General features: G+C 42.2%; 1 protein-coding gene and 1 long non-coding RNA gene across 3 annotated transcripts; both read right to left on the reverse strand.

Moving 5' to 3' along the window:
- Nucleotides 1–6,605: 6,605 nt before the first annotated feature.
- LOC120061513 (E3 ubiquitin-protein ligase RAD18-like) lies at nucleotides 6,606–103,052 on the reverse strand. Of its 2 annotated transcripts, XM_039011407.1 has the most exons (13): nucleotides 102,866–103,052; nucleotides 102,477–102,555; nucleotides 102,267–102,328; nucleotides 102,068–102,138; nucleotides 95,817–96,187; nucleotides 91,312–91,411; nucleotides 89,714–89,901; nucleotides 78,410–78,480; nucleotides 78,154–78,214; nucleotides 48,950–49,090; nucleotides 41,867–42,035; nucleotides 39,906–39,982; nucleotides 38,599–39,732 (listed from the first exon to the last, which is right to left on the reverse strand). In XM_039011407.1, the coding sequence occupies exons 1-13, from the start codon at nucleotides 102,914–102,916 to the stop codon at nucleotides 39,644–39,646; spliced, it is 1,530 nt and encodes a 509-aa protein (XP_038867335.1). In that variant the 5' UTR covers nucleotides 102,917–103,052; the 3' UTR covers nucleotides 38,599–39,643. The 2 variants fall into 2 exon arrangements, with proteins under 2 accessions (XP_038867344.1, XP_038867335.1); XM_039011416.1 differs by lacking the exons at nucleotides 38,599–39,732; nucleotides 39,906–39,982 and adding an exon at nucleotides 6,606–7,680.
- Nucleotides 103,053–106,548: 3,496 nt separating this feature from the next.
- On the reverse strand, nucleotides 106,549–106,939 carry LOC120025370. The gene is made up of 3 exons (XR_005472992.1): nucleotides 106,889–106,939; nucleotides 106,774–106,809; nucleotides 106,549–106,678 (listed from the first exon to the last, which is right to left on the reverse strand). It is a non-coding gene; the product is annotated as an uncharacterized LOC120025370 (long non-coding RNA).
- Between the last annotated feature and the right edge of the window lie 37,240 nt (nucleotides 106,940–144,179).

Raw genomic sequence — 144,179 nt, forward strand, 5'->3', positions numbered from 1 at the left:
GGGTGGTGTGCTGTGTGAGAAGAAGAGCAGCCCAGCGCTAAGACAGACTGGGGCACTAAGGCAGGGATTCAATATAACCTGTCATACCAATGTTACTACAATGTCTATGTTTACAAAGTACTGGTTGTGCACAAAGACTTGCCACTTCTTATTCTGAAAAGTGGAAGCATCTACCTGTGCGGGGAGTAGTGCTGTAGACTCTTACTTATAGTTGACATTTATTTTGCTTTGTGCGAGAGGGGAAAATCACACACAAAACATTGGCCACACAGGCACTCATGAATGACTAACCCTTTTAATTAAAACACATCCTTTCTTTCCTCATTCTTTCAGAAAAATTGTGTTTTTTATTGAAAGCCAGGGGAGTGGAAAAGTGTTGTCTCAGGGGATCTCTGCTCTGTCTGGCAGCGACAATAACACTCCCTGCTTCACTGCTTCCCAAAACCAGGAGGGGATCAGGAGCCACTCATCTCTGTCCTGTGGTTTCAGGCACAGAAGACATCCCTGCTCTTCTTCCAGCCAAACCTAGGAATGACCAGCTTTCCAGCGGGGAGGGAAACAGGGAGAAAGTGAAGGATCAGTGTGCAGGGATCAACACGTCACTTTGGTATTAGGCCGGTGTCTGTGTCTCTGTGCCACAGTGAGGTGCTTCTTCCCAGTCCGTGCTCAGTGTCCAGTCAGTCAGTGGGCCCCTACAGTGACTGGGGCACCACCATCCCACGGTCCTGCCTGGCTCAAGCTAAGCTCTGTTTTCAATTATGTTCAGGTCTCCAAAGTGCTTCTGCTTACTCATCTCTACACACAACATTGGCCAGCCTCCCCCTTACAGTTCTCTCTCTTTGCTTTTTTTTCTTTCAGACCTTGAATACATATTGAATTAAACAAAATGGGTTCGAGAGCTGTTCACGCTGCTCGTTCCATGGGTAAGCGAATGCTCCTATCACTGTCTCACTCAAGCATCTTTGACCTGTGTTTTGGCTTACTGCCCGCATACCTCTTGTATCCACAGCACTAACTTGCGAGTTGGTAATATCTCGCTCGTTTAGTAAAGTGCAGCCAGGATCCATACAGAGCGCAAGTTCTCCGCTTTCTCTCTGTTTATCAGAGTTCAAACAGTACCAGGCGATAGGCAGGCTCGAGGTCAGGGGCAGGCAAAGTGGTCAAGCAGGCAGGCTCGAGGTCAGGACAGGCAGGGGTTCAGTAACCAGGTCAGACTCCAAACGGTACCAGACGATAGGCAGGCTCGAGGTCAGGCGCAGGCAGAATGGTCAGGCAGGCAGGCTCAGAGTCAGGACAGGCAAGGGTCAAAACCAGGAGGGCGAGAAAAGAGAGACTGGGAAAAGCAGGAGCTGAGACACAAAAATGCTGGTTGACTTGACAAACAAGAGGAACTGGCACAGAGAGACAGGAAACACAGGGATAAATACACAGGGGATAATAAGCGACACCTGGAGGGGGTGGAGACAAGCACAAGGACAGGTAAACAGATCAGTGTGTGACAAAGAGAGGACCTCACACTTACATATGATAACATTGATGTTTAATCTCTTTTCATAGAAATTCCCTCCTGTAAATGTTTTGGTGGTAAAAAAGTGGTAATTGGATGCATCTACTGTATCTGCCATCCAATTCTATCATTGTTAGTTTCATTGATATCCTTGCATCAACCTTGGATTTGATTAATAATGAAAATGTGAAGAATCTATTGGGTTATTACAACATAAACTTATTTAAAAGTGAGAACCACTCAATGACATCTGACTTTTTGAATATTTTATACTCCAGCTATCTGTATCCCCTCATCTATAAGCCCACAAGACTGATCAGTTCATCTGCCACCCTTATTGATAATATATATATATATATTTTTTAATATTGTGGCTAATACAGGTATACTTTATACTGACATTTCTGACCACTTTCCAAAATTCCACTTCTCTTTGGCAGCTGGAAATGAACGGATGGGAATGATTAGTAGCATTAAATGTATAATATTTAACACAAGTAATTGTGAGCGCTTTAAAATGTTGATTGATGACATTTCATTGGAAAATGTTTAGAATCAAGCCATTGTGGAGCCTGCTTACCAGACTTTTCTCACATCTTTCACCACTGCCTTCCCTTAGTAAACCATGTAAGACAGCAGCAGAAGGTTATGTAAACCTTGGTTTACAACCGGTCTCATAAACTCCTCAGTTTAAAAAAAAGTTGTATAAAAATGGCTCACAAATCCCTCTCCCCTGAATTCTGCAAATTACAAAAAGTATAAGAACAAATTTACTCACCTACTTCGGATATCCCCAAAAATATATTTTACATTTCACAAAATCTAAGAATCCTTCAATAATATAAAGTAATCTTGGAAAATCATCAATCAACTGTTGAATAAGAAAAAGGCATCTACAACTATCCCATCTCAATTTATTGTTAGAAATAAGACCTATAGTGATCCTGATGTTATTTAATGTGAATTTAAAACTTTATTGTGAATATGGGTTCCTCTCTGTCAAAGAAAATAGAGAAAGGGAAATCCCTTGGATTACATTAAGGGACATTTCCCTTCTCTGCTTCAGTTTGATCCTCCTGATATAATGGAGGTGATGGAGGTAATTGGTAACTTAAAGATATCAGCAGCAGGTCATGATGAGATTGGTGTCTCTTTGGTGAAATCAGTGTCTTCCTCGATTACTGAGCCTCTAATGTATATCTTCACGAAAACTATGCAAACTGGTATTGTTCCTAAAGATTTGAAAATTGCCAAAGTTAACCCGCTCTATAAATCTGGGGATCCAAGATATTTTACAAATTATTGCCCAACATCTTTCCTACCATGTTTTTCAAAAATCCTAGAAAAAATAGTGTAATGTTGAAACATTTAAATTCTCTGTATTCTATGTGAGCACCAAAATGTTTTTTGTAAAAACTACTCTACAGATATGGCTCTTTTACAACTTGTGGATAAAATCTTTAAAATCTCTGAACAACAATGAATATGCTCTTGGCATGTTTTCAGATTTAACCATAGCGTTTGACATGGTTGATCATGAAATATTACTTTCTAAATTGCATTATTACGGTTTTCATGATTATACTTATAAATGGCTTTATAGTTCTGTTTATGATAGAGAACAATTTGTTCATGCAAACAGCTGTGCATCTACCAGGGCCAAGATATCCTGTGGCATTCCACTGGGTTCAATAATTGTACCTTTGTTATTCCTAATCTATATCAATGACCTTGTGTCTTCTACCGTACTTCCCATTCTCTTTGCTGATGATACCAATTTGATTTTATAACACAACAATTTTTATTCACTAATTAATGAAGCCAACTCAGGCATGACCACATTTTCTGAATGGTTCCAGATAGACAAATTATCTTTGATTGTGAAAAAATCTAACTTTCACAATAAAAAATATTGAAAGAAAAAGAGCCAGAATCTCAATGGTTGGGAATGAAAAGTCACATCCACTAGATTCCTCAGAATTTTAATTGATTAAAAAGTTATCCTGAAAAGATCATATTCAATTTGTATGCAGCAAAGTGATAAAATCTGTTGGTATAAGAAAGATACTATAGCATAATTTACCAATATCAATTTACTGTCATATTGTCTGGGCCAGTACAGATATACCTCATACCTACACAAATTACTCATCATACAAAATAAGTTTGCAAGACTAGCCACCTCCTGCTCCATTTGCACCTTTGTTTAAGACACTCAATATCTTGTCTATTTACGACATTAATGTATGCCAATTATGCACTTTCATCTACAAATACTCATACCTACCTGACAGTTTACCTAAAACCTTCAATGGATTCTTCCAGGTTAACTCTGAAATCCATCTATATAAAACAAGATACTGCGATAACGTTCCCACTGCCGCACCTCACATAATACATTCTCTATCAGATACAGAGGTACCATACTCTAGAATTTTTATCTTCACATTGCCAAAACATCATCATCCCTCAATAACTTCAAGCGAAGACTGGGGGTCAGCCTGATGAACCAAACTACTCAGTAATCTTCTCCATATAGCCTAACTCTCACAAACTCACATTTAAATATATATTCTTTCATGATTACTGATCAATTCATTTATACATTTATAATTAGTAGGTTTTGTTATCTGTTTTTACAAAACTATCATCATTTACATAATGTTGTGCAAATTCGTACACAGGGACACTCAAAGTCAATCTTAAATGAATCATTGTTTATTGTCACTGTGCTGGAGAGGTTTCAACAAGCTTAATGCACCATAGTGAACATCTGTCAGAAGCTCTAACGGGGCAGTCCCTTATATACTGACAAGTTATATTTGTATTTAGCTTATTCATAATTAATAATTAATGTTTGCTTCATTCATGTGACGACCAATACTGGTTCATGCATGTGACAGACCAATACCGCAAGAGGCTTCTTCTCTCTAAGCTGAGACCTTGAAACTGAGATATCCCTTTCTCTAAACAAGGTTCTGGGTGTAATGCCAAATTGCAGATACTGATAGTGAGGATTTGTTCAATCAGTCACTTGCATGAACACAGAAATTGGTTTAAAAAAAGCACAAGCAGAGAACATAGAAATTGGTAAATAGAAAAGCACCAACATAAACTTTTCCATCACAGTAAGAATTCACATCCCTGAGTCAATACATATTAGAATCACCTTTGGCAGCGATTACAGCTGTGAGTCTTCTGGGTAATTCTCTAAGAGCTTTTCACACCTGGATTGTACAATGTTTGCCCAGTATTCTTTTCAAAATTCTTCAAGCTCTGTCAAGTATGAAGTCGATCATTGCTAGACAACCATTTTCAAGTCCTGCCATAGATTTTCAAGCAGATTTAAGTCAAAACTGTAACTCGGCCACTCAGGAATATTCACTGTCTTCTTGGTAAGGGACTCCAGTGTAGGTTTGGCCTTGTGTTTTAGGTTATTATCTTGCTGAAAGGTGAATTAATCTTCCAGTGTCTGCTGGAAAGCAGACTGAACCAGCTTTTCCTTTAGGATTTTGCCTGTGCTGAGCTCCATTCTGTTTTTTTTTATCCTGAAAAACTCCCCAGTTCTTAACAATTACAACCATACCCATTACATGATTCAGTCACCACTATGCTTGAAAATATGGAGAGTGGTACTCAGTAATGTATTGGATTTGCACCAAACATAACACTTTTTATTCAGGCAAAAAAGTGAATTGCTTCGCAAAATGGTTTGCAGTATCAGTTTAGTGCCTTGCTGCAAACATGTTTTTGAATATTTTTATTCTGTACAGGCTTTCTTTTTTTCACTCTGTCAATTAAGTTATTATTGTGGAGTCACTACAATGTTGTTGATCCATCTTCAGTTTTCTCCTATCACAGCCATTAAACTCTGTAAGTGCTTTAAAATCACCATTGGCCTCATGGTGAAATCCCTGAGAGGTTTCCTTCCTCTCCGGCAACTGAGTTAGGAAGGATGATTGTATCTTTGTAGTGACTTGGTGTATTGTATAACTTCACCATGCTCAAAGGGATGTTCAATGTCTGCTTTTGTATATTTTTACGCATCTACCAATAGGTGCCCTTCTTTGATAGGCATTGGAAAACCTCCCTGGTCTTTGTGGTTGAATCTTTGTGTGAAATTCACTGCTTGACTGAGGGACCTTGCAGATAATTGTATGTGTGTGGTACAGAGATGGGGTAGTCATTCAAAAATCATGTTAACTACTATTATTGAACACATAATGAGTCCATGCAATTTATGTGATTTGTTAAGCTAATCTTTACTCCTGAATTTATTTGGTCTTGCCATAACAAAGGGGTTGAATAGTATTTGACTCTTGACATTTCAGCTTTAAATTTTTTATTAATTTGGAAAATGTTTTACAAACAAAATTCCACTTTGACACGATGTATTGTGTGTAGATCAGTGACACAAAACTACCATTTCATCAATTTTAAATTCAGGCTGTAACACAACATTTGGAAAAAGTCAAGGAGTGTGAATACTTTCTGAAGGCACTGTATATTCTTATGGGAGCCAAATTGTTTATGTGACCATCAGAGGGGAAAAGAAAGCACATCCATGCTCCAGAGTCTCAGCTTTCAGGAATGGGTACATCCATAATCCAGAGTCTCAGCTTTCAGGAATGGGTACATCCATGCTCCAGAGTCTCAGCTTTCAGGAATGGGTACATAATAGCTTACAGCCAAAGCGGTTCAAACACTAGATCCAAATTCATAGGAAGAAAATACATTCAACATTGGCCTCAGAAACCACCAGAAACTAACCGCCAGAAGCTTCCGTTTTACCACAGAGAGCGTTAGCTTCAATCTGTTCACCTCTACCTTTCCTGGCTGGCAAAGTACCAGGATGTTGTCTCTGGTTTTTAATCTGAATTTAGAGAATTGAAAACAGAATCTGAATGCATCTGAGAAGTTCAATATATTGAACTTTGATTAACTTGAAATTATGGTTTGTAAATTTGATACACAGACAATATAATCCAATATCTACCCTATTGAAATTTAATATACAAATATAGAATTTGAATATTCAATTAAATTGAAATGTTATTTAAAAACTGAACACAATATTAGTTCAATTTCAAATCATGAAATACAAGTTCAATGATTCAATTTGTGCATTACACGTTCAAAACTATTAAATTCGAATTCAATATCCTAATACAAATTATAAATTATACAATTTAAATACAATCTGTTGGCAATGAAATCACTCCATATAGAACTTCTAAGCCCCTTAACCCAAAGACTTAACACTGAGTGCATGTATAGTAGTCTCTCATGACAGACTTAATATTAGCTGGCCTGTGCGCACACAAGATTTGGTTCTAGGTGCCAAGATCATATGTACTGTATAGAGACCGTGGAAGAGGCGACGCGAGAGGGTTTACGCCCATCAAAATATGTCCACGATAAGCAGACTGATAAGCAGACCGCCCAGCCTATGGCTTTATATTGAAGCACACAATGAGAGCACAGCATCCCTCACAGGGTCTTAGCATGCAAAGCCTCCTCTATTTGGTTTTTACTATATGTGAATTCTTCTGCATTAGGTGAATCTGTTTCAGCTGTAGATGCCATTATCTACTTAATTCTAAAGCGGTGACTGCTAAGTGTGGGGAGAACTATGGGATGATTGGCAGGTTGGTCTTGGATTGTGGAATAATAGACATGTTGAATCATAAGGAATCATAGAGATCCAATTATATAATTTCTATGTGTTTAATATGCTAAACTGACATATGGGAATTAAACATTTGTCAAGAATTTGATGACCAGTTGGTCAATATACATTTGGGACACAAAAACTAAAAAGTACTGTAAAATGTGAAATATTTATTACAATGTTAATATGTACACTTGACAGTACATGTAAAGAACAATTAGCGACTAGTCCATGAAAAAAAAAAAAATCTTATAAAGATATCAATACTTAAAGTGACACATATGTATAAAATATATTGCATAACTTGCCATATCCTGAAAATGTGCTTAAAGTAAGAAAGGTAAAGGCGTTTAACAGAGTTCAGCTTAGATCTTTCCTGTCCTCTTCCCAGCATTCCTCCTCAGGTTTTCCGTGCTCGTTTCCCATGACAAAGGGCAGAGCAGAGTCTTCCTCCCTGGAGCAGAAAGCCCACTTCCCACTCGGCGAGGCGTTCTCTGAAACTCTGGAGAGAGAAATTCTCATAAGTGAGTCTGGAGCTTTTGGTCATGTATCAAGAACCAGATTAATGGAGCAGAAAGACCAAATCACATTATTAGAAAAAAATAACAAATTCATGACTTCTATGGAACAATTCTCTCACAGACAAATGGGCAGCAAAAGGTGTCTTTATTTGCGCTGATGAGTCCTGTCTCATGTGGCTGTTCCCTATACAGCCCTGACCAAATCACACCCAGGGCTGCTTTACCACAGATAGTTACAGCATAGCCATCTCTGCATGCATGGGGGGGGGGGGGGGGGGGGGGATAATAGTAGAACATTTAGGTTATGTCTCCCATCCCTAAGTGGTATTACCACTATTGATATAGCTAGATTAGAACACTCCTTGACAACAGTGTGTTTCCAGGGAAATGGTACAGATATGTTGAAGTGTGAGGCATGGTGGTCTGGATGCAGTACAGGTCCTAATCTACTGTCCACTGTTACAGCATAAGGCTTATAACATAAAGGATTTCTCCCTGCTCTGTTCTCCGCTCACATTCCTCTGCGGCCACATACCCACTAACACAGACAGAAGGTCAACATGTGGAGGTCAGGTCTCTGCAGGGGGCAGCAGGTCACAGACCGCGCTGCACTGTGGGGTACATGTAAGACATCACAACATGTAGAGCATTGGCCTGGCAGGGTGCTGCAGGTCAAAGGGCATAGTCTCAAGAAGAGCTATGGTGGCCCTTCAGGTCATTCTCCTAGTATCTAGGCCAGTGATCCCCAGTGGGGTGACTGAAGTGTTATTTTGGAAATGTTGACACAAGGAAACAACTTTCTCCATGACATCAAAAAGGTAATAGTAGTCTAAAACAAAAAGCTTTTGGCGAAAGGGGGATACCTAGTCAGTTGTACAACTGAATGCCTTCAACTGAAATCTGTCTTCCACATTTAACCCAACCCCTCTGAATCAGGGGGCTGCCTTAATCTCTATTTTGAAAGACTTATCTGTGCTCTAGCTCTGAATGAAATGCCCCACCTGACCTTCCACAGTCTGCTGATTTCCTCTCTGAAATGATAAAATCCCAGAGATTGCTTTCTCCTGAACTTTCCCACCTCTCTCCCTCTCTGTTCCCTCTGCTGCTTATCGCCAGTGCGACGCACAGAATCCTGAGGAGTAGTTATATGTTCTTCTCCCCGATTTCTTTTTTCCCACAATTAATTAACACCAAGGGGTAAACAGGTTTTCGGGTTGTTAATCTGCCCAAATAATTTTCCACCATCTCTGTCTATGTGGAATAACCTGAATAGACTGAATAAGTCAAATTAAATCAAATTGCATTGGTCACATACACATATTTTGCAGATGTTTCCAGCTCAAACAGTGCAGTAATACCTAATACAAAACAATACACACAAATCCCTGCAAATAAAAAGAAAGAAATGAAGAAACATCAGAATAGCCCTGAGACATGGGGAAATGAGTGGAGCAGAATAGAAGAATGCTCTGTGACCTGCGGTTCACTCTACCTTGGTTAGCGCATGGCCAACAAGTCACACAGACAATTATCACCCAGAGCTGTGTTTGGCTTCCTCGCTGGATAGCAGAATGAATGTGCCCTTCTATTGCAATGGCACTGGCTATAGATAGGACCAACTTTAACAGACTGCAGACTGTCGCCACAGAAGTTATTATGTGCTCCCCTCTCTCTCACAGCAACTTTGTTATGATGATTGGAGAGAGGACACTTGCCAGGGAAAAATCCAATAGGTCATCTTGAACTATGCCTAGTTTATTACATTTTACAAGCCACCTCCTCATCATACACCAATTACACAAAGTTTTACTCTCTCTCACACATTGGCATTCTCTCAACCAGCTTTATCTGGAATGCCTTTCCAACAGTCTTGAAGGAGTTCCCACATGCTGAGCACTTGTTGGCTGCTTATCCTTCACTCTGTGGTCCGACTCATCCCAAACCATCTCAATTTGGTTGAGGTCATGGGATTGTGGAGGCCAGGTCATCTGATGCAGCACTCATAGAGCAAAATCAGTTGCAACCCAATTCTGATATTTTTTCCACTAATTGGTCTTTTGAACAATCACATCCGTAACTTTCACATCGGCTCTATTTCCAATTAGTTTAAAAAATGTCACAATTTGTCTGCCTGTAAATGCAGCCAGAGTGGCTCAGATAAATATAAAGGGGTGGCATAGCTCTACATGTGTTCAGAGTTGGATGCAGCACCGTGGATGCCCTCATATACCACATAGACATTTTAGTTGACGTCTGCCAAGGATACTTAACTCACAATCCATAAAAAGCCCTGCTGAAATTGAATCCGCTATGCCATTTAGGTCACAGCGACCGCACACTTTTGTTTGGTGGAAAAACTGTCTACACAGATGCACACACTCAAATCTACAGTGCATTCGGGAAGTATTTAGACCCCTTCCCTTTTCCACATTTTGTTACGTTACAGACTTATTCTGAAATGTATTAAATACACATTTTCCCTCATCAATCTACACACAATAACCCATTATGACAAAGCGAAAACAGGTTTCTAGAAATGTTCCCAAAAATCTGAAATACCTTATTTACAGAAGTATTCAGACCCTTTGTTATTAGAATAAAAATTGAGCTCAGGTGCACACATTTTCCACTGATCATCCCTGAGATGTTTCTACAACTTGATCGGAGTCCACCTGTGGTAAATTCAATTGATTGAACATGATTTGGAAAGGCACACACCTGTCTATATAAGGTCACACAGTTGACAGTGAAGGGTACCAAAAAATATCTGCAGCATTGAAGGACGCCAAGAACAAAGTAGCCTCCATCATTCTTTTTATTACCCTGGACCCGAAGGTAATAAAAGTGTGGAAAAGTGTGTGTGTGGCTGAAAACAAGTAAAATTTTAACAAAAAGGTTTGCTGTGTGCCTTCACTTCTCCCTGGGCCTGCTGTTTCAACATAGCACCAATAACCTGTCTGTCTGTCTCCCTGTCTCCATGCCTGTCTCCTGCTTTTCTGGCACTCTTTACCCTTTGTAGTGTGTGAAACTAAACAATGTCTTGCGGGAACCTGCACAATGTTATTACAATACTGTCATGACGTTGGCCTGTGGGTAAGGTTTATGACCCCCCCATAAATACCTTTCTCCCTTCCATCTCTCTTGACTCTACAGAGGGACTCTTGAATAGCTTTTGTTAAACAGAGAGTCTGGGAACATCAAACAAGTGGCGGGAAAGGAACCATATTTCAGTAATAGAACCAGTTGAAAACATGCGTTGGTACTTAATGAATATGATGTCAGTTCGGTTGTCATCTGAGACATTAAGACTGATGACAGGACGACCTAAACGACCTAAGTCTACACATTATAATTATCAGATTCACATGGAATTGTTGTGCAATTCAAATGTTTAAATATAAAATTATTTGGTACCAGATGAAATGTAATGTTAGCTTCCAAATGAGAGATTTGGGTTATCATAAGGTTAGGGCTCTGCTCAATCAGTGGCCCACCCCTGTGAAGAGACATGGGTTGTAGACCACTATATAAGCCCTTGACAAAAATGTAACCTTCTGTTCCGGGTACATTAGAATGACGATCCGATGTCAGAAGGGTTCAGATAATAACTACAGAACGAAGCCAACCTCAGCGTGAGCTTTGGTTGCGAATGGTATGAACTTTGAACTCTTATTCACTACAGAAGTGATACCTCCTAGCCGTTGAGTTAGCAACAGCAGCTGCAAACGTGGGCTAGGAAAGAACAGACAGAGTAACCCGTCTACCACACAACAACGTTACTACAACGTATCCAATTTACCACCAGAGACATTCTACCGAGGACAGGAAGATCTCTGTTGGCCAACACGACCAGCATCTACGACCAACCTATCGAAGCGCAGCTCAGAGTAAATATTTATTGCATTTTCCTTTTCCAAATGGGCGGTAATTTAGAATGCATAAGATTCTGTATTTACGATAGAGTAGCTGCCTACGGCCCGATAGAGACATCGCTTCTCCCTTTGTTCTTCAGTTTTCCCGCTCTTTCACTCAAACCCAACCCAGTTTTCTTTGTGTTACCAGCTGTCATATCTGTTCTGTCCGCTAGGGACGTTTTCCTTTATGACATAATTTGTAATCAAGGTATGATTCATTCTGTGTATATGTAATTCTGTGTGATTAGTTAGGTATTTAGTAAATAAATAATTAAACCCAATTTTGTATTGCGGATTCAACTTGTTAGCCAGGGTTCGTGAAGATAACCAAGAATTTACAGCTTTCAGATGAGACTGAAATAAGGTGACGATTAATATTGACTGCTATTGATGTAAACTATTACTAGGTCTTTAAGAGTTTATTCGGAAGATAACAGCTCTATAAATATTATTTCCTGGTGCCCCGACTTTCTAGTTAATTACATTTACATGATTAGCTCAATCAGGTAATATTAATTACAGAGAAAGGATTTTATAGAATAGCATGTCATATCACTTAATCCGGCATAGCCAAAGACACAACAATACATTATTTTGATACATTGTAAAAAAAAAAAAAGCTGTATTTTTCCACACTGTACCCCAGCCAGGTACAAATTGGGGGAGGGACACAACAAATAAATAGCTTTGCATGTGTGGCTCCTTACCACAATCAATCAGTATGGCAAAAATAATCTCTGCTCAGAGGGCCTAGCTAGTGTGGAAGGAGAGAGAAGCTAGTGTGGAAGGAGTCTCTTCCACTTTGGAAGATTAAGAATTTTCTGTGTATGAGGATCATGTCTGTCAATTCGGAGTGTGACAGTGACTTGGAAGAAGAGGATGAGATTGACCTTCAGCCAGCCCCAGGACCAGCCCGTCAGCAGCCAGCCCCATGACCAGCCAGTCAGCAACCAGCTCATCAGCAGCCTGCAGGAGGAGAAATATGTATGTCAAAAAATTGTGAAATTGAATGGTCTTCTTGACGAAGGAATGAACCACCCTGCATGGCCGCCAATGTGGTAAGGATGAAACCAGAGAAAAACACGAATGGCGGTTATTCATGGGCAGGACATAAAGTATTCGTTTTAACTGTTCATCCCAGATACCATCCAGTAATTTATTCTGGACTGCACTAATTTAGAGGGAAGGCATGCTTTTTTTTGCATACTTTGGGTTTTTACCCTTGCTGGTGTTTTCAGATCCAAATAGGGGATCCACAGAATCCCTGTGGGATGCAGAAACTGGCAGAGAACATTTCCGTGCACAATGTCTCTGGAAACCTTCCACATTATTTCCAGGATTATCTGCTTCGATAACCGAGACACCAGACCAGCTCGGCGGCAGAGAGACAAGCTAGCTACAATCAGGTCAGTGTGGGACAAGTGGGTGGACCGCCTTCCCCTGTTTTACAACCCTGGGCCCAAAGTTACTGTTGATGAGCAGCTTATGCCATTTAGGGGCCGCTGCCCCTTCAGGCAGTACATACCGTCTAAACCCACAAAATATGGAATATAGATCTGGGCTGCCTGTGATGCTGCTTCATCATAGGTGTGGAACATGCAAGTGTATACAGGGAAGCCAGAAGGAGGAGTCCCTGAGAAGAACCAAGGGATGCGGTTGTCCTGAATGTGACACAGGGACCCAGTGGCCACAACATCACATGCGATAACTTTTTTACTTTGCACAAGCTGGGACAGGAGCTCCTCAAGAGGAAGTTGACGATGGTAGGAACAGTACAAAAAAAAACAAGCCAGAGCTCCTACCTCAGCTGTTGAATACACGTAACCGGCCTATCAATTCCTCTAGGTTTGTGTTCATGGCCGACACGTCCCTAGTGTCCTACGTGCCAAAGAAAGGCAAAAATGTGAGTACGCTGCATAGGGATGGGAGAATCTGTGTCCAGGAACATCAAAAAACAGAAATCATAATGGATTACAATGCCACAAAAGCAGAGATGGACAATTTAGACAAGATGGTGGCAAAATAAGAAACCTATGCTGGCCACTTGTGATATTCTTCGACATCTCGTTTGTCATCTGGATGGCATTGAACACAAATTGGAACAGAGAGAAGCTCCAGAGGAGACGGCTCTTTCTCGAGGAGCTGGGCAAGGCATTATTAAGACCTCAAATCCAGGGGAGGCAACATATCCCAAGGACCCCAGCTTCTGCAGTCATCGTGAGGAGGATTCAAGAGGAGGATGCTGGTGCCCCATCCGCCCGACCCACAGAACCAACAACTCCCATACCGGAAGTAAGTGTGAGTGATGTTGTTGCATGTGTGTGTCTGAGTCTCCTACCATGGCCTGCTGTAACTATATATGTGAGTGAGATGTTAGTAAAATCTCCAGAACTAAATGTTTTCATCATTCTAGATTGCAGCCAGTAGAAACAAGAAGCTCTGTGATGCAAAAATTCTAGCTTAATGCTTAGCGCATAGAATTAAAAAGGTTTTGTCAGATATTATTCATCCTAATCAGACAGGTTTTTTACATGGACGATACATTGGAGATAATATAAGACAAATACTGGAAACAATAGAACACTATGAAGTATCTGGGAAACCAGGCCTGGTTTTCATAGCGGACTTTGAAAAGGCTTTTGATAAAGTATGACTGGAGTTTATATATAAATGCCTGGAATATTTCAATTTTGGAGAATCTCTTATAAAATGGGTTAAAGTTATGTATAGTAACCCTAGGTGTAAAATAGTAAATAATGGCTACATTTCAGAAAGTTTTAAACTGTCAAGAGGAGTAAAACAAGGTGGTCCACTATAGGCACTATAACTATTTATTATTGGCATCGAAATGTTAGCTGTTACAATTAGATCCAACAATAATATTAAAGGATTAAAAATCCATGCCTTAAAAACAAAAGGTGTCATTGTAAACTGATTCATGTTTTCTTTTAAATCCACAATTAGAATCCCTCCACAGCCTCATAGAGGATCTACATACTTTTTCTAACCTCTCTGGATTAAAACCAAATTATGATAAACACCAGTCTCAACGTCAACAGTGAAGAGGCGACACTGGGATGCTGGCCTTCTAGGCAGAGTTCCTCTGTCCAGTGTCTGTGTTCTTTGGCCCATCTTAATCTTCTCTTTTTATTGGCCAGTCTGAGATCTGGCTTTTTCTTTGCAACTCTGCCTAGAAGGCCAGCATCCAAGTGTCGCCTCTTCCCCGTTGATGTTAAAACTGGTGTTTTGCAGGTACTATTTGATGAAGCTGCCAGTTGAGGACTTGTGAGGCGTCTGTTTCTCAAACTAGACACACTAATTAATGTACTTGTCCTTTTGCTCAGTTGCGCAACGGGGCCTCCCACTCCTCTTTCTATTCTGGTTAGAGCCAGTTTGCGCTGTTCTGTGAAGGGAGTAGTGCACAGTGTTGAACGAGAGTTTCAGTTTCTTGGCAATTTCTCGCATGGAATAGCCTTCATTTCTCAGAACAAGAATAGACTGACGAGTTTCAGAAGAAAGGTCTTTGTTTCTGGCCATTTTAAGCCTGTAATCGAAGCCACAAATGCTGATGCTCCAGATACTCAACTAGTCTAAAGAAGGCCAGTTATATTGCTTTTTTAATCAGGACAACAGTTTTCAGCTGTGCTAACATAATTGCAAAAGGGTTTTCTAATGATCAATTAGCCTTTTAATATTATAAACTTGGATTAGCTAACACAATGTGCCATTGAAAAACAGGAGTGATGGTTGCTGATAATGGGCCTCTGTACGCCTGTGTAGATATTCCATTGAAGATCAGTCATTTCCTGCTACAATAGTAATTTACAACATTAACAATGTCTACACTGTATTTCTGATCAATTTTATATTATTTTAATGGACAAAAATGTGCTTTTCTTTCAAAAACAAGGACATTTCTAAGTGACCCCAAACTTTTGAATGTTAGTGTATATTTACCCCCAAAATATATGGGGGATTGGAAATGATGCAGACAATTACGTTGATGCAATATTAAAGATGATCCACCCCCTAAGAGAGAGAAAAAATAAGCGCTGTGATGTGTGTGGACCCAAGAAGGACAGGAAGACAGAACACATTCATCAAGTGCAAGAAATACATTTGGAACACACACAGTAAAACTCTGTCCCTCATGTGGTGTGTAGACCTGCCTTAATTTGTGTTCAATGGGGCTCATTTATAATTTCCATACAATTCTGTATGTAAAATTTGTCCTTCCAATTTGTTCAGTTCAAAGCAATAAACATCAATAGTGATGAATACCTTGTTTCTTTTATATTTGTTCAAGATAAACATGATTTATTCCATCCATGTCTTGATTATAATATATTTCTGTTCACCCAAAAAATAGCGCTTTTATTGATAAATGTGATTCAGCAGAGGTAAATGGCAACTATTAACCATGTATGCTGTCTATATTGCTAAGAATTAAGTATTTTTACGTAAATTGTTATGGCTGTATTGTTTTAAAAACCCAATAATGTTGTTGGTCCATCAGACCCGTGAACATTGGATGAATAACAAAAACATAAACACCACACAAGGGTTAAATCCTCAAAGGATAAGATGATCCAACTTTCAAAACAAGTCCTTTTTGGCTAGCCACAGTAGTCAACTAGCTAGCTAGTTAGCCATTTAGCTTTCTAGCACATTCCCAAAGGTGGTTTGAAATGTGGCTTGAAATCCCAGATTCCATGTGCTTTTTGGCTGTTTATATTGCAGGAAAAAGAACCGATTAGAATCGAATATGCAAAAAAATTGGATTCGAGTCGCATTAAACTTCCAATGTGAACAATACTTTAGAGCGCATTTGTTTTTTCCTCCCAAAATTTGAAAAATGACTTGTTGTTTAACTTACTTTCACTGCACTTTGAAATGTTGGTGGGGGCTCATTAGCATATTTGGGAGCATGGTCTAAAATATGTTGTACTTGTGCCAACTGAGTGGAAGTGTTGTACCAGTTTAAGTGGTTTTATCGCTATGTTGATTATTAAGGTTGGGCACCCAGTTCTACAATATTTGTATTTGACTTAAATGTAAATTTGTAATAGCGTGTGACAATCAAGAGCTACACTTTAAAAAGAGGTTACTGTGCATTTTCCAGTAAGTTAATGGCAGTTGGTCACTGGGAAGTTTGCTGCAAGTTAATCGCAGTTGGTCACTGGTCAGCTTGCTGCAAGTAGTTATTGTAAAATTCACAGTAACTTACTATGGCTCATCTCTGTCACGCTCACTGACCTGATGGTGTGTCAGGAAGGTCAGTTTGATGCCAACCAAGAGGTTGAGGCACGGTGAAGCCCAAGTGTGCTCACCACAAAGGAAGGTTAGGAGTTGTCAACTAATGTTATAAGCTTTCTTGTAATTAGAAAACCTTCTGGCAGCTAGTTGCAAGTAAGTTACCGTGCATTTTACAATAACATTTGTGCAAGTTAAGCTGCCAGTAAGTTAATGGCAGTTAGTTGCCAGTTACTGGCTATTAAGTTACTGTGAATTTTACAATAACTTAGTGACAGCTGGTTGCCAATTAGGTAACCCAAAATTCACAGCAACTTCTAGACAACTAACTTCCATGAAGTTCCTGTGAAATGCACAGTAACTTTTTAAGTGACTCTGTGAGGGTAATTTTCTCCAGGTGTCAGAAAAACCTTTCAATAAGTCGTGTTGTTTGGGTAAAGATTTCATTAAGACCTATTTGACAGACTCGGTTATTTCCATCTCTATCTGGATATTCAGCAGTGAACACATTTACCTTAGGTACATACTGTAGGTATCTATTCAAGACCAGGTCTAGGCCTGCCTACCTTATGCCAGTCAGAGGAGAAGAGGAGAAGAAGGGAAGGCTGTTGTCTGCCCCTCTGCAACCATTACTTTGGCCACCAACCAAACTTGTTCTTGGAATTCCTTAGGACTCACCGGGGGCCTATTCTAGGGCCTATTCATGTACATAAATCAGGTCTTTCAGGAACGTAATCAGTGGACATGGAAAAGTAAATAAATAAAGGCCATGTTCACAATATTATAGTCCACAAGAAGGTCCATTAGGCGGTGGGGGTACTAACCTGGGCGTGAGGTGGGGGTGGAGGGATATAAACCTGGGTGCAAGGTGGGGGTGGAAGGATATGACTACTGGACGGACAGAGAAGAGAGGGAAAACCACATTTGGTTCATGGATCCGTATTTGTGGGGGTAGAGAGGGATGGGTATGGGGAGGTAACTTAGAGCAGTATACTATTGGTTTGTTAAGAGCCATCCCCCACACATATACAGTACTTGTCAAAACGCCTTGACTTACTGTATAACCGATACCATCTGGGCCAGACATTTCTGACAAAACCAAAGGTTACAGATAAGACTTTTACATGCTTTCAGAGGGAAACTCTCCCTGTCTTGCAATCATTACTTTACAATTAAGAACTAAGTCATGGCTTCCTGCTCATGAGTTCACCAGTCGTTCCCAGCTCCAGCTCTCAGGGGGAGTTGTGAATGGCTGTATAAAGCAGAGATGTGAGGCTGTGTATTCAGCCCAGCAGAGGAAGAATGACATCAGGAGCGTACGGTGGCAGCTATAGACATCACTGAAAGGTCATCAAGACAGAGATGAAGAGTGTGACCTTGATTATCCCCAAACACAATGACAGAGACACAACAAGAGGAGTCCAATTTATTGTCCTACCATGTTTGATATTCCAATTGGCTCTCATCAAGGTGACTGTATGCGAACGACCCTTTGTTCTCCTACATTAAAGAGGCAAGGGGAAGCACACAAACAAAAAAGCTTCAAATGATGACATCCTAACTAGCATGCACAATGCACACACCAAGTAAGGCACAGGCTTTACATGCCAGCAGCATACCACCCTACATCCCACTGCTGGCTTGCCTCTGAAGCTAAGCAGGTTTGGTCCTGGTCAGTCCCTGGTGGGTGCTACACATCGGATGAGGTAAGTTTCCCAAGGGGTGCATGTTTTGGTTTTTGCCCTAACACTACACAGCTGATTCAGCTGGGGACAAGGACAGAGTTTAGAAAATCCTGCCCTTCTATGTAAAGCGCTTTGAGTACCTCAGCTAGCAGAAAAGCGCTATGTAAATCCAATCAATTATTAACATGCTATAATTGGTTCTCCATATGAGAGTTGTTCCCTTCAGAGTCAACTCTCAGACTTGTACTTGCCATCCTCGACTTGAGCGTTGACAAACAGCAGCACCATGAACACCTGGCAATGAGAGGTCTGTCCAAAAATGACTACAGCGCTTCTGCACACTGATTGGAAAACAAGCATTCACGTGACATGGACCAGGTTCCATAGCTGTTTTGAAGACAAGGGAATGCCCAGCGCTATATATCTGGGACTCAACATAAATTTCTAATTTTCCCAAGTCCATTCATGGGAAATCACCACATGGGCACCAACTCGGAAAAGTCATTCAATAGATGCTCCATTGTCAGTTAGGTGCTGTTTTCTTAAATAACTTTCCTCCCACTCTTGAGGGTATTAATTTAAAAGCAGTGTCACATTTGGGAGACAAACAGGTCTGGGCAGAAAGTAAAATGTCAGGAAGACACACTTCAGTACTCCTGATCATGGAAAGAATGGGCATCATGGGGTTTAGAGGGAAATGTGACCGCAGCTCACGGAAACTCCACTATGTAACATCTGCAAAATAAATAGCCAATTGGTTTTGTGGCAACAAACGTGCATTATGAATGGGAGGATCCTTGGCAGGCATCGTCACGACAGAGCTCCTGTCAAATCTCATGTGATGTGACAAAGTGTTAGGGTTTCCGTTATGAAAATATGGCGCCGGACATCTGACCAGCAGCACTTAAATTTATCGGATCCAAACACATTGGGTGCGTAACCTGATTAGGGCGTCCACACACGGTGCTCCGAATGACAGAAATCCCATTTAGATTATGGTCATTCAATTTAAGAGAACATGCAAGTCGATGGTAGAATAACTGTCCACATTTACTTTCCCTCAGCCAACAAGATGATTAACGAACAGCATAATCACTAGCCTATACATAGACGCTGCGTGAGTTTCACTTTACAGTATATGACTGGAGACAGCAAAATCTTTTTGAATCCGAAAAATTACAGGGTAGCCTACTCTGCTGACGCTGACAAACAAATCAATAAAAACGGCATTGTCCATATACACTGTAATAGGCCTACGAGAAGGGGAGACAAATAGAATATGACGTCCATTTAAACTGGAGGTGGCAATGACCAAACAATAATAAAGAATGAATATGCAATGCACACTGATGCTCTCGGTTGGTGCCAATAAGATAGGTTATAGGACTACTGTTGTTCGCTGAATTAAGTTGAGCATTTTTAAAAATGTATTTCTGCATAGAAAGGAGTAGGCTAATTAGGCTATATAATTTTGCCAATTTAATTCAATCTACTATCCCCCATAGTAGAAAAGTTGACTTATTCTATTGGTCAGTTTGTTGAGAAAGAAATAGCCCAAACAGACTCTGGGACAGTGTGTGGAGATATATCCCAAATTCATACAACCAGTAGGCATAAATAAAACATATTTTTACAGCAATGAATCTGATGCAACAGATCAGAAAGTTTAGCTTAAAATGTTGATAAGATATTATTTATTAACGTTATTATCGCAGCAATGCGCACAAGGCAGTAGGCTACGTGCCAATGTACATTATGTACATTTGGCTAACGGACAACGAAAGGAAGTTGAAAACCAATAGAACATGAGAAAATAGGGTACTGGTTTCAATGGCATTTGGAAGTCTTTGAAAAAACAATTGCCTCCACGGATATGGTCCAATTTTGCTTAGGCTACTTTGAAGCAAGGAAAACATGCCTCAGTAAAATGTTCAATTAAGTAGTTAAATGCATACTGCCTCCAGCTCATTGCAAAGTGGTGTGTGACACACTGATGAAGCCTGCCTTCCGATGCATTTCAATGGGGAATGGGAAGCACGCCTCAATTACCAGTTGAGAAATAAAGATAGTTTTTTAATCGTGGCCCAAAAACTATTTTTAATAAACTAATTATCATTTAGAATTGTATGCAATGATTGGGTATATTAAAGCGCTGTCTGACAGATTTTCTGCTCAAAGGCTCTGTATCTGTACGATGTGCGCATGTGATGAATAAGATACATAACGAATATAAACACCAGCCATGACATGGGAACCAGCTGTGCAACAGGACTGATCATTACTCTGAGGTGGAGAGTGAACCGGAGCTGCACCTTGCCTGACTACACTTCAAACAGTCATAGGCTGTAGGGGGCCTCACGACTTGAGACTGGAGGGACCAAAGCCTTGGGAGTAGGTTTATGATACAGTGCTGTGAAAAAGTATTTGCTCCCTTTCTGATTTTCTAAATTTTTGCATTTTTTGATACTGAATGTTATCAGATCTTCAACCAAAACCCATTATTAGATAAGGAATCTGAGTTTACAAATAACAATTATTTTTGAAAAAGCAATTGCCCCATTACACTCAATAACTGGTTGTGCCATCTTTAGCCGCAATGACTGCAACCAAATGCTTCCTGTTGTTATTGATCAGTCTCTCACATCGCTGTGGAGGACCTTTGGCCCACTCTTGCATGCGGAACTACTTTAACTAAGCAACATTTGTGGGTTTTCAAGCATGAACTGTGTGTTTCAAGTCCTGCCACAACATCTCAAATGGGATTAGGTCTTGAATTTGACTAGGCAATTCCAAAACTTCTAATTAGTTGCTTTTTAATCTTTTTCATGTAGACACACGCAAACATTGTGTGTTTTGGATCAGTGTCTTGCTGCATGACCCAGCTGCGCTTCAGTTTCAGCTCACAGACAGATATCCTGACATTCTCCTGTAGAATTATCTGATACAGAGCATAATTCACAGTTCCTTCTATTAAGGCAAGTCGTCCAGGTCCTGAGGCAGCAAAGCATCCCCAAACCATCACCCTACCACCCTTGATATAAGGTTCTTACTGTGGAATGCATTGTTTGCTGTTCTCCAGGCATAATGGAACCCATGTTGTCCAAAAAGTTGACTCAATTTCCCCAAAAAGCACCTGGAAGCACCTGGATGATCATCAAGACTCTTGTAATAATGTTCTATGGACAGATGAGTCAAAAGTATAACTTTTTGGACGACATGGGTCCCATTATGCCTGGTGAAAACCAAACCTAACATTAGCAGATTGTTAGTTGAAAAAACATTAATCCGTGTCAAGTCAAGCAAGGCAGCTGTCCTAGCAGTTGCGTCAGCAATTTCAGATCCAATCTGCCCATCAGTGAGGCCTACAATTACTACTATTGGCAATTTCCTCGCATCAGCTAACTCCAAATGACAAAAAACCCAGCTAGCAGAATTGAGCTGAAGACTGCCCGTCTCCAACAGATGCCCTGATATGGCAACATGGCAGGAGCTGACATGATGATCAGGCTGCATGTTTCCAAACATCAGTGTTGTGTGTGAAGGTTTTGTTATTACATTTGTTTGAAGAGCAGAATAACTTACTCATAGCATCTGTCAGCGAAGACATCGGAGACGGAACTGAGAAAACAGAGAGAGGAGAAACTTGCCATTAATAATGTTCAGAGCGTCAACCAGTCATCACAACGGAGCAGCACTTAAGTGGAACAAAGAAGAGAGAGAAAGAGATAGAGAGTTAAGCCTGGCTGCAGAATTGGCACCAGTCATTGACACCAACACCATCAGGCTATAAATAAGGCCATAACACTCCTGAGTCTGTCAATGATGTCCATCCTGTATTCAGGCTATCAACTCTTAGCTCAGCATGTATCACACATCTCATCAGCAGCCCTCCCTCGCCTCATAACTTCTGTTGACAGAGCATATATCTCACATCCAAATCTCCTACTTCGAAAGCACATTTGCATGCTGCTGCTGTCACCCAGCTAAATGGTGGGAAGAACATGTGCAACAAACAGGATGCAGGTTTCTGACAAATTATATATAGCAATGCAATACATCACACTGAGAGAAGAGTTTTCGAAAAGCAACACCTGAAATAACTTATTTGGACTGAGCCTTTTTTCTCTCCACCTTTATTTAACAGGTAGGCCAGTTGAGAACAAGTTCTCATTTACAACTGCGACCTGGCCAAGATAAAGTAAAGCAGTGCGTCACAAACAACAACACAGTTACACATGGAATAAACAAACATACAGTCAATAACACAATAGAAAAGTCTATATACAGTGTGTGCAAATGAGGTAAGATAAGGCAATAAATAGGCCATAGTGGCAAAATAATTACAATTTAGCAATTAAACACTGGTGTGATAGATGTGCAGAAGATGAATGTGCAAGTAGAGATAATGGGGTGCAAAGGATAAAAATAACAGTATGGGGATGAGGTAGTTGGATGGGCTATTTAAAGATGGGCTATGTACAGGCGCAGTGATCTGTGAGCTGCTCTGACAGCTGGTGCTTAAAGTTAGAGAGGGAGATATGAGTCGCCAGCTTCATTGATTTTTGCAATTCGTTCCAGTCATTGGCAGCAGAGAACTGGAAGGAAAGGTGGCCAAAGGAGGAATTGGCTTTGGGGGTGACCAGTGAAATATACTTATCGATACATACAGATATCCATGTCGATATCAATGTGTATATGCCTGAATTTAAATCAATTAATATACTGTAGGTTCAGCCAAAAGAGGGCCCCGGACAGCACGTTCCTGTTCCTGGTCTGCAGGGTCCTAGAGTATGAGGACAAACCAGCATTCAGCACTGGGTCTGCATCTCTCCATTGTAGCCGGCTGGTCTGTGCAATAAGGACTTAGGACTGGATTGGGCTGAAGAGGTGCTGGGGCAGAGGCTGAGCTCTGTGAACCAGTGGGCTGGGCTGGGGGATCAAGGCTCAAGGTTGGGTCAACCTGTAAGATGATTGCTGAGCTTTGTCTCTCTAATGAAAAGCCTACGGGAGCAATGAGCAGCAGCTCTGTGGAGAAAGCGGAGGAAATTCGCAACCTGGAAGCTGCATCCTAACGAGGCACAGCCAGCCACTCAGGAGTCATGCCACAGGGAAGACCTCTGTAACAAGTCGCAAAATTAGTTGTGCTTCTGAAGGCCATGGTGACTCTGGGGGATGATATGAGATTCAGAAAAAAGCATGGGGCACACAACACACAAACAAAAGAAAAGGTCAACCCAAAAAATGCATTTCAGGAGAGTTAGCACTTTGCAGTCTTTCTAAGAACCACTCTCGGGCTCTGCTGCGGGGCGGGGGGGGGGGGGGGGGGGGGGGGGGGGGGGGGTCAATGACAAAAAAACACAATTGTGATTATCAAAGTGGTATCAAAGATCAGGAAAAGGAAAGCACTTCACAGAGTAATTTTCTCCCTGGGTGGTTTCTTTGCCTTTTGGACAGAGGGGAAGAGAGAGAAAGAGGGGAGACAGACACAGAGACAAAGACAGAGAGAGCGAGAGAGAGAATACTGTCCCCCTGTGATACTATCCAGCTGAGTCGTTTGGACTATGGCCTAGCCCAGGGATGGAAAACACTAATACGGGACCAATTTGACAAAAATGAATCTATATAAATATATATATACAGTACCAGTCCAAATTCACACACCTACTCAATCAAGGGTTTTTCTTTATTTTTACTATTTTCTACATTGTAGAATAATAGTAAAGACATCAACACTATGAAACTACACATATAGAATCATGTAGTAACCAAAAAAGTGTTAAACAAATATATTTTAGATTTTTCAAAGGAGCCACCCTTTGCCTTGATGACAGCTTTGCACACTCTTGGCATTCTCTCATTCTCTCAACCAGCTTAATCTGGAATACTTTTCCAACAGTCTTGAATAAGTTCCCACATATGCAGAACACTTGTGGGATGCTATTCCATCGCTCTGCGGTCCAACTCATTCCAAACCATCTCAATTGGGTTGAGGTCGTGATTGTGGAGGCCAGGTCATCTGATGCAGCACCCTATCACTCTCCTTCTTTGTCAAATAGCCCTTACACAGTCTGGAGGTGTGCTGGGTCATTGTCCTGTTGGAAAACAAAAGCACAAACCAGATGGGATGGTGTATAGCTGCAGAATGCTGATGTAGCCATGCTGCTGCCTTAAATTCTAAATAAATCACAGACGGTGTCACCGGCGAAGCAACCCCACACCATTATACCTCCTCCTCCATGCTTCACGGTGGGAACCAAACATACGGAGATCACCTGCTCACCTACTCTGCGTCTCACAAAGACACAGCGGTTGGAACCAAAAATCTCAAATTTGGACTCATAAGACCAAAGTACAGATTTCCACTGGTCTCATTTCCATTGCTTGTGTTTCTTGGCCCAAGCTAGTCTCTTCTTATTATTGGTATCCTTTAGATGTGTTTTTTTTCTTCTTCAGCAATTCGACCATGAAGGCCTCATTCACGCAGTCTCCTCTGAACAGTTGATGTTGAGATGTGTCTGTTACTCTGTAAAGCATTTATTTGGGCTGCAATGTGAGGTGCAGGTAATTGCTGATTTCTGAGGCTGGTAACTCTAATGAACTGATCCTCTGCAGCAGATGTAACTATGGGTCCTGCTTTCCTTTGGCGGTCCTCATGAGAGCCAGTTTCATCATAGCGCTTGATGGTTTTTGCAACTGCACTTGAAGAAACGTTCAAAGTACTTGAAATGTTCAGGATTGACTGACCTTCATGTCTTAAAGTAATGGACTGTTGTTTCTCTGCAAATTTGAGCTGTTAATATGGACTTGGTCTTTTACCAAATAGGGTTATCTTCTGTGTAACAACCCTTCCTTGTCACAACACAACTGATTGGCTCAAACACATTCAGAAGGAAAGAAATTCCACAAATGTTCTTTTAACAAGCCACACCTGTTCATTGAAATGCATTGCAAGTGACTACCTCATGAAGCTGGTTGAGAGGATGCCAAGTGTGTGCAAAGATGTCATGAAGGCAAAGGGTGGCTTCTTTGAAGAATCTCAAATACAAAAAATATTTTAATTAGCTTAAACACTTTTTAAGTTACTACATGATTTCATATGTGTTATTACATAGTTTTGATGTCTTCATTATTATTCTACAATGTAGAAAATAGTAAAAATTCATAAAAACCCTGGAATGAGTAGGTGTGTCCAAACTTTTGACTGGTACATACATACTAGTGGTCGACCGATTAATCGGAATGGCCGATTAATTAGGGCCGATTTCAAGTTTTCATAACAATCGGAAATCTGTGTTTTTGGACACCGATTTGGCTGTTTTTTTTACACCTTTATTTAACTAGGCAAGTCAGTTAAGAACACATTCTTATTTTCAATGACGGCCTAGGAACGGTGGATTAACTGCCTTGTTCAGGGGCAGAACGACAGATTTTCACCTTGTCAGCTCAGGGATTCAATCTTGCAACATTACAGTTAACTAGTCCAACCACCTGATTACATTGCACTCCACGAGGAGCCTGCCTGTTACGCGAATGCAGTAAGAAGCCATGGTAAGTTGCTAGCTAGCATTAAACTTATAAAAAACAATCAATCAATCATAATCACTAGTTAACTACACATGGTTGATGATATTACTAGTTTATCTAGCGTGTCCTGCGTTGCATATAATCGATGCGGTGGCATTCGCGAAAAAGGACTGTCGTTGCTCCGTGTACCTAACCATAAACATCAATGCCTTTCTTAAAATCAATACACAAGTATATATTTAAACCTGCTATTTAGTTAATATTGCCTGCTAACATGAATTTCTTTGAACTAGGAAAATGGTGTCACTTCTCTTGCAACAGAGTCAGGGTATATGCAGCAGTTTGGGCTGCCTAGCTCATTGCAAACTGTGAAGACCATTTCTTCCTAACAACGACAGCCAACTTCGCCAAACGGGGGATGATTTAGTGTACCTGTGGATGTATTTCAAGGCCTACCTTCAAAATCAGTGCCTCTTTGCTGGACATCATGGGAAAATCAAAAGAAATCAGCCAAGACCTCAGAAAGAAAAATGTAGACCTCCACAAGTTTGGTTCATCCTTGGGAGATATTTCTAAACACCTGAAGGTACCAGGATCATCTGTACAAACAATAGTATGCAAGTATAAACACCATGGGACCACGCAGCCATCATACCGCTCAGGAAGGAGACGGGTTCTATCTCCTAGAGATGAACGTACTTTGGTGTGAAAAGTGCAAATTAATCCCAGAACAACAGCAAAGGACCTTGTGAAGAAGCTGGAGGTAACAGATACAAAAGTATCTATATCCACAGTAAAACGAGTCCTATATCGACATAACCTGAAAGGCCACTCAGCAAGGAAGAAGCCACTGCTCCAAACCGCCATAAAAAAGTCAGACTACGGTTTGCAACTGCACATGGGGACAAAGATAGTACTTTTTGGAGAAATGTCCTCTGGACTGATGAAACAAAAACAGAACTGTTCGGCCATAATGACCATCGTTATGTTTAGAGGAAAAAGGTGAATGCAAATTAATTACTTAAAAATCATACAATGTGATTTTCTGGATTTTTGTTTTAGATTCCGTCTCTCACAGTTGAAGTGTACCTATGATAAAAATTACAGACCTCTACATGCTTTGTAAGTAGGAAAACCTGCAAAATCGGCAGTGTATCAAATACTTGTTCTCCCCACTGTACATACATACATACATACATACATACATACATACATACATACATACATACAGATCTAGCAGTAATACATACGTACGTACGTGCTGATCAGACATAACAGGATGCAGGAGACTTAACCTCAGCACCGCAGACTGGCCTCAGCTCAGACAAGAGGATGATTATTTTGTCTGCACAAGCAAGATTAAAGGGAGAATAATCACGCTAGCAAGTTTCTGCCAAATCCAAAAAGCTGTCTGTTTCGGTGGTCTGCTTTACTCATTACTCTCCACAGACATATCAACGATTGCCACTTATAGTTACCTTCTCCACTTTGAGACAGACCGGAAGGTACAGTATGTGGGAGCATGTCTGTCTCTCCTGCAATTGTGTGTGGGACAATCAAATGAAAAGTTAAACTAGTCATCAAGGATAGAACAAACCAACAAAGTAATGCAATTTGTTCCAGAGTACATCTAAATGTATGTAGATTTAAGATGTTTTATATTCTAAAACATGGCACTGTGTCTCTGTCGAAAGGGTCGAAAACTTTCCGGTAGATTTCCGGAATTTTCCAGGAAATTTTCCATGGAAGTTAAGCCCTTGAATTTGGGGAATTTTGCTTAAATTCATCAAAAAAGCTAGCTTATAACAGTGAACCTTTTTTGTTGGATACACGGGGCAATTCTAGGTCTTGTGGCATATTTTGGTTAAACTATCCCCAATTCAATGGAATTGCAACCCTCTGCATGCACAGTTAATTCTTCCACCACATGTGCAGTGCACTCTTCCATCACATGTACAGCTGATTCTCAAGATCTTGCACATTAATGAGATGCTATTGAGCCCACACTACAACACTGTCTGAGCCAAGGACTACATGCTTTCTGGTAAGTTTTGATTACAATATTGGGTGGGGTGAATATATTTTATATGACATACATGATTTTTTGTTAACTAGTAAATAGTAGCCTACAGAAAAGTGTGTTTAAATCATTTTTAACTTAACTTGTTAACAATTTCTGCTAGTTAGTTTTTGCTACCATGTGGGTTTTAGCTTGCTTGAGCCTACTAACTGAGGAGTGTTAATTCACCTGTTGATCTTACAAAGGAGTTGTTTAATCTAACTGCTTAACTATTTATCTGCACATGGAATTGTATTTGGGTTTTTTTAAACAAATTTTTTAATAATCTTTACAGGAAAATGCCACGGGCACTATATGATGTGTGGAGACATTTCACTGCAGCTAATGTAGAAGGAAAAGCTGTTTACATTTGCAAATACTGTGCCAAATCATATGTGAAGAATGCAACAAAGATGCATCTGGCCAAGTGCATAAAGTTCCCTCAGCGCTCATAACAAGCAACCTCTGACAAAAAACCCTCTACTTCTATTCGAGGTGAAAATGATGAATCAGACACCTTATTGATAGCAACCGCTCATGGTCCTCCTGGAATCAGAGTTTTTTAACTCAACGGAGGAACGTAGTCAGAGAAACGCTGATGAATGTCTTGCTCGAGCTGTGTATGCAACTGGTTCACCTCTGATGCTCACAGGAAATGTGTATTGGAAGAGATTTATGAATGTTCTTCGCCTAGCACACATCCCTCCAACCAGACATGATTTATCTACTCATATCCTGGATGCAGAGTTCAACAGAGTTCAGGTGAAAATCAAGGAAATTATAGAGAAAGCAGACTGTATTGCAATCATCTCTGATGGGTGGTAGAATGTTCTGGGCAAGGAATAATGAACTACATCATCTCCACCCCTCAATCAGTATTCTACAAGAGCACAACGGACAACAGACACACCGATCTCTACATTGCAGATGAGCTGAAGGCAGTTATCAATGACCTTGGACCACAGAAGGTATTTGGACTGCTGACAGACAATGCTGCGAACATGAAGACTGCTTGGTCTAAAGTGGAGGAGTCCTACCCTCACATCACACCAATTGGCTGTGCTGCTCATGCATTGAATCTGCTCCTCAAGGACTTCATGGCACTGAAAACAATGGATACACTCTACAAGAGAGCCAAGGAAATGGTTAGGTATGTGAAGGGTCATCAACTTATATCAGCAATCTACCTCACCAAGCAAAGTGAGAAGAATAAGAGCACCACCTGTTGGGATGGTGTTGTCATCATGTTTGACAGTCTCCTGGAGGGGAAGGAGTCTCTCCAAGAAATGGCCATATCACAGTCTGCCGATATGGACAGCCTCATCAAGAGGATCCTCCTGGATTATGTATTTTGGGAGAGAGTAGTAAGCAGCATGAAACTCCTGAAACCTATAGCAGTAGCCATTGCACGGATTGAGGGAGACAATGAGTCTGATGTTCAGACTCTGCTTGCAGATGTAATAGAAGAAATCCGTACTGCCCTGCCCACTTCACTGTTGCTCCAAGCAGAGGAAACTGCAGTTCTGAAATACATCAAAAAGCGTGACGACTTCTGCCTGAAGCCCATACACGCCGCAGCGCACATGTTGGACCCAAAGTATGCTGGCAAGAGCATCCTGTCTGGTGCAGAGATCAACAAGGCCTATGGTGTCATCACTATCATGTCTCGCCACCTTGGCCTGGATGAGGGCAAGGTTCTTGGCAGTGTGGCGAAGTACACTTCCAAGCAAGGGCTTTGGCATGGAGATGTAATATGGCAGTCGTGCAAACAGATCTCATCAGCCACCTGGTGGAAGGGACTTTGTGGATCTGAGGCTCTTTCCTCTGTTGCCTCCATCATCCTCCAAATCCCACCAACATCAGCTGCCTCAGAGTGCAACTGGTCCTTCTTTGGGAACACACACACCAAAGCACGCAACAGGCTGACCAATACAAGGGTTGAAAAATTGGTGGCCATCCGGGCAAATTTGAGGCTTTTTGAGCCTGACAACGAGCCATCCTCAACAAGGTTGGAAAGTGACAGTGAAGATGAGGCCTCAGAGTCTGATGTTCAAGAGGTGGACATTGAGAAGGTCCAGGGAGAAGACATGGAAGCCTGAGAGGAAGACAACCAAAACTTTAGTTTCTAGACTATCATTTTATGTTGAAGACGTTTCTGGGAGATGCGATGGATCATTCAACATCAAATTCCCTTTCTTTTGTTGTTCAGTGAAATCATCCCATGTGAAGAGTCAACTCATTTAATTTAAGTACAATTCGCAACTAAATTGTTTTTTTATTTTTATTGGAAGGATTTAAACATTTGCAAATTATGTCTACTTATGATAAGGTAAAAGGTTTATGTTTCTGTCTCCATATGATATGGTAAATATATCCAATGCAAAAAACATCTACATTTAAATGGTATTAATATTAATTAGCATATATTTCCATTAATTCCCATATATTCCTGTTAATTCCCATGGAAAGTTTCCACCTCTGAATATTCCCCAAAATGTGTAACCCTAGTGGTGACTGCTACATACTGAACACTCTCCACTTGAAACAAACAGAGACCAACTACAGATTAGATTTCTAACTGCAGGTCTGAGCCTACTGTTTAGGCTCTCTCAGTGCCGTGGAATCTTACTGAAACCCCCGTGAAATAATATCTCTGGGCCATTAATCACCACTGACACCCAAATAACCAGATTGAAAATGCCTGTGGCCTCGGAAACAAACAGCAAATTAGTTCTATGCGACGGCGTGTGGGGACCGTGCCGGGAGAAAAGTGATATCCAGCACAGGGTTTCCGTTAGCCAGTAATAGCCGGCAAAAAAATGAAAAGCCGATAAATAAAACTGCCGCCGCTCAATTGTCCGGAAGAAAAAAAAGAAAACAAATGAAAAATAAGGCTTTTTAGCCTATTCATTGATGGAAATATTGTATTTTTCCTTTATTTAACTAGGCAAGTCAGTTAAGAACAAATTCTTATTTACAATGACTGCCTACCAAAAGGAAAAAGGCCGCATGCGGGGGCGGGGGCTGGGATTAAAAATATATATAAATATTAAGGATGCAACGGTACAGTGGGCCCACGATTCGGTATGTATCACGGTTTGTGGGCGACGGTAACGGTACGGTTTCGATATCTTTATATTTAAGAAAAAAAACACACCTCAGTGCCTCTTCAAATTTGCATCTCTCTGTCTCGCTAGTGCTCGCCACTGTCATGTTGGAGCTGAGAGAATATTTGTTTTTAGTTTCCCCTCTCTTCATGGGGCCTCTTTAGGGAGGTTTTCTACTGAGATGTCATTGCAAATCATCCATTAGTTGTTTAAGGGGGAGGGGTTTGCAGTCACTACATTTTGAGATATTGCTGTGGAGTAAAGTTTGTCAGCCCTCAGGAGCCCCCTAACGGCCACAAGCTGCACGTTTGGTTCTGTGGATCTGAATGTATAATGTGCGTGTAGTCTGCAGCGCAATAAGCACGTTTTGGAAATTATAAGAAAATAACAGGCATGCCGTAATTCCGCGGTTCAAGTGTGCATATTGAACCGTAGGGGGCGTACCGAACGGTTCGATAACATACTGTGTACCGTTGCATCCCTAATAAATATAGGACAAAACACACATCACAACAAGAGAGACAACACAATACTACATAAAGAGAGACCTAAGACGACAACATAGCAAGGCAGCAACACAACATGACAACAACATGGTAGCAACACAGCATGGTAGCAGCACAAAACATGGTACAAACATTATTGGGCACAGACAACAGCACAAAGGGCAAGAAGAGACAACAACACATCATGCAAAGCAGCCACAACTGTCAGTAAGAGTGTCCATGATTGAGTCTTTGAATTAAGAGATTAAGATAAAACTGTCCAGTTTGAGTGTTTGCTGCAGCTCGTTCCAGTCGCTAACTGCAGTGAACTGAAAAGAGGAGTGACACTGGGATGTGTGCGCTTTGGGGACTTTTAACAGATAGTGACTGGCATAACGGGTATTGTATGTGGAGGATGAAGGCTGCAGTAGATATCTCAGATAGGGGGGAGTGAGGCCTAAGAGGATTTTATAAATAAGCATCAATGGGTATACAGAGATGACCAGTTTATAGAGGATTATAGAGTGCAGTGATGTGTCCTATAAGGAGCATTGGTGGCAAATCTGATGGCCGAATGCTAAAGAACATCTAGCCACTCGAGAGCACCCTTACCTGCCGATCTATAAATTATGTCTCCGTAATCTAGCATGGGTAGGATGGTCATCTGTATCAGGGTTAGTTTGGCAGCTGGGGAGAAAGAGGAGCGATTACGATAGAGGAAACAAAGTCTGGATGTAACTTTAGCCTGCAGCTTTGATATGTGCTGACAGAAGGACAGTGTACCATCTAGCCATACTTTCAGGTACTTGTATGAGGTGACTTTCTCAAGCTCTAAACCCTCAGAGGTAGTAATCACACTTGTGGGGAGAGGTGCATTCTTCTTACCAAACCACAATACCTTTGTTTTGGAGGTGTTCCGAACAAGGTTAAGGGTAGAGAAAGCTTGTTGGACACTAATAAAGCTTTGTTGTAGAGCATTTAACACAAAATCCGGGGAGGGGTCAGCTGAGTATAAGACTATCATCTGCATATAAATTGATGACAGTGCTTCCTACTGCCTGAGCTATGTTGTTGATGTAAATTGAGAAGAGCATGGGGCCTAGGGTTGAGCCTTGGGGTACTCCCTTGGTGACAGGCATTGGCTGAGACAGCAGATTTTCTGACTTTATACACGGCACTCTTTGAGAGACGTAGTTCGCAAACCAGGCCAAAGACACTCAGAGACAGCAATACTCCCACAAGAATGGAATGGTCTACCGTATCAAGAGCTATGGCCAAGTCAATAAAAATAGCAGCACAACATTGCTTAGAATCAAAGGCAATGGTCACATCATTGAGGACCTTTAAGGTTGTGGTGACACATCCATAACCTGAGCGGAAAACAGATTGCATACTCGAGAGAATAATATAGACATCAAAAAAGCTTTTTTCAACACTTTTGATAAACAGGGCAAAATAGAAATAGGCCTATAACAGTTAGGATCTGCTTGATCTCCCCCTTTAAATTAAGGAGGAACAGTGGCTGCCTTCCAAGCAATGGAAACCTCCCCAGAAAGGAGAGACAGGTTAAATAGGTTGGAGATAGGCCCGGCAATGATAGGGGCAGCAACCTTAAAGAAAAAAGGGTCTAAACCATCTGACCCAAATGTTTTTTGGGGGTCAAGTTTCAGGTGCTCCTTTAGCACCTCAGACTCAGTGACTGCCTGTAGGGAGAAACTTTGTAGCGAGGCAGAGGAAAAAGAGGGAGAAGCATCGGGGATAGTCGCTTTAGAAGGGGTGGGAGATGAGGAAATGGACGGACAAGAGGCATGGCTGAGTCAAATAGGAATCCTGACTCAATGAAGTTGTGATTAAAGAGCTCAGCCATGTGCTTCTTGTCAGGAACAACCACATCATTAACATTAAGGAACATGGGCAGCTGTGAGGAGGAGGGTTTGTTTATTCTCCAGGTCTTTAACCGTTTTCCAGAACTTCTTGGGGTTAGACCCACAGAGAGAACTGCTCCTTAAAGTAACTAACTTTGGCCTTCCGGATAGCCTGAGTGCACTTATTTCTCATTACACCGACTGAAATACCAGTCGGTGTAAATACATTTGACCGGTCATGCTTATCGGTCTATAGGTTAATTTGCATAATTTAGTACAGCAATCAGATACAGAGCCTATGAGCGGAAAATCTGTCAGAAAGTGCGCCAGCTGCTGCTACAGCTCTTCAAACAGCTCATTCGTTGCTGCTGGAGTGAAACGTGCTATAATAAGCCCAGTCATTGTGTAACAATTCTAAATGCAACTGCGTGTTAAAAACTGTTTATGGCCACAATAAAAAATTGCTATTCAGGAAACGGTAGGCAGGCTTGAGCACATTACACACCACTTTGCAATGAGCTGGAAGCTGTATGCATTTTGAAAACATATACTTAATTGTTTGAATTCATAGAGGTATGTCTTCAAAGTAAAATATGACCATAAAAACGTGGAGGCAATTATTTTATAAAGACGATTAGCCCATTTCTCTCATGTTCTATTGGTTTTCAAATCAAGTTTCTTTCATCCTCCAGTAGTCAAAGGCACACTCCTAATCATATTAGCAACCCATGCTAGCTGTTGCAACTTTAGATCTCCCCTCTTTCTAAATTTCTAACTGATATTTACATTTGTCACATGAAACCGCTCTCATGTGCGGTGCGCTTTTGACCATGGTGTTACCCTGCTATTTGCATTACGGAATGAACACTCGAGTGTAGCCTCCTGCCTTGTACGCATTGCTAATCTGAAAAAATAATAGTTTATCAACTTTTTAAGCTAAACGTTCTGATCCGCTGCATCAGCCTCATTGCTTTTTTAAAGATTTTTGGGGGATGTAGCCTAGGCATGTTTGGAATAGGCTATTTCTTTCTCGCACAGAATGACAGGTTGGCCAATAGAATAGGACAACTTTTCTACTATGGGGCATATTAGATTGACATAGGCTAGTGATTTTGCTGTTTGTTACTCGTCTTGTTGGCTGAGGAAAAGTAAATGTGGCAGTTATTCTAACATATTCAAAGTGCGCATCGGAATTCGGTAAGGAGGCACACTGTTGCATCCTCTAGCTGCATGTTCTGTTACGATGAATAACCATAATCTAAATTATATTTCTGTCATTCTGAGCACCGTAGTTGGATGCCATAATCAGGTTATGCACCCAATGCATATGCATCCGATAAAATTCTCAAATGTCGTTTAAATTAAAATGCTGCCGGTCAATAGTCCGGCGCCACATTTTCCTAATAAACACTGATCCAACAGCAAACATATCAAAATTATATCAAGCATGAAATGGAATGAAATGACAGTCTGTGTGTGGAAGGGGTGAGTGATAGAGGTGTGATATTATTTTTTTATGGTACACATGCAAAAGACTTTGAGATCTTTCAAGGACACACGCCAAATGACGGACTACTATGATCAGAATATATATATGAGCGAATCAAATTTGGCACAATAGGTAGCTGAATAGAAAACATGCAAAGCACAGTGTAGAGCTCCTGACTGCATGTGCTGTCAATGAAATAGAATAAATAGAATGGTGTTCCCCATTCAAGTCAATGCTGGCAAAGATGGCAAAATAGGTGGATGGCAAAGATTACACAGCAAATTAGCAATACAACATTTTGCTGACCAAATTCGACAATCTCATTAAGTACGTTTACATGCACACAAATAATTCAATATTAAACTGATTATGGAAGAAGGCCAAGTATGGCATCAGTCATGTAAACACCTTACTCTGCTTATCTTAAGGTCATAATCAGGTAAGTATATGCCGATTAAATCTGAGCAATAATTCAAATTATTAGGACATGTAAACAAACACCTTAATCAGAGTTACAGTGGTGTATTTGATCTGCACATGTGCTAGCATTGTTCTTTTGCACGAGTGAAGAGAGTTCAAATTTTATTTTGAAATAGTTTAAATGTCCCAACTCCAAATCAAATAGGGTTCACAAAAAATAACATGGTCGCTGTGGTAGAACGTTTATTTCGATTGGTGATATACTGCATTTATCGAATGTGTCTATGTAAAAATTATTATTAGGGAAATCGTTCTTCTCGCAATGTATGTAAACGTTGAAAATCAAACTATTATACAGTGCCTTGCAAACGTATTCATCCCAATTGGTGTTTTTTTCTATTTTGTTGCATTACAGAATGTAATTTAAATATATTTTTATTTGGATTTCATGTAATGGACATACACAAAATAGTCCAAATTGATGAAGCTCGCGGAAGGCTACCCGAAACGTTTGACCCAAGTTAAACAATTTAAATGCAATGCTACCAAATACTGATTGAGTGTATGTAAACTTCTGACCGCTGGGAATGTGATGAAAGAAATAAAAGCTGAATAAATCCCTATTATTCTGACATTTCACATTCTTAAAAAAAGTGGTGATCCTAACTGACCTAAGACAGGGCATTTTACTAGGATTAAATGTCAGGAATTGTGAAAAACTGAGTTTAAATGTATTTGGCTAAGGTGTATGTAAACTTCCAACTTCAACTGTATATACACTTTTTTTTCTTTTACCTTTATTTAACTAGGCAAGTCAGTTAAGAACAAATTCTTATTTTCAATGACGGCCTAGGAACAGTGGGTTAACTGCCATGTTCAGAGGCAGAACGACAGTTTTATCTCGTCAGCTCGGGGATTCGATATTGCGGTTACTAGTCCAACGCTCTAACCACTAGGCTACCTGCCACCCCACCTGTTCTGAAAGGCCCCAGAGTCTGCAACACCACAAAGCAAGGGGCACCACCAAGCAAGCGGCACCATGAAGACCAAAGAGCTCTTAAAACAGGTCAGGGTCAAAGTTGTGGAGGAGTACAGATCAGGGTTGGGTTATAGAAAAATATCAGAAACTTTGAACATCCCACGGAGTATCACTAAAACCACTATTAAAAAATGGAAAGAATATGGCACCACAACAAACCTGCCTAGAGAGGGCCGCCCACCAAAACTCACGGACCAGGCAAGAAGGGCATTAATCAGAGAGGCAACAAAGAGAACAAAGATATCCCTGAAGGAGCTGCAAATCTCCACAGCGGAGATTGGAATATCTGTCCATAGGACCACTTTCAGCAGTACACTCCACGGAGCTGGGCTTTACAGAAGAGTGGGCAGAAAAAAGCCATTGCTTATTTTTTTCTTTAAGCAAACACGTTTGGTGTTCGCCAAAAGGCATGTGGGAGACTCCCCAAATATATGGAAGAAGGTAGTCTGGTCAGATGAGACAAAAATTTTGTTTTTTGGCCATCAAGGAAAACGTTATGTCTGGTGCAAACCCAATACTTCCCATCACCCTGAGAACACCATCCCCAAAGTGAAGCATGGTGTTGGCAGCATCATGCTGGGGGAATGTTTTTCATCGGCAGGGACTGAGAAACTGGTCAGAACTGAAAGAATGATGGATGGCGCTAAATACAGGGCAATTCTTGAGGGAGACTTGTATCAGTTTTCCACAGAGTTGAGACTGGGACAGAGGTTCACCTTCCAGCAGGACAATGACCCTAAGCATACTGCTAAAGCGACACTCGAGTGGTTTAAGGGGAAACATTTAAATGGCTTGGAATGGCCTAGTCAAAGCTCAGACCTCAATCCAATTGAGAATCTGTGGTATGACTTAAAGATTGCTGTACACCAGCGAAACCCATCCAACTTGAAGGAGCTAGAGCAGTTTTGCCTTGAAGAATGGGCAAAAATCCCAGTGGCTAGATGTGCCAAGCTTACAGAGACATACCCCAAGAGACTTGCAGCTGTAATTGCTGCAAAAGGTGGCTCTACAAAGTATTGACTTTGGGGGGTTGAATAGTTACGCTCAAGTTCAGTTTTTTGTATAAAAAATGCGCATCTTCAAAGTGGTAGGCATGTTGTGTAAATCAAATGATACAAACCCCCCAAAAATCAATTTTAATTCCAGGTTGTAAGGCAACAAATTAGGAAAAATGCCAAGGGCGGGTGAATACTTTCACAAGCCACTATATTTATCTGACTATTCCCAACAATTGTATTATTGTGTGCATGTAACCATACTCGTTGACCTACAAACCAAAATTCGGAGTAAACCACCCTCCCGCTTAGCCTTTTCTCTCTGCTGGTGATAAATTGCGAGAAGCATTGCAGGAAGTAAATGCAGGAAGTGTAACCCATTAATTTAAATTATTGCGTCACACTACCAGGCAGCCATTGCAATTTTTTTTATGAGGGTTATTTTATTTATCATGACGGTAATTCATTCATAACTGTTGGTTAACTGTTGGTTAACTGTTGGTTACACGGTTATACGGTAATTGTGCCAGCCCTAACTGTGCCATCGCATTGCATGGGTTTTTTAAATAAATCCCTTACTTGGCATATCCCATGGTCATCATATCAAGCAGCTAATTTTGGCCTGGATGAAATACAAAAGCCGGGATGATGTGAGGTTACCTGAGTCCTTTATCCAAAAATAGTAGCTGAAAGGATGGGTCAAACTTGGCTGTGGAACAGAGGAATGGTAAGTGTGTGTGGTGCCAGGCATAATCAAATATGACCCGATTTGGCTTGAATCCCCTGAGATCAGTGTCTTGGGGCCACGGAGGGCCTGGGAGCCAGGTAAGGACAACCCAGGACAAGGAGCCCATCTACATGGATTAAACCAGGCCTCTTTGAAGCTGGTTCTTTTCATTGGAAGGCTATTAATATTAATAATGAAAAGCCCAGCGTGAATACTTCCTGGCCAGGGGAAAATGAACAAAATAAACAGAGAGGAACCTCTAGCAAACTTCTGACTGCTAATAAAACACTATCAGGGGATTAACTCTCGCTTTGTAAAAACTACACAGCCCCTGAGTCCATTAAATTAATGAGTCGATATACAGGGATGGGAGGTGTTAACACCTTTTAATAGCCTAATTCAAAGACGACTAGCTAATTTGACGTTGCATAACTTTTACTCACTTGTTCAGTTTCATCTTTATACTGAAGAGAAATTGATCAGAAAAGTACATCCTTGTCGTACATTGTGTTGCCCATGCTGCACTCCTTTGCTTCATCTACAGTGCTTCCGGAAAGCATTCAAACCCCTTGACTTTTTTGTACATGTTGTTACGTTACAGCCTTATTCTAAAATGGATAAAATAATATATCTACACACAATACCCCATAATGACAAAGCGAAAACTGGTTTTTAGAAATGTTAGCAAATGTATTCAACAGGGAAAAAAACGTATTTACTAGTACTTTGTAGTACTTTGTCTAAGCTTAAGATGGCTATTTAAGTTAAAATGATTTCAGCCCTAAGTAGGCCTTTTTGAAAGTGAAGTTTGTAAGTTCTTCATGTAGCCTTATCACAATACAAATATAATGTATGTAGCCTACTCACTATTTCAGTATTATTTTTTCAACATTTTCCTTTATATTATTCTCTTCTCTTGAAAGTAAATCAATACATGTCAGGGGAGGGGAACTTAAAAATAAAATCAATAAAGCAAATGGAGGCTGAAGAAACTGCCATAGTGTGCAGAAGGAAAGAGATTCACCAGAAAGAACAACCGGAGAACCACAAAAAAGCAAACACATTGGGTCAATCTATCCTGAACACCTGCGTTGAGCAGCCCTGATTTATCCCATAATGAGCAGAACGCTGGAAGTAATGTTTCTCTCCTAAACATGAAATCAAAACCAAACAAGGACCTGCTTATAGTATGTACCTCCATACGGCTGGCCTTTCACTTACGTAAGATTAGAAGACAGCATTAAATGTTCTCTTCAGAGATGCTCTAAATACCCGTGGAGAGTGCAGCAAAACTTCTCAGGATTCTTCAACAACACCCCTCTATGCAAGTTGAATTAAAGAGCTTTTCATCACTTTGCCTGGACAAAGATTTTAAAAAATGATCACTGTGTGGGGAATAAAAAAATACTTTGAAGAGCTCCTCTCCCAAAGATGGTTTTTGAGGGCTGTATAGTCCCTTTGAAGTTCTCGACTGTGGAACAGAGAGCAAACAGAATAGCCTAATTATTACACCATTGGGTAAAAAAGCTGATGCATTTTTGTGTTATCTCCTAACAGTAACATGACAGCCTACCACATAAAGAGAGCTCTAATAGGCACTGACAGGTGAGTAATGAGTGTACAGACAGAAGAGATGGCACAAACCTGGAGGCCTCATCTCCCTCTGCTCAGTCTGGGGCTCACACTCACACAGGATCACAAGGTGACCTCCGGAAGCAGGACTGAAAAACGGTAGCATTATAATCATATGAATGGAAACAGGAATAAATTCGAAACAAAGTGACACCTGGTGAGAAGATTTCTATTTGATGACCAAAAAATGAATCTGCTCCAGCAGCTGTGAGGATTACTCAGTAATGGCTGACTCTCACCAGAAAGACCATGTAAACCCTGGATGGGATGGATAAAGGATGAGAAGGATATATGCAATTGATTTTTAGTGAGCCTTTTCTGAAAGAGGAAGCCAATATTTGTTAATATCTCCATGGAAGTCCTAATAAAACACTTTTACAAGACATTTACATGCCTTAATGCGGACAAACAGAGAGTAAATTGCCTCTGGAAGGTGAGAGCACTCCTCTTGGTGCCCCTCCAGGGGAAGACTAATGAAATATCTATCTGCATAAAGAATTAGGTAGGTAGGTGGGCCGTAGCAACTGGTGGGGCTAATGCCTGGCTGTTAGCTATTAGAGCAGGCTGCTGGAGCGTGGAGCAGCTCTCCGTCTGACTGACTAACTGGCTCATTACTGGGGGGAGTGGGAGAGAGGTCTGACCAAGTGCTGCTCTGATGATAGCGCTGGCTAAGAGGCAATTTAAGTGGTGTGGTTCAGAGCATTGTCAGGTGTCCGAGTCCCCAGCTGGAAGCCGAGCCAGGCAGGCAGGCGGTGGCTTTATCAGAGGCAGGTGATGTGCACACACACACACACACACACACACACACACACACACACACACACACACACACACACACACACACACACACACACACACAGGGTTATAATTAATCATCACACCTGCCAGATTTCACACAGACACACTTCCAGCTCCATACAGGCAGAATGTGGGGCGACAGAAAAGCATATTTGCGTGAAGCTCTAGGGCCTCATATGAATAGGAGCAGATCAATGGAACATCAGCCTCTGCCAAAAAAAAAAAAACTTGCTGTATAGAGCTCTAAATTGTGGTGGGAGTCTGGACATCTCATAGTGCTTATTTGATAAGGCCCTCTGGCACACAGCATACACAGGTCTGACACTCTGAACAAGGGAGCACACTATTAATTACATTCTGTAGCTGATGGCTCTACGAATCTGCATCCTTTGGGGTCCAGGTCGATATTCCAGACAAAAGCAGCACATGTTCTATTAACAGCTTCCTGGCTCACGACCAGCTTCCTTGAAAAAATATATTTTCAAAACAATAATGTATATTGTTCCAATACTGTATATCAAAATATTTAATATATCAATCTCTGTAAAAATAGAAATCTACCATAGAGTTTTTTTTTTCTTTGATCAGTTGACGTTAGTAACTTGTCCCAACCCTGTTTTGATAAGAGCTAGGTACTGTTAGGTATCTGTGACTGATTTAGAGTGTTATGTTCAACATGTAACTTTGGTCTTCAACTAGCCAACCTTGCGGTGTCTTTCTAAAGAAAAGGCAATTTAAACTATTCTGAAGTGCAGGCAGGCTGTAGGGGTATGAATGCTGATAGAACTCTTTCCAGAGGCCCGCAACGAGCTGTGAGTCAGAACCAACTCAATACTCCCGCTGAGAGTCCCACTTTAGTTTCACACAGAGTTCCTCAGTAATACTACACACACACACACACACACACACACTACAGCTCTCCTGTTTTGAGAGCTGTGAAGCATTGAAACCCCGAGAAGACAAGTCAAATGTCTGCTTGTTGAGGAGTGGAGAATCAGCTATTCAGCTGGCTTGGGGTGAAGCTCCCCCAAGGTACAGATCTCGAATCAGATCAAGAATACCCTTCCCCAATCCTAACCTTAACCATTAGTGGGTAAAATGCACAACGGACCCAAGATCAGTGTCTAGGGGCAACTTCACCCTAATCAATTCTGCCGTCTCCTGGGCTCGCTCACCTGCTGATGGACACGTCACTGAGACAGCTGGGTGACCTGGAAATGACCTCTACAACAGAAGGCTGCTGCTGCTCCTCAGAGGGCTCCTGCACTGGTGATGTCATCAATATGCAGAAGGCCTCTGAGTCACTGGGACTGGGATCCCTCTGTTCCTGTTCTGCTGCTTTATCTACAGAAAGGAGGGAAAAGAACATGGACAGTACTCATGATCATGTCATAAAGAACTGGTAGAAATCATTGGTGAAAATGAGCTGTCAAGAATCTATGTTGAGAAACTGTCCTTGACAACCATGTCTTTTAATCTGGATCTGTCCTGTTTTAATGTTGTACACATGATGTGTGAGCAGGCTGCATGATAGATGCTAAAGTCATCCATGTCAATTTCTATCTTATATCTTATATATTTCCCCAATGTAATGTTCAAAATGCCTTTAACCACAAACAAACCACTGTGTCTTCTAGGCGGTGGGCAAAATATATGACCAGCAGTTAATGTTATTCTATGCATTATAAATATGATTACCTCTGCACATACTGACGTTTCGTTCTGTGACGGAGAAATTCCATGTAAAGCAATGAAACGCTTGATTTGTCGACAGTTAAAACACCATGTGGTTGTTTTTTTTCAAGATGAAAGCAAACAGAATGCTAGGTAGTGCTAGGTACTAACAGCCAATACAGCACGGGCTGGAAGCTATAGCATACCTCGATTGGTCAATTGCGCTGCAATATCCCCAATAATTAGCATACTGTTAAGCTTCCCCAACTTAATGTTCACACACTGATCACCGAACTCCTCTAGCTTCACTCACTTTGATACTAGATCTTTCCTTTTATCGAAAATAAATAGGCTCCGTCATTTTGTTGGCAGCCATTGCTTTCAGTAGACTACAAGTGTGACCTTTTCCAAGACATTCAACAAACTGAATCCCAAAAGAGCTCGTGGGTGTGTTGAATGTTAGCCAAAAAATATATACATAATAACTTATGCGACAAGTTATGGCAGTATGCTTCCACGTTTTATGCAATACATGTGTATCTTTTTTGGCTGACGTGCCAAAGACAAACCACACATGCAGAGGTAATAATGTGTGTATTGACTTTCACTATAGAGTTCATGCATCTAACTTTTGGCTGGGAAGCATGCAGACACCTTAATGCCCACATTGAAACAACACTATAACAGAACACATATCAGAGCCAATATGAAAGGGTTCAAATAAGCTGTCTCCACATTTTTTTAATTTCGCCTTTATTTAACCAGGTAGGCCAGTTGAGAACAAGTTCTCATTTACAACTGCGACCTGGCCAAGATAAAGCAAAGCAGTTCGACAAAAACAACAACAGAGTTACACATGGGATAAACAAACGTACAGTCAATAACACAATAGAAAAATCTATATACAGTGTGTGCAAATGTAGTAAGATTAGGGAGGTAAGGCAATAAATAGACAGTGGTAATTTCAATTTAGCATTAAAACTGGAATGATAGATGTGAAGATGATGATGAGAAAGTAGGGATACTGGGGTGCTAAACAGCAAAAATAAAAACAATATGGGGATGAGGTAGTTGGGTGGGCTATTTACAGATGGGCTGTGTACATGTGCAGTGATCGGTAAGCTGCTCTGACAGCTGATGCTTAAAGTTAGTGAGGGCGATACAAGTCTCCAGCTTCAGGGATTTTTGCAATTCGTTCCAGTCTTTGGCAGCAGAGAACTGGAAGGAAAGGCGGCCAAAGAGGTGTTGGCTTTGGGGATGACCAGTGAAATATACCTGCTGGAACGCGTGCTACGGGTGGGTGTTGCTATGGTGACCAGTGAGCTGAGATTAGGCGGGGCTTTACCTAGCCTGTTGAGGATAGAGGGCGCTATTTTCACTTTGGGAGAAAATCGTGCCCAATTTAAAAGGCCTCGTACTCTATTCTTGCTCGTACAATATGCATATTATTATTACTATTGGATAGAAAACACTCTCAAGTTTCTAAAACCGTGTGAATTATATCTGTGAGTAAAACAGAACTCATTTTGCAGCAAACTTCCTGTCAGAAAGTGAAAAATCTGAAATCCAGGCTCTGTTCCAGGGCCCCCCTAATCGTTTGCTTGAATTCTATTAGTATACATGCACTTCATACGCCTTCCACTAGATGTCAATAGGCTGTGAGAGGTGAAATGGGGTCTCTAGCTCTTTCTATGGTGAAAAGAGACAGCATGGAATGACATGACCCCAGAATTCCTTTGTTCAGGAAGCGCATAAAGGTCACCAGTATTGGCTTCTGAAAAGCATTCGTTATAGACGTGTTATATCTCCGGCTTTGATTTTATTTGATAAATGTAATAATATCATCGTGAAGTATGTTTTTTCAATATAGTTTTATTAGATTATTGAATTTTTTTCGGGAGTTTAGGCGTGTTGCGTTCTTTGCGTTTGGTGACGAAGGAGAGCTTAGCGCCACTTAGCTAGTTTTGCTTGCTCATTCGAGAGGGGAAAATGCCATTCTAAAACCAAACAACGATTGTTCTGGACAAAGGACCCCTTGTACAACATTCTGATGGAAGATCATCAAAAAGTAGGACCCATTTATGATGGTATTTCATATATCTGTCGAACATGTTTACTTTTAGTTAGCGCCCAGATTTTGGGGGCTCTCTCGCAATAACGTAAGCTGCATTATCGTAACGAAGTTCTTTTTAGAATTCTAACACGGCGATTGCATTAAGAACTAGTGTATCTATCATTTCCTATACAACATTTATTTTTTAGTAAAGATTATGAATAGTTATTTGGTCAGAATAGGTGAGTGTCAGAAAATTATCCGAACATTCTGGGAAAAAGATGCTAAGTTTTCAGAATGTGTAACCACGGATTTCAGCTCTAAATATGCACATTTTCGAACAAACCATATATGTATTGTGTAATATGATGTTATAGGACTGTCATCTGATGAAGGTTTATGAAGGTTAGTGAAAATTAATATCTTTTGCTGGTTTATTCGCTATCGCTAACGTGCCTATTGCTATCGCTAACGTGCCTTGATGAATGAATGCGGTTGTGTGGTAGGCTATTGTAGTAAGCTAATATAATGCTATATTGTGTTTTCGCTGTAAAACACTTTAAAAAATCGGAAATATTGGCTGGATTCACAAGATGTTTGTTTTTAATTTGCTGTACACCATGTATTTTTCAGAAATGTTTTATGATGAGTATTTAGGTATTTCACGTTGGTCTCTATAATTACTCTGGCTGCTTCGGTGCTATTTTTGATGGTAGCTGTGATGGTAGCTGCAATGTAAAACTGATTTATACCTCAAATATGCACATTTTTCGAACAAAACATAGATTTATTGTGTAACATGTTATAGGACTGTCATCTGATGAAGTTGTTTCTTGGTTAGTTTGGTTGGTTTCGTGCATGCTACCTGTGCTGTGAAAAATGTCTGTGCTTTTTTGTATTTGGTGGTGAGCTAACATAAATATATGTGGTGTTTTCGCTGTAAAACATTAAAAAAATCGGACATGTTGACTGGATTCACAAGATGTGTATCTTTAATTTGCTGTATTGGACTTGTTAATGTGTGAAAGTTAAATATTTCTCAAAAATATTTTTTGAATTTTGCGCTCTGCCTTTTCAGTGGAATGTGGGTGGAGTTCCGCTAGCGGAACGCTGGGGCTAGACAGGCTAGCAAAGATTTATAGATGACCTGGAGACAGTGGGTTTGGCAACGAATATGAAGCGAGGGCCAGCCAACGAGAGCATACATGTCGCAATGGTGGGTAGTAAATGGGGCTTTGGTGATAAAACTAATGGCACTGTGATAGACTACATCCAATTTGCTGAGTAGAGTGTTGGAGGCTATTTTGTAAATGACATCGCCGAAGTCAAGGATCGGTAGGATAGTCAGTTTTACAAGGGTATGTTTAGTAGCATGAGTGAAGGAGGCTTTGTTACGAAATAGGAAGCCAATTCTAGATTTAATTTTGGATTGGAGATGCTTAATGTGAGTCTGGAAGGAGAGTTTACAGTCTAACCAGACACCTAGGTATTTGCAGGGCGGGTGCGGGCAGCGATCGGTTGAAGAGCATGCATTTAGTTTTACTAGCATTTAAGAGCAGTTGGAGGCCACGGAAGGAGTGTTGTATGGCATTGAAGCTCGTTGGGAGGTTTGTTAACACAGTGTCCAAAGAAGGGCCAGAAGTATACAGAATGGTGTCGTCTGCGTAGAGGTGGATCAAAGAATCACCAGCAGCAAGAGAAACATCATTGATATATACAGATAAAAGAATCAGCCCAAGAATTGGACCCTGTGGCACCCCATAGAGACTGCCAGAGGTCCGGACAACAAGCCCTCCGATTTGACACACTGAACTCTATCAGAGAAGTAGTCGGTGAACCAGGCGAGGCAGTCATTTGAGAAACCAAGGCTATTGAGTCTGCCGATAAGAATGTGGTGATTGACAGAGTCGAAAGCCTTGGCCAGGTCGATGAAGACGGCTGCACAGTACTGTCTTTTATCGATGGCGGTTATGATATCGTTTAGGACCTTGAGCGTGGCTGAGGTGCACCCATGACAAGCTCGGAAACCAGATTGCGGAGAAGGTACAGTGGGATTTGAAATGGTCAGTGATCTGTTTGTTAACTTGGCTTTCGAAGATTTTAGAAAGGCAGGGCAGTATAGATATGGGTCTGTAACAGTTTGGGTCTAGTGTCTACCCCTTTGAAGATGGGGATGACCGCGGCAGCTTTCCAATCTTTAGGGATCTCAGACAAAACAAAAGAGAGTTTGAACAGGCTAGTAATAGGGGTTGCAACAATTGCAGCGGATAATTTTAGAAAGAGAGGGTCCAGATTGTCTAGCCCAGCTGATTTGTAGGCTTGGGCAAGTTGCTGCGGGGGGTGCAGAGCTGTTGGCTGGGGTAGGGGTAGCCAGGTGGAAAGCATGGACAGCCGTAGAAAAATGCTTAATGAAATTCTAGATTTCCGTAGATTTATCGGTGGTGAAAGTGTTTCCTAGCCTCAGTGTAGTGTGCAGCTGGGAGGAGGTGTTCTTATTCTCCATGGACTTTACAGTGTCCCAAAACCTTTTGGAATTTGTGCTACAGGATGCAAATTTCTGTTTGAAAAAGCTAGCCTTTGCTTTCCTAACTGACTGTGTATATTGGTTCCTAACTTCCCTGAAAAGTTGCATATCGCGGGGGCTATTCGATGCTAATGCAGTACACCACAAGATGTTTTTGTGCTGGTCAAGGGCAGTCAAGTCTGGAGTGAACCAAGGACTATATCTGTTCTCAGTTCTACATTTTTTGAATGGGGCGCTTATTTAAGATGGAGAGGAAAGCACGTTTGAAGAGCAAACAGGCATCCTCTAATGACGGGATGAGGTCAACATCCTTCCAGGATACCCGGGCCAGGTCGATTAGAAAGGCCTGCTCGCTGAAGTGTTTTAGGGAGCGTTTGACAGTGATGAGGGGTGGTCGTTTGACCATGGACCCATTACGGATGCAGGCAATGAGGCAGTGATCGCTCAGATCCTGGTCGAAGACAGCAGAGGTATATTTAGAGGGCAAGTTGGTCAGGATGATATCTATGAGGGTGCCCGTGTTTACGGATTTAGAGTTGTACCTGGTAGGTTCCTTGATAATTTGTGTGAGATTGAGGGCATCTAGCTTAGATTGTAGGACGGCCGGGGTGTTAAGCATATCCCAGTTTAGGTTACCTAACAGAATGAACTCAGAAGACAAATGGGGGGGCAATCAAATCACATACAGTGGGGCAAAAAAGTATTTAGTCAGCCACCAATTGTGCAAGTTCTCCCACTTAAAAAGATGAGAGAGGCCTGTAATTTTCATCATAGGTACACTTCAACTATGACAGACAACTATGGGCCAAAATACCAGCAACAGTGTGTGAAAACCTTGTGAAGACTTACAGAAAACGTTTGACCTCTGTCATTGCCAACAAAGGGTATATAACAAAGTATTGAGATAAACTTTTGTTATTGACCAAATACTTATTTTCCACCATCATTTGCAAATAAATTCATAAAAATCCTACAATGTGATTTTCGGGATTTTTTTTCTCATTTTGTCTGTCATAGTTGAAGTGTACCTATGATGAAAATTACAGGCCTCTCTCATCTTTTTAAGTGGGAAAACTTGCACAATTGGTGGCTGACAATAAAGGGTCCAGGCCAATTGGCAAAAGAGGTATTGTAGCCCAATAAGTTAGCTGTTATATGGGCCTAGCTGAAGGCTAGCCCAAGGTTAACTGGTGCTTGCTTCAGGACAGAGGCGTTAGCTAACAGTAGCCATTTGATTGCAGCTAGCTAGCTGCGATGATTCGAGGTAATGGTCCAGAGCTTGCGGCAGGAATCCGGTGATGTGGTAGAGAAAAGCAGTCCGATATGCTCTGGGTTGATATTGCGCTGTGCAGACTGGCAGGTATTGTCCGAGCTAAAGCTGGCTGGTGTCCGAGCTAAAAGGTGAAGACCGCTAGCCGTGGCTAACAAAGAATGATAGCTAGTAGCTAGTTAGCTGGCTAGCTCCTGATGGAGGTTCCAGTTATAAGGAATAAAAATAGCAGATCTGTGCCACATTGGGTGAGGCGGGTTGCAGGAAAGTATATTTCGTTTGTAGATAGAAAGTGAGATTAAAGTATATATGGGAAAAAAACGACTATTTACATGGGATAAGACAAAGACAAACACACATCCAACTGCTACGCCATCTTGGAAATTCACATAAGATGCAATGGAGAAAAAAAACATTTTGGGGAGAAAACATCCTTGTGGCCATGCTGCTGGGTGTATAGCTGAACCCTGGCCCTGATCAACTGTGACCACCTGAAGAGGAGCCATCAGAGGTCTGGGGCTGAGTGACGATGTGAACGTTGCGATAGCAAATCCCCCTGGACAGGAATAGAGAGAGGGTTCTTCATACAGAAACCGTCCCTGCGTCTCTCTCCTTTTGCAAATTGCTTATGGACTGTGAGCTCTGCTGGGGAGGCTGGGGGCTGTAAGACATTCCGTGGCGACGGTGCTAACCCTCGTTTAATCACCTCAACATGTTAATGAGGGTTACGGTGGTACCTGCAGAGCTGGAGCCCGCTCTCCGGTCCTCCTCTACTCTCTCATCCCTCACTTTCTGTTTCATCTCCCTCTTCCTGGTCTTTTCCAGGCGACCCCGGACCTGGGCGATAAGGCGGGAGAACTCACTGTTATGCTGCTTCCCTGCAATACAGATGAGGAGAGGTAAGAAGCCAGGCAAGGCATGCAGAGATCAGACATGCACATGCACAGTAACACACGTAAGCAGACAGATCCTGTTTCTGAATGTTGCACAGAGGGAGAACTGCAGTTCGATTCCCTTTTATACAAAAACCCACATCCAAACACGGAGAAACAAGCGTGGTTTAAGACCCAGATACATCAAGGCACCTATCATACAAACTCCCTCCTGCTTATTATATCATAACTAGAGGCACGCGCTCTGGAAGATAACCAATGTTAATGTAAGGTCTGGTGTGTTAGAATACAGGACCCCTCTCTGAGTACATTGTTGAGAACAGCCCTATATTCAGTTGCAGTGATGGTAAAGGACAGTGTGTCATGGGAGGTTTGTGGGGATGTTTTTGTTTTAAATAGCAGAAGGAAAAAGACAAGGGTTTTACTAATATGATAGACAGACGAGGGTGAGCTCCATAAAAAGGCCTCTGAGAGCCTATCAGCCTACACAGAAAGAGTTAAATGATAACAAATCAAATTAAACCACAAGTGTCTCCTGGAAAAACAAACTCATTAAAACATGAGTGAAACCACAAATGAAAACCACACGATTAAGGCAGACAAAAGCTATTGGATCAAGTCAGCAGAAGGTATTCAAGTTGAGTGCAAAAACAGATGGGTTCAATTCAGACAAAAAAAACATGAAATATTACAATAATAGAACTGAGCACAAACTCCAGAGAATGTAAAACAAAACGTATGAAATCGCAATTTCAGGGATTTTATTGCAAAACAATGGATCTGAGAGAAACAAAAAGCACATGCTATCCTGAAAATATTTATACTCAGACCTTATAGCTGGTTACAGATTTGACTGAAAATATGTTTCATTCTAGGGTTGGGTGATATGGCAAAAATATAATTGAATTTGTTTTTTGGCAGTATTTTTTGTTTCTAAATAATAAAAGTTCTAAATATGCTTTATGAGTAGTTCATGACCCTAAGGACCCTAAGGTCAATCACAACACAAATAAGTGATTTCAATGGGGCTTTCTCCATTCTGATTGTTTATACTGTTCAATCCAACATCAAACGAAAATAGCTAGCTAGCTAACATATTCATGTTTCGTCTATTCCCAGTGTTGCCAATTTAGCGACTTGGTTACGCATTTTTCAGAGTTTTCAGACGCCTCCAGCTACTTTTATTGGGGAGTTTTGCTACAGAGTGTTTCTATGGTTTTGATAACATTGATCGACGTTGCCCACTGTCATGACTGTCCTGATCAGGTCAGGTTACAGGAGACCACAACCCTACAGATTATCTCTCAACCCCAACAGATGAGGAGAGATCTAAGGGTCTGAAGATGTGGGGGTTTTATGACCCCTCACACCCATGGTCATTCTGAGGCCACAGAAAATATTCCCTCTCACTATGGAGAACAAGCCTCAGAACTTTAAACATGCAATAAAGGGACTTTGGAACAATGGTTTCCGTCAACTACAATGGTGGTCATGACGATAGATGGAATATCAAAATGTATGTCATTTTTGTTTTGTTATTAAAGGTTAATAGATTACGTTATTATGAAAACATTGTAACGTTAAGAGTTTTCCTCGTATATGCTTGATGTTTATACATTGTACGTTGTGTGGAAAATGTCCAAATCAAAGAGAATGTTTCGGTAGAGATGAAATGTGAAGTTAGTTGTCTAAAATTGGATTTGAGTAAAATCTATACCTTGCCCCTCAAACTTGGTACGCCCAGAGAATTGCCCTGAAGGCGGTTACGCCCACTTCTGACCCGAGGGTATAAAACCTGTGAGTGCAGAATTAACATAGTAGACTAAGTGACCCGAGCTGCAGCCAAAGGTCTAAAAGGTCAACGAATCCAAAACGCAACAAGTTGAAGACAAAGAAATCTTTTTCTACCCAAGCTACGGATGAGTAGCGTGTCTAAGCGGGTGTATTCAAGCCGAACCACCTAGCCTCCACTCCCCATCGAATCGTGGTATCTACACTCTTTCATCTTTACGCTGTGAGCTCCGAGCTACAGAGCTATCTGTCCTCCGAAGACCCCTTCCAGAGCGAGGACAAAGGAACAGGCCAGTAAAGCCAAAGGACACGGACATCGTGTCGTGAGGACACCTAGAGAGGTGCGCAGGAGAAGTGCGTCATTGAGCAGCTTGAACGGTCCACGCGGGAAAATCCACGGAGAACCTCCACAAGTAATTACATCATTATATTCTGACTCATAACAGCGGCAGTGTGGGGCAAGGCTAGGGTTAGAATGAGCATAGCTGACAATTTCACCCAAATGTATATTCCTTGTGTACTTTCTCTCTTTCTCTCTCTTTTAAATCCCCATTTTGGGTAACACGCGACCTAGTGTGTTGGCCCGTTATACTAAGTTCTAATCAATAGCCTAGAATGTGTTTTTGTGTATGTGTATCTTTTATCATCATTTTAGCTATTTAGTAAATAAATATTCAACTAAGACTGGTGTGGTGCGAATTCATTAGTGAGACCCGGGTCCGTGCAGAATCCCGGGCTATACGACGTTCAGAACGAAACTGTTAGAGGCAACTGGTTAATTAGCGGCTGTGGTAAAATCGATATTCTGATATTCTTTGAGTTAATTTGGGAAATAGAAACTCAATAAAAAATAGTTTTCCCATGGTGCCCCAGGTTAATGAGTTAATAATTGCTTGATTCAGTTAATCACGTAATTAGAAACTTGTAATCATTCGATGAGCAACAGTCGCCACATTAACTAATACAACGTCACAACATGTTGGCGCCCCCTGGGAGGATTCTAAGATAGGACTAGGCCGCACTGTTGGGTTAATTCCATACCAATTGTGAAGCCAGATACATATATACCATTAATAGCTATAGGCAGGACTAGTGTGGGAGAGAAGCGTGTGTGTGTGTGACGTTCAATTTCACCCAGATACTGGTCGGGAGTAGACACCCGGTGGCATTTCTGACGAAAGCCAGTGTGTAGGGGGGGTCTACTGAATGCTATGGGCTAGGGCCTATGTACCAGCCGATTGCAAGCATTCTGAGAATAATACTAGTTGGGCCCAAGTTAGTGTTAGTTCTGTCGATCGCTTCAAGGAGCGACCTGACTCGGTCATAAGCAATTCCTAGAGCGAGGACATATGAGCCAGCCATTACGGAAATTGGAGTAGATATATTCGTTTGACCGAAGCGAAGTCATTATCTCTCTACCTCTCGCGTTTGGTAACGTGAAGAGTTTAAGGGTTGAACGTGAGACGTCACCTAGTAAATCCGTTCCCTCATTGGAGGGAATTTCCCATGTGCGGCGAGGTGGAAACCCCGCGCAAGGAAAGCTAAGCATTGCTCTAGATGCTAAGCTAACAAAGGGGAGCAGCCATTTTTGTTTCCCCCTTTGTTCATAGTGAACTCCCGCGCCAGGCGGGAATCCTGTGAGATCTCAGCTTGCGCTATCAGTAACCTCTGGTGAAGAATCGCCAGTCATTTTTCATTAAATAATTCAGGTTACGCTGGAGGATATCAAACCAGTCTCAACTGATTGGATATCATTGTCTCAGTCAATTTTATACATACATTAAATTGATACGCTACCTTTCCAGGTTGGTTATTGGAATAATACACAAACGAATGTGTTCTAACCAATCAGACATGGTTAAACTGTTCCACATTAACTTAGATATAGCAACTATTTCAGGTTAATTAAAGCTAATTCCTGTAGCCTATACGGGGTTGACTAATCATTCAAATTGATTAATTAATTAAATATGTTTTATCAGCTCCATGGTGTTTAGGGAGACCTTTTTACAGCATTGTGAAATTCTACCTTTACTGGTACCTGGTCGATTTTAGCTTGTGTTAACAGTGACCTCCGGTGGTGAAGAATCACCAGTAATTATTTTAAAATAATTCAGGTTATGCTGTACGATATCCAACCAGTCTCAACTGATTGGATATCATTGTCTCATTCAATTTTATATATACATTAAATTGATACACTACCTTTCCAGGTTGGTTAATTGAATAATACACAAACTACTGTGTTCTAACCAATGAGACATAGTTAAACTTTTCAACGTTAACTTAGAGATAGCAACTCTTTCAGGTGAATTAAAATTCCCAAATAGCCTATACAGGTTAGATTTATCATTAAAATCGATTTAATCAATTAAACCTGTTTTGGCAAGTTCAGTAATAACCAACTCACATTACTGACCCAGTCTTGATGATTCATTGACATTTACAAACTGAGTTAAATCGTGTTTGCAGCCTCCAACTCAAAAACCAAAACATTACGTAAATTGAAATAACTGATAATCGTAACAATGAGCAATCCATCAGATGGGTTTCCACCCATTTCCCCTCTCATCAGTGGACCTTCACCCACGGAAAGATTGATCGCTGACCTCAGCAACGATGCAAATCCTAACTATGCCGAGGGGCTGAAAATGTTAGATTTCGAAGCCATAAGCGAGAAAAATGCAGACATTGCGACAGATGCTCTTCAAAATAGACCATCAGGCGGAGGCCTTGTGAAGGTTCCCTCCAGTTTAGCCCTCAACTATGCCCACCAGCAGAGATGGACAGTGCACCAGTACCTCAGTGCCCAGCAGAGGCACGAGCAGGAAGCTGGCATGTTCAAGGCACAGGTGGAGAGAACCAGGGAGCTGGCATCGAAAGCCGAAAAGTATAAGCTACTGCTAGCCGAGGAACTGGGTGTGAGGACAGATAAATTGGAAGATCTGTCTAACACTTATAACAAAGAACGCGAACAAACTCTTGACCAAGTACGTATTCTAAAGGAACAACTCGTTTTAGCCAAAACTAAATACGATGAAGTCCACGCAAAACTTGATGAATATAACGAGCTAGCTAGAAACCGGGGCAAGCAACTTGAGGCCCTGCAAACGGTCGTGAATGAAACCACTCAATGCAATAATGCTCTATTCCAAAAGCTGCAGACCAAAGACGATCAGTTAATGAACACAATGACCAAGTTGGAGGACAAAACAGCAGAACTCATTGAAGTCGCTGATTTAATGAAGGATGAGAAAGACCAAGTGAGAAAGTTGGAAAATGTGACCTTTAAACAAAAAGGAGGACATTGCATCACTGGATCTCTCACTCCACACTCGAGACCTCTCACTGCAAACCATGACAGATAAGTACGAGGCCGAGCGGAGCAAGGGCGACACCTACGTGTCTAAAATAAACACCCTCAACTCCCAGGTGGACTCTGCGATGCAGCAGAACACCACCCTTAGGTATCATCTGGAGGAACTCCAGAACAGTCACGCGCTATCGCGGGACAACCAAACCAAGCAAAATAGCTCACATCCGGAGCTCAGAGACCGAGGGAATGTAGATGACAGGAGAGGACAGCCTCTTTCTCGTGGCCATTCGGCCCACAGTGAATTGGGGCCTCCTCGCCAACACAACCACAGCTTGACTTTTCCTCTTGGCCTTTCGGCCCACAATTGCCCACGGGAGAGTGCAGATGCTCCCCGTGCACTTGGCGGAGACCGCCTTGACAAAATCATTAAAAACTTCCGCCTCTTTGACCCCGTTCCAGGAAAGCCAAACGACACTGAGACATTCTTAGCAGACATAGAGGACGCCTTGGATGGTTACCCAAACGCTACGAATGCAGACAGGCTCTACCTTTTGAAGCGAACGTCCAACAGACACGTGACAAGGTTCATCCGTTTACAAGAGCAACACGTACAAAACGACTATGCTCAACTTGCCACGGTTTTGAAAATAGAATTCAGTGGTTCTGCGACTCGCAAACACGATAGCTCGTTGGCTAACAATATCAGACAAGCTCGAAATGAACATCCACAAGCCTACTATCACCGGCTTCGTTCAGCTTACTTTGGCATGCTCACTGAAACTGGAATGGAAGATCTATTACCATTTAACCTGTTTGGGCTGCAAGGGGCAGTATTGAGTAGCCAGATAAAAGGTGCCCATTTCAAACGGCCTCGTACTCAATTCTTGCTCGTACAATATGCATATTATTATTACTATTGGATAGAAAACACTATCTAGTTTCTAAAACCGTTTGAATTATTTCTCTGAGTGAAACAGAACTCATTCTGCAGCACATTTCCTGACCAGGAAGTGGAAAGTCTGAAATCGATGCTCTGTTCTTCTTCCTGCCTATAAATGGGCACGAGACCTATTAGTATACATGCACGTCATACACCTTCCCCTGGGTGTCAAGAGGCTGTGAGAGAAGAAATTAGGTGATTATCTTGGTCTGAGATGGAACACATCATCTTGGAATGACGTGTCCCCCATTTTCGGTACTCTGAAGAGCGCGAGGTGGACAGTGGGATTGCCTTTTGTTTAGCTGCCGTTATAGGCGACTACTATCTCCGGCTTTGATTTTATTTGATACATGTCACCATATCATCGTAAAGTATGTTTTTTCAATATAGTTTCATCAGATTATTGAAATTTTTTCAGGAGTTTTGCCGTGTTCCGTTCTCTTCCGTTTGTTGACATGGAGAGCTTTGTGCCACTAGGCTAGCGCGCTTGCTAAATGAAGAGGGAAAGTTGCCGTTCTAAATCCAAACAACGACTGTTCTGGACAAAGGACACCTTGTCCAACATTCTGATGGAAGATCAGCAAAAGTAAGAAACATTTTATGATGCTATTTCATATATCTGTCGTAGTCGTCGGCGCCCAAGTGTTTCTGGCTATTGTGCTAAGCTAATATAACGCTACATTTTTTTCCCGCTGTAAAACACTTAATAAATCGGAAATATTGGCTGGAATCACAAGATGCCTGTCTTTCATTTGCTGTACACTATGTATTTTTCAGAAATGTTTTATGATGAGTAATTAGGTATTTGACGTTGGTGCCTGTAATTATTATGGCTGCTTTCGGTGCAATTTCTGTTTGTAGCTGCAATGTAAACTATGATTTATACCTGAAATATGCACATTTTTCTAACAAAACATATGCTATACAATAAATATGTTATCAGACTGTCATCTGATGAAGTTGTTTCTTGGTTAGTGGCTATTTATATCTTTATTTGGTCGAATTTGTGATAGCTACTGATGGAGTAAAAAACTGGTGGAGTAAAAAAAGTGGTGTCTTTTGCTAACGTGGTTAGCTAATAGATTTACATATTGTGTCTTCCCTGTAAAACATTTTAAAAATCGGACATGTTGGCTGGATTCACAAGATGTGTACCTTTCATATGCTGTATTGGACTTGTTAATGTGTGAAAGTTAAATATTTAAAAAAATATATATTTTGAATTTCGCGCCCTGCACTTGAAGTGGCTGTTGTCATAAGTGTACCGACGCCGGGCTGCAGCCATAAGAAGTTAAACAACTGTTCCTGTCAAACATGTCTCCCAACTTCATAAACTACTTGGGCCCTACTGCCCACGTTGGGTTGCAAATCTCGACGCTCCGAGAACTTGCAAGCACCGCTTTTGAAGCATCAAAAGCAAGCCGGGCTAAAAGCCCGGACACCTCGACTTTCGAGCTTAGGCGGGAACCATCACTCGAATTGGAAGGTGCTGCATCGGGGACATGTGCGGTAAAAGATGACGATCAAAGGGGGTGGCTACCAAGTAACCACCACTCCGACAACCACCGCCGTAACAATAGCAGCGATGAACGTTCCCAATCTAACAGGTCCCGTAGAGATCAACCTAGCCGATATGCCCCTGCGCCTAACGCTCACAAATGGTCAGGACCTAAGGGTAACAAGCGTAACAAGGGCAACAAAGTGTTCAACAATGATCTAAACGCTAACCGAGATGATATAGAAGCTATGGTAAGAGAGATACTGCAGGGTAAGAAACCTGAGAAAGAGGACAAGGATAAGTCATCATGACTAGGCGTAAAATCGTCGGAAACCAAGTCCCCCGAAACTCTTGCAATTCAAGAGGACGCAAACATTTCCATTACCCCCGCCCCCACTCAAAACCCTGTCCAAGAACCGCTCGTTCTAGACACAAGCCCGCAGGTTTTGTCTACAGACTTGGATGCGGATGTGGAGATGCACAAGATAAGTAGCTTTGCAACAGACGATTCCTCGCCCATTCCGATAGAGGACCCACTGGGTCACGTTGGTGACTTATCTGTCTTGGAAATCGACACAGATTACAAACCGCTCCGTTCTCCCAACCCACTCCATTTTGTTGGAGATATGACGAGAAAAACCAACTCGAACAGGCCATACCTTAGAACAGTCCTGGAGGACTGTTTGACCTGTCATGCTCTGATAGATTTCGGGTTCGACAATTTCCCTCATATCCGAAACCTTGCTGGATGACCTAAAAAGGGCAGTCGACCCTGCAAAACGTTGGTTGAAAACGGAACATTGCGATACGAATCTTCGAGGCTTCACACAAGCCACCTCGCCCCTAACCAAGCGTCTCCTACTTAAACTCAACTTCGAAAGCGTGTCACTGATCCACCCCGTGTATGTGACTAGCATCGAAATTGAACGGATGCTGATTGGGATTGATTTAATTGACCGCCTGGTACCACTAATGGATTGGAAAACCAATCAAATCTGGTCACAAATACCGATGCCAACTCCGTTGACTGCACCGCATTCTTCCAAGGCTACCTGCCATACATTGTGCAACGACGTGGGTTCGACGTCAGCATCTGACGCAAACCCGGTGAACTTGGCCATGAGCCCGCCATTGGTGGCAAATGACAAGGTTAGTTCAACTCGGAACTTAACCGAACATGAGGTCTTCCTGTGTGGCTTGGGTGACTCACCAGCTGACACTTACCGCCCTCCTCTGATAGGGGGGGTGTGCCTAAACGGTACTAAGGTTGAGGATGCCATACTGGCAACCTGGTCAGAAAAATCCGCAATCAGTCTGGAATTGTTCAACGAAATTTCGAAAACGGTTAACTGCCATCTCCTTGTGCCGAAAACGTTTAGATTTCCACTGGGAACGACTCCCCAGACAACACTCACCGCAGTAGGGGTGTGTGCGCTATCGATCCGCATTGGAACCAAGGAAGTATCTCACTACCTACTGGTTGTCGCGGACCTCCCACATACAGTCTATGTGGGAGCGGACATTTTGGTAAGATTGGGTGTTAAACTCGACACCATACACCAAGTTCTTTGGTCTTTGGCTCAGCCAAACCAACATGCCTTGTCTTTTGACCCGGTGCGAATGGCATCCGGGCAGACTATTCCCGAAGCTTGCAAGGTGATTACTGAGTCCGCCATGTTGATCCCGGCAAGAACTACAGAGGTTTCTGTAAGACTGAACCTGGCGCCCGGATACCGGATGGAAGGCACCACCGCGTTCTTCCAACCCTCTCCACAACTATTCGACTTGGGGCTAACTATCAATGGCAACCCGCTGTTGGAACTAACCGCTAGATCCACTTACCTCCTGGTGCAAAATCTGACTCAAGCGGATATTTCCATTTCTCGGCACACTCAGCTAGGAACATTGATCGATTACTCCTTCCATGATTTTGAACTGGTTGTTCCCGTGATTGGGCCTCTTCCGTCCTCCCTAGACCTAGATGGCGAGGGAGGTACGCTGTTTACTTGTCAGTCAAAAGCAATCGCACTAACTCCCGTATTGCCACTTGACGACACATCAACGTTCAGGCTGGATGTCGATTCTGACAGTAACCTGTTAATATACTCCATCGTCACGGAGGATGATATTGCATCTCCTCCTGCGCGCGAAGTACACTCTTGTGAGGTAACAACCGATGACTCTCCCAAAGGTGACATGCCATCACCACCCAATGAAGACCTGTACAACGTCGCCGAACCATATCCTGGTTTTCATGCGCAGGTAATACAACTACTGTCGGAGGCTGATGCACTTGTCAATGACAATGAACGCCATCAGTTGAGAAAATTGTTTAACAAACACAGTGAGATCTGGTCAACAGACTAACTGGATTGTGGGGTTACGGATATCCATGTGGTGCGTATTCCTACGCCACCCGGAGCAACTCCTACGTTTGTTAGACAATACAAAATCCCGCTCGCAGCATACGCAGCGGTACAAGAGATTATCGATTCCTTATTAGCTAAACGGATAATCAGGGAATGTAACAGTACGTACAGCGCTCCCGTGTGGCCTGTTCTAAAACCAACGGGTAAATGGCGTCTTACCGTCGACTATAGACAACTCAACAAACTGGTTCTGCTGTCTCGTTGGCCAATGACACAGCTAGACCAAGAGTTGCCAAAGGTGGCAAACGCCAAGTACTTCTCCACCGTCGACGTGGCTAATGGTTTCTGGACCATGACAGTCGACCCTCGTGACCAACACAAGTTGGCTTTCTCTTTCTCGAACAAGCTCTTTACGTTCAATCGCTGCCCATTCGGGTATGCGAACTCCCCTTCAGAGTTCAACATCTTCCTGCACAAGGCAATGCCAGACGCAGCCTCCAGGGGGACGATAATCTACGTGGACGACGTTCTCATGAGAAGTGAGACTTGGTCACATCACCTCAATGAAATGGACCACGTTCTCACCCAACTCGGGACTGCAGGGGCTAAGTTGGCCATCATGAAGGGACAATGGTGCAGGACCAAGGTAAACTACATTGGGCTTCTGGTGGGTGCAGAGGGCATCCTGCCACAGTCGAACAGAATCCAGGCTGTCCGCAACATCAAAACACCTACGAACCTTCACGAGGTGCGCAGCTTCTTGGGAGTATGTAATTACTCCCGCCAATTCATCGAAAACTACGCCGACTTGTCAAAACCGTTGACTCATCTTCTTCAGAAAGACACCCCATTCATTTGGGAGGTCACTCACAACGAAGCTGTGGCTTCCTTGAAAAACCAGCTTTGCAAGGCACCCTGCCTGGTATACCCCAACAAAGACAAGACATTCTTCTTGGAAGTTGGTTTCTCAGAGCACTGCCTTAGCGCAGGGTTGTACCAAAAATACGACCAAGACAAACGTGTGGTTGCTTACGCGAGCAAAACACTCAACCCTGCAGAACACAAATACTCAGACTGCGAAAAAGCACTGCTGTCGACAGTCTGGGCAATCAAACACTTCACCAGTTATGTCGGAGGACAAAAGGTGATCATAGAAACATGTCACCAGTCTGTGATTTTTCTGAAAAGCCAACGAATCCGTGAAGGTGCTGTACACAACAGCAGGATAGCGGCTTGGCTCATGACGCTACAGAGCTATGATGTAGTAATCAACTACGCAAAAGCGAAAAACCTGCCTTTGGGCAGTGCTTTGGCGGTGTGTCAACGCTGTGGTGACGATGAAACCGACTCCGCACCACCCCCGCGTGACATCGCTCCGCCATTGCCTTCGAACCATCACTACTTCGAAGAGAACGTGTGTCTTGAAATGCCGATGGCATTTGTAGATGGCTGTTCTTACCGCCATCTAGATCACTTGCAAGCTGGTGTGGGATTGGTATGGCACAACGACATTCCGTGCAAGCCACTTCAATTTCAGCTTGGCAACAAGACCAGCCAGTTTGCAGAAGTGGCTGGCGTGCTGATCACCCTGCAAACTGCGGTGAAACACGAATTGTCAGAACTGGCGATCTGCACCGATTCAAACTACGCGAGACTCACCTTCTTATGCCACTTGCCGTTTTGGAAACAAAAGCACATGACTACTTCAAGTGGTAAGGAGGTGAAAAACAAAGAGCTCATCCTAGCTTGTGAGGACCTCATCACCAAACACGACATACAGGTGTATTGGAAAAAAGTCAAAGGACACTCCAAATCACCTGGTCGTGACAAACTTGGCAACGACCATGCCGACAGCATGGCAAAATCCGGTGCAATTCACGGCACCCCTTGGGTGTTTGATGCTCGAGACAAAAAAACCACTGAGGATGCTATGGTGTCTGCGGTAACGCGTAGCCATGTAGCACCAGGGAAAACGTCTTCGCACGAACATAATGTGTTGCTAACGCATTCATTCCTGAATGACGACCTGGTAGCAATGCAACACCAAGATGAGTCCCTCGCCACTTTGATGGCGTTCCTGTCGGATCCTGTCAACCACCCAGTGTCCGAACTGGCTTTGGCAGGTTCACACGATTTGCGTTCGCTGTACGCAACTAAGCAGCACCTCACACTTGTAGATGACCTACTGGTGTATGTTTCAGAAACCGACACCGCTCGAAGGTGGGTGGTTCCTAAAACACAGAGGGGGATAATGATAGCCCATGCCCACGACGAGCCATGTGGAGGCCATAGGGGTGTCAAGGCTACATGTGAAACATTGCGACAGGTGGCCTACTGGCCTCACATGGAACAAGACGTGGCACAATACGTGAGGGGGTGTCTAGTTTGCTGCCAGTTTCAACCCTCCAAGCCACTTCACAGAGCACCCCTGCAACGCAAGGGTGTGTCTTTCCCCTGGAGCTCGATCCAGATCGACTGGGTCGGCCCAGTTGCCAGGTCGGCCAGAGGCAACAAGTATCTCCTCACAGTGACTTGCGCATTCACAAAGTGGGTGGAGTGCCTTCCGGCGACCAATGACACAGCGGAAACCACGGCCGTTCTTTTGCTAAACCACGTTTTCAGTCGTTTCGGCCTGCCAGGAGAAACCGTGGACAGCGACAGAGGAACCCACTTTACGGCAGCCGTAATGACCGAACTGTGGAGGCTTCTGGGAGTCAAAGCTAAACTCCACATCGCATACCACCCTAGGAGTTCGGGCAGGGTGGAAAGGAGTCACCAGACCATCGTCAGAATCTTGAGGAAATATGTGGAAGCCAACCACAAAGACTGGGACCTCAAACTCCCATTGGTACTGATGGCGATCAGAGCCACACGCAACAGGTCTACAGGAATAACACCCTTCGAGATGATGACGGGGCGGCAAATGACACTTCCACTGCATCTCCTGTACCAACCGGGAGATGTCGCCGCAGCCACCGCCTACACGGCTCATCAATACGTGACCGACTTGCGGAACCATCTCCAGACTACCTTTGCGTATGCTCAAGGACAGTTGGAAAGAAGTGCAGAAGGTGACAAGACCTATTACGACAAAAAGGCCTCACACCAGGTGTTCGAGGTCGGGGATAAGGTGTGGTACTACATATACGCCAAACCCGTGGGCGTTGCAAGAAAGTTCCTGCCCCAGTGGACGGGGCCACACGAGATTCTGGTGAAGCTATCCCCTGTAGCTTACCAGATCAGAATCAACAAAGGTCGACAAAACGCCACATTAAAGTGGGTCCACCGGAGCCAAATCAAGTTGTACACTCCCCCCATGGGAATAGAAGGGGTGCTAGCCAGCACCGAATAGATAAAACCTAGCAAAGTCAGAGGTACTAAGAAAATTCTTAAGTACCCTCAGCTGATCCCTTCCAGGGGATCAGTACGTTGCACCTAAAATCTCTTATTTTCTTCCCAGCTACCAGATACACATCTGTTGACACTATTGATATCGTCCTGCGCTGTACTGTTTTCAAAACAAAACCAGAAAAATAGTTGTCAAAACTATTTTTGCTTACAAAAACAAAAAGCTTAAATAATCCAACAATCTCTGATTAGGCGTTTCTGTAGGATGGAGTTCCTTTGGCTGATCCTGACACTCTGCGCCCTGGTCAAAACCAACCCAGCAGACGTAATCACGAACGGACCTCCTACGGGAATCGTTCTCCGCGACGATCCAGGACTCCTCATAACTAACTGCAGAGTACACACGCAGAGAGTGTATGTCCGCCTAGATGCAGAGAATGTGTACCGCCAACACATTCCACCTGCGGCGCATTTGAGTTGGGCCGGGGCTGACTGGACCAGCCAGGCAATTAAGCACGCCCAGCTAGACACTGCCCATATGTTGGCCCAACTCCAAAAGTTCACAGTAACCCAGTCAAAACTAGCCGAGCCCAGGCGAGAGAAACGATTCGTCGGGGCCCTACTATCGATAGGGGCAGCCGTAGGGTCACTATTTGCCCTAGGCACCACTGCCATCAACGCAGTCGGTCTAGCCACAGTCAAGAGGAATGTTAGGGAGATTACTGAAGAGATGCCACTTATCCAGCAGCAGATGAAGGCACAGGCCCTCAAGTTGCAACATGTGGGAAAGTCTCTCCAGGACACTATGCTGGTGGTCAACACACACGCTACTCTCCTGAACAAAACTATCCTGACTGTTACCATGATCCTTGGTCTTATTTCCCTTGGCGTGTGCACCTACTACGTACACAGGCGCACACGTGCAATGGAAGACCTAATGAGGTCTTATACTAGGATCACCTGTGGGACGGAAGCGATCCCAATTTTTGGAAAGTTGGCAATAGATCCTGAAAGCCCCTTTGGGGACCCAGTCCCAGCCTCCTCTCCCGAACTCGCTAGGTCAGCCCAGTAATGTGCCCAATGTAAGCTTTGGCCTTCAGGGGCCAAATTTTTCCAAGTGCCTTAACTACCCACCTGCAAGTAGGATCACCCTAGACAGGACATTCGAGACAATGCCATGATAGAGTCATTTAGCCAAGACCATGGACATATATAGGACATAGTCCAAATTAGATGATTAGGGTGTGGTAGACACATTTTGTATACTTTTATGTTTTATTCCAATTTTTCATTTAATTTCCTTTGACACTTAGGAAACAGTAGAGCCCAATGCCGCTCGTTTGAGGAGGAAATGTAATGATGTATTGCCTGAGTGTTGTGCGCTATCAACGTCTGCCAAGTTACTGCCTAGATCCACTAGCCGGGATAACTGGATGACGGACCGGAACACGGAGCCACTGCCGGACCTACCAGGTCCATTCTGGTGGTTGTCCGCAGCTTGCGTAAATCCTACCAGGGTGAACCACCAAGGGGGGGACTGCTATGATGATCCACAAACCAGGACATCCGATGGTCATTCTTATGGTGGGTTGCAACATGCAGAATCATTCCAAGTTGAACCTACCAGAGGGGGACTGTCATGACTGTCCTGATCAGGTCAGGTTACAGGAGACCACAACCCTACAGATTATCTCTCAACCCCAACAGATGAGGAGAGATCTAAGGGTCTGAAGATGTGGGGGTTTTATGACCCCTCACACCCATGGTCATTCTGAGGCCACAGAAAATATTCCCTCTCACTATGGAGAACAAGCCTCAGAACTTTAAACATGCAATAAAGGGACTTTGGAACAATGGTTTCCGTCAACTACAATGGTGGTCATGACGATAGATGGAATATCAAAATGTATGTCATTTTTGTTTTGTTATTAAAGGTTAATAGATTACGTTATTATGAAAACATTGTAACGTTAAGAGTTTTCCTCGTATATGCTTGATGTTTATACATTGTACGTTGTGTGGAAAATGTCCAATCAAAGAGAATGTTTCGGTAGAGATGAAATGTGAAGTTAGTTGTCTAAAATTGGATTTGAGTCAAATCTATACCTTGCCCCTCAAACTTGGTACGCCCAGAGAATTGCCCTGAAGGCGGTTACGCCCACTTCTGACCCGAGGGTATAAAACCTGTGAGTGCAGAATTAACATAGTAGACTAAGTGACCCGAGCTGCAGCCAAAGGTCTAAAAGGTCAACGAATCCAAAACGCAACAAGTTGAAGACAAAGAAATCTTTTTCTACCCAAGCTACGGATGAGTAGCGTGTCTAAGCGGGTGTATTCAAGCCGAACCACCTAGCCTCCACTCCCCATCGAATCGTGGTATCTACACTCTTTCATCTTTATGCTGTGAGCTCTGAGCTACAGAGCTATCTGTCCTCCGAAGACCCCTTCCAGAGCGAGGACAAAGGAACAGGCCAGTAAAGCCAAAGGACACGGACATCGTGTCGTGAGGACACCTAGAGAGGTGCGCAGGAGAAGTGCGTCATTGAGCAGCTTGAACGGTCCACGCGGGAAAATCCACGGAGAACCTCCACAAGTAATTACATCATTATATTCTGACTCATAACAGCGGCAGTGTGGGGCAAGGCTAGGGTTAGAATGAGCATAGCTGACAATTTCACCCAAATGTATATTCCTCTTGTGTACTTTCTCTCTTTCTCTCTCTTTTAAATCCCCATTTTGGGTAACACGCGACCTAGTGTGTTGGCCCGTTATACTAAGTTCTAATCAATAGCCTAGACTGTGTTTTTGTGTATGTGTATCTTTTATCATCATTTTAACTTTTTAGTAAATAAACATTCAACTAAGACTGGTGTGGTGCGAATTCATTAGTGAGACCCGGGTCCGTGCAGAATCCCGGGCTATACGACGTTCAGAACGAAACTGTTAGAGGCAACTGGTTAATTAGCGGCTGTGGTAAAATCGATATTCTGATATTCTTTGAGTTAATTTGGGAAATAGAAACTCAATAAAAAATAGTTTTCCCATGGTGCCCCAGGTTAATGAGTTAATAATTGCTTGATTCAGTTAATCACGTAATTAGAAACTTGTAATCATTCGATGAGCAACAGTCGCCACATTAACTAATACAACGTCACGACACCACTCAATTCTAGCGATTAGCATTAGACAAACTAGCAAATCAAATTTTATTTGTCAAATGCGCCGAATACAACAGGTGTAGACCTTACAGTGAAATGCTTACTTGCAAGCCCTTAACCAACACTTAACCAACAAATACAGTTAAGAAAAATAAGTGTAAAGTGAAAAATAGATTAGTAAAAATGTTTCATAAAAAGTAACAAATATTTAAACAGCAGGAGTAAAATAACAATAGCAAGGCTATATACAGGGGGTACCGGTACAGAGTCAATGTGCGGGGGCACCGGTTAGTCGAGTTAATTGAGGTAATATGTACATGTAGGTAGAGTTAAAGTGACTATGCATAGATAATAAACAGAGAGTAGCAGCAGCATAAAGAGGGGGGGAGGGGCAATGCAAATAGTCTGGGTAGCCCTTTGATTAGCTGTTGAGGAGTCTTATGGCTTGGGGGTAGAAGCTGTTAAGAAGCCTTTTGGACCTAAGACAGTAGTTTGCAGACAGTAAGATACACAAACTAATAATGTAGTTATAGAATGCTTGTAGAAAGCAGCATCGCTGTCACCAACATCTTTCTGCATCTATCTGACCATGCAGACCAGACCGCAGAGTGAACTGCATGAAAGTTGAGCAACTGGTCTTTCCTTGAGTGACAGGGGTCGGGCATGGTGTGGGAAGTGGCATGCAGCAGGAGGAGAGGGAGAAAGAATACATGTAGCAAACGGAGTAAAAGTATAAAACGGACATTACACGCACTGGAGATGCGAATCACATTTAACACGGTACGTAGTAAAATAAGGTACACTGTACAGCCCTATTTTATTATTGTGCAAATTAAACTCCTCATATCATGTGTCCTGTCAATACAACTTAGGCCCAAAGTAGTCCAGATTACACACAGAACACATGCACCCGGGCCAGAATTCAATTACAACCGCCTGTAGGTAAGTGATTTCATTATGAGATTCCTTTCCTCTGACATGCCTGTTATAGCCGTGTTCTGCAGGACATTGTGTTCTCTCAGCCTGAGCACAACTAACCTCCACTCACCTCTGATGATCTGACTATGTGACAACAGCAGATCATCTGGATAGATCCTCTGGAATCTGCTCAGAAGAATCTCATTCTGATCACTATCATATCATGTACAGAAAACCAGTATCTACAATCAAATAATTCCCTAAGACCAGAAATTAGTTCTCATTCTACATAGTAGATACTGTAAATCCTCATTTTCTGAAAGCACTGGACCCTGGCTGCAGCCGCTTAGGCCAGCCTTGCGGCACCTAACACTCCAGCAGGTCCAGTGTATACAGTAAATTGAGTTGAGGTGTGTGTGTTTGTGGGGATGCTGGTGCTCTACAGCTGCATGGTCCTACTGCATGGTCCACATTAGCCCTCTATTTCACGCCACCTTTCCCCGAACCGCAACTCAGCAGTACTGTTCTGTTTGCACATGTACTGTAAAGTAAACCCAAGGTGCCAGATTCACCAACTTGAGATATTCAGCTGCAGAACACTGATACATTTCACCGGTTTGCTTGCTTATCCGCAGACTTTACAAAGCAAGAACAAAATAGGGCTATCATTGCATTTTGGATTCCGAGGCATAAATATTTCAAACAAAAGACATACTAATTTTTCTTTTTACTCAGATTAGGCATACAAGATCAGTGACTGAATCATACTTTGTGACTTGGCTTTGACAGGTTTCCACCTTGAAGAGTCTTGAGTGAGTACACTATATGAAGGTCAAAGAACATACATTTTATTGGACATGTTCTGATGACATTGAATATTTGAATATTTTGGGAGGAATAAAAATAGAACTTCCGTGAACTACACCATTCAGTTAGAGCAGTATTCAGAGAGCCAAGGTGAATGCTCACAATCCATGGGTTGATTACTCATTTGCTCATGACTAATCTGGTCGTGGCCAGACCACATGGCTCATTTACATGTGAATACAAGACCCTGCTCATGGCTATTTGTTGGGTTTGATATAACGACAAGCTATTTAACATTCATTCTGCATACTACATTAAGCAAATTATAGTTTAATTTAATTCATTTCCACCACTTGTTTGTTTCGTAGACAGGGGCGTTCTATGTAAAGAATGAATGCTAATTCGTGCAATACCTGCTATCAAAGTATTGTAGCTAAAGAAATTAGTTTCATATGCAGCCCCAGAGCGACAAAACACTTTCTTGGCTGTAGTTTGAGTCTGAGCTGTAATGAAGAAAAAACAGTTGCATGGAGAAATATAGATCATTATCAAACCAGTAATTTACATCTAAATGAGCTCAAGACCTGGTATCCATTCCAAATATTATCTGTGTGACATCCTGTCAGCAATTCTTGAAGACCCATACTGCTGCCTTGCTTGTTCCAATAACTGACTTAAAGCGGAGTACATCTTCCTCAGTAGCACAAGGATAGTCTCCAGGAAATGCCATGTTTGATGTGGCTCAAATCATGGCGTCACCTCCATATAGGCAAACCGTTCGTCAACCACACAACGACAGCTCTATGGGCAACTTGCGCAAATATCACCACCCGCGACTGATAAAATTTCACAACAACCTGCCTCCAAACATGGGTTCAGCTGCACAAAGAGAAAGAGAGAAAAAGGGAGCAGAGAAGAAAGAAGAGATCATCATCATCACCTTTATCTGACCTTATTGTCTCAGGCTTTGATCCAGCTTAGGAGAGCAGCTTTCATGGACAACATCAAACAAATGTCTTTAGTGGTGAAACTTCCAAAATATTACTTGAGGGCAAATAGTCTTTAACTTCTCTAGGATAGGGGGCATTTTCACGTTTGGATGAAAAGCATACCCAAATTCAACTGCCAGCTACTCATCCCCAGAAGATAAGATATGCATATTATTAGTAGATTTGGATAGAAAACACTCTGAAGTTTCTAAAACTGTTTGAATCATGTCTGTGAGTATAACAGAACTTATTTAGCAGGCGAAACCCTGAGGACAAACCATTCAGATTTTTTCTTTTTTGAGGTCACTCTCTTTTCAATGAGTTTTCATTGGGAATCCAGATTTCTAATTGACCTTCTTGCAGTTCCTACCGCTTCCACTGGATGTCAACAGTCTTTAGAAATTGGTTGAGGTTTTTTCCTTTGTGTAATGAAGAAGTACGGCCATCTTGAACGTGGGTCACTTCGAAGTGTACTGTTTGTTAGGGGCGCGTGACCAGAAAGCTAGCTACAGTTTGTTTTAATCCTGTATTGAACACAGATCATCCCTGTCTTCAATTTTATCGATTATTTACATAAAAAAGTACCTAAAGTTCTATTACAAAAGTAGTTTGAAATATTTTGGCAAAGTTTACAGGTAACTTTTGAGATATTTTGTAGTCACGTTGCAGAAGTTGGAACCAGTGTTTTTCTGGATCAAACGCGCCAAATAAATGGACATTTTGGATATATATCGACGGAATTAATCGAACAAAAATACCATTTGTGATGTTTATGGGACATATTGGAGTGCCAACAACAGAAGCTCGTCAAAGGTAAGGCATGAATTATATTTTTATTTCTGCGTTTTGTGTCGTGCCTGCAGGGTTGAAATATGCTTCTCTCTCTTTGTTTACTCTGTTGCTATCCTCAGATAATAGCATCATTTGCTTTCGCCGAAAAGCCTATTTGAATTCTGACATGTTGGCTGGATTCACAGCAAGTGTAGCTTTAATTTGGTATCTTTCATGTGTGATTTCATGAAAGTTTGATTTTATAGTAATTTATTTGAATTTGGCGCTCTGCATTTTCTCTGGCTTTTGGCCAAGTGAGACAGTAGCGTCCCGCCTAAACTCAGATTTTTGGATATAAATATGAACTTCACCGAACAAAACATACATGTATTGTGTAACATGAAGTCCTATGAGTGTCATCTGATGAAGATCATCAAATGTTAGTGATTAATCTTATCTCTATTTCTGCTTTTTGTTATTCCTCTCTTTGGCTGGAAAAATGGCTGTGTTTTTCTGTGACTTGGCTCTGACCTAACATAATCGTTTGGTGTGCTTTCGTTGTAAAGCCTATTTGAATTCTGACATGTTGGCTGGATTCACAACAAGTGTAGCTTTAATTTGGTATCTTTCATGTGTGATTTCATGAAAGTTTGATTTTTATAGTAATTTATTTGAATTTGGCGCTCTGCATTTTTACTGGCTTTTGGCCAAGTGGGACGTTAGCGTCCCACATATCCCAGAGAAGTTAAGAGAAAAGAAAAATAATGGGTGTGCAAAACTGTAAATTCATGGAGGCATACGAGAGGGCTAAGTGTTACTTGATGGTAACAAGACCAAAATAAATCAGTTTGAGGTGAAATTGCGGCTTCTGGAAATCAGAATGACAGAAAGACAAGATGGTTGTCAGAGGTGACAGAAAAAGGCAAGTGTTTTTTTTTCTAATACCGTATTAAACATTTTGGTCTCTAAACGAAAACGTTCTAGCAACAGTTCAATAAAGGATGGAACATGCTAGTAGATACCATCTGGCTTTTTGCAGGTTTTTTGGCGCTCCCTTGTGTACTAAGCTGGTAATACTGTAAATCCTGGAATGAGAGAAGGACGGTATGACGATATGAAAATCTGGATACCGCCCAACTCTATTAGTTGCTGCATTCAAAGTCAGCCATTCTATACCACTAGATGGCACCATATCACACCAGGGCTATAAGAACTGAACCGATGCACATGGGGCCATGAAATGTGGTATGTGAAACTTATGTATATGTCCTTAGAAGCTGTGTGAATATCGTCACTGCAACCTTAGATAGCTGCACCAGACCAGTTGGTTGCACTATAGATGTCATTAGCATCAGTGGCACCATAAGATACTAGAGCAATAACTATTGATCAAGTGGACTGTGTCTCTTGCAAATTAATGTTAAATAGCACATTTTCATGGAGGTTGCTAGCTAAATTTGCTAACGAGGGCAAATTATTTTTTTTACAAAGACAGGCATTCCATCTCAAAGTCGTACATATATAGGAAGGAGCTACCGAATGTAATTTTTGGTGAGCTAGGACATTTACAAGTGAATATTAACGAGACATCTTGCAAATGAACAGTACTGGCTCTGGAGCAGAGTGTGTACACACGGTGTCTGTGTGGAATCTGGAGTCGCCAGGGCAACGGGCCTGCTTGTTCTGCTTGTAGTAGATGGGGGAGGAGCAGACAGGCCAAGACTGGAGAGGAGAAAAAAAACGCAAGGAAATCAAAAGATGGCAGTTGTACAGATAACTCATCCAAAGGGCATTGACTTCTCAAACATGGCAGAAAGCCAACACAATATGATTCCCCGTTGCCTTATTAATTCAGCCACTTACTGAGCTAAATAACTAGCAAGTTTAACTTAGGGGTCTCGTTAACGCAGAATTCACATAAGAAATATACATTTTAAAATAATGTGACAGGTGAAATGAAGAACGTAATCTGCTTTATCTTCTAACATATTGTACAAGTCGACTGCAGGTATTTATTTAAGAGGCTACAAATATTAAAATGTATAGAAAAATTCAAAAGAAAAAGTTTAAACGGTATTGATGGTATTGAAAAACCATCCCGTGGCTATTTCCAAATACCCGGTATATGGTACAATGCATTCGGAAAGTATTCAGACCGCTTGAATTTATCAAAAGAAAATTGCATTACAGCTTTTTCACACTCAATCTATACACAAAACCCCATATTGACAAAGTAAAAACGGGATTATTGAAACTTTTGCAAATTTATTACAAATAAAAAACTGAAATTAAGCCTTACATAAGTATTCAGACCCTTTACTCAGTACTTTGTTGAAGCACCTTTGGAAGCGATTACAGCCTCAAGTCTTCTTGGGTATAATGCTATAAGCTTGGCACATCTGTATTTGGGGAGTTTCTCCCATTCTTCTCTGCAGATCCTCTCAAGCTCTGTCAGGCTGGATGGGGAGCGTCGCTAAACAGCTATTTTCAAGTCTCTCCAGAAAAGTTTGATCGGGCTCTGGCTGGGCCACTCAAAGACATTCAGAGACTTGTCCTGAAGCCACTCCAGCGTTGTCTTGGCTGTGTGCTTAGGGTCGTTGTCCTGTTATTAGGTGAACCTTCACCCCAGTCTGAGGCCGAGAGCTCTGGAGTGGCTCTGGAGTTTTTTTTATCAAGGATCTCTCTGTACTTTGCTCCGTTCATCTTTACCTCGATCCTGACTAGTCTCCCAGTCCCTGAAAAATATTCCCACAGCATGATGCTGCCACCACCACCACCATTCAACGTAGGGATGGTAATAGGTTTCCTCCAGACATGACGTTTGGCCTTCAGGCCAAAGAGTTCAATCTTGGCCATCGAACCATCAGGTTCTTGGTCACCTCTCTGACCAAGCCCCCCCCCCCCCCCCCCAGGTGGCCAGGTGGCCAGCTCTAGAAAGAGTCTTGTTGGTTCCAAACTTCTTCCATTTAAGAATGGAGGCCACTGTGTTCCTAGTGACCTTTAATGCCACAGACATTCTTTCGTACCCTTCCCCAGATCTGTGCCTCGACACCATCCTGTCTCGGAGCTCTACGGACAATTCCTTAAACCTCATGGCTTAGTTTTTGATCTGACATGGACTGTCAACTGTGGGACCTTATGAAAACAAGTGTGTGAATTTCCAAATCATGTCCAATCAATTGAATTTACCACAGGTGGACTCCAATCAAGTTGTAGAAACATCAAGGATAATCAATGGAAACAGGATGCCATTAAACTCAATTTTGAGTCTCATAGCAAAGGGTCTGAATCGTTATGTATTCTGTTTTTTAATTTTTTATACAATTTGCAAATATTTCAAAAACTTGTTTTCGCTTTGTCATTATGGGGCATTGTGTGTAGATTCATGAGGAACTCATTTTGTTTAATGAATTTTAGAATAATGCTGTAACATAACGAAATGTGGAAAAAGTAAAGGGGTCTGAATACTTTCCAAATGCACTGTATATACGGTATATTGGCCAAGCCTAGAAACGAATCACTCAAATTCATTAGAGACTAATTCATTGAGTCTATATACCAAATCCGGAGTCAACCTGACTTATGGTTAATGAATTTAAAAAAAGTATATTTAGCATTAGCATACGTGCATCTATAGGCACGGTGCAGCCATATTTGAATGCAGCAGCCATTCTTTCTAAAAACCAACTGATTTCCTAATTAATCAATAACTCAGCCATCTCTTAACCAATCCCTTAGCTTTTCTAAAACCATGGGCCTACATACCGAATTTGGTATTTCAAAGGTTTTCCAAAATTTCCAAGATGGAGGAAAATCTAGTCTGGAGGACCTTGTGTCCTTGAGGCAAATTTGTTTAGCATGAGAAAAGACACCGATATACAACATTTCAAGTGTCTATGTCAAACAGGGCAATGGATATGTGGGTTTAAGTGAGACTGCTTATAACAGTGCCACATATACAGTAGGCCAATAACTGCCATTCCTCTTGAACAAGTTAATGATGGCCTCTAGTTTGTGTGCCAAATTAGAAAAAGTTACCATTCTATGCTTGAGTTTTGACAATTCAAGAAAATATATATACATATATACACACACACAGTGCCTTCAGAAAGTATTCACACACCTTGACTTTTCACAGTATTAACACCCCTTTTTCTTGTTTTGATTTATGCATTGTTGGGTTTTGAGTTTTCAAGAAAGACATTTCACTGACATGAGCTGATTGAGGACTACAGGAAACGGAGGACCGAGCACGGCCCCATTTATATTGATGAGACTGTAGTGGAGTGGGTCGAGAGCTTCAAGTTCTTCGGTGTCCACTTCACTAAGGATCTATCATGGTCCACACACACCAACATAGTCATGAAGGGGCTGAAAAAGTTCTACAGCTTCACCATTGAGAGCATCTTGACTGGCTGCAACACCGCTTGGTATGGCAACTGCTTGGCCTACGACCGCAAGGCACTAGAGGGTAGTGCGTATTGCTCAGTACATCACTGGAGTCGAGTTCCCTGCCATCCAGGACCTCTATACCAGGCGGTGTCAGAGCAAGGCCCTAAAAATGGTCAAATACTCCAGCCACCCAATTCATAGGCTTATCTCTGCTACCGCATGGCAAGCGGTACCGATGCACCAAGGCTGGAACCAACAAGACCCTGAACAGCCTCTACCCCCAAGCCATAAGACTGCTAAATAGTTATTTAAATAGTTAACCAATTAGCTACTCGGACTATCTGCATTGACACTTTTTGCACCAACTTTTTGGACTGATAAAATGTACTGCTGCTACTGTTTATTATCTGTCCATTTATTCCTAGTTATATGTACATATCTACCTCAATTACTTCTTACCCCTGGGACATTGCTATACACACAGTGTACCGAGTCAAAGTTATCGTTGTGTATTTCTTATAGCGTGTTTTACTTTTCTATTATTTCTCTATTTTCTTTCTCTCTGCATTATTGGAAAGAGCTAACAAGTAAGCATTTCACTGTTAGTCTACACCGGTTGTTTACAATGCATGTGACAAATACAATTTTATTTAGATTTGATTGCCTCAGTACAAATAAGTGGCTTATTATGTATCTCAGATGTTTGATGAATGAGAAACATAGTGTATGAGTTACATATGGTGTTATACACTGTATAGTGTATATGTTAAGCAGTGTGGAGCCAGAATAATTTCAGTGTGCCACTGGGAAGGCCCAGGGCTGACAGATTACTACCATACCCTGCCAGGGGCACAGGAGCAAGCTGCAGCTTACTTTTGAGGGGAAATAATAACACTGGTCTCCATTGACAGAGATCTGTTTGGTTGGGCATTGTTCGATGGTCCTGCTATTCAATAATACAACAATAACACACTGAGGGTGGAAGGTACATTTATTAAGTAGCAATTTTTCTCACGTTTGGAAGCGATAGCGAGACTGCTACAACCTACTGCATGTGGCCAGCACTCTGTGTTCCTGTGTATGCGTGTGTCTATATCTGTCTGTCTGTCACTGTGTTAGAGTTGCACGGTATACCGGTACCAAGGTAATATCACGGTACTAAAACGTCATGATACTTATGATACCAACATTTTAGAATACCGTAGTACCGTTTCATATGATACTACAAAATATATTTAGGCTCAACCAAACTAAAGATCCCGCTGGTGCCTCTTGTAAAATGTTAATACAGTTTTGCTTATAAATTCTGTTGAATATTTTTAAGCAAACTAGTCTCTTGTAAGTGTCGGTCCAATAATGTCCACTTCACTTTTATGTGCATATATCACGTGTAAGAGCTGTAATCAGCCAGCAGGCAGCTGCCTCCCTTTCCAGCCATAACTCACCTGCTTCTCTCCATCTGCTCTTCCTGCACAGCTATTCCTCAATCAGTTTTTAGAAATAAAATTGGTCCATGACAGCACACGGTGATGTATTCCCTGATGAGTCTTCTGTTGTTACATCTGTACATTTGATACACTGGAGCAGCATGCAGAGCTGATATAACCAATAGCACAGGCCAGTCGGAGTAGGCTTTGCAAGTTCGCTGTCACGCAGCCTCCAAGTGCCAGGGAGGACAAATAGAGTACCGCTGCGCAGCAGGTATGCTTGCAGCTTCACAGCAAAGAAAACGTCTTGTCTCTAGCTCAAACAGTAAAAAAAATATGACCCATATTACTGGAGCTACATTTTTTGCGCGCATTTTATACAATATCGCAAACCATGTCACAGGCCATTTTAAACGAATTATGGGTCACTAAGTATTGGTTTGATAAACAACATTGTTCTGTCATGTTACCTAGCTAATAACCTGCTAACTTGACAGTAGGTCTAGGCAAATTGAATTGGCACAAGAAGAAAGGAAATGTGTCTGCTTCACTACTCATTGCATGGGCTTCAAAAGGTACTGTAGGATTCATATAGGCTGAATGGATGCCTAAACTATATCAAAAATCTCTCTTTCTGGTGCTCCTTAAATTCTGTTTGGTGCCTAACGTTTTTAATGTTGGGAGCAGCGTGTGTATGTTTTTGTGGGAGAGAGAATGGTGTGTGTGTTTATGAGAGAGGGAAACAGAGATTGTGTGAGGGAGGGACAGTCTGGGTGGTTCTGTTTACTGAAGAGTAAAGGTTTCATGCAGTGTTTTTCCCTTCCTGCCACAATGACATTCAGATCATTATGAATATGCAGTGCATTCAGAAAGTATTCAGACCCCTTGAAATTTTCCAACATTTTTTGTGTTACAGCCTAATTCTAAAATGCATTAAATATTTTTTCCCTCATCAATCTACACACAATACCCCACAATGACAAAGCAAAGTATTCAGACCCTTTACTCAGTACTTTGTTGAAGCACATTTGGCAGCGATTACACCCTTGAGTCTTCTTGGGTATGACGCCACAAGCTTGGCACACCTGCATTTGGGGAGTTTATCCCATTCTTCTCTGCAGATCCTCTCAGGCTCTGTCAGGTTGGATGAGGAGCATCACTGCACAGCTATTTTCAGGTCTCTCCAGAGACGTTTGATCGGGTTTAAGTCTGGGCTCTGGCTGGGACACTCAAGGAGACTTGTCCCGAAGCCACTCCTGCGTTGTCTTGGCTGTGTGCTTAGGGTCGTTGTCCTGTTGGAAGGTGAACCTTCGCCCCAGTCTGAGGTCCTGAGCGCCCTGCAGCAGGTTTTCGTCAAGGATCTCTCTGTACTTTGCTCCGTTCATCTTTCCATTGATCCTGACTAGTCTCCCAGTCCCTGCAGCTGAAAAATATACCCACATTATGATGCTGCCACCACCATGCTTCACCGTAGGGATGGTGCCAGGTTTCCTTCAGACATGACGCTTGGTATTCAGGCCAAAGAGTTCAATCTTGGTTTCATCAGACCAGAGAATATTGTTGTTTTCTCGTGGTCTGAGTACTTTAAGTGCCTTTTGGCAAACACCAAGCGGGCTGCCATGTACCTTTTACTGAGAAGTGGCTTCCGTCTGGCCACTCAACCATAAAGGCATGATTGGTGGAGTGCTGCAGAGATGGTTGTCCTTCTGGAAGGTTCTCCCATCTCCACAGATGAACTCTGGAGCTCTCTCAGAGTGACCATTGGGTTCTTGGTCACCTCCCTGACCAAGGCCCTTCTCCCTCAATTGCTCAGTTTGGTCGGGTGGCCAGCTCTAGGAAGAGTCTTGGTGGTTCCAAACTTCTTCCATTTAAGAATGATGGAGGTTACTGTGTTCTTGGGGACCTTCAATGCTGCAAACATTTTTGGTACCCTTCCCCAGATCTGTGCCTCGACACAATCCTGTCTCGGTGCTCTACGGACAATTCCTTCAACCTCACGGCTTGGTTTTTGCTCTGACATGCACTGTCAACCGTGGGACCATATATAGACAGGTGTGTGCCTTTCCAAATCATGTCCAATCAATTGAATTTACCACAGGTGGACTCCAATCAAGTTGTAGAAACATCTCAAGGTGTTGTATTGAGTAGAAAATGTTTTGTGTAGCACGTACATTAAGAAAACGTGAACAAGAGTTGGGGGACGGGACGAACAGGACTCTAGGACACTCCAAATGTTTTCCCTGTGGTATGGTGATACTACTTGGGCGGGCCGGCCCTGGCCTGACTGATCACAGTTATCACAGCACACCAGCTATTTATAGAAAACCCCTCTGTGAGTCACATCAATATTTCAATATCCCTCTTTCTCAAAGTTAGCTCCACCAAGCTATTTCTAGTTCCTCCCACCTTTCATCCTCCTCTTGCTATCACAGCACTTTAACTAACAAACTCTTTCTCTCCCTCTGTCCGGTAAAGCAAACACAATCTGGCTCAGTTTCCTCCTGCTGGGTAAAGTCTATTACACCTTAGAGTTATTCCCCAAAGAGAAACTGAAACACCCCAGCAAACCTAAACAAACCTCTTTCCCTCCTCTTCACGGTGTAATGTCTGCTGCAGTGACAGTCCCTGATGCTTAATCACTTCAGCACATCTCCAGCACATCTCCACTCCCTCAGGTGCACTTTCAAACAGCCCCTCCAGATAGAGGCCTTCTCAGATATACAGTAACACAGTTATCAGGGGACCTTATGGTCTTCCTGGCAATTCTCTCCGCCAGAGTTAGTCATTAGCCATACGAGGGCCTCTCCACATAATGAAGCAGGATCAACGATGCACCCCTGTTGCACTCCCACTGTTTTGATCCACTCTGTGAATGTGAGAGCCACTCCTCTTCTCTTGGGTTGTGGCCTGATTCACTTCACAGCTCTCAGCTTTTTCTGCTAAACTGCTACAAGGACTAAAGTGAGTGCACCACTTTGGTGGAATGGACTGGAATGACTAAGCACTCTGAACTATTAACGCACACTGCAGTGTTTCAGAATCTAAGACTTTGCACCAGTGCAAATGCAAACACAAGAGTGAGAATACACTCAGAGTCCAGTGATGCTGCTAAACTAAACTATTTCCATGCCAATCCTTCACCAGGAGTAATCATTCAGATTCACTGAAGAACAAAAAAGGGATCCACTGTCAACTGAGTCAATATCGCACACATCCATTGTAGACAATAATACACAACGCAGTGCTGAAGTCAATAGAGAAAACAATTCTGAACTCCCACTGACAACAGATGAATGGTGGAAGTGCACCACAGAGATGACTTACTGTAAGTTGAATGCATCTCGTCGATCTTCCCCACACTTTGATTCTTTGAGAAGTCCATGGCCTGCAACATAGTTGGACAAACAAAAAAAACATGTACTGTAGAGTGATCTTTTGCGTTTCAAGAACACACTAGACAATGTTATTTACAAGGGACAACGCATTTTATTGAACATGTTGTCATGTTGGGAACAACAAAAAGTATCCGGGGGTGCTGTGGCACAAGTCAGAGATGCTTTGATCAGGTATTGGTACGTACACGTTTGGTTTTCCCCTGAAGTTGGTTCCTGGCCTTCTCGTTGGCCTCCACTTCATTGGCAATGTCTTTGGCTGTGGACAGAAAATGAAAAGAGACCTTTAGGACCCTCCGGATCACAAGCATGGCTTGTTATGTGAACTGTTGTTTTCAACACATTAAGGTCTCTGCCCCTGAGACCACTGCTGAGGAAATAAAGCACAGCCAGAGAAACAAAACAAAAAACAGGAAACGATCAAGTGGTTCAAATTTTTGTTTGTGATTTGCACACAAACAAGGAAAGAAGTAGGCATAGCTCAGAGCTAAACTCTGTCCGCCGAGTTTAAAAAGATAAAGTAGTGTGTCGTTTACAGCCTTTATCCTCCGACATCTTATGCCCAACTACTAACTGAAAAGAGCTAAGAGGTAGGAGGACACACCATTATACATCTAGCATGATCATGTATCAAGGTCACTTACTGACATTCTTATAGCATGTACAAGTAATATACACCCTAAAGATATCATAGAAGCATGACAAATGCAAAGGCAAGAAAAAAATACTCGCTAGAGCTGAAATGATTTAAGTGTTCATAACAGTAGATTCTCAAATCATGTGCTAGGCTCAGAACAGGCCTTGGTGTTTGATTGAAACACTGCATCTCATCAGAGATGGGGTGTGTTCTAGGGATGGCCATGGTTATAATATTCTTGAATTATTTCTAAATGAAATTCAAATATCCATGTGACATTGTTACATACAAGGATATACCATGACATTTCAAATTCATAAATGAATAAAACCAAATGTTTGAATGTATTTCTTCATGACGTGCAACAATCACGGATGTCTATGTCTTACAAGTTGACATCACAGTATAGCACAGTAGAGCGCAGTGCAGTCCAGCACAGTGCAGTACAGTACAGTACAGTACAGTACAGTACAGTACAGTACAGTACAGAAGAGTACAGAAGAGTACAGTTCAGTACAATACAGTAAATTACACTGTACTCTAGTCTAGTGTAATCTACTGCAGGGTTTCCCAAACTCGGTCTTGGCAGAAGCTAATGGGTATCCATAACAAATATAAATACTACACAGCTGATTCAAATAACCAACTCATCATCAAGCTTGGATTATTTTAATCAGCTGTGTAGTGCTACGGCAAAAACCAAAACGTGCATCCAGGGGGGTCCCAGGACCGAGAACAGTACTGACCTAAACTCTACTTTTCTTTACTGTACTGTAGTGCTATACGGTATTGTATTCTACTGTAATGTACAGTACAATAAAGAAAGGTAGAGTATAGGTCAGTACTAGGGATTCATATTTTGCCGAAATCTAAGAAGTTTCAATATAAGGAACAATTCCTGGGAAATACCTCAAAAATCTGAAGTGCCCATTTAAAACCAAGAAGTCTAGATTTTGCTTGCCTGAAGAAGAGAATACTGTGATAAATTGCAGGCCACACTACTTGCCTAGAAATTTTTCAGCTATACTTTTCGTGGCTGTTTATTTACCACCACAGACAGATGCTGGCACTAAGACCGCACTTAGTCAGCTGTATAAGGAAATAAGCAAACAGGAAACCACTCACCCAGAGGCGGCGCTCCTAGTGGCCGGAGACTTTAATGCAGAGAAACTTAAATCAGTTCTACCAAATTTCCATCAACATGTTAAATGTGCAACCAGAAGGAAAAACATTCTAGATCACCTTTACTCCACACACAGAGACGCGTACAAAGCTCTCCCTCGCCCTCCATTTGGCAAATCCGACCACAACTCTATCCTCCTGATTCCTGCTTACAAGCAAAAATTAAAGCAGGAAGCACCAATGACTCGGTCTATAAAAAAGTGGTCAGATGAAGCAGATGCTAAACTACAGGACTGTTTTGCTATCACAGACTGGAACATGTTCCGGGATCCGATGGCATTGAGGAGTACACCATATCAGTCACTGGCTTTATCAGTAAGTGCATCGAGGACGTCGTCCCCACAGTGACTGTACATACATACCCCAACCAGAAGCCATGGATTACAGGCAACATTCGCACTGAGCTAAAGAGTAGAGCTGCCGCTTTCAAGGTGCGGGACTCTAACCCGGAAGCTTACAAGAAATCCTGCTATTCCCTGCGACGAACCATCAAACAGGAAAAGCGTCAATACAGGGCTAAGATTGAATCATACTACACCGGCTCCGACGCTCGTCTTATGTGGCAGGGCTTGCAAACTATTACAGACTACAAAGGGAAGCACAGCCGCGAGCTGCCCAGTGACACGAGCCTACCAGACGAGCTAAATCACTTCTATGCTCGCTTTGAGGCAAGCAACACTGAGGCATGCATGAGAGCATCAGCTGTTCCGGACGACTGTGTGATCACGCTCTCCGTAGCCAACTTGAGTAAGACCTTTAAACAGGTCAACATACACAAGGCTGCGGGACCAGACGGATTACCAGGACATGTGCCCCGGGCATATGCTGACCAACTGGCAGGTGTCTTCATTGACATTTTCAACATGTCCCTGATTAAGTCTGTAATACCAACATGTTTCGAGCAGACCACCATAGTCCCTGTGCTCAAGAACACAAAGGCAACCTGCCTAAATGACTACAGACCTGTAAGCACTCACGTCCGTAGCCATGAAGTGCTTTGAAAGGTTGGTAATGGCTCACATCAACACCATTATCCCAGAAACCCTAGACCCACTCCAATTTACATACCGCCCGAACAGATCCACAGATGATGCAATCTCTATTGCACTCCACACTGCCCTTTCCCACCTGGACAAAAGGAACACCTAAGTGAGAATGCTATTCATTGACTACAGTTCAGCGTTCAACGTCATAGTACCCTCAAAGCTCATTACTAAGCTAAGGATCCTGGGACTAAACACCTCCCTCTGCAACTGGATCCTGGACTTCCTGACGGGCCACAACCAGGTGGTGAGGGTAGTTAGCAACACATCTGCCAAGCTGATCCTCAACACTGGAGCTCGCCAGGGGTGCGTGCTCAGTCTCCTCCTGTACTCCCTGTTCACCCACGACTGCATGGCCAGGCATGACTCCAACACCATCATTAAGTTTGCAGACGACACAAGAGTGGTAGGCCTGATCACCGACAACGACGAGACAGCCTATAGGGAGGAAGTCAGAGACCTTGCCGGGTGATGCCAGAATAACAAACTATCCCTCAACGTAACCAAGACTAAGGAAATTATTGTGGACTACAGGAAAAGGAGGAACGAGCACGCCCCCATTCTCATCGACGGGGCTGTAGTGGAGCAGCTTGAGATCTTCAAGTTCCTTGGTATCCACATCAACAACAAACTAGAATGGTCCAAACACACCAAGACAGTCGTGAAGAGGGCACGACAAAACCTTTCCCCCTCAGGAGACTGAAAAGATATGGCATGGGTCCTGAGATCCTCAAAAGGTTCTACAGCTGCAACATTGAGAGCATCATGACTGGTTGCATCACTGCCTGGTATGGCAATTGCTCGGCCTCTAACCGCAAGGCACTACAGAGGGTAGTGCGTACGGCCCAGTACATCACTGGGGCTAAGCTGCCTGCCATCCAGGACCTTTACAACAGGCAGTGTCAGAGGAAGGCCCTAAAAATTGTCAAAGACCCCAGCCACCCCAGTCATAGACTGTTCTCTCTACTACTGCATGGCAAGCGGTACCGGAGTGTCAAGTCTAGGACAAAAAGGCTTCTCAACAGTTTTTACCCACAAACCATAAGACTCCTGAACAGGTAATGAAATGGCTACCTGGACTATTTGCATTGTGTGCCCCCCCCAACCCCTCTTTTTACGCTGCTGCTGCTCTCCGTTTATCATATATGCATAGTCACTTTAACTATGCATTCATGTACATACTACCTCAAATTGGGCCGACCAACCAGTGCTCCCGCACATTGGCTAACCGGGCTATCTGCATTGTGTCCCACCCACCACCTGCCAACCCCTCTTTTACGCTACTGCTACTCTCTGTTCATCATATATGCATAGTCACTTTAACCATATCTACATACGACCTCAATCAGCCTGACTAACCGGTGTCTGTATGTAGCCTCGCTACTGTATATAGCCTGTCTTTTTACTGTTGTTTTATTTCTTTACCAACCTATTGTTCACCTAATACCTTTTTTGCACTATTGGTTAGAGCCTGTAAGTAAGCATTTCACTGTAAGGTCTACTACACCTGTTGTATTCAGCGCATGTCACAAATAAACTTTGATTTGATTTAATTTGGTCACTGTGCCAGGGTTCTCCCAAAATAAGACTGTCACATTTTTTTTCTTTATTTAACTAGGCAAGTCAGTTAAGAACAAATTCTTATTTTCAATGACGGCCGAGGAACAGTGGGTTAACTGCCTTGTTCAGGGGCAGAAAGACAAGTTTTTACCTTGTCAGCTCGGGGATTCGATCTTGCAACCTTTCGGTTACTAGTCCAACGCTCTAACAACTAGGCTACTTGCCGGCTTGGCTGCACCACTATGTAAAGATTTCACAGCAAGTGAAACTGATGTTAAGTAATGATAGAGTAACTTTGCTCGCCAATGACTGTTGTTAATTGCGAAACAGTTCGTTCATAAATTCTGAGAGTTATCCTCAATTAATTCAGCACATTTCAGCAGTAGGCATAGGCTCTCTCGAAAGAGCGCACGTTCAGGACACACAGACGACACCCTCAATAGGCTATAGCATTGTCGATTGATAAACTTTGTAACGGCAGTCAAACAAAAGTCAAATTACCAAAGTTGTAAGCTTGCTAGATAACCTCCAACTAATGACAGAATATCTCCTATTTGTCAAAATCGAGTTGATGATTATACAGATAGCAGATCAGTTCATGAATAACGGTCAGATGAAGATAGGAAATGTTTTAAATATGAAGGTATCTTAACGGAGACCAACTCTTGTTTTTAAAAATTACCATAGTGGCAGACGGCAGGTAGAGGTGAGGGGCGTGGTGATTGAAGGGAGATACCTGGCAGCCCACTGGCTCCACCCCTGAACCTTATATGGACTTCCTGTCCCAACGAGGCGAGCCTGTGGGTCATTAAGCCAGGGAGTGCTTGGGGATAAAAGAGGAAGCGGCCTGCACAAAGGGGTAGAGAACAGAGAGGGAGTGTGAGAAGAGAGAGAAATAGCTGTCTGATTACCGGGAGACCCATGGGGCGGCACACAATTGGCCCAGCGTCATCCAGGATAGGGGAGGGTTTGGCCGGCAGGGATATTCTTGACCCATCGCACTCTAGTGACTCTTGTGGCTGGCCGGGCGCAGTGCACCCTGACACAGTCGCCAGGTGTAAGGTGTTTCCTCCGACACATTGGTGCAGCTGCCTTAAGTGGGCATTGTGTCAAGAAGCAGTGCGGCTCGGCTGGGTTGTGTTCCGGAGGACGCACGGCTCTCGACCTTATACAAGCAGACTTGTATAACATGCTAGCAAAATCAATCACTGTAATCAGCTAATATATGAGCAAACTAGAATAAAAATCATTAGCACTGAGCTAACAATTCCCAAGCCTAATTGTTACCACATATCCAAATTTCAGTGAAAACAAAAATCTGATATTGATTGATTTACCTAGATGATTCCCCCACTCTTGTCTCGCTGTCCCAGTCAAAACAGTGCTGAAATTATATTCTAGGTAAGCACACACACAACTATTGCTTTAAATTAGCATAACAGTTGGATATGACTTTGGGAGTTTCATTATAAGCAAAAATTTGATACATTCCTTAAATTGCATTAGTCTACATTATTTAAATAATTTCATAATTCAGTGGATCATAACTAAGGTGAGTTGTCTAGGCCCAATGGCTGTTTCCTAGTCTCCTCACTCCGCCCACCTCCGCCGCGTTGTTCTCAACACCACTTTAAATCAATATAGCGCACTGTTTTCTAGACATCTGGCTTGTTTTCAGGTTCGCCTCATTTCATTTCTGTGACGTCAAACCAGGCAAGGCCTCGGGCTTCAGCTCACCGGAGTTGGGTCTGAACGGGATCGCACTTCCAGTTCTGATGAGAAGTCTAAACTGCATTTGGGTCTTGTGTGCAGTCCGGCAGTATCAATTACGTGCTTTGAATTTATACCGACTTTGTGTGACGTAAATACACTAGGCTAAAGATTTCCATGTGACAATCTGTTTGAATAATGGGCTATTTTTTTACAATCAGCTGCTGTGCATGTGTATTCTGTGGAATTGCACTAGTGCAACATTGGGGAATATTTTTGTAATTTTCTGGATCTTGTCATTTTATGTCCCGGGATCCCGGTTACCGGTGTAAATCCCTAGTCAGTACAATACAGTACAGTACTGTAGAGTAGAGTTTTAATCAAACAAAATGTTATTGGTCACATACAGTTGAAGTCGGAAGTATACATACACTTATGTTGGAGTCATTAAAACTTGTTTTTCAACCACTCCACAAATTTCTTGTTAACAAACTATAGTTTTGGCAAGTTGGTTAGGACATCTACTTTGTGCATGACACAAGTAATATTTCCAACAATTGTTTACAGACATATTATATCACTTAATCACAATTCCAGTGGGTCAGAAGGTTACATACACTAAGTAGACGGTGCCTTTAAACAGCTTGGAAAATTCCAGAATGATATGTCATGGCTTTAGAAGCTTCTGGCTAATTGACATCATTTGAGTCAATTGGAGGTGTACCTGTGGATGTATTTCAAGGCCTACCTTCAAACTCAGTGCCTCTTTGCTTGACATCATGGGAAAATCAAAAGAAAATCAGCCAAATACCTCAGAAAACAATTGCAGACCTACACAAGTCTGGTTCGTCCTTGGGAGCAATTTCCAAACGCCTGAAGGTACTATGTTCATCTGTACAAACAACAGTATGCAAGAATAAACAGCATGGGACCACGCAGCCGTCATACCACTCAGGAAGGAGACACGTTTTGTCTCCTAGAATGGATTGTACTTTGGTGCGAAAAGTGCAAATCAATCCCAGAACAACAGCAAAGGACCTTGGAGCTGGAGGAAACAGGTACAAAAGTATCTATATCCACAGTAAAACGAGTCCTATATCGACATAACCTGAAAGGTCGCTCAGCAAGGAAGAAGTCACTGCTCCAAAACAGCCATAAAAAGCCAGACTATGGTTTGCAACTCCACATGAGGACAATATCATACTTTTTGGAGAAATGTCATCTGGTCTGATGAAACAAAAACAGAACTGTTTGGCCATAATGACAATTGTTATGTTTGGAAGAAAAAGGGGGAGGCTTGTAAGCCGAAGAACACCATCCCAACCGTGAAGCACGGGGGTGGCAGCATCATGTTGTGGGGGTGCTTTGCTGCAGGAGGGACTGGTGCACTTCACAAAATAGATGGCTACATGACGAAGGAAAATTATATGGATATATTGAAGCAACATCTCAAGACATCAGTCAGGAAGTTAAAGCTTGTTCACAAATGGGTCAGGAATTGTGAAAAACGGAGTTTAAATGTATTTGGCTAAGGTGTATGTAAACTTCCGACTTCAACTGTACGTGTTTATCAGATGCTATTGTGGGTGTAGATAAATGCTTGTGCTTCTAGTTCCGACAGTGCAGCAATATCTAACAAGTAATATCTGACAATTTCACAACATATACCCAATACACAAATCTAAGTAAAGGAATGGAATTAAGAATATACAGTATAAATATATTGATGAGCAATGTCAGAGCGACAGACTAAGATACAGTAGAATAGTATAAAATACAGTATAGAAATATGAGATGAGTAATGCAAAATATGAAAAACATTATAAAAGTGACTTTATTAAAGTTACATTAAGAAGTGACTAGAGTGCCATTTATTAAAGTGGCCAACGATTTCAAGTCTGTGTATATAGGCAGCAGCCTCTCTGCGCTAGTGATCGTTTTTAACAGTCTGATGGTCTTGAGATTGAAAAACAGCTTCTGTCTCTTGGTCCCAGCTTTGATGCACCTATACTGACCTCACCTTCAGGATGATAGCGGGGTGAACAGGCAGTGGCCCGGGTGATTGTTGTTCTTGATGATCTTTTTGGCCTTCCTGTGACATAGGGTGCTGTAGGTGTCCTGGAGGGCAGGTAGTTTGCCCCCGGTGATGCGTTGTGCAGACCGCACCACCCTCTGGAGAGTCCTGCGGTTGTGGTGCATTGCAGTTGCCGTACCAGGCGGTGATACAGCCCGACAGAATGCTCTCAGATGTGCATATGTAAAGGTTTGTGAGGGTTTTAGGTGACAAGCCAAATTTCTTCAGCCTCCTGAGGTTGAAGAGGCATTGCTGCGCCTTCTTCACCGCACTGTCTGTGTGGGTGGACCATTTCAGTTTGTCAGTGACGTGTACGCCAAGGAACTTAAAACTTTCCACCTTCACTGCTGTCCCGTCGATGTGGATAGGGGGGTGCTCCCTCTGCTGCTTCCTGAAGTCCACGATCATCTCCTTTGTTTTGTTGACGTTAGTACAGTAGGCTTGGGCGGTATCCAGATTGTCATACTGTTCATGTACCATACAGGCATTTTTGGTAATACTGGCACCTAACACATTCAAACCCCCCTTAGCCTCTGTAATCCGAAGGTTAGCAATGCTAACAAGTACATGTAAAATCCTATGGAGAATGCTAATGAGTGCATTGCGAACATTTTCAACTGTCTTTGACCTAAACTATTTGCAGGACATACATCCCAGCTCATAAAGTTTTACAAGTAAAAAAATAAATAAAAAAATAAAATAAAAAACTCTACTCAGAGTTTGCTGCACGCACAAAACAAATATTAGACAGCATGGCTCTTGCTCCAGGAGGGGATCCTCTGGTGTTAGGCTACCAAACTAAGCTTGATTTTGGAAGAAGCTACCCACTTAGCTAGATAGCTAACTAGCTACTAAATTAACAAACCAAATGCACTACTGCAGAGCATTTAGCACATTTTAGACAGTTAACGTAATAGTTATAAGATATCTAGCTGGCAAACACTTAGTTATGAATTCCATACTTCAACTAGCACGCTCCCGTGGCACATGCTGCACAACAGTGAGTGACTCACAAGGCTCTGGTCTCTCGTCATTGTGTGCTTGTTAACAAACACCACGTGACTCGGAACTACAGGTAAGCTTCATAATGAAAAATGATGTGGTTATCTCCTAACGTATTACACAAGTTGACTGCAGGTATTTACTTAAAATGTAGCTACAAATATATGAATTTATTTAAAAACATAAAATAAATAGATTTAAATGGTATTGACGGAATTGATTAATCATCCCGTGGCTATTTCCAAATATCCTGGTATACGGTATACCGCCCAAACCTACAGTAGAGCACACTAGAATAGAGTACAATATAATTCACTATACTGTACTGAACTCTACCGTACTGGACTGTAGGGATGGGCATTTGAAATTATTTCACTATTCGAATAATATCATGATTATCCAGATATACACACACATGTATTTACATATACAGTGCATTCGAAAAGTATTCAGACCCCTTGACGTGGTGGCAGCATCCTGCTGTGGGGATGTTTTCAGTGGCAGGTACTGGGAGACTAGTCAGGATTGAGGGAAAGATGAACGGAGAAAAGTACAGAGAGATCCTTGATGAAAACCTGCTCCAAAGTGCTCAGGACCTCAGACTGAGGCGAAGGTTCACCTTCCATCAGGACAACGACCCTAAGCACACAGCCAAGACAATGCAGGAGTGGCTTCGGGACAAGTCTCTGAATGTTCTTGAGTGACCCAGCAAGAGCCCGGACTTGAACCTGATCGAACATCTCTGGAGAGACCTGAAAGTAGCTGTGCAGCGACGTTCCCCATCTAACTTGACAGAGCTTGAGAGGATCTGCAGAGAAGAAGGACAAACTCCCCAAACACAGGTATGCTAAGCTTGTAGCGTCATACCCAAGAATACTTACGTAAATGTGAATACTTACGTAAATGTGATATTTCAGTTTATTTTTAATACATTTGCAAAAATTGCTAAAAACGTATTTTTTCTATGTCATTATGGGGTATTGTGTGTAGATTGATGAGGGAGAAAACGATTTAACCAATTTTATAATAAGGCTGTAGCGTGACAAAATGTGAAAAAAGTCACTTGTATCTTCTCTTTGTTACAGACGAGGTTTAAACACCTTCCAATTAATTTGTCTGTATTTATTTATCTGAATGTATTTTTCAAATCAAAATCAATCGTTATTTATATAGCGCAATCTGTTTCACAGGAAAAAAACTAATAAAAAACTGAAATATTTACTACAAACATAAGAGGATAAAAAAACAAGACTAAAAAGGCAACCTAAGGAAAAGAAAAGATAAAAAGGCGTGTTTTAAGATCTCTTTAAATATGTTCACAGTTTTGACCCCCCCCCCCTTAGGTTTTCTGGCAGGCTATTCCAGAGACTGGGGGCAGAGTAGGTAAAGGCTACCTCTCCATGCCTCTTGGTCCTAGGCTTTGGGATAGTTAAAAGGCCAGTGGCAGAGTATGTGAGGGACCTATTGGGTACATAACTCAAAAGCATGTCTGATTTGTATTGGGGTGCACAATTGTGGAATGATTTAAAAAACAATATAACAATCTTAAAATGTATTCTAAAACTCACTGGCACCCAGTGCAGAGACTTTTAAAATATGGTGAATTGTGTGCTCTCTGTCTGGTCTTGGTCAGTTCCTGTGCTGCAGTATTCTGAATGTTTTGCAGTTGACCACTGGCTTTCTTGGGTAGGCCAGACAAAAGAGCATTACAGTAGTCAAGCCTGCTTGTAATAAAAGCAGAATCTCTCTGTGTCAACCTGAGATAGAAACGTCCGCACACTTATTTATGTATTTAATGCATTAGGGTTATTATTACTGCTTGGATAACCTTATCTACTATTATGTATTGATTTACTTTTCCTTCTTTATGCGGTGCGCACTGCACAGAAAGCCAAAATAATTTTCGCTGTGAATCATTGTAATGTTTATATGTGTCAATTACTCCCGTAAGGGATGGGTTATCAACTGGCGATTTGACACGAAAATAACATTCATTAATTCAGTCAGTCTAAGGCTCTATGATTTTTTTAAACCGTCAAACAACAGCTGTTGTGTATATTTTTTGTAATGAATGTCAATCATGAATGACAGCTTCATGAATCGACAATGGCCAGAAACGTCTAAAGCTTTCTAGCAGTTATACAATGATGGCTTTGAATGATGGAAAGTCAATTTATGGTGGTCAGAAAACTGCTCTGGCATTTACTGTCACAATTTTACCATCATCCATGGTTGACTCCCTGCCATCTTCATTATTCTACCACAGTGAAAATGGCACTCTCACCTGATTTCGGTTCCAGGGCGTCACACTGGGCGTTGTAGAAATGTACAAAGTCCTGGTGCCTCCTGACCAGCTGATCTTTGTTACCCTGGACAGAGAGGTGGCACTCCTTCAGCCTCCTCTTCAGCTCCTGCATGGACAGCAGCGTGTACACCAGCTTCCCCATCGGCCTCCTCTTAGCACCTAGGGAGCTGTAGAACATGAAGCCATAAGGAAGATCAGTTTATAACCTACTATAACATGGTCATTATATATTAAGCCTACACAGTTATGAGCTCTGTAGTGAGACAGATATTCAGTGTTACTATTATTCCATGATGAACTACAGTGTGAAGTGTTGTTATTGCAGCTCTCAAGACCTCTGGCTGGCCCAATAAGAGTCCATCATAGGGAGGGCACCACAGAGGAAGACAACATGAATGTTATAGTTAACTTAAGGCCTGATATACAGGGAGGGAGGGGGGCTCTGTAAAAAAATTATATTAGAAGCCGGGAGTCACTCAGCTACCACTTGTCAGATCAGATGCATATAATTAGAGCCAGGCAACTTGGCAGCAGTGTACAGTATAAAGCTCTTTCCTAGCGCTGACCTCCCTGTAAGGCCAATAAATCAATTGGGGTTTTAGCTGGGCTTTCCAAGTAATTATTTTTCGGTTCACTCTGTTCGGTCCCCTCTCCTACCACATACGTAATCATAATGTAGACTAGACTTTCAAATAAGCTGCTTTTCAGATTGAAAGTCAATGACTATTTCAGAGCCGGATAAGGTTCTGCCCACATGGCATCTTTTCATCACCAAGCCGTGATGCCTGTATTTATTGTACAGTAGCATTGAAAACTCTCCAGCTCCTATGCAGAGCTGTGTGGCAGGTCAAATGTGTTGAAGAGTATAGGAACTTCTGTAATCCATCACTCTGACATCAAGGTCCGCCACACATCAAGGGTTCCATGCTGTCACGCACACTTCGCCTGTTTCTGACGGAGCCTCAGATGTCACAAGCCTACATTAATCATACCGTGGAACCTTGCATTAGATTTAAGCAGAAAGGAATATTTTCAGGTTGTAGACATCAATTTCCTTAGAGGAAGGGATATTGTCTCCCCAAACATAAATCTAAACATGATATACAACACAGACAGAGACACATCCAAATAGAAGTAATATACCCCACCTAGAGCTAGCTTTACATCAGGGTTAATCTTGAGTGGCGCAGCAGTCTAAGGCACTGCATCACAGTGCTAGAGGCGTCACTACACACCCGGGTTCGATCCCGGGCTGTATCACAACCGGCTGTGATCCCATAAGGCGGCACACAATTGGCCCAGCACAGTCCGGGTTAGGGGAGAGTTTGGCCGGGGTGTTGTATCATTGTAAATAAGAATTTGTTCTTAACTGACTTGCCTAGTTAAATAAAGGTTAAATAAATAATACAAAATGTTATGAGAATTCTTTAAAGGGATAGTTCACTTTTTTTTTTAAACGTTTCAGCCTTTTCTCTGACTTCATTAGTGTTTTTGTTTCAGGGAAGTCGAAAATAAGTTTAAACTTCCAAAAAGTTATCCACCTCTTGAACCCCTGTGAGATGTGTGTCCACTAGTACCTCCTAAGGCTCTCCTTCTTCTCCCCTCGGGTCAGACAGGTGTCCAGGTGCTTGTTGATGAGCTGTTCAGAGATGCCCACGGAACACACAGGACACTCCACTGCAAAACACACACAGACATAGGATTTAGAGACAAATACACACATAGAAAAGAAGAGACATTAACCATGTTCACATGCACTACAAAATATCCAGTTATTATTTGGGATGCTCAAGTATTCTATTTTTAAGTTGACTCATATAAACATCATATCCCGTTTACAATAACCCAAATAAGCTCGATTCCCTGTTTTGAGAAACCTGAATAAGATGCCTGGTATATGCTAATCTTAGACGGGACACTGTGGCATGTAAACATCTTATCCAGTTAACTGTTTGTTTTTCTCGGTCTGCATAAGCTCAGTTTCACATAGTATCACCTTTGAAGTTCAGATGGGAACATTAATAGTTAGAATAGTATCTGAAGTCTGGACACTGACTGTAGGCCGCACATGTAACCTTATAATATTAACTCCTGCAGAATTAAATGTTTCTTGCAGTAAAATGACAGACCAAATGTTTGTCATCTAAGACGAACTGAAATACTGTCAGAAACATGTTGGATTGTTTCGCAGCTTTCATTTGCCTGAAACCGGTCAACAGTGATGTCATTTGAAAATGTTGCACGGAAATTGAAAAAAGTCTTCACTCCACGAGTGAAGGAGAAAGAAAAGAGATAACTCTATCAATGTCTAGATTGTTGATGCATTGATTAAATCGATCTATAACATTCTGGTGAGCAAGTCATGTATCTATACTGAACAAAAATATAAATGCAACATGCAACAATTTCAAAGATTTTAATGAGTTACAGTTCTTATAAGGAAATCAGTCAATTTATATAGATTCAATAGGCCCTAATCTATTGACTTCACATGAATGGGAATACAGATATGCATCGGTTGGTTACAGATACCTTAAAAAAAAGGTAGGGGCGTGGATCAGAAAACCAGTCAGTGTCTGGTGTGAACACCATTTACGTCATGCAGCACAACATCTTCTTCGCATAGAGTTGATCAGGCTGTTGATTGTGGAATATTGTCCCACTCTTCTTTAATGGCTGTGCAAAGTCCCTGGATATTGGCAGGAACTGGAACATGCTGTCGTACACGTCAATCCAGAGCATCCTAAACATGCTCATTTCTGGTGAGTATGCAGGCCATGGAAGAACTGGAAATGTTTAGCTTCCAAGAATGGTTTACAGATCCTTGCGACATGGGGCCGTGAATTATCATGCTGAAACATGAGGTGATGGCGGCAAATGAATGGCACGACAATGGGCCCCAGGATCTCGTCAAATTGCCATCGATAAATGTAATTGTGTTTGTTGTCCATAGATTATGCCTGCCCATACCATAACTCCACCACCACGGGGCACTCTGTTCACAATGTTGACATCAGAAAACCGCTCGCCCACACGTCTGCCATCTGCCGGGTACAGTTGAAACCGGGATTAATCCGTGAAGAGCACACTTAAACCAGCGTGCCAGTGGCCATCGAAGGTTAAAGTTTGGCCACAACGCCAAACTGCAGTCATGTCAAGACCCTGGTGAGGACAACGAGCACGCAGATGAGCTTCCCTGAGACAGTTTCTGACAGCTTGTGCAAAACTTATTTGGTCGTGCAAACCCAGTTTCATCAGCTGTCCGGATGGCTGGTCTCAGACAATCCCGCAGGTGAAGAAGCCGGATGTGGATGTCCTGGGCTGGCGTGGTTACACGGGGTCTGCGGTTGTGAGGCCGGTTGGACGTACTGCCAAATTCTCTAAAACAACGTTGGAGGCGGCTTATGGTAGAGAAATTAACATTCAATTATCTGGCAACAGCTCTGGTGGACATTCCTGCAGTCAGCATGCCAATTGCACTCTCCTTCAAAACTTGAGACCTCTGTGGCATTGTGTTGTGTGACAAAACTGCACATTTTAGAGTGGCCTTTTATTGTCCCCAGCACAAGGTGTACCTGTGTAATGATCATGCTGTTTAATTGGTTTCTTGATATCCCACACCTGTCAGGTAGACAGATTATCTTGGCAAAGGAGAATTGCTCACTAACAGGGATGTTAACACATTTTCGCACAACATTTTAGAGAAATAAGCTTTTTGTGCATATGGAAAATGTCAGGGATCTTTTATTTCAGCTCATGAAACATGGGACCAACACATTACATGTTGCGTTTATATTTTTGTTCAGTATAGTTATAGACAAATTGATTAACAAATAGCCTACCTAATATCGGAAACGATATGCAGAAAAATAAGAATATTCTGTTTTTTCATGGTTCAGCAGTGGCGTTTGGTGCCGTTTAAGATGAAGGATGGCATTTAAAAAAAAAAAAATGTTTATAAGCATGGCCTATTACAGCATATTGGATGACTGTCATTCATATTCCATTTACCCAGCTTAATGTAACATCGATAGGTTTAGGCTACATGATACTCTAATTTTCCCTATACCCATCATGAGGTTGCTACAACCAAGCCTATGAATGAAAGTTAACAGCGTAGATCAAGAGAAATTTGCGTAATCAAGGTGACAGACAGTGACACATTCAATACCGCCTTGCACACTTGCCTGCATCTAGCTGATCTAGGGTGTAATCATTAGTACAACAGTTGCAAACAATAATTTATAATGAACAAATGCAGGTATGTTCATCTCCGTTCCGTTGCATAATTCCTTTTCGCACCTACCTGCTCTCCTACTCTCACCTCTTCCATTTGCTTGTGGACTTCAGTGCACAACGAATACATCAGCTATCTGTGACCAGGTGAAAAAACCTTTCCAAGCCAAACCTTCACATCATAATCGCTAAACAACACAGCCTACATTGTTGTCACCATATTAGCAGATGTCATACCCAACATAGCTACTAGAACTAAAGCATTAGTAAACCCGCTACAATCATGCAGTACAGTGTACAAGCAGATTAGCAGTTACACCGGCAGGCCCCGGTGGCAATAAATTAATAAAACCAAAACCTACCAGAGTTGTATTTTTCCACTTTCACTTAGCAAGTTAGCTAACATAGCATCCCTCTTGGTTTGAGCCAGGTGTTTGAGCAAGCTAAACTAGCTAGCTGCATTTGCAAACTAAGTGAACGTGTTAAAAAAATGAAATATAGCTAGCTCTCTCTCGCTTCTTCAAACTAGCTTTCCACTGTGTTAACCTACAGAGTACTGTTGAGGCTACTGTTTTAATTATTTGGTGAAGTGAATATATTTAGTATAGTTTTATCTAAAAGGGATAACTTGAATGTTTTATTATTAGACATTTTATGAAATTCACTAAAAAGGATGGTCCTCCCCTTCCTCCTCTGAGGAGCTTCCCCTGAGATACAGGAATACTCAGGAGTGGGATATCACACTATACATGCGTAGGGCCCTATAAAATATGTTGTTTTCTTTTTTTACTTGATTACATTTTCTTTTTTCCTAAATTTAGTTCTCTCTGTTTAGTTTTCCAGGTATCTGTTTTCCTGTTTTTCACTCTCAAAAATCACACTTTTTAAAAATAGAAAAACCACTAAATTGGATGTTTCAAGTTCACAACAATGGTTAAACTGGCGACCACTTGAAGTCTGGTAAAAAATATATATATTTTGGGTGTAGTTGCACTTATCTAGCAAGAGGCTATTGTTTAACTGTGTTTTTGTAGCGCACATGTGATGGTAGAGTTAAATGTGATGGTAGAGTTAAATACCCACTGGTTTGATGCAAATAATCATGATATCATTCTGCCAGGTAAGCATAGGCTACTTTGTACAGTAGTTAATTAATCTAGAATATTTTTGGGAAAACCTTTCCATCTACCAGAAGACTTTTCATTAGCATCATCACTAACGACTACACAAAGTGTAAGCGCACCGCACATACAGACGGGGATTTCTCATTGCCTCTTCAAAAAGATGCAGGAAATACAAATCACTGATGAATTCTGTTCAGGTCTCATGATAAACTTGTACAAATTAATAAATGTTCAATACTTTTAGTTGATTCCCTACTAAATTCAATAAAAAAAATTATATCATTGAATTCGTTTTAATGTCTGGATTCCGTGATTCTGTCCGTGTTCTCCGCATCGCATATTTTATAGGGCCCTAATGCATGTAAACAGTTTATCCTGAATAAGACCTTAACCGGGATATGAGCTATTATTCTGAATACTTTTCATTAGCATCATCATGTAAACGTGGTCATTGTGAAATGGCCACTGTTCCATGTAGCATTGAAATCATCCATCATTTTAAAATGGACATGAATATTCTATGCAACTAGTACAATGAAAAAAAAGTACAACTAACATTGCTTTCCCATTTTAAGCATAGGCCCATATGCATTAGAAATACTGTGTTTTGGCAGCCAAGTCTTCCTCAAATTCTAAATGTTCTAGTGGAAAATATCATTAGTGTCTCCACACCACACACACACAAGACTTCCTGGAGACTCCTTCCTGCAGACAGGCCTCACCTTTAACTACAGGCTTCATGTCCTGTGATGTGGACGGTGAGTCAGCCAGAGACGCCAGCCCTGTCATGGAGATGTCCATCTTCTCAATCTTCACAGACACCAGCACCGGTATCTCCTCCTCCATGGGTTCCTTGTTCACAGAGACCTGATGACCAGGGTCTACTTTCACAGTTTGTGTATGACGTGCTAGCAGGGCCTCTGTAGTGAGAGATGTTGTGGAAGTGATTGGCCCCTTCTGGAAAAAGTGACTGAGGATGGAGCCATCCTTCTTGGGGCCCATGGTCTGTCTGTGTGTTTTACACTTGACAGCAGAGGCTGGGGTCTTCGGGGATAATGGAGGTGAGTCGAAATTAGCTTTTGACAACTGCTGCCTGGGATAAGCAGGCGGGAGAAAAGAACATCAGAACTTTAGTGTGAGACTGAAGAAATACAATGAGTTGGTCACAACAGAGGAACAAGAGGACAGAGCTGACAAATCCTCCAGGTCTAAGTAGTCTGATAAAATGCATTGACTATTCCACACAGATATGCACACCAACCAAAAATGACACACACACACAGTGACAGTGAAACAAAGGCTCACTAAATTACTAAACAAAAACAGTTGTACCTATTGAGGCGCATGCAGACTCTCTAGAGAAGGAAAGGTTTGGGACCCACTGGAAAGAGGAGAGGGTTATCTGCCAATAAATGCTGCTGACAGTAATGTGAGCCCCTTGACGAAAACTGCACATGTCCAATTATCTCGCACTTTCTTGCGGAGCGAGAACGAGTCGGCCAGTTGGCCACAATCTTGGAAATGTGGAAAGCAAACAAATAGAGCTGGTAGCTGCAGAGCCATTACTGGGCAATAAAGTGGAATCAATGAGGTGTGCAATGCTCTGCTTTCCATATTGAAACCCTTTTATTTGTCTTCGCTCTGAGCATTAGAGCAGGTTACAGCACACGCAAGGCAGCCAGCACCTTCACAGCACACACCATACGGTGTAGGAAAGGCCATAAAACTCCCACTAGGACAGGTGCTCAGCTGCTCCCAGTACCTTACCCCCTGCCTCTATTAGTAAATATAAAGCCACAGGTAATATTATGCACAACCAGTCTAAATTAAATGCACTTAATGAAGAGGTGGCAGTGTGGTGGGCAGTAATATTTGACATGTATATACAGTATAGTGTATATGCTCACTCCTTCAAATGCTCTCATGCCATCTGAAAAACACATCTAGTGGCAGTAACACTATCACGTAAAGCAGCCAGGGTATCAGGAGGGCATCTTGTGCTTTGGGAAACCGAAGGCTCCACTCTCAGTGTTTACCCTCTATGCAATTCTAATTAATAAAAACATTTTAAGCTAATTTCCTGCAATTCTACACATTTTGCAATGACTTATGCCATGTTAATAATGATACCGGAGTGAGAGTGACTAACAAAATCAATGGAGGCTCCGTGAAGATCAGGGCCCCTGGGCACGTACCCTGCATGAAATTAGCTTAAAATGTATTCAGCCATGATTACTACAAGTTTAGATAACTGGCTAGACTAACTTAGCAATCTAAAAAGTATTAGTTGACATGGCTAAGTAAGTGACTGGCAATGACTGACACAAGAGAAAAACTGCTGATGCACAACCAAATTTCGAAATTGCACATTGTGTATACTACTATTCTAACAGTCAATTAAGATCCCGACTGGACATGTCACGCGATCCACCAATAACACTGACGTTTCTTCGGTTTCATGGGAAAAATTCCAACATTTAGCCTAGGCTAATGCAATAGGTTTAATAGAGGCTGACAATAAGGCTAAGTATAAATACACACACACAAACATTGTTTTTTCTAACGATATTAGATTGTTAATTTACCCCTTTAAACCAAAGCAGTAGTGTTTTTGTTTAAAAGTATTGATTACCATGTAAGTTTCACTAATACTAAGCCCACCATGACTTGGTAGGTAGCAGATCAAAGTCAGAATTGGAAGAAGTCCCACCCTTATTCAATAGTAGAAATGCCTCTACACAAATCTCACTGCAAGCAATCTTTATGGAGATCATCAAAAAGCCAATACTTGGGTTATGGGAGTTGATAAAACAGCAAGCCGCAACACAAGTAATAAGCATAGAGACTAAATGGGTGCCTTTGTCATTCTTTCATGGCTTCTCTCATTCCAGCATTGGCACGGAGTCAGGAGTCAAACTTTGTAAATACTGCATATGACCAAACTGAATCTCCCCTGGGCTCCCTCACTTAGATCCACTGAGTTACACTCATCCTGCATCTGCTGAACAAAACCCTGGAAGAGTCTGGGCTTTGTCATAATAAACAGCGCACCTCAGAGGGACAGGCCATTGTCTGACTGCCTATTGCCTTCTAATCGGAGTTACATCATAAACCTTTCCTCCACTATTCCATACATCACCCAGTAGGAACATTGTAATACTTTAGAAAATCATTAGCTACAATTTTCAGAGGTTGAAAGATGCTGAGGTTAATCTGCCAAAGTAGAGAATAGTGTAGTTAATAAAACATTAGATAATCTATTCTCTTTGTGCTTGATGACTATTCATAGATTCTAAATTAAGACAGGAAATGGAACAGATTGGAGTTAACTATATCTGTAATTAGATGAGAGAACCAATGACTTATCTGTGTTATTGGCACAGTGGGCAGCAGTGATGCGCACCACGAGCACACACAGTTGCACAGACATCTATGTACCTCCATGGCCTTTAGGGAAGAGTGTCGATGTACTGCTTCCCCACACAAGGTGTGATTTGGCATGTGTTGAGCCCAGGTCACGGAGGAAGGGATGACTTGGAGATAATCTAAGCCTACATGACAGTTTGATCTGATTGCCTGCCTGATTTACTATTCAGAGGCACAGAGCGCAGTTCCATTGTGAATAACAATGAAGAGAGGAGACCCATGGTTTGAGCCAGGAATAACCAGTTTCCCAGAGGAAAGGGCATCCTGATAGTTACTAAGAATCCAGGAGATCTGCTCCCTAAACAGGCTGTCACCAGCCACACACAGCGTCCATTTACATTAAAAACAACATCCATATAGGGAGGGAAATACATTACTCTAAAGGCCAAAGGAAAGTATTCGATGCTGCTTGGTTTCTTGTTGTCATTTTGTTGACACAACGCTATGCAACTGTCCAAACACAAAGTGGTAGAGAAATGGTCATAACAGCGGGCGTTAAAGAGCTGATAATAAATAGCAGGCCAGGCCAGAAGCACACCAAAGGTGAGCGGGGGTCAGCGGCAGGCCGGGGAGAGAGGCCAGGGTTTTGGGAGCTCATTGATCATGAATGAGCAGACCTGAAGTCACCAGAGGATCGGATAGAGTCAATACAGCCTCCTTAAAGCTGAGAGTCTAATTGCATTTCAACTGTCCCAGGATATTGATTCTAAAGTTGCCAGGCAGCTTCCTGCACAGAAAATGTTACCTACGACAAATAGCATCTTAAGCCCAAAGTATCAGAATATCTCATAGTTTGCTTTTAGGGTCAGATACTTATGGCCTCCTATCAAGTATCTAGCCTAGTAACAACTTATTAAATAACTACATGATCAGTTAGGTAGGCTACTCAGCAAAATGAACACATTTCAGAAAGGACAAAAAGTAGATGAGAGTCAAGACATACAGTACAAAGCAAGGACTATGCTATTTGATTGCATCTCAGACAGCAGGGAAATGAACAAATGTGTACTCTGTAAACATCCTGCTTTCTGACGGTCCAGTCCCACATGCTCCCTGCTAGACAAACAGGAAATTAAAGGACAGAGGAGAGGGCAGCCACATAAGTCACTCTCTCCAAACCCCGATGGCCATCTGAAATTCCTCAGTTGTAAATTAGAGCTTTCTGAGGGATGACGCCATTCAGATGATTGACGTGAGTGAGCAGCATGGTTTAAACATTGATAACAGCAGCACCGCGAGATCAAGTCTGCTGCCTGCAGCCTTAAATCCTGCATGGGCAAATATATAATTTTTTATGCTCACTCATAAAATACTCATAAAACAGTGGACTTACTTACTGGGAACATCCATTTGTGGAATTACTACAGAAGTGCAAATATATTTTATGTTATTCACTCAATATCATGCCATGGTCATAGTCTTGTTGACAACAGCATTGCATTGTAGTAAATAAGAAATAATGCAATGCAAAAAAGAATATAGCTCAGGTACATTAAATAGAAATCCCCATTTGATTATAAAGGGAAATCCACAATTTAGAGGTGTATTAGTAGCAGGTAAGTAGTAAGATGTTAAATAGAAATGGTTTAAATGTTGTTCACCAGAGGGCAAATTATAATCTAGTCAATAACAGTAGCATCCCCTGGCATGCATTCCTAATCTTTCACATTCATTTTTGTTTCCTGGTATTTTTACGATGTAAGCTCAAAACAACCTTGGCTTTTTTATGTGTTTGTGGTTGAGGATATGTTTTTGGTGTCCTGTAGTAAATATCTCTTCTGTCGTTTTCATTACTCCATTACTGCCATTCCCAAGGCCAAAGTATACACAACATTGAATTGACTTGCTCTACCAGTGTGTCCTGCTACTATGAAGGGAAAAGGACATTGTTATCATTCCTTTCATTTTATCCTCAGGATTATCATTCTGAAATGACAACATTTAAAATGGCATCCCCAAACATCGGCACAAAAAGTGTATTAAAAGGCAGTCCTCAAAACCAGTGTTTCCCCAAAGTCGGTCCTGGGGCCCCACTGGGTGCACTTTTTGGTTTAAGCCCTAGTACTACATAGCTGAATAAAATAACAAACTCATCATTAAGCTTTATATGAATCAGCTGTGTAGTGCTAGGGCAAAAACCAAAACGTGCACCCACGGGGGCCCCAGGACCGAGTTTGGGAAACCCTGCTCAAAACAGCACTTTTGAATGGTTTTGTATACTGACTGTATAAATCATTAGGAACACCTTCGTAATATTGAGTTGCGCCCGCTTTTGCCCTCAGAACAGCCTCAATTTGTCAGGGCATGGACTCTACAAGGTGTCGAAAGCATTCTACAGGGATGCTGGCCCATGTTGTCTCCAATGCTTCCCATAGTTGTGTCAAGTTGGCTGGATGTCCTTTGGTTGGTGGAACATCGCTGACACACACAGGAAACTGTTGAGCGCAAAAAAAAACAGCAGCGTTGCAGTTCTTGACAGACAAACCGATGCACCTGGCACCTCCTACCATACCTCCTCTTCAAAGGCACTTAAATCTTTTGTCTTGCCCATTCACCATCTGAATGGCACACATACACATTACATGTCTCAATACACGTCCTGTTCACCGGGCGTGTTACCTGTCCCAGACCTGCTGTTTTCAACTCTCTAGAGACAGCAGGAGCGGTAGAGATACTCTTAATGATCGGCTATGAAAAGCCAACTGACATTTACTCCTGAGGTGCTGACTTGCTGCACCCTCGACAACTACTGTGATTATTATTATTTGACCATGCTGGTCATTTATGAACATTTGAACATCTTGGCCATGTTCTGTTATAATCTCCACCCGGCACAGCCAGAAGAGGACTGGCCACCCCTCATAGCTTGGTTCCTCTCTAGGTTTCTTCCTAGATTTTGGCCTTTCTAGGGAGTTTTTCCTAGCCACCGTGCTTCTACACCTGCATTGCTTGCTGTTTGGGGTTTTAGGCTGGGTTTCTGTACAGCACTTTGAGATATCAGCTGATGTAAGAAGGGCTATATAAATACATTTGATGTCTCAATTATCTCAAAGCTTAAAAATCCTTTAACCTGTCTCCTCCCCTTCATCTACATTGATTAAGTGGATTTAACAGGTTACATCAATAAGGATCATAGCTTCCACCTGGCTTCACCTGGTATGTTTGTCATGGAAAGTTTCTAATGTTTTGTGCACTCAGTCTATATAAGTAATACACATGTATTTGCAAATAATATGCACTTTCAAACCTTTGCTTATCATTTTTCTACAAAGAAAGGAACCTGCCAGCTGGGCTTATGGTATCAGGCATACCCTCAGCCATCAAACACTGAGCTTGGTGGCTTTTTCAAAATATACATTTTTGCAGTTTCTCTATCATGAATTGGTAGTTCATCTATCATATAGGTAGGCACAGTTGTGCTGTAGGGGGTCTAGTTGTCTGAGGAGATGCCTCTATATATTCTAAGAACGAGAAATAGGCTAGATACAGTATGTTTACATTCATCTACCAGCATATCATGTAATTATTTCATACACAATATAGGTACCTTGCAGTTTGAAAGTTTGTGACCAGGTCATCCAGTATCCGGTTGTTTCTTAGGTCCTGTTCTGTTGTAGGCTAAAATAGAGAAAAATACATGCCTGCCTGATTTTGACATATGGAAAGCGTAAACAGATTCAATTAAAAAGACAGCTTCATTGTCACAACGATGCAATGCATTCAGTACCACCAGGGATCATACTTACTGAATTACACACTGGACATTGCAACTTGTAGGACATACATTTTCTTATGCACAAAGAGCAGACTGTAAATAGAAATGTACATAATCAGGTGTGATTATACACTATTGTTAAGAGACAAGTGGTGCCATCTTCTACACACCAGGCTATAGCTATAACATGGTCTTGAAAACTAATGCTGGATAGTTTGGCGACAATATCCGGTTAACTTACAGTTGTGAGAGCATTTTGTCATCACTGCGATACTCAGGAACTCAAAACAAATGGGACATCGGAGAAGGGTATCAACATTCTGCATACAGAAAGAATAGTGGCAGGTACTGTAGACTAGTATGATACATGGTGTGCATCACATTTACATTGTTGTTCACACTACTGGGTTAGCTAGCTGGCTATTATGCATCATGTTTAAAAAGGCAAAACAATAAAAGCAAGTTAGTTAGCTAACTTGCTGTCTGACAAATATTCTGTACTAACTAACGTTAGCTTGTTATCATGGAGTTTGGGCTATTTTGCGAAAATAGTTATTGTAAGTAGCTAGACTGTAGTTCGCTGACGTCGACGTTAGCTTGTCAATGTGGGAGTTTTGAACTAGCACTTACTTTGCGGCAAGTCAGATTTGGTGGTAAATCCGCTTCAGTAAAATTGGCCATGATGATAGTTCTCTATAAACAGTGGTTAAAAGAACGAATTTAGAAAGAAACTGGGGCTACTAGCTATGTTTCATTGTATAATTCCGCGCAGATGTATTTTCATACCAAATGCACTCTTCCGGTAGGATCATGTCAGTTCCTGTCTCGGTTTGCTCTTCGTGACCAATGCGCACACATAAATGTACCGGTTGGGCGGAGTAGCTCACAAACCTTTGGCCCGTTATTTTATACCACAGTCATTAGACAGAGAAAATGTGCTATTGGTTTGACCACTGCTCCTGTCTGTACTTGTCTTGACTTCATGCATGGTTACTTATCTGTAAAGTGCTTGTCATCCAAATACTTGATATACAGAAGGTTTATGTTCGTATGGTTTGCTTCAGAAATTCTACATTACTAGAATGGAAGGTAAGCCTCCTCTGTCCCATAGAGATCCTATTAAATTACTAAAGGGGCTAATTCATACAAGCCTTAAAAGTTTCAGAATAGAAATGGCAGCCATATTGGTTTGCCAAGAGGCACATAAAGGACTCTCAGACCATGAGAAACAAGATTCTCTGGTCTGATGAAACCAAGATTAAACTCTTTGGCCTGAATGCCAAGCGTCACGTCTGGAGGAAACCTGGCACCATCCCTACGGTGAAGCATGGTGGTGGCAGCATCATTCTGTGGGGATATTTTTCAGCAGCAGGGACTGGGAGACTAGTCAGGATCGAGGGAAAGATGAACAGAGCAAAGTACAGAGAGATCCTTGATGTAAACCTGCTCCAGAGCGCTCAGGACCTCAGATTGGGGTGAAGGTTCACCTTCCAACAGGACAACGACCCTAAGCACACAGCCAAGACAACGCATGAGTGGCTTTGGGACAGGTCTCTGAATGTCCTTGAGTGGCCCAGATAGAGCCCGGACTTGAACCCGATCAAACATCTCTGGAGAGACCTGAAAATAACCTGACAGAGCTTGAGAGGATCTGCAGAGAAGAATGGGAGAAACTCCGCAAATACATGTGTGACAAGCTTGTAGCATCATACCCAAGAAGACTCAAGACTGTAATCGCTGCCAAAGGAGCTTAAACAAAGTACTGAGTAAAGGGTCTGAATACTTATGTGTGGTATTTAATTATTATTTTTTTTATATACATTTGCAAAAAAAAACTGTTTTTGCTTTGTTATTATTGGGTATTGACTGTGTTTGTCTATTGTTGTGACTTAGATGAAGATCAGGGGCCTGTTGCACAAAACTAGGATAAGGGATTAAGCCAGGATATCTTGGTGATCCTGGCTCAATTGATCCGTAATCCGGTTGCACTAAAGATGGATAGGGGGCAGGAGGATATGTTATGGTATAAATTACCATGGAGATTTATTCTGTGGAGCTAGCCTGCTCCAGACCAGGCTAAATTCCAGGATCTATTTAATCTCATCCCTAATGTCAGTCAGCAGTCACCACAAATGGAAACCAATAGTTATTTCACTGCTCACTATACATTGTTATCACATATAACTAGACCCACTCATTATTTAAACGTTTGTGATCATTAATTTCAATGATTTTGGATAAAAAATGATTTTTAGATGATGTTGCTATCATTAGATAATTTACAGTTTCCCATAGACTATAAGGCTATATATAAAATGATAGAATATTAGGGCCACAGAGGGGAAAAAAACACAAGTCATAATATTGTAACCAGTTGTTTTAAAGGAGGACAGTTGTTAAAATGACAGATGTGGGGCATTTCGTGAAATTGTACTTCAGTATGGTTTCATAAACAAAGACATGCTGATGTGCCAGAATATTAAGTATCACATTGTCATAAGTATCAAAACTGTAAAAACAATATGTAGCTTTTCTGCAGAAAGAACCAGCCTCATAAATGTATGACTTTATCCTTTTTCTTCAGTGTGGCCCTAGTACTCTGTCATATAAACAAATACACATTCCATATGAATATAAAAACACAATGTGTAACATTATGTTCCTTTATTGAATAAGGACAAAACAAAGCAGGTAAACCATCAGCTCCTTTCGAAACTGAAGTCACAGTGACTCTACAAGATGGAAAGCACAGAATCCAAGCATATTATACAAAATGATACATACACATTCAAAGGTCTGTATATAACACACCCTGCATGTCTGCACACTAAAATAAATGCAGGACAAATCCATACACATCAACTGAACAGACAAATGAATGGATGCAGTAGCCTCCCTGCAGCCTTGTATTACACACAGTATACCGCACAAACATCATAAGAGGCCAAATTCGTAAAAAAACGAACCCAAAAAAACCCAAATTCCTCTGCCACCGCAGGACATATTTAACCAAAATTGAAAGCACACATACTAACTAAAATAATTCAACACATATTGGTCCCTCAGCAGCCGACCACTGTCGTCATCAGGGAAGATTGCCGGATTGTCCCAGTCCATGGCTGGTGGCACTCTGGGGGCCCTCTCCTTCCTCAGGCAGGCCACATTGTGGAGGACAGCACAAGCCACAGTAATATCACATGCCCTAACAGGGCTGACCCTTAATTTGTGAAGGCAGTGAAAGCGTGCCTTCAGGAGGCCAAAGGTCATTTCAACTCTGGCCCTGGTCCTGGCATGGGCATGGTTGTAGGCCTGCTGTGCTTCCTGGGGGTCTGTGAAAGGTGTCAGGAGAAAAGGCTGGCAGCCATACCCCCTGTCTCCCAGCAACACACCAGAGAATTCACCTGTCAACACAAAATCTCATCATTACTACCTCATAAACACAGTGATATTCTTGACACAGCCATGATGGTTATAAATAGGGGTTGTGTGGCTTACCTTGTGATAGGCACTGATAGATTTCAGAGGCCCGAAAGATTCTGGAGTCATGGACTGAGCCAGGCCATTTTGCCACAACATTGCTGATCACACAGTCAGCATTGCAGACCATCTGAAATCATAAGATGAGGAATATTACACCAATCAATGCACATCACTGGCAATGCAGAGTGTTCGTCAATGGACAATATCAAAAAGTTATGTTCACCTGAACATTAATGCTGTGAAAGGATTTCCTATTCACAAAATCGGCCTCATGGGCACCTGAGGGGGCTTTTATCCTTATGTGTGTGCAGTCCACTGCACCAATGACATTGGGGAAACCTGTCACACAAAGTAATGAGTATCCTACTATGTGTTAACAGTTGTCCTGTAATTTGTAGATCCTCTTACCTGCAATCCTATAGAACTCCTCTTTGATGTCACAGAGTCTTCTGTGGCCAGGGAAGGAGATGAAGACATCTGCTAATGCTTTGATAGCCAGACACACACTCCTTATTGTGCGGCAAATTGTGGCCTTGTTCAGCTGTTCTGCATCCCCCACTGAGTACAGGAAGGCTCCACTAGCAAAAAAGCGCAAGGCCACACAAACCATTTGCTCCACACTCAGTGCATGGCTCCGTGCAGTGCGGTGCTTAATCCTGGGACCCAGTAGTCTGCATAGATACCTGATGCCATCTGCAGAAAACCTGTATCTTTCATATAGATGGTCATCAGGGAAGGCCAGTGGGTCCAACCGGTCCCTGAAGACCCTTTCTCGCCTGAAGGCTCTCCTCAGCACAAGTGCTTCTTCATCCACCACATCTCGCACAAATGGGCATGCCATTGTCAGAGCAGAAAGGAACACACAATTTTGGGCCTTCATATAGGCTAGTGGCCACACCTGGTGCTGGGGGGGTGGGCAAAAGAGGGCGATGCCTTATAACGATGACTTGGTTGTACTGATCGCTGGGAAAATAAAAACCTTAGAAAGATGCCACCGTCCTGTGTGCTCACAATAAGAGCTCATATGTCATGGCTCACTTGACTTTACGAGAATATACCTAATTTTTATTTTGAGCTGTGTCATCTTCTTGGAGCTGGGGGAGGAAAGAAAAATAATGATTAATACATTTGTGTTACAGTTAGCATACAGTGTACATTGAAGGCATATCTCACCTCCCTCTCAAGTTTTTTTATTTCAAGGTCCAGTTTCCTAATTGTCCTCTTTTTTATTTCGGACTCCAGTGCAAGATTTTCCATCTTTTTCTTCTTGTACTGAATGTCTATGTCTGCCAGTTCTATTTGGCGCCGGAGGTGGTTGCCATACAACTTTCTGATAGCTTGTGAGCTCTGTGAACACAATACAATTAGCGCAGCTGGAATTTGGCAGGATGTGGTGTCCTTTTATTAATACGCACTATGTTGCCAGGCTGGTTTTCCCACTGTATAGCATCTGGGTCCTGTAAAAGAAATTAGATTTTTTGATTTTGATGAGGACTCCTCACCATTGTAGAGTAAATAGTACTTTCACAGTCTTAACATGATACCTCATGCCTTCTGGAATCCAGAGAGATGGTCTCCTCCTCATCATCGTCTCCATCATGTGCTGTTGCTGCTGCACTGGGGCCTTCACCCTATCACATTTAATCGGATTCATATTGAAGCTAGTAGACAAGACATGCCAGGCCTACAGTATGCCTTTGATGGAGTACTCACTGGATCAGCATCGTCTGGTGCTTGTGCTGGTGGCTCTAACAGGAACACAGTGCTGCCAGACACTGCAAGGCAATAGGTAAACCAAAGTCAGACAGTCCAAATTGATTCAATATGAATGTGGTTGTATCCCATGTAGAGATGGAAGGACATACCTTGAATGAAGCGGGTGGCATCTTGGGAGGAACCTATGCTCGTCTCTTTCCCCCCAGGGATCCCCTCTAAGACGGGCCTGCCTTTATTTAGCTCCAAGGCCATGTCCTCTGCTGGGGTAAGGTCAGCCTTTGGTGACCCACCACCCGTGCCTTGTCTGTGGGTATTCTTTTTCACTGCTAAAACAGTACAGACAATGTGTGAGCAGGCACCTTCTGGGTACAATATATGCTTGTGCTTTGTTAAATATTAGTCAGGGACCATACCATTCTGCAGAATGTTCTTGTATTTGATTTTGACCTGCTGCCATGTCCGTTTTGGCCCGTTCATGTTTAATCTACACACACACACACACACACACACACACACACACACACACACACACACACACACACACACACACACACACACACACACACACTTAATGGAGTCACACTGCAAAAAATTACTTGGTATTTTTGTCTTGTTTTCAGTAAAAATATCAAAAAATTTATCATAGCTTTATACAGTGTGATGGAGTTACTTAACACAATTTCACTCATATCTGCAGTGCATTTCAATTAAAAATTTAACCGTTTCATAATTACAGTACAACTGCATTTTTGGAGATGTGAATTAAATATTTGAATTGTAATTGTGATGTTTCAGCGGAGCGGTGAGTGTGTAATTGTGCACTACTTACGCATTCAGGCGGTCTGCAATACTTTGCCACGCTTTTTCTCTTTGCTTTATCACTGTGGCGGTGTTGCCTTTCTTCTTAATTATATCTTTTACCTCCTCGTATGCCTCCATGAGGATTTGTGCTTCCGACGGGGAAAAGTACGCGGCTCTAGTTGCCATGGTAAATCAGTTAATCTGTGATCTGTGGCGGGGTCTATTTGAGTGAGCCGTGAGCGCGCACCTATCCAGGATTGGTTTCACCTGGCTTAATGAATCCGTGTCTGCTCATCCTGGCTTGGTCTTTGTGCAACCAATTAAGCCTGGACGCACATGTTTTGGCTTCATTGAGCTCAGCTGAGTCATTTATCCCGGATGTCTTAATTCTACTTTTGTGCAACAGGCCCCAGATTACATTTTATGACCAATTTATGCAGATCTCCAGGTAATTCCAAAGGGTTCACATACGTTTTCTTGCCACTGTAATTACTCACGTCTCTGAAATTGCACAAACTCATATAGTAGTGCATGTCTGAATATCACTTCGCTCTGAAGCCTGCAGCCTTGCTGGCTCGGTCGAAGTGGCTGTCTGAAGGTCTAATTAGCCCCTACACCCTCAATCATTTTCACTCCCACAGCTTGCGAGGGGAAGGGAAAGTGGGTGATTTGGGATTCAGCCCCTGATTTTACTTATGCAGGAAAATAAAAGTAAAGCGATATATCAGAAATTGTGTAATATAATTATTGTCAGCCTAAAATATTGTCATAATTTTAAATACAATTTATACAGGTTTTATACACATTATTTGTATAAATAGCCTCTAAAATATGCTATTATGTTATACAATATCAGTACTTGTTGCATTTACAACTTGTCTAAATCCTATCATCAAATGATTTCAGCCAGTGTATGGCTGTGGATTCACTGCATTGTTTGAATGGAATGTTGGCATATTGGCAGTTATACAATGGGTGGGTCTAATCCTGAATGCTGATTGGTTAAAACCACATTCCAGCCAGTGTATATTCCACAAATGACCACCAGCTAAATCTATGATGTTAAAATGCCTATTTACTCTGTTCCATTTGACTGCATAATCCACTGTCTCATCAGCCCAGCCAGTCACTTTGTAAATTTGATCTCCACTATAAAAAGCATCTAGACATTATCTCACATTTCTTTTAGACTAATTTGAATATTGAAACAGCGGTGATTGTATAAACCTTGCATTTTTTTCAATATTCAAATTCGATCTCTAGATGTCCCATAGTAATGATCGTGTCGGGATGAGACAGACAGGCATGCAGATTTTTTCAGCCAGTCGAAATAATGAATTTTTATGGATATATACAAAGAACTATCAATAGAAAACAGGCCAAGTGAAACAAAGTGCAACTAGTTTGCTGTCTTTCCAGCTTCGGTTTGAATGGATGTGGCTGTGTTGTTGGCTAGCTCCTCTGAACAAGTGTCCTGACGAGAGAGCACATTTTCTACGCCAGGCGAAATAGCGTGTCATTAGCTCATTGTTATGGATGTATCCAAATAAATGTCACAAGCAAACAGCTTAAACAAATGCAAATACAGCTACTTTGCTGTTATTCTGGCTGCACTGTTTGATGTGACTGTAAATTACCCGTAGTTGTCTAGCTAGCAAGCAAGGGATAAGAACGTTGCCAGAATGTATGGCAATGGAACATATAGAACGAACGACTGGGTCGCGTCCATAGATGCAGAACAAAAAGACTGAATGACTGGGTCAACCGAACCAATAGAACGAATGACCAGCCAGCTTGGGTAGGAACCTTAGATTTTTATCGGGACTATATCTTGTGGAAGGATGAAATAGTATGAGTAAATTCCTCAAAATAACTTTTTGAATGAAAATATGTCAATCATTATTTGAAGATGTTGGTAACCCGTTGTATAAAAGTGATAATGCTTTCGAAACCGTGGTTTGAAGGATATATTGGCACGGTAACAACATGCATGTCAATATATCCTCCAAACACTGGCTTCTCGGGCATTATCACTTAATAATTTTTTTTAATGGGAATCATTCCTCTAAAACTGTCTGGCTAGCTAGCTAACAAACATACAGTGCAGATCAATTCTCCAAATGCATTTATTTACACAATATCTTATCACAGCACTGGCAAACCCTGGTTGACCAACTCCATGACCTAAATGGTTTATCCCATCATAAAAAGGTTAATGTACATTCTAGTATTCTAATTTGTAATTATATTCTCTGTCCTTTCTAATGCTCCTGACATGTAGCCTCCCCATGGTTTATTGTGTGTTAGTCTACTAGCTTTAATTTTGGCACATGAATAGCTTTGTGCTGGAGAGAATGGTCTGATTTATTAGGAGCTAGCATGTTGCAGGATCCCATTTGTAATTACAGGCCATGGAATGATGATAATAACACATTTGCATGTATGGTCTTCAGACATCAGATGTGTGTTTACCCAGAACAAACACAAGCTGTCACATAGAGAAACGAGAGCCAATGCCATTCATACTCAATCCAAAAATTCTGTGCGTAATTAGATTCACAGTTTAATACACTTAAACAGAATAGTGGAGTAGATAACCTGCCTCAGTCCTAGTTCGTCATTAATTCATTCAGTCATTCATCAGCACGTCATCCGTTCATTCTTTAGATTCCAAAGCAGCTGCACTAGAATAATAACTGGCAATGGCTTTGGATTCATTTTGGGTGACAGTGTGCATCGTACGGCTGGGTATATCCCTGGGATGTTTTTGTTGTTGACTGTTTGCTGGTGAGAAACGTAACATTTAGGTAACTCTTTATCTTTGAGAAGGGCGGTACCTCCATGCTCTCTCTGCAAGTGATTGCCAGTTCATTGAGTTCAATCCATGTCTTATGCCCAAAGCATAATTGCATTAATTCTGTAAAGTCCCTCACAGTATCTCCACTATACAGCATGTGGAAGCTGCCAAGGCATTTAAGAATGCCCATAAACCACGATGAAGTTCACAATTCAAATCAAATGTTATTTGTCACATGCGCCGAATACAACCTTACAGTGAAATGCTTACTTACAAGACCTTAACCAACAATGCAGTTTTAAGAAAATACCCCCAAAAAATGCAAATAGTCTGGGGAGCCATTTGATTAGATGTTCAGGAGTCTTATGGCTTGGGGGTAGAAGCTATTTAGGAGCCTCTTGGACCTAGACTTGGCACTCTGGTACCGCTTGCCGTGCGGTAGCAGAGTGAACAGTCTATGACTAGGGTGGCTGGAGTCTTTGACAATTTTTAGGGCCTTCCTCTGACACCGCCTGGTATAGAGATCCTGGATGGCAGGAAGCTTGGTCCCGGGGATGTACTGGGCCGTACGCACTACCCTCTGTAGTGCCTTGCGGTCGGAGACCGAGCAGATGGCCAAACCAGGCAGTGTTGCAACCCGTCAGAATGCTCTCGATGGTGCAGCTGTAAAACCTTTTGAGGATCTGAGGACCCATGCCAAATCTTTTCAGTCTTTTAAGGGGGAATAGGTTTTGTCGTGCTGTCTTCATGACTGTCTTTGTGTGCTTGGACCATGTTAGTTTGTTTGTGGTGTGGGCGCCAAGGAACTTGAAGCTCTCAACCTGCTCCACTACAGCCCCGTCGATGAGAATGGGGGCGTGCTCGGTCCTCCTTTTCCTGTAATCCACAATCATCTCCTTTGTCTTGATCACGTTGAGGGAGAGGTTGTTGTCCTTGCACCACACGGTCAGGTCTCTGACCTCTCTATAGGCTGTCTCGTCGTTGTCGGTGATCAAGCCTACCACTGTTGTGTCATCAGAAAACGTAATGATGATGTTGGAGTCGTGCCTGGCCATGCAGTCATGAGTGAACAGGGAGTACAGGAGGGGGCTGAGCACGCACCCTGAGGGGCCCCCATGTTGAGGATCAGCGTGGAGGATATGTTGTTACCTACCCATACCACCTGGGGGCGGCCCGTCAGGAAGTCCAGGATCCAGTTGCAGAGGGAGGTGTTTAGTCCCAGGGTCCTTAGCTTAGTGATGAGCTTTGAGGGCACTGTGGTGTTGAACGCTGAGCTGTAGTCAATGAATAGCATTTTCACATAGGTGTTCCTTTTGTCCAGGTGTGAGAGTGCAGTGTGGAGTGCAATAGAGATTGCATCATCTGTGGATCTGTTGGTGCGGTATGAAAATTGGAGTGGGTCTAGGGTTTTTGGGATAATGGTGTTGATATGAGCCATTACCAGCCTTTCAAAGCATTTCATGGCTACAGATGTGAGTGCTAGAAGTCGGTAATCATTTAGGCAGGCTAGCTTAGTGGTCTTGGGCACAGGGACTATGGTGGTCTGCTTGAAACATGTTGGTATTACATACTCAGACAGGGAGAGGTTGGAAATTCTTGTGAATGTTAACCTGTTTGTAAGTCTTACTCACATCGGCTGCGGATAGCGTGATCACACAGTCATCTGGAACAGCTGGTGCTCTCATACATGTTTCAGTGTTACTTGCCTCGAAGCGAGCATAGAAGTTATTAGCTCGTCTGGTAGGCTCGTGTCACTGGGCAGCTCTTGGCTGTGCTTCCCTTTGTAGTCTGTAATATTTAGCAAGCCCTGCCACATCCGACAAGCATCGGAGCCAGTGTAAATACGATTAGATCTTAGTCCTGTATTGATGCTTTGCCTGTTTGATGGTTTGTCGGATGGCATAGTGGGATTTCTTATAAGCTCCCGGGTTAGTGTCCCGCTCCTTGAAAGCGGCAGCTCTATCTTTTAGCTCAGTGCGAATGTTGCCTGTAATCCATGGCTTCTGGTTGGGGTATGTACGTACAGCCACTGTGGGGACGACGTCCTCAATGTACTTATTGATAAAGCCAGTGACTGATGTGGTGTACTCCTCAATGCCATCGGAAGAATCTCTGAACATATTCCAGTCTGTGCTAGCAAAGGAGTCCTGTAGTTTAGCATCTGCTTATAGACCGAGACTGGTGCTTCCTGCTTTAATTTTTCTTGTAAGCAGGAATCAGGAGGATTTAATTATGGTCAGATTTGCCAAATGGAGAGCTTTGTACGCGTCTCTGTGTGTGGAGTAAAGGTGGTCTAGATTTATGTTTCCTCTGGTTGCACATTTGACATAGAAATTAGGTTTAATCGATTTAAGTTTCCCTACATTAAAGTGCCCGTTCACTAGGAACGCCTCCTCTGGATGAGTGTTTTCCTGTTTGCTTATGGCGGTATACAGCTCATTGAGTGCGGTTTTAGTGCCAGCATCGGTCTGTGGTGGTATGTAGAAAGCTACAAAAAATACATATGAAAACTCTCTAGGTAGATAGTGTGGTCTACAGCTTATCATTAAATACTCTACCTCAGGTGAGCAAAACCTCGAGACTTCCTTAGATATTGTGCACCTGTTGTTGTTCACATATATGCATAGGCCCCCGCCCTGTGTCTTACCAGATACTGCTGTTCTGTCCTGCCGATGGAGTGTATAACCCGCCACCTATATGTTCTTAATGTCGTCGTTCAGCCACGACTCGGTGAAACATAAGATATTACAGTTTTTAATGTCCTTTTGGTAGGCTATACGTGCTTACAGCTCGTCCCATTTATTTTCCAGCGATTGAACATTAGCTAGCAGGACGTAAGGCAAGGGCAGATTTTCCACTCGTCACCTGATCCTCGCAAGGCACCCTGATCTTTTTCCACTAAATCTCAGTTTCCTTCTCCACGAATCACGGGAATCTGGGCCTGGTTGGGTATCTGTAGTAGTATTTCCCTCCCATCCGACTCATTAAAGAAGAACTCTTCGTCCAGTTTGAGGTGAGCAATTGCAGTTCTGATGTCCAGAAGCTCTTTTCGGTCATAAGAGACAGCAACATTATGTACAAAACAAGTTACGAACAACGCGAAAAAACAAACAAAATAGCATGGTTGGTTGAGAGCTGATAAAACGGCAGCCCCCCCCCCACCCCTCCCCGCACCATCGGGAATTATGGAGTGTGTTTTCACAGTTTAAAAGTATTAATCATTCCATTTGTGTACTTGTTTATTTGCTCGTCCTCATTAGCTTTGTGGTTGAACTTTTTCACTGAACTTTTGCATGGCAGCAAACTGAATTGGGTTAATCTAGTTTTACAACAAATTAATTTATATTATTCATTTAATTAAATTTAACACCAAAAATGTAAAAAAATGTCACTATATCAAAATATTTTTGCTTCTAGAGGGGAACTAAGATAAACATACAGTAAACACAAATAAACAAAATAATCTGGAAACAGATTTGAATTCAGTAAATTGTACCATATACAGTATGTCTCTGAGGTGCAATGATTTTGTAACCAAAACCCAAGAGTGTAGACCTCACATACACATGTCACTGATTAACACAATCAGACCCAAACAATTCATCCCCCTTAATCCTAACCATGATTCCAGTCAAGAAATATAAGGATGGAAAATGGGTATTCCATACTAACACACTTACTCAAGGCTCCACCTTGACAGCACTGCTACTATCCAACAGGCCTATTTAAATTGATAAAGAGACAAGCAATCTTGGATGAAGTACAAATGGACATGGTCAAAGTAGCTTTACCAGCAACCCTGCCATTGAAATTAGATTCAGTACGGTGGCCGTGGTGAGTGTACAGTATCACTTTTTTCACTTTCCAGAAGATTTGTAATGGATGAGAATGTTTTACAGTACCCTTTCCCACTGCCAGGGTGCTGCCTGAGTGAAATGCCTTCATCATGAAATAATAACTACATTTTGTCATTCCCCCAGATGGCTACTACTAAATCATTGAGCTCTCTAAGACACAGGCAATTTGGAGAGGCAATACAGGTCTAGACTGTGAGCACACATTTTTCCCAATAAACCTTCACTTCACTTCAATGCAATGTCCCACCAAGCAACCCTACTGTTCAGTGTGGAAAGGAATAACAGTTTATGTTGATATTACACTCCTCTCATTTGTCAGTAGAACAGTCATTGAATGACAGTCAAACTAGATGTACTAGAGGTACTGGAGGTACTCTGATAGTGCTGATGATAGCTATCACACTTGTTGTCAGCTTCACATCCCAGCAACACATTCTGATGAGACAGCTGATGAAAGTCGACTTTCACTCCAAAACAAGTCATACTGTGCCGGCCAAATGTGTTTTCACAGCTTAAAAGCATTCTGCCGTCCTTACCAAACTCCTTCTCTCTTTCCTTGCAACCTTTGTGCAGAAAAGTACAGACAGTACTATATTTGTCCTCATGCGATATCTAGTTCATGACTCTAACTCTTTACAGCAGATCAGCAATCAACAATGAAGAGGTTATGTCAACAGTTCTGGTCTTATTATACGCTTTGTATTTGACTGATAAGGAGGCTGTGAGTAATGTATTGTTAAAGCAAATGGCAATTGAACTGGACGTATTTAACATAGATAAATAGCTTACCTGCTGTTAATACAACTTGAGGGCAGTTACTGAGTGTTTGTATTAGATCCTATTATATGAATATAATGGAGAAAGGAAAAGCAGCTTCCATGTTCCAGATGTCTTGCCAGGTGACATTTTTTTACAAACACGATCAACAGTAATGTTCAAAGGAGATTGTTGACAGAAATGATATTTGACATGTACTAATGGAAAATGATTCTTTGCTAGAGCGTAGCGTATATTATTGAAAACATATGGAGACAAATTAACTGTAAAAGTTCACACTTCCGTACATTCTAACTGGAACATTAATCATCTCTTTAAACTGCTACAAGGCCCTCCATAGTAAACAACTGAAAAACATCTCTGACTGTCATCCTTTTTTCCTCAGTTATTTGTACAGCAGATGACACCTCAAACTACTGTATGAAAAATGTGAATTCTATTTTCCATCTATAGATGAGAGATGTGCTGTTCTATTAAAGTGCATTAGCATAGTGATGGAGCGTTGAATTTCAAGATAACAGAACAGAAATGTCATTTTCCGAGGACTATCATTTTCCGAGGACACTTGATTCTCTATAGGCCACAGTCACAGATCCATTTCACCACAACCACCCAGCACTGTCTCTCTGGCTCATGGAAAAAGGATATGAATAACTATACAAAACAGTCCCAAAATTATATTATATGTGAACTGTCCCTAAATGAATGTCAAATGAATAACAACAACTGTAGATGTGTCTGTTTATGTTTCACCATGACTAATTGCTGTGTTATTTCCAGTTTATTTATAATTCTGAATATACAAAGGCAGTACAGTGATTAGATTTAGCCAGGCCGTTTGCATGATGCAGTCCTCCTAGCCTTTGGCCAGACTCTATAAACAGAGATGAAGCTAAAAGCTGGCCAGCCTCTTAATGACGTTTCCCCAGATTATCTCCAAATCTCCATTATTGCTGTCAGTTTGGAAGCACCACTCTGTCTTAAAGGAACGCTTCAATCACACCGACAGCGTCATTGCATTTTGGTACACCAGAAGTACAGTACCAGTCAAAAGTTTGGACACACCTACTTATTCAAGGGTTTTTCTTTATTTTTTATTATTTTCTACATTGTAGAATAATAGTGAAGACATCAAAAAAGTGTTAAACAAATCAATAAATAGATTTTAGATTTTAGATTCTTCAAAGTAGCCACCCTTGGCCTTGATGACAACTTTTTACAATCTTGGCATTCTCTCAACCAGCTTCACCTAGAATGCTTTTCCAACAGTTTTGAAGGAGATCGCACACATGCTGAGCACTTGTTGGCTACTTTTCCTTCACTCTGTGGTCCAACTCATCCCAAACCATCTCAATTGGGTTGAGGTCGGGGGATTGTGGAGGCCAGGTCATCTGATGCATCTCCATCAATCTTCTTCTTGGTCAAATAGCCCTTACACAGCCTGGAGGTGTGTTGGGTCATTGTCCTGTCGAAAAACAAATGATAGTCCCACTAAGCACAAACCAGATGGGATGGAGTATCGCTGCAGAATGCTGTGGTAGCCATGCTGGTTAAGTGTGCCTTGAATTCTAAATAAATCACCAACAGTGTCACCAGCAAAGCACCCCCACACCATCACACCTCCTCCTCCATAATTCACGGTGGGAACCACACATGCGGAGATCATACATTCACCTACTCTGCGTCTCACAAAGACACGGTAGTTGGAAACAAAAATCTCACATTTGGACTCATCAGACTAAAGGACAGATTTCCACTCGTCTAATGTCCATTGCTTGTGTTTCTTGGCCGAAGCAAGTCTCTTCCTGTTATTTGTGTATTTAGTAGTGTTTTTTTGCAGCAATTCGACCATGAAGGCCTGATTCACACAGTCTCCAGAGGAGACTCAAGAGTTGATGTTGAGAAGAATTTATTTGGGCTGCAATTTCTGATGCTGGTAACTCTAATGAACTTATCCTCTGCAGCAGAGGTAGTTACCTCTGGGTCTTCCTTTCCTGTGACGGTCCTCAGGAGAGCCAGTTTCACCATAGCGCTTGATGGTTTTTGCGATTACACTTTCAAAGTTCTTGAAATTTTCTGGATTGACTAACCTTCGTGTCTGAAAGTAATGGTGGACTGTCGTTTCTATTTGCTTATTTGAGCTATTCTTGCCATAACATGGACTTGGTCTTTTACCAAATAGGGCGGCAGGTAGTCTAGTGGTTAGAGCGTTGGGCCGGTAACCGAAAGGTTGCTGGATCTAATCCCCGAGCTGACAAGGTAAAAATCTGTGGTTTTGCCCCTGAACGATGCAGTTAACCCACTCTTCCCCGGTAGGCCGTCATTGTATTTAAGAATGTGTTCTTAACAGACTTGCCTAGTTAAATAAAGGTTAAATAAATACAAAATCTTCTGTATACCACCCCCTAACTTGTCACAACACAACTGATTAGCTCAAACGCATTAAGAAGGGAAACAATTCCACAAATTCACTTTTAACAAGGCACACCTGTTAATTGAAATGCATTCCAGGGGACTACCTCATGAAGCTGGTTGAGAGAATGCCAAGAGTGTGCAAAGCTGTCATTAAGGCAAAGGGTGGCTAGTTTGAAGAATCTAAAATATATTTTGGTTTGTTTAACACTTGTTTGGTTATTACTACATGATTCCATATGTGTTATTTCATAGTTTTGATGTCTTCACTATTATTCTACAATGTATAAAATAGTAAAAATAAAGAAAAACCCTGGAATACGTAGGTGTGTCTAAAATTTTGACTGGTCCTGGACATTCATTTCCATTTGCCTTGCAGAATTGTTGCAGAGGCAGTTGCAGTGCGTTCTGTGTGGTGCATATGTTGGATTTATATGCTTAAAATTGTATGCAGAGACAGCTTCACAGAAATGATAGCAGAAGGTCAATGTTTAACTTTTGTTGCACACATATCCAGATGATGCTGCGTAACATTTTGCACAATGACCCTTTAGGTGTGATCGAGGTGGAAGGATGGGTGCTCTTTCTCTTTCTTTCTTTGTCAATCATTAGGACAGCAGTTTGGTGTCCTAGGCTGCATACAAGGACATATGGAGACAAGGACACCTTCCTAAACACACACTAGAGAAGAGGGGGGTCAAACATGCTATGCCTACGTGATGATTCATCCTCAGAGGGATAGATAGATGTTCCTGCCCTCAGCACATAGACTGGATCAAACATGTTGCTCACAAAGGATACAAGGGGGCCAGGACTAATATCTTAATTGGCCGGGGGCCTTGACAATATACATTCATTTTCAATGCAGATGATTAAAATGACATATGACTTGCTTTTATCACCAGTCTCAGGCAGGAAAAATAGGAAGGTGGAAAACCACTGAGTTTCAAGGGAATCGAAAATGTCAAAGGCAATCAACCTTCCGCTGCTGAATTTAACTGGTTAGGTTTGTCTGATTAAATATCTGGAGCCAGAGACAACATATCATCCGGCTAAATTTCCTTTGGCACATTGCGCTGATTGAAGGTTCTACATTAGAGGGCCTGTTATTCTTTCATTCCTTATCATTGTTTGTTTTTAACATACAGTTTCGGTCTTGGGTAATAGTGTTTCCACGAATGCCGTGTCATGTCCCATGAGAATTCAAGTGTGTTAAATGATACTGAAAAGGCTTTTTTTATGTCTGTCGATTGCCTGTCTCTGTGGTGCCCATCGATTCAAAACAAAGGCTAACATACAGTGGGGTCCGAATATATTGACACCCTTGAAAAAATGAGCAATAATGACTTTAAAATAAAGAATTAAAATACTGAGCTTTATTGTATGCTGAAATTGTATAATTTTATACTAATACAATTGTTTAACAAGTAATAAGTTGTAAGTAACAGCCAACTTTCCAAGACATGAACATGTCTTATATGGGCAGAAAGCTGCAGTGTCCAATTTACAGCTGCTATTACAGTGAAAAAATACCATGCTATTGTATGAGGAGAGTGCACAACAACAAAACACTTTTATCACGGCAACTGGTTTGATACATTCCCCTCTGAAGGTAAATAATGTACTTACATTCAGTAGTCTTCCTCTGATTTGTCATCCTGAGGGTCCCAAAGATAAAACATAGCATAGTTTTGTTTGATAAAATCAAATTTTATATTCAAATGTAGGAACTGAGTTCTACAGTTTGAACCCCTGCTGTCTCAAAGATGATTGAACAAAAAAAAAGAAATCAAGTTTTTTTGTTTGTATTATCTTTTACCATATCTAATGTGTTATATTCTCCTACATTAATTTCACATTTCCACAAACTTCAAAGTGTTTCCTTTCAAATGGTATCAAGAATATTCATATCCTTGCTTCAGGTCCTGAGCTACAGGCAGTTAGATCGGGGGGAAAATTTTAGCCTTTTTTTTTTTTTAAAAGGTCAGATCCTTCAGCGGTTAATGTGGATGCTACCATGATTACGGATAATCCTGAATGAATCGTGAATAATGTTGAGTGAGAAAGTTAGAGGGTCAATGATCATACCCCCAAGATATGCTAACCTCCCCTGTTATTGGTAATGGTGAAAGGTTAGTATGTCTTAGGGACATGATCTTTGACTCACTGTAACTTTCATCATTATTCACGATTCATTTAGGATTATCCGTTATCATGGTAGCATCACATTCATGTAGAAGTGTTTAGAAACATATTATATTCTTCTTTACAATAAAAGTGACTCCAAAATGACACAATTCATTATTTACAGTTCATTTCTATGGGCACAAAATAATCTGCAAATGTGGAGTCACAAGCTTGATGTAGTCATTGCGTGCTAGGAACATGAGACTTAATACTAAACTTTGACTACTTTATTTCTAAGAATCTTTAGGGGGTCAATTATTTTGACCCTCACCTTTTTGAGAAAAAATATAAACTAAGGTTCTTAGTATTAGTATAAAATAGTATAGCACTTTTTTTTTTTTTTGCGTACAATATAAAAAAAATTGCATATTTTTTTGTTGTTGCATACTGTAGGCGTGTGTGCAGAGGCCCGTAGGTTGAAGGAAAGTGTCACGGATCCCTTCTGTACTGTTGCTCATTCAGAGGTCTACGTCACCGGCCTCTAGACACTGAACTGTCATTACGCACACCTGGTTCCAATTCCGAACTTATTGTATTTGTATAAATGTGCCCTTTGTTTCACCATTGGGCTGTTGATTATTGTTCCAATGTCCGTTGTGCCTGTGAGTACCTTTGCTGTGTTGTTTTAGCTTTCGTGCCGTTTGGATGTGCATATATGATTACGGATCTCGTCCCGTGGTGTATTATTGTGCACTTGTGTTTTCGGGTCTTGTGTTTTCGGATCTCGTCCCGTGTATGTATTACGAGTCTCGTCCTGTGTATGTATTACAGGTCTCGCCCCGTGTATTTAATCGAGGTACTCCTCGCTCTTTTGTTTGTGTTCAACCCTGTGTTTTGTACAGTATATGTCTTTGTTTGGTCTTCGTCCCGGTGCCTTTACATGGCACGCTGTAATTACGCGCCTGTCTCTCGATCCTTCACACAACGTGACAGAATAATCAACCGCCCAAGGGAGACAGCGGGAATGGCCCGTCCGATGACGCTGCAACTGGTCCGTCCGGCGGCGCCGCAACTTCAGCATCTGTAACTGGCCCGTCTGACGCCGCCACAACTGGTCCGTCCGACGGCGCCGCAACTTCAGCAGCTGCCACTGGCCTGTCCGACGCCGTCACAACCGGCCCGTCCGATGACGACACAACTTTAGCAGCTGCAACGGGTCCAGATCGACTCGCACTGCGTTCCTGTGATCGTCTTCGAGGCCGGTGTCGTCCTGCTGCTGGTCCTGTCGATTATTGTTCCAATGTCCATTGTGCCTGTGCTGTGTTTTGGCCCTGTGTATTTATTCGAGGTACGCTTTTTTGTTTGGGTTCAACCATGTGTTTTGTATACGTGTTTGTTTGGTCTTTGTCCCCTTGCCTTTACATGACACGGGGACAAAGTAAAAACCCCTATTAGGCATTCATTCCTGCGCCTGTCTCCCGATCCTTCACACAACTTGACAGCATAACCACTTTGAGCATGCGAAATCCGATTAAACAAGAACACCCCAAGACAGACATACCAGGGGTTGCAAAAAATGTCTTCAAAACAGTTTGTCATGGAATTGGGGCTCATGTACAATGCACTTGAACTCGCTCTACTGTTCAAGTGCTTAGCTTAATACAGAAACGTACCACTTCTATTGCTTATGCAGACAAACTGATCCACTGCATGAACCTTATCATCACACCAATGTGATCTAGGATCCAAATTCACTGCGTCTGCCTTGATGTTCATAAATCTCCACGGAACCCCTCTTGTGCAGTGGAACCCAGAATAATATGTGGCTGCTTGGTTACTGCGCTGTCCTTTCAACACCATGATTCGAAGAGCGCTCAAATCGCTTAAAATAACCTTCATCAAGTTCTGTTGCCTACACCTTATAGTCCTACTAATCACTTATTATTATTATTATTATTATTATTATTACAAATAGAAGATTATCACTTCTCACAATGGTGCTCATTTAGAAAAGTTAAATCATAGCTGAATCAATGTCTCACAAGATCATATGATTAATTCGTATTTTAGATAACAGAACCAAATATAATAGCATATACTGTAGCATAGTAGGCCTATAATATTCTATAACAAAAACACATCCTCAGTCATTTCTTACTGGAAACTGAATAGTTACATTATTTTACTCATGCGGCCAAAACTCAACATTTTGTACCACTAGGCAGTATATATGCTTTGATTGAAACCAAATAGGCATACAAGAAAGGCTAATAGTTTGTTAACACCATCTGCTTTAATTCACTCACTGTTAAAACAGCCAGCTCCAGTCAGCTGATTCTACAGTCGTGGCCAAAAGTTTTGAGAATGACCCAAATATTAATTTTCAAAAAGTCTGCTGCCTCAGTTTGTATGATGGCAATTTGCATTTACTCCAGAATGTTATGAAGAGTGATCAGATGAATTTCAATTAATTGCAAAGTCCCTCTTTTCCATGCAAATGAACTGAATCCCCAAAAAACATTTCCACTGCATTTCAGTCCTGCCACAAAAGGACCAGCTGACATCGTGTCAGTGATTCTCTCGTTAACACAGGTGTGAGTGTTGACGAGGACAAGGCTGGAGATCACTCTGTCATGCTGATTGAGTTCGAATAACAGACTGGAAGTTTCAAAAGGAGGGTGGCGCTTGGAATCATTGTTCTTCCTTTGTCAACCATGGTTACCTGCAAGGAAACACGTGCCGTCCTCATTGCTTTGTACAAAAAGGGCTTCACAGGCAAGGATATTGCTGCCAGTTAGATTGCACCTGTCACACCCTGGCCTCTGTTATATTGATTTTCTTTATTAGTTTAGTTAGGTCAGGGTGTGACATGGGGGATGTTTGTGTGTTTTTTCTAGTTTAGGGTGTTTGTATTGTTTAGGGGGTTTTGTAGTAGGTATGGGGTAGTGTTCAGTGTAGGTGTTTAGGAAAGTCTATGGTTGCCTGATTTGGTTCTCAATCAGAGACAGCTGTTTATTGTTGTCTCTGATTGGGAGCCATATTTAAGGCAGCCATAGGCTTTAGGTGTTTGTGGGTAATTGTCTATGTTGTACGTTTGTAGCTTGTGTTTGCACTTACGTCTATAGCTTCACGATCGTTTGTTGTTTTGTTTTGTAAAAGTGTTCATTTCGTGTTTCGTCATCTTTAATAAAAGAAGATGTCTTCATATCCCGCTGCACCTTGGTCCGCTTATTATGACGATCGTGACAGCACCTAAATCAACCATTTATCAGATCATCAAGAACTTCAAGAAGAGCAGTTCAATTGTTGTGAAGAAGGCTTCAGGGCACCCAAGAAAGTCCAGCAAGCGCCATGACCGTCTCCTAAAGTTGGATCGGGGCACCACCAGTGCAGAGCTTGCTCAGGAATGGCAGCAGGCAGATGTGAGTGCATCTGCACGCACAGTGAGGCGAAGACTTTTGGAGTATGGCCTGGTGTCAAGAAGGGCAGCAAAGAAGCCGCTTCTCTTCAGGAAAAACATCAGGGACAGACTGATATTCTGCAAAAGGTACAGGGATTGGACTGCTGAGGACTGGGGTAAAGTCATTTTCTCTGATGATTCCCCTTTCCAATTGTTTGGGGCATCCGGAAAAAGTTTGTCCGGAGAAGACAAGGTGAGCGCTACCATCAGTCCTGTGTCATGCCAACAGTAAAGCATCCTGAGACCATTAATGTGTGGGGTTGCTTCTCAGCCAAGGGAGTGGGCTCACTCACAATATGGCCTAAGAACACAGCCGTGAATAAAGAATGGTACCAACACATCCTCCGAGAGCAACTTCTCCCAACCATCCAGGAACAGTTTGGTGACGAACAATGCCTTTCCAGCATGATGGAGCACCTTGCCATAAGGCAAAAGTGATAACTAAGTGGCTCGGGGAACAAAACATCGATATTTTGGGTCCATGGCCAGGAAACTCCCCAGACCTTAATCCCATTGAGAACTTGTGGTCAATCCTCAAGAGGCTTGAGGGTGGACAAACAAAAACCCACAAATTCTGACAGCATCGATTATGCAAGAATGGGCTGCCATCGGTCAGGATGTGGCCCAGAAGTTAATTGACAGCATGCCAAGGCGGATTGCAGAGGTCTTGAAAAAGAAGGGTCAACTCTGCAAATATTGACTTTTTGCATCAACTTCATGTAATTGTCAATAAAAGCCTTTGACACTTATGAAATGCTTGTAATTATACTTCAGTATTCCATAGTAACATCTGACAAAAATATCTAAAGACACTGAAGCAGCAAACTTTGTGGAAATTAATATTTGTGTCATTCTCAAAACTTTTGGCCACAACTGAATATATCTATTTATTTAACAAGGAAAGTCAGTTAAGAACAAATTCTTATTTACAATGACGGCCTACCCCGACCAAACCGTAACGGTGCTGGGCTAATTGTGCACCGTCCTATGGGACTCCCAATCACGGCCAGTTGTGATAAAGCCGGGAATCGAACCAGGGTCTGTAGTGACGCCTCTAGCACTGAGATGCAGTGCTAGAATGCTGCGCCACTCGGGAGCCCTTAAAATCTGGCCATCCCTTCTGGTTAGTTCTAGTTAAACAGCATAGTCTCCCATTCATGGTTCCCCCACTTTTGTTAGTGTCTTATCTGTCAAGGTCATGCCAAATACTTATCCCCACATCTCCTTCAGCCTATCAGTGGCTTTGATTCCCGGGACTTCAGTTTCAGTTAGTCTATGATCCCAGCACGCTGTGTGGTCAGAAACATGCTTCCCCGTCCTGATGAGAATTTCAACATCAACACTCAAGCACCTTTGTGACGGGGTGGCCAGGTGCACCACAAGACAGGCCTTCTGTTGGACCAGTCGCCCGTTTGTCACACGTATTCACGTCATTCCTCTCAGTGACTGTCTGCCCTTGCTGCCCTTTGTTGTTGATTTAAAATATCACACATATTCACGTCATTCCTCTCAGTGACTGTCTGCCCTTGCTGCCCTTTGTTGTTGATTTGTTAAAATGGCCAGCTTCAGTCAGCTGATTCTAGCCATCCCTTCTGGTTAGTTCTAGTAAGGCAGTTTAGTCTCCAATTCAGAGGACACCCACTTTTGTTAGTGTTATATTGGTCAAGGGAATGCCAAATACTTATCCCCACATCTCCTTCAGCCTATCAGTGGCTTTGATTCCCAGGACTTCAGTTTCAGTTAGTCTATGACCCCAGAACGCTGTGTGGTCAGAAACATGCTTTCCCCATCCTGATGAGCACTTCCACAGTTTTCCCTCCTGCTGAACGTTTCCTCCTGTGGACTGAATCCCTGTATGTCTGATGTTTAATTGTGCAATTGATAGTGATGACGGCCTATTTAGGGTTAGGCATGGGGGTAACGGGTAGGGTGGGTGGGTAATTGGGTTTAGGGGCTGGGGCTGGGGAGTAGGGCTAAATGTCTCTTCATTTTATTGTGACTTAGATTAAAACATGTTTTTTGACACACTTTTACTTTATTTTTTAAGAAATATGGATTACATGTTAGGGTTACTAATGGCATAAGATTTGCATTGTGGGATGTCTGGGAAAAATGTGGGAACAAATTGGTTAACTCCGTTCTGTGGATTATTCAGACTTGGAATGTCATATTGAAAGTTATCAGGAGGAAGCCTCAGTCAACGTTGCTGTTGAGGAAAACATACACCTAGGAGGACTAGGTGATGTGTCACTGTTCCCAGCATGGGGGACAAGATGGTCAAATTATTTATGGACATTAGTAAAGGACACGGTGCCCCATCCCCCAGTGTTGTGGGAAATATAATGGCCTAGAAGAAGAGTAGACATTGCATCTGTGTGCTTTTTTTTTAACCATCAAACTCTCCCCGCCCCACAACTCGCCTAGATGGAAGACAGCATTGTCATGACTCATTCTATGTCAAACTAATGAGCGTTTAGGGACTGGGATCTGGATTTTCACCCATCCTGAAGAACCCATTAGAGTTTTCCCTAACGTGTGCTATGTGAGTCGACCAACACATGCCTGGCCACTAGGAGAGCAGAGATGATGAAATGTTACACATTTGGATACTGTTTGACTTTGTTGTTTTCTTTCTTTTGCATAACAATCTTTTCAATTAGCACAGGTAATTTATTTTCTGTTGTCATCCACACTTCAAATACTGAAATAACTCATGCATACAGATTATATACAATGGTGGCTACCGCAGCCACTATTGCTAGAAATGTACCTTAAAGTTCAGAGGATTTCTGATTTGCACATGTAATAGTCCATAAAGATGTGGATGGATGTGCAGTATATAAGGAGAGATGATGTCAGTGAGGTTGATATGTGTCTGTTTCTCTTCTGCGTACAGCATAGTGGTCCACCTTGGGTATGAAAGTTAGAACATTTATGAAGACTCAAGTTCAGTGCATTGTTAATCCCATTTTGAGTTCATTGTCTGAGCGAGACACACTATGTTGTTAAGATGCGTCGTGTCTCCATAATGTGTCTCTAAAGTCTTAACAAAATGCATCTTGTCGAATGACCTTAAAAACAGTGATGGTTAATTCTGTTGGACTCTTTCTCTCTACCACACCTTAGCGTGTCAAAAACACATAATCCATATGTTCTTATTGCCAGCAGAGTACTGCCCTGAAGCACACTTAGGTGATTGCTTTTTTGTTTTCTCTCTCAATAGACACACTTCATCACAATAAAGAGTTTCAATCAAATAAGAGACCAGCTGGATTATTCCAAAACTGTCACCTCCTCCTTTTCATCCCATCCACCTCACCCTCCTCCTGCTCCACCTTCCTCTTCCTCCTCCTTAGAGGACAGATCTACTTCTCCCCCCCCCCCCCCTTATACTCTCTAACCATTCAGTTGCAACCCTCTCTCCTCCTAGACTACATTCTATCCTTACTATTATCTTACAGGACACCACCAACTTCATTCAGATTGAATGCATGATAAAAATGTGCTTTACGGTATCGTTGCATAACTCAAATCTATATTCACCAAATAGTCAAGAGAGGCATGTTAATGTGGACCTAGCAAACAAATCAACATCTTCTCTTCAACCCACATGTAGGACAAGAACTAACAATCATGGGAAACTCATTTCTCAGTTGTGTCTAATATGCAACATAATGACAAATGATAGCCATGAAATCAGTCAATGATATTTTCCCTCTCAGTCTCGCTCATCACTATTACAGAGTGAAGCTCAGGAGACACACGGTACAAAATAAAACCGCATTCACATAAACCCTGTCTGAACCATTTTGGAGTTGATACATATTGCACATGGCTGCACACAAACACACAGAGAATTCAAACAGGAAACAGAAAGCATTTACATTCACAAAATATGGAACATTCAGAAGACATCATGAACAATGACTAACGCTAGTTTCAGGTGAATTGTAAGGAATGCCAAAGTGGTTAAACACCACTGTAACCAACTGTATTGCAGTGGATATAAGAGAGGAGGATCGATTAAAAACTAAATTCATTTTAAACCTGAGCTGTATTCACAGCCTGAACTGTCCTGGATTGAATTGTATTGAAATTGGTGTAAGCGGTTGTGGCACAACAACACTACTACGTGCCAATTGGATTCAGGCTTATTCCTGCCCAAGTCTGAGAAATCTCAGCAGTGATCTAAGAACAGGGGTTTGGACTGGATGTTGTTATTGGGTTCTTGTTATGCTGTCTTTTCAAGTGGGAGTGTGTTGAGGGAGTGCCAGCTGAGGAGAGGCCTGTCAGATTCAAGATCTCTCTTTGAACAAGTTACATTTTTAATAGGTAGCATACTGTGGCACTGTCTGTCATTTGGTTCAAGGAGTTGGTATGCAATCTGCTACATTCTACGCATCATTGAACGCGCACACACACACTCCATCGTCTTCAATAGTGTATTTGTTGACAATTTTTTTTACAACATACAGTTGGTAATATCAGCACTTCTGATCCTCTGCAAGGAGGGGCGTTTATAAAGGGAAGCTTAGTCTTTTGACATTCTGCCTGTTTGTATGATGAAATGGCTGTGTATACGTCACACTGTGATCTGTGGTGGAGCTTATCAGCAGCCAGCCACAGTACAGGCTGAGAGAGAGCAGCTAGTGTTTCTATTATATCAGAGGAGCCACTCTGGTTTGTCTCATCTCTGACTCGTGTCTGTGTCTGATCTTAATGAGGCCCTCAGCAGGTGAGTCATCTCTGTCAGTCGGTCGGTCGGTCTGTCTGTCTAGTCGCTGAGGCAAGGTGCAAACATAGTCATATCATTAGAGTCAGTGTTTGGTCTGCTGTGAAACAAAAGGCTTTAACAGGAAAGATGCCCTTGTCAGTGTTCAGTTTTCAATGCAGAATAGAATGCCGTTTTAATCATTCATAGAGACATTTGTACCTTACAGCAAGATGACTCATCTCCTTTCAGTTTGAAGAGGGGATTCAAACCCACATCCATAAATAATGAACATTGGTATACTGTGAATAAACAAATAAAATAATAATCCAATATAGATGTACAGTATATCAAATACCATACTGTAGGTTCTCTAAGGACAACAACACTGCACACCCAATGACGGAGTGGAAAGACTCTGCACCTTTTATATGCAGCATTGCACCAGTGCACTGTATTATATGTGCTTAAGGTGCTAAACCTAGGTGGTAATAGGCTATGGTAGTCAGCATATAGCCGCTTCTGTGCTGTATAATGAATAAAGTAGCTGTATTGGACTATATGTACTGTATGTGCAGTATGTGAGTGATCAGTGTTTCCCAACACTGCTATGTAATTGGCATAACCCAGCAATAATCATCACATGTAGGAGTTGTTCTTCCTCAGGGTAGAGGGAAATCATATTACCATCACACACACACACATACCATCAGCGATCACCCGAGTCGAATATGATTGTCCTCCATTCGGTCTTCTAGTTGTGGGTCTTCAGATGGCTGTAGAGGTCGGAGGTGGGAGCCACATAGTTTGGTGCTGTGTGGATAGGGGTGAGTGGTGGGTGTGGTTGGTGGTTGGTGGTTGGGCCTTCCTGGTGTTGTCTCTTCTTGCGTAGCTGCCGCTTGTCCTCTGCGGCACGGTGCAGATCTTTTTCATATAGTGCAGCTCCCTCTTGAATGTTCTTTTCACACACAAACCCATGCAAGTGTAACGGATGTGAAATGGCTAGCTAGTTAGCGGTGGTGCGCGCTAGCAGCCTTTCAGTCGGTTACATCACTTGCTCTGAAACCTAGAAGTAGTGGTTCCCCTTGCTCTGCAAGGGCCGCGGCTTTTGTGGAGCGATGGGTAACGACGCTTCGTGGGTGACTGTTTTTGATGTGTGCAGAGGGTCCCTGGGGTTCCTGGAGTAACATTTAATGTTTCATTGTAGCAAAGTGCGGAACCCTGGACTCGAGGCATGGCTTAGCAGGGGCATGGCCTACAGTTAGAGTACATTCCTGTTCATCTGTTCTGTTGTATTGGCATGTTAAAGTGAAACTGACAGCATTTTAATTACTTTGCAGATATACAACAAACAGACAATTATAATATCAGTCTAAAATATAAAATTGTCATGCTACAAAACTAACTTTAAAAATAGGTTATATTTGACTCAAAATTCCATGGCGTAGAGTAAGGCATTGTTGACAGAATAGATGGATGCAGTTCAATGCATGATTAATATAATTCACCAATACATTTGTTAGTAGTCCAACACATATTGCTATCAGGTCGTAAGTCACAGCTGACCTGGTACATTGTTTGCTTTCTCCAGCCATTCAGGATGCACTGTTTCAGTTTCAATTGCTCAATATTTTGAACAAAAACGGACAAAATGTAACAAAGGCTGGGAATGTCTACACAATCAAACTAGCAAGGGCAATGATCACAAGTCAGTCATAAGGGGCTAATGGGCTAGCTTATCTATTTATGTAACTATATATTTAGCAAGCTAAAAACACGTAGCATAACGTTAGCTGTGTGTTTACAGGCAGGATGCTGCTGGGAGGATGTCATGTCATTGGAAGAATGGGTGAGTGGACGATTTTTTTCCCACCTTATTTTTTTGTGGCTACAGCTAGAGATGCAGGTGTCATTTTGTTAGCTGGCAAGAAATGATAATCACTTTGCTAGCGAGGTAGCAATGCTGAAGTTGAATGACCGTTATCCACGGTTAGCATATTTCTTAGTTGTCAATCAAATGTATTTGGCATCGATCAAATGGGTGGGCAGGCAGGCAAGTTTCCATCGTTTATCAGTGCAATTTTTATGGTCAACTGTAAGCTGAAAAGGTTTGAGAGGGTTTATCTACTGTTCTCTCGTTAGATTTTAGCTCATCTCACTTGTGTTAACTTTAGTTGTTGATCTTGTTGTTGTTGATATGCATCGGAAACAGAGATATAGCCTACCTGTTCATGGTTGTTTGATCAATAGGACTGTAAAGTTCTGAAATCTAACAGGACTCCAGTGGTATTTACATATTTGCAGAAATTCATTCAGTTGTATATTGTGGCTTTTGGTGAATGCTTTCTAATGATCTAAAGTCGCTCTATTGCTACTGTATGTAAACACACAGTCCAGTTCAAAGTGAATAATGGCAGGCCCTGTTTGGCAAATGGCTTATTTGCATATAGGCCTACTGTAGCTCTGAATGGATATATGTCTGTGTAGAGTCTGGTCCTGGACAAGACAGATGTTTTTATTAGGTTTTATTTACTGCAGTGTCTATTATTTGTCCAAACGCACGGCCACGTTCTCATTCTATATTGCTATGGAATTTTCGCAAATGCCTTACTCTACGTCTTTCCCAAAAATTCTATGAATGTATGAAAACTTGAAATTCTTTTTTGTTTTTTTAAGGTGTGATATTCTTCCTGTGGGTGTATGTGAACATATTTTAATAAGATTTCATGTTGATACGTTTTGTAGCTTAAATGAGGCTAACGGAGGTGTATGGGTTGACTAAGAGCCTATGCAAATCCCAAAGTTGGGATAGTTACTACATTCTTATTTATTCATTAAAAAAAAATGTAGTTACTACTTTCTTACTACACTTATAAAAATATAAACGCAACATTTACAGTGTTGGTCCCATGTTTCATGAGCTAAAATAAAATGTTTACATCCCTGTCAGTGAGCAATTCTCCTTTGCCAAGAACATCCATCCACCTGACAGGTGTGTCATATCAAGAAGCTGATTGAACAGCATGTTCATCCCACAGGTGCACCTTGTGCTGGGGACAATAAAAGGCCACTCTAAAATGTGCAGTTTTGTCACACAACGCAATGCCAAAGATGTCTCATGTTTTGTGGGAGAGTGCAATTGGCATGCTGACTGCAGGAATGTCCACCACAGCTGTTACCAGAGAGCTGTGCTCGGGCACGCAGCTCCCCCAGGACTGCCACACAGAAGAAATGTCAGCCCGCGTAGAGAAACACGAGGTTGAACTTCAATCAATATTCTAGAGTTTTCCCCCTTAGTTAACACTATCAACGTTTCCCTTTACTATGGGAATTGTGATTGAATCAACGCAATACTAGCAATTTTCAATGCAACATACCAAAACAAAACAATCTGTTCAATCTAACCCTGGAATGTAATGAAATTCCAAAGATCTGGAAATCAGCATTTGTCCTACCACTTTTAAAAGGGGGAAATCCAACTCTTTGAAATAATTGTAGGCCAATCTCAAAGCTGTCACCCCTGGCGAAAATACTTGAAACCCTTGTTAGTGAACAGCTAAAATAGTTTTTATATACTAACTCTATTTTATTAATGTACCAATCGGGCTTCAGGAAGAAGCATAGCACAATTACAGCAGCCATGAAGGTTTTAAATGATATCACTGAAGCCCTTGACAAAAAACAGCACTGTGTCTCACTTTTTTAAATATTGTTTTATCTCTCTAAGGCTTTTGATACAGTTGATCATGCTATACTGAGGCAGAGATTGTCGAGCATAGGTCTTTTGGAGCATGCAGTTACATGGTTTGCTAACTATCTGTCTGATAGAACTCAGTGCACTCAATTTGATGGGCTCATGTCTGTTAAATTGTCTGTCTGTAATGGTGTGCCCCAGGGCTCTGTACTTGGTCCCCTCTTATTCACTATTTATATAAATAATTTAGACAAAAATGTGCAAAATCACTTTTATGCTGATAATACTGTTATTTATTGTTGTGCCTCGGCTCTCACAAAAGCTTTCCAGAACTTGCAAACTGCTTTTAATACTGTTCCACATACCTTGTGTCAATTGAAGCTTATCCTCAATACTGACAAAAATAAACTAATGTCTTCTAAAGCAAGAAATAGACCTCTGAACCTTTCACCTATTACTACCTGTCAGGGCAATGAGATTGAGACTGAAACCTCTTATAAATATCTTGGAATTTTAATTGATGACGGATGCTCTTTTAAATTCTTTATTCAACAACTTACAAAAAAATTGAAGCTGAAGTTGATTTTATTTTAGGAATAAGGCCTGTTTTATCTCTCTTTTGAAGCCAGAAGGAGGCTAGTATCAGATACAGTTATGCCTTTACTAGACTATGGGGATATTTTATATATGAATGCTTCCACTCAGTGTTTCAGATCAATTGACATCCTTTACCATGGAGTGTTGAGATTTATTTTAAACTGCAAAACTCTTACGCACGTTGCACTTTGTATACAAGGGTTGGCTGGCCTCCTCTAGTCAATCGTAGGCTCAGTCACTGGTATACTTTTATTTACAATTCCATTTTGGGTTTACTACCATTTTATTTTAGCATTTTTATTGTTCAGAATTGTGGCGGGTACTCTCTTCGTTCGCAGGATTTAATCTAATCTAACCATCAGTAACACACTACGCCGCCAGGCACTCAAATCCTGCAGTGCCAGACGTGTCCCCCTGCTTAAGCCAGCACATGTCCAGGCCCGTCTGAAGTTTGCTAGAGAGCATTTGGATGATCCAGAAGAAGATTGGGAGAATGTCATATGGTCAGATGAAACCAAAATATAACTTTTTTGGTAAAAATTCAACTCGTCGTGTTTGGAGGACAAAGAATGCTTAGTTGCATCCAAAGAACACCATACCTACTGTGAAGCATGGGGGTGGAAACATCATGCTTTGGGTGTAACGCTCGTCGTTACACCCAAAGCATGATGGGTGTAACGCTTGTAACGCTTGTTTGGGTGTAACGCTTGTAACGCTTGTTTGGGTGTAACGCTTGTCGTCCTGGCACCACACTGCCAGGTCTCTGACCTTCTCCCTATAGGCTGCCTCATCGTCGTCGGTGATCAGTCCTACCACCGTCGTTTGGTCAGCAAACTTGATGATGGTGCTGAAGTCGTGCACAGCCATGCAGTTGTGGGTGAACAGGGAATACAGAAGGGGATTAGGCACACAAGCCTGAGGGGCCCCCGTGTTGATGGCCAGCGTGGCAGATGTGTTGTTGCCTACAACCTTAGAAAAAAGGGTTCCAAAATGGTTCTTCAGCTGTCCTCATAGGATAACCATTTTTTGGTTACAGGTACAACTCATTTGCGTTCCATGTAGAACAATCTGTGTAAAGGGTTCTACATAGAACTCAAAAGGGTTCTACCTGAAACCAAAAGGGTTCTACCTGGAACCAAAAAGGGTTCTTCAAAGGTTCTCCTCCAGGGACAGCTGAAGAACCCTTTTAGGTTCTAGATAGCAGCTTTTTTTCTAAGAGTGTACCCTCACCGCCTGGCGTGGACCGCCAGGAAGTCCAGGATCCAGTTGAAGAAGGAGGTGTTCAGTCCCAGGGTCCTGAGCTCGGTGATGAGCTTGGAGGCGACTATGTTGTTGAATGCTGAGCTGTAGTCAATGAACAGCATTCTTACATAGGTATGACTTTTTCCAGGTAGGTGAGGGCAGTGTGGAGTGCAATAGAGACTGTGTCATCTGAGGATATGTTGAGGCGGTATGCAAATTGGAGTGGGTCCATGGTGTCTGGGATGATGGTGTTGATGTGAGCCATGACTGGACTTTTAAAGCAATAAATGGCTACATATGTGAATGCTACAGGGAAATAGTCATTTAGGCAGGTTACCTTGGCGTTCCTGGGCACAGGGACTATGGTGGTCTGCTTGACACAAGTTGGTATTACAGACCGGATCAGAGATGGGTGAAAATGTCAGTGAAGACACTTGCCAGCTGCTCAGCTCATGCTCTGAGTGGTATTCCGTCTAGCCCCTGCAACCTTGTGAATGTTAACCTGTTTAAAGGTCCTACTCAAATCGACTGCGAAGAGCAAGATCATACAGGTGCCCGGAACAGATGATGCCATCATGCATGGTTCAGTGTTGCTTGCCTCATAGTGAGCATAGAAGGCGTTTAGCTCGCCTGGTAGGCTCACGTTGCTGGGCAGCTCGCGGCTGGGTTTACCTTTATAATGCGTGATAATTTGCAAGCCCTGCCACATCAAATTCAAATAAAAAAATGTATTAGTCAAATGCGCCGAATACAACAGACCTGACAGTGAAATGCTTACTTACGAGCCCCTAACCAACTATGCAGTTTTAAAAAATATGGATAACAATAATAAATAAAAGTAACAAGTAATTAAAGAGCAGAAGAAAAATAACAATAGCGAGACCATATACAGGGAGGTACCGGTACAGAGTCAACGTGCGGGGGCACCGGTTAGTTGAGGTAATATGTACATGTAGGTAGAGTTATTAAAGTGACTATGCACAGATGATAACAACAGAGTAGCAGCGGTGCAAAAGAGGGGGGGGGGGGGGGGGGGGGGGGAAAAGCAAATAGTCTGGGTAGCCATTTGATTAGATGTTCAGGAGTCTTATGGCTTGGGGTAGAAGCTGTTTAGAAGCTTCTTTGGCCTAGACTTGGCGCTCTGGTACCGCTTGCCGTGCGGTAGCAGAAAGAACAGTCTATGACGAGGGTGGCTGGAGTCTTTGACAATTTATAGGGCCTTCCTCTGACACCGCCTGGTATAGAGGTCCTGGATGGTAGGGAGGTTGACCCCATTGATGTACTGGGCCGTTCGCACTACCCTCTGTTGTGCCTTGCGGTCGGAGGCTGAGCAGTTTCCATACCAAGCAGTGATGCAACCAGTCAGGATGCTCTCAATGGTGCAGCTGTAGAACCTTTTGAAGATCTGAGGACCCATGACAAATCTTTTTAGTCTCCTAAGGGGAATAGGTTTTGTTGTGCCCTCTTCACGACTGTCTTGGTGTGCTTGGACCATGATAGTCTGTTGGTGATGTGGACACCAGGGAACTTGAAGCTCTCAACCTGCTCCACTGCAGCCCTGTTGATGAGTATAGGGGCGTGCTCAGTCATCTTTTTCCTGTAGTCCACAAGTCATCTCCTTTGTCTTGATCACGTTGAGGGAGAGGTTGTTGTCCTGGCACCACACGGCCAAGTCTCTGACCTCCTCCCTATAGGTTGTCTTGTCATTGTCGGTGATCCGGCCTACCATGTTGTGTCATCGGCAAACTTAATGATGGTGTTGGAGTCGTGCCTGGCCGTGCAGTCATGAATGAACAGGGAATACAGGAGGGGACTGAGCACGCACCCCTGAGGGGACCCTGTGTTGAGGATCAGCGTGGAGGATGTGTTGTTACATATCCTTACCACCTGGGGGTGGCCCGTCATTAAATCCAGGATCCAGTTGCAAAGGGAGGTGTTTAGTCCCAGGGTCCTTAGCTTAATTATGAGCTTTCAGGGCACTATGGTGTTGAACGCTGAGCTGTAGTCAATTCATATTATTCTCACATAGGTGTTGCTTTTGTCCAGGTGTGAGAGGGAAGTGTGGAGTGCAATAGAGATTGCATCATCTGTGGATCTGTTTGGGCGGTATGCAAAATGGAGTGGGTCTAGGGTTTTTGGGATGATGGTGTTGATGTGAGCCATGATGTGAGTGCTACGGGTCGGGAGTCATTTAGGCAGGTTATCTTAGTGTTCTTGGGCACAGGCACTATGGTGGTCTGCTTGAAACCTGTTGGTATTACAGACGCGGACAGGAAAAGTTTGAAAATGTCAGTGAAGACACTTGCCAGTTGGTCAGCGCATGCTCGCAGTAGACGTCCTGTTAATCCGTCTGGCCCTGCAGCCTTGTGAATGTTGACCTGTTTTAAGGTTTTATTCACATTGGCTGTGGAGAGCGTGATCACACAGTCTTCCGGAACAGCTGGTGCTCTCATGCTTTTTTCATTATTTGCCTCGAAGCCAGCATAGAAGTAGTTTAGCTCGTCTGGTAGGCTCGTGTCACTGAGCAGCTCTCGACTGTGCTTCCCTTCTGTAATCCATGGCTTCTGGTTAGGGTATGTACGTACAGTCACTGTGGGGACGACATCATCGATGCACTTATTGATGAAGCCAATGACTAATGTGGTGTACTCCTCAATGCCATCGGCGGAATCCTGGAACATATTCCAGTCTGTGCTAGCAGAACAGTCCTGTAGCTTAGCATCTGCGTCATCTGACCAGTTTTGTATTGATCTCGTCACTGGTGCTTCCTGCTTCAATTTATCTTGTAAGCAGGAATCTGGAAGATATAATTATGGTCAGATTTGCCAAATGGAGGGCGAGGGAGAGCTTTGTATGCGTCTCTGTGTGTGGAGTATAGGTGATCCAGAGTTATTTTCTCTCTGATTGCACATTTAACATGCTGATATAAATTTGGTAAAATGGATTTCATTTTCCTGCATTAACGTCCCCGGCTACTAGCAGCGCCGCATCTGGTTGAGCGTTTTCTTGCTTGCTTATGGCGTAATATGACTCATTCAATCCTATCTTAGTGCCAGCCTCCGTCTGTGGTGGTATGTAAACAGCTACGAAAAATACAGATAACTCTCTAGGTAGATAGTGTGGTCTACAGCTTATCATGAGAAACTCTACCTCAGGTGAGCAATAGCTCGAGACTTCCTTAGATATCGTGCACCAGCTGTTATTTACAAAAATACATAGTCTGCCGCCCCTTGTCTTACCAGATGCCGCTGTTCTATCCTGCCGATACAGCCTATAGCCAGCCAGCTGTATGTTGATAGTGTCGTCGTTCAGCCACGACTTCGTGAAGCATAAGATATTATAGTTTTGAATGTCCCGTTGGTAGTTTAATCTTCTGCGTAGGTCATCGATTTTTTTCTCCAAAGATGGCATGTTTGCTAGCAGAATGGAAGGAAGTGGGGGTTTATTCGATGGCCTACGAATTTTCAGAAGGCAGCCCGCCCTCTGGCCCCTTCTTCTGTGCCTCTTCTTCACGCAATTCACGGGGATCTGGGCCTGTTCCCGAGAAAGCAGTATATCATTTGTGTCTGGCTCGTCAGACTTGTTGAAGGAAAAAAAGGATTCTGCCAGTCCATGGTGAGTAATCTCAGTCCTGATGCCCTGAAGTTATTTTTGGTCATAAGAGATGGAAGTGGCAACATTATGTACAAAAAAAGTTTTAAAAAAAAGTTGCAAATAAACCAACAAAAAACACAATCAGTTGGGGACACGTAAAACGTCTGCCTTCTTCTCCAGCGCCATTGTTACATGATGCCTTCATGCATGTATCACTGTTGCTAGCCACGTAGCGAGCATAGAAGGCATTTAACTCATCTAGTAGGCTCACGTTGCTAGGCAGCTCGCGGCTGGGTTTACCTTTATAATGTGTGATAGTTTGCAAGCCCTGCCACATCCTTCAAGCATCAGAGCTGGCATAGTAGGATTCGATCTAGGTTCCTGTATTTAATATTGCAGATAGATTGTGGCTTCCATCAATGTAATTGTCTACACCATTTCCAATCCCCCATATATTTTTTTGTAAATACTGTATATATTTTAAATATATTTTGCTTTATTATTTTCCCCTAACCCTACAATCTATCCCCTAATTGGAGTAAACTAATGGACAACAACTCTTAGGCTTCTACTTCCAGCTCATACATACTATATACATTTTACAGACACAGTACATTTTACAATAGTTATCTTTTGTTTGTTTTTAGTCCCATCCTTCAGTTCCACTTAACCCCTCCCATCTACCTCTGAACACCATCCAGTTTCGATTTCTATTTGCCAAATAGTTTCCCACTGTGCTGTTCCCAAAAGTTCAGAACCTTTCTATTCTCATAGATTCTACATATTTTAAATTAAGAATAAACATTTTTGCAAAGAGTATTATTAGCTCCAAGTAAATGTTGCAATTATTCAGCCATCCATGAACCTGCAACCAAAAACAAGCTACATATGGAAAGTACCAAAACAAATGATCTAATGATTCTGTCTCTTCGCAGCAAAATCTGCAGAGCTGGGATGGTTGTATCCCCCATATATACAGTGCCTTCGGAGAGTATTGAGACCCCTTGACCTTTTCCAAATTTTCTTACGTCACAGCCTTATTCTAAAATGGATAAAATATTTTTTTTTAATCCTCAGCAATCTACACAAAATACCCCATAATGACAAAGCGAAAACAGGTTTTTAGAAATTGTTGCTCATTTATTACAATTAAAAACAGAAAGACCTTATTTACATAAGTATTCAGACCCTTTGCTATGAGACTCAAAATTGAGCTCAGTTGCATCCTGTTTCCATTGATCATCCTTGAGATGTTTCTACAACTTGATTGGAGTCCACCTGTAGTAAATTCAATTGATTGGACATGATTTGGAAAGGCACACACCTGTCTATATAAGGTCCCACAGTTGACAGTGTGTGTCGGTGCAAATACCAAGCCATGAAGTTGAAGGAATTGTCCGTAGAGCTCCGAGAGGATTGTGTCGAGGCACAGATCTGGGGAAGGGTGACAAAACATTTCTGCAGCATTGAAGGTCCCCAAGAACACAGTGGCCTCCATCAATCTTAAATGGAAGAATATTGGAACCACCAAGACACTTCCTAGAGCTGGCCCCCCGTCCAAACTGAGCAATCGAAGGAGAAGGGCCTTGGTCAGGGAGGTGACCAAGAACCCGATGGTCGCTCTGACAGAGCTCAAGAGTTCCTCTGTGGAGATGGGAGGACCTTCCAGAAGTACAACCATCTCTGCAGCACTCCACCAATCAGGCCTTTATGGTAGAGTGGAGAGACGGAATCCACTCCTCAGTAAAAGGCACAAGAAGGCCCGTTTGGAGTTTGCCAAAAAGTACCTAAACAAGATTCTCTGGTCTGATGAAACCAAGATTGAACTCTTTGGCCTGAATGCCAAGCATCACTTCTGGAACAAACCTGGCACCATCCCTATGGTGAAGCATGGTGGTGGCAGCATGCTGTGGGTATGTTTTTCAGCAGCAGGAACTGAGAAACTAGTCAGGATCGAGGGAAAGATGAACGGGGCAATGTACAGAGAGATCCTCGATAAACCTGCTCCAGAGTGATCAGGACCTCAGGCTGGGGCGAAGGTTCAGCTTCCAACAGGACAATGACCCTAAGCAAACAGCCAAGACAACGCAGGAGTGGCTTCGGGACAAGTCTCTGAATGTCCTTGTGTGCTTCAGTCAGAGCCCGGACTTGAACCCGATCAAACATCTCTGGGGAGACCTGAAAATAGATTTGCAGCAACGCTCCCCATCCAACCTGACAGAGCTTGAGAGGATCTGCAGAGAAGAATGGGAGATACTCCCTAAATACAGGTGTGCCAAGATTGTAACGTCATACCCAAGAAGACTCAGGGTTGTAATTGCTTTCAAAGGTGCTTCAAGAAAGTACTGAGTAAAGGGTCTGAATACTTACAGTTGAAGTCAGAAGTTTACATACACCTGGTTAGAGTCATTAAAACTCGTTTTTCAACCACTCCACAAATGTATTGTTAACAAACTAGTTTTGGCAAGTTGGTTAGGACATTTACTTTGTGCATGACACAAGTCATTTTTCCAACAATTGTTTACAGACAGATTATTTCACTCATAATTCACTGTATCACAATTGCAGTGGGTCAGAAGTTTACATACACTAAGTTGACTGTGCCTGTACACAGCTTGGAAAATTCCAGAAAATGATGTCATAGCTTTAGAAGCTTCTGATAGGCTAATTGACATAATCGGAGTCAATTGGAGGTGTACTTCAATTGGAGGTGTATATATCAACGATGTCGATCTTGCTGCGGGTGATTCCCTGATCCACCTATACGCAGACGACACCATTCTGTATACATCTGGCCCTTCTTTGGACACTGTGTTAACTAACCCCCAAACAAGCTTCAGTGCCATATTACACTCCTTCAGTGGCCTCCAACTGCTCTTAAACGCTAGTAAAACCAAATGTTTGCTGCCCACACCCGCCCGACTAGGATCACTACTCTGGACGGTTCTGACTTAGAATACGTGGACAACTACAAATACCTAGGTGTCTGGCTAGACTGTAAACTCTCCTTCCTTACTCATATCAAACATCTCCAATCCAAAATCAAATCTAGAATCGGCTTTCTATTTCGCAACAAAGCCTCCTTCACTCACGCCGCCAAACTTACCCTAGTAAAACTGACTACCCTATCGATCCTCGACTTCGACGATGTCATCTACAAAATAGCTTCCAATACTCTACTCAGCAAATTGGATGTAGTCTATCACAGTGCCATCCGTTTTGTTACCAAAGCGCCTTATACCACCCACCACTGCAACCTGTATGCTCTAGTCGGCTGGCCCTCGCTACATATTCGTCGCCAAACCCACTGGCTCCAGGTCATCTATAAGTCTATGCTAGTTAAAGCTCCGCCTTATCTCAGCTCACTGATCACAATAACAACAACCACCCGTAGCACGCGCTCCAGCAGGTATATCTCACTGGTCATCCCCAAAGCCAACACCTGCTTTGGCTGCCTTTCCTTCCAGTTCTCTGCTGCCAGTGACGGGAACGAATTGCAAAAATTGCTGAAGCTGGAGACTTACATTTCCCTCACTAACTTTAAACATCAGCTATCTGAGCAGCTAACCGATCGCTGCAGCTGTACATAGTCCATCTGTAAATAGCCCACCCAATGCACCTACCTCATCCCCATATTATTTTTATTTACACTGCTCAAAAAAATAAAGGGAACACTTAAACAACACAATGTAACTCCAAGTCAATCACACTTCTGTGAAATCAAACTGTCCACTTAGGAAGCAACACTGATTGACAATAAATTTCACATACTGTTGTGCAAATGGAATAGACAAAAGGTGGAAATTATAGGCAATTAGTAAGACACCCCCAAAAAAGGAATGGTTCTGCAGGTGGTGACCACAGACCACTTCTCAGTTCCTATGCTTCCTGGCTGATGTTTTGGTCACTTTTGAATGCTGGCGGTGCTTTCACTCTAGTGGTAGCATGAGACGGAGTCTACAACCCACACAAGTGGCTCAGGTAGTGCAGTTCATCCAGGATGGCACATCAATGCGAGCTGTGGCAAAAAGGTTTGTTGTGTCTGTCAGCGTAGTGTCCAGAGCATGGTGGCGCTACCAGGAGACAGGCCAGTACATCAGGAGACGTGGAGGAGGCCGTAGGAGGGCAACAACCCAGCAGCAGGACCGCTACCTCCGCCTTTGTGCAAGGAGGTGCACTGCCAGAGCCCTGCAAAATGACCTCCAGCAGGCCACAAATGTGCATGTGTCAGCATATGGTCTCACAAGGGGTCTGAGGATCTCGTCTCGGTACCTAATGGCAGTCAGGCTACCTCTGGCGAGCACATGGAGGGCTGTGCGGCCCCACAAAGAAATACCACCCCACACCATGACTGACCCACCGCCAAACCGGTCATGCTGGAGGATGTTGCAGGCAGCAGAACGTTCTCCACGGCGTCTCCAGACTCTGTCACGTCTGTCACATGTGCTCATGTGCTCAGTGTGAACCTGCTTTCATCTGTGAAGAGCACAGGGCGCCAGTGGCGAATTTGCCAATCTTGGTGTTCTCTGGCAAATGCCAAACGTCCTGCACGGTGTTGGGCTGTAAGCACAACCCCCACCTGTGGACGTCGGGCCCTCATACCACCCTCATGGAGTCTGTTTCTGACCGTTTGAGCAGACACATGCACATTTGTGGCCTGCTGGAGGTCATTTTGCAAGGCTCTGGCAGTGCTCCTCCTGCTCAAAGGCGGAGGTAGCGGTCCTGCTGCTGGGTTGTTGCCCTCCTACGGCCTCCTCCACGTCTCCTGATGTACTGGCCTGTCTCCTGGTAGCGCCTCCATGCTCTGGACACTACGCTGACAGACACAACAAACCTTTTTGCCACAGCTCGCATTGATGTGCCATCCTGGATGAGCTGCACTACCTGAGCCACTCGTGTGGGTTGTAGACTCCGTCTCATGCTACCACTAGAGTGAAAGCACCGCCAGCATTCAAAAGTGACCAAAACATCAGCCAGGAAGCATAGGAACTGAGAAGTGGTGTGTGGTCACCACCTGCAGAACCATTCCTTTTTTGGGGGTGTCTTACTAATTGCCTATAATTTCCACCTTTTGTCTATTCCATTTGCACAACAGCATGTGAAATTTATTGTCAATCAGTGTTGCTTCCTAAGTGGACAGTTTGATTTCACAGAAGTGTGATTGACTTGGAGTTACATTGTGTTGTTTAAGTGTTCCCTTTATTTTTTTGAGCAGTGTACTTTGCTGCTCTTTTGCACACCAGTATCACTACTTACACACCATCATCTGCTCATCATCATCTGTTCATCTATCACTCCAGTGTTAATCTGCTAAATTGTAATTACTTTGTTACTATGACCTATTTATTGCCTTACCTCCTCATGCCATTTGCACACACTGTATATAGACTTTCTTTTTTTTCTATTGTGTTATTGACTGTACGCTTGTTTATTCCATAGGGAACTCTGTGTTGTTGTTTCTGTCGCACTGCTTTGCTTTATCTTGGCCAGGTCGCAGTTGTAAATGAGAACTTGTTCTCAACTCGCCTACCTGGTTAAATAAAGGTGAAATGTAATTTTTTTTTGCCTGTGGATGTATTTCAAGGCCTACCTTCAAACTCAGTGGGAAAATCAAAAGAAATCAGCAGAGACCAAATAAAAAATTTTTAGACCTCTACAAGTCTAGTTCATCTTTGGGAGCAATTTCCAAACGCCCGAAGGTACCACATTCATCTGTACAAACAATAGTACGCAAGTATAAACACCATGGGACCACGCATCCGTCATACCACTCAGGAAGGAGACGCGTTCTGTCTTCTGGAGATGAACGTACTTTGATGCGAAAAGTGCAAATCAATCGCAGAACAACAGCAAAGGACCTTGTGAAGATGCTGGAGGAAACAGGTACAAAAGTATCTATATCCACAGTAAAACGAGTCCTATATCGACATAACCTGAAAGGCCACTCAGCAAGGAAGAAGCCACTGCTCCAAAACCGCCATAAAAAAGCTAGACTACGGTTTGCAACTTCACATGGGGACAAAGATCGTACTTTTTGGAGAAATGTCCTCTGGTCTGATGAAACAAAAATAGAACTGGTTGGCCATAATGACCATCGTTATGTTTGGAGGAAAAAGGGGAGGCTTGCAAGCTGAAGAACAGCATCCCAACCGTGAAGCACAGGGGTGGCAGCATCATGTTGTGGGGGTGCTTTGCTGCAGGAGGGACTGGTGCACTTCACAGAATAGATGGCATCATGAGTGAGGAAAAGTATGTGGTTATATTGAAGCAACATCTCAAGACATCAGTCAGGAAGTTAAAGCTTGGTCCCAAATGGGTCTTCCAAATGAAAAATGACCCCACCCATACTTTCAAAGTTGTGGCAAAACGGTTTAAGGACAACAAAGTCAAGATATTGGAGTGGCCATCACAAAGCCCTGACCTCAATCCTGTAGAAAATCTGTGGGCAGAACTGAAAAAGTGTTTGCGAGCAAAGGAGGCCTACAAACCTGACTCAGTTACACCAGCTCTGTCAGGAGGAATGTGCCAAAATTCACCCAACTTATTGTGGGAAGCTTGTGGAAGGCTACCCGAAACGTTTGACCCAAGTTAAATAATTTAAAGGCAATGCTACCAAATACTAATTGAGTGTATGTAAACTTCTGACCCACTGGGAATGTGATGAAAGAAATGAAGGCTG

Source organism: Salvelinus namaycush, chromosome 2 (assembly GCF_016432855.1).
Source record: "Salvelinus namaycush isolate Seneca chromosome 2, SaNama_1.0, whole genome shotgun sequence".
NCBI lineage: Eukaryota > Metazoa > Chordata > Actinopteri > Salmoniformes > Salmonidae > Salvelinus > Salvelinus namaycush.

Bases quoted from the DNA above. Each gene is read 5' to 3' on its own strand.
- LOC120061513 (XM_039011407.1), bottom strand. From the start codon at position 102,916: ATGGCCAATTTTACTGAAGCGGATTTACCACCAAATCTGACTTGCCGC. The intron at 91,412-95,816 runs GTGAGGCCTGTC...TGTGTTTTGCAG, and splicing joins CATGAAGCCTGTAGTTAAAG to TGGAGTGTCCTGTGTGTTCC. The intron at 42,036-48,949 runs GTACCACCGTAA...TCCTTTCTGTAG, and splicing joins AGCGGGCTCCAGCTCTGCAG to ATAAAGCAGCAGAACAGGAA.